Here is a 116,891-nt window from a genome sequence, read left to right on the forward strand (position 1 = left end):
CAAACCTGCTCTCACTACCATGCGGCTATTCCTCCAGTGGGACAGAAGCACGACTCAAACTTACTGGATTATTTGGCTATATTCAGCGTTTATTTCCTAGGGAGCAAAAAGAAAACCTTCCTCTGTATCTAAGGTTTCTCCTACTGAGAGGGAGGCTTATTATTCAGCTCAAGGGTTTACAGGCAAAAATAAGGAATTTCCAAGTTTGGGGCCCTTCATCATGATATCCACCAGATGAAGTTAAACATCCAACACAGGTCCGTCTAGTGAAGGCTATGGTTTTCCAGTAGTCATGTATGGATGTGAGAGTTGGACTATAAAGAAAGCTGAGCACCGAAGAACTGATGCTTTTGAACTGTGGTGTTGGAGAAGACTCTTGCGAGTCCCTCGGACTGCAAGGAGATCCAAGCAGTCCATCCTAAAGGAAATCAGTCCTGAATGTTCATTGAAAGGACGGATGCTGAAGCTGAAACTCCAATACTTTGGCTGCCTGATGCGAAGAGCTGACTACTTAAAAAAGACCCTGATGTTGGGAAAGATTGAGGCCGAGAAGAGAAGGGGACGACAGAGGATGAGATGGTTGGATGGCATCACCAACTCAATGGACATGAGTTTGAGTAAACTCTGGGAGTTGGTGATGGACAGGGAGGCCTGGCGTGCTGCACTCCATGGGATCGCAAAGAGTTGGACACGACTGAGAAACTGAACTGAACTGAGTTACATGCTTTGCAGTAGCTGGGCTATCACTTTGCTAACGGTTTCTATTTTTGCATATGTCCCTAAAGGGAAGCCTGTTGCGTAGGTTTGGGTGGACTCTGAAATCAACTTAAATTCATCCAAGCTGGTCACCCCTCGATATCGGTGTTAATTATTGACTCTCTGTGCCTTAGCTGTCCCACCTGTGAAATGGGACAAGCACAGGCCCTTACCTCGCTAGATGTCTGGCTGTGAGGAATAGAGAAACTCCATGTGGAAACATCCAGCAGAGCATTAGGAAGTTTCCCAGCTCTCTTTCTACCTATACCCTCCCCCCACCCCCATATTCTTTTTCTCTCCAGAAACCCAGCCAGACCTTGAGCTTCCCTGAGTCCCCCCCTCCCCCAGGATGACGAGTCCCATTCAGACTTTCCCCGTCCTAAGATGGATGAGCCTGGCTTTGAACTGGAACATTCTAGCACATTCCATCTGGGCTTCACCAGTCCCTTCTCCTGACTGCATGCACCCAACTGCGCCTGCCCTGGCTGGGCCTGGGTAGTGATTTGGCCTTGACTTGGCTTTGACCAGAGGGCTTGGAGGCACAGTATTTCCATTCTTGCTTTTGGTTCCTCACTAGGTGGTGTTCTTTCCCAGAAAACTCTGAAGCATTTCCTGTTCTGCAGTCCGTTGAAAAATTGTATCAGATGACTGATTCCAGTGCCCAGGTGGTGGGGTAAGCCAGCCCTGGTGAAATTCCAGTTAACCACGTCCAGGCTTGTTGGGGTTCAGATCAGAAGCCTGTGCAGGAGTGAATGGAAGAGAGAGTGGTTGCCGTCCACAGGGTCTCTGTCTTGCTGGGCTGCCCCTTCCCAGGTCCTGGTTACAGGGAACAGGCTTTTGTTGGGGGTTGAGGGGGGCATGTTTTGTCTATACTTTCCAGAGTGCCTGCTTCTGGGGTTTATGTGTATTTGTGTGTACTCAGTCAAGTCCGATTCTTTGCAACCCCATGGACTGTAGCCCACCAGGATCCTCTGCCCAAGGGGATTCTCCAGGCAAGAATATTGGTGTGGGTTGCCATTTCCCTCTCCAGGGGAATCTTCCTGACCCAGGGATCAAACCCCCATCTCTTGCATCTCCTGCATTGGCAGGTGGATTCTTTACCACTAGCGCCACCTGGGAAGCCCCTGGGGTTTATGAAGTCAGAGCAAAGCCAAGGGTCCTGAGATCCCCAACCAATGTGTCTGACTGTGGTTGATTCACATGCAACATCTGGGATTTTTAGTTGTGCTTACCAAGAGTAACATGGAAATGTGTGTCTACTCTATTTCCCCAGGGATGGAACTCTCCTGGAATTGTAGACCAAATCTCCCGAAAACTGACTTCTCTTGCTGAGTTCATGATTAACCTCTATCCAAACCTTGATTGCCTTGCTTGTCTCCTCTGCCCTCAATTCCTTTCTTGTCTCCTCTAATTTCAATCCTGTGCTGACCGAATGCTAACCAACCAGAGTCAGATGGCTGAGTTGGTTGTGTTGATGACATCACTAAAGTGGTAGCGTGTCTGCTGTTGTAGATCTCATCACTGATGGACACACTCGGTTGTCTCTCTGGGGCAAGGTGAGTTCACAGACCCTGGAGCCATGGACCACCTGGTCAGAGAATGGTAAACTGGAGACATTCTGATCTCCAAAACCACGATTTAGAAATGTCACAAGAGGGACGTCCCTGGTGGTCCAATGGTTAAGATTCCGTCCAGCACAAGGGGTGCAGGGTCCATCCCAGGTCAGGGGGGCTAAGATCCCAAATGCCTCACAAAAAAAAGGGCAGAGAAAAAGGGCATTTGCATGATAAACAAGTTAGGGAAAATGGAAAGTTACCAACAAAGTAGGTTTTTCTCAGGATAAAAATATGTGTGTGTGTATATGTATATACATACATATATGTATATAATGATTCCTTAGTATATATAATATATATAAGGTGATATAGGAATTCACCAAATGTGACCAAAAAACAAAAAGAGAGAGAGAAATGTCACAAGACGACGATTAACCCGGGTTTCTTTAAAACACCCCTAAACTCACAGACCAAGGTGGAGTGGATCTGAGACTTGTCTCCCACTCCCTTGCCTGATTCCCTGCAAATTAACCCTTACATTGCTGCAAACACCGTCTGCTAGAGTTTGGCTTTCTGCACTGTGGCCACATGAACCCTTGCTCAATTATATTAGAAAAGCAAGATGGTTTTGATGGGTGTCCGGGAACCAACTAGGAGAAAATATGAAGATCTGGACTTGACTGACAGACACAGATGAGTGGGATGCAGGGGAATAGTTTGGGGGTTAATAAAGGCAGGAAAGAGCAATGAAAATAAATCTGGTATTGGTCCTAACAGGCCTCTGTAGCAGGTGGGCAGCACGGTCAGTATTAAAACAACTGCCCAGAGTCCAGCACGATTGTCTTGACAGAAGAACAGACTGGCGGTTCGTCCCGGGGAATCAGGCATATGGTTTCCATGTGGACTGTCTCCTGAGCTGGTAGGTCTTTAATCTAAAAAGGAAATAAATCTTTCCTTTTTAAAAACTGGGGTTCTGTAGTAGCTCAGTTGGCAAAGAATCTTCGAAGAGGTTTCACTGAGTGTTTGACCCAACAGAATTTATCTATTGCTCCCATGGGTTAAACCCAGTTGGTGAGACTAAACAGAATACTATTTTGAAAAGTTCTGGAAATAAGGTTCTCCAAGCCTCTTATATTTTTAATGTACTGAGGTCTGTATGAGTTTGATTTTTTGAAAGTGAATAATGGGATTTAAACGTCTGCTTTACCACACTGCTGAACAATGAGGACTTGTAGTCATGCTGTCAAAACAATAATAATAAAGCAAAATGCCACCAGAAGGTCAATTATTTTGATGTGTGGGTAAAGGAAACACAGTTCACATCTTAAGACTTTGAATAGTCAGCTCTCTACAGGTGAATTCCTGTATCACCTTATATATACTATATATATAAAGGAATTATTATGTACATATATGTATGTATATATGTATACACACATACATATTTTTATCCTGAGAAAAACCTACTTTGTTGGTAACTTTCCATTTTCTTTAACTTGTTTATCATGCAAATGCCCTTTTTCTCTGTGTAAGTCAGCATGTGTTTTGCAATGGGTAACAGGAATCCTGACGGACAGTGGTTTAAAACATTCAGGAGATTTTCATTTTACTTCATGGAAAGCCCGTCGGCTGGCAGTCCCTGCTTTAGTTTGGAAGCTTACCAATGTCATCCAGGATCCAGGGACTTTCCACCCTGTTTTCCCACTTGGCCCTCAGGCTCAGGGTCATAAGACGGTTTCTACAGAGGCGGGCATCGCGGCCCCTCCCAGCCTGTCGTGAGAAGGGGTGGGGGTGGAGAGGGGGAACGGACACTTTTTCTCCTCAGACTCGTCTCTCTTGTCAGAGGGCAAAGTCTTTCCCAGAAGCCCCAGAAGACATCCTGTGGTCTCGGCCAGAACTGGTCAACTGGCCACGCCGCCTGCAAGAAAGCGGGTGTCACTGTGTTATGAAGACCACAATGCCCACAACTGACGGGTTCTTAGCAGGGGCACCCTGCTCCTCTGGAGGTACTGGAAATATAGAAGGGGCACTTTTGGTCATCACAGTAAAAAAAAAAGAGGTGCTGCTGGCATGTCGTGGATTAGTTTAAGGATGCTAAATGTTCTAAAATGCACAGAACCCTTCTACACATCAAACAAGATTTGTCTTACTCAAAATACCAATAGCAGTGCTATTAAGAAACACTGGGCTCGTACCAATGATCATTCACCCCATGGGCTGAAGGTATCACGACTCGAACACAGTCTGGGGGCCGAGAGCAAGAAGGAGAACACGGCTCCCCGCAGAGGTGCCCTGGTACCCTCGTGGGGGTCAGGAGGAGGGTGCTTAATCATGCTGGCATGTTGAATCCTTTTCAGAAAGTACTGTTACTTACAACGAACGGAGAGCAAGGCAGGGAAATCAACTCCAAGGGCCGCCTTTATTTTTCCTAATGAGGAGATTTCCCTGTAACTGGACAAGCCTGCTTCCAAGAACAAGTGAGTCTGAGTTTCCCCTGCCTCTCATATCTCTGCTCCTTGCTCCCACCAAGGATTCAGAATGACTAAAACCCAACTGTATAGCCACTATTTCAAAGATAAAAATCTCCTTTGAAGACTGTGTACCTAGTACAATAGTGGCAGGTATCTAATAAATATTTCTAGGGTATATGACAAAATAAAGTGAAAGTGTTAGTCGCTCAGTCATGTCCAGTTCTTTGCGACCCTGTGGACTGTAGCTCACCAGGCCCCTCTGTCCATGAAATTCTCCAGGCAAGGATACTGGACTGGGTTGCCGTTTCTTTCTGCAGGCGATCTTCCCAACCCAGGGATCAGAACCTGGACCTCCTGCATTGCAGGCAGATTCTTTACCATCTAAGCCACTAGGGAAGCCCTATATGACAAATATGTTGATTCAAATCAATACAAGGAAGTAAAGCCTGGAAAAGCATTCAGCATTACGTTCAAGGAGATAGATACAATGAAATAGAATTTGAAAAATTGTACTAGTAAAAAACTATGATAGAAACCTAATTATTTTATATATATATATATATATATGAATACCAGCGGAGTTCTTTGTGGTCTGCAAAGACAATGAAGACTAAATATCATTAGCTTTAATGGTGGTTACAAAATGTGATGACTAAGACTGAAGGATTAGATTGGGTTGGCATACTGCAATGCGGCTCACAGAAAAATTGTGAGCAAGTCAATGTAGAACCCACTAGCTTAGAAAATTCATCTACAAAGCTTGGTTTAGCTCCTCTAGGTGTAAAACCACAAACCTCTATATGTGAGCGCACAATTAGTTAAAGTAAATAATGTGTTTAAGCTGATTGCTAGTGAGAAATGGCAGATAATCTGCTAAACAGGAGTGGAAAGAGCACTGAAGACAGAAAGGATGGGCGAAGCTAAGGAACTGACTCACGGAAGAGCATGATGTGCTCATGGTGAAGGCCACATGAGCTCTGAGCTCAGGAGCGCTTCTGCGAATCGCTGCTGCTACTTCTCCAAGGACTAACTCTGCCCATCTCCAGGCTCGCTAGACTTCTTGGGTGCAAAGATAAAAAGCCACACTTACTGCAAATACCTCATTCCATATAATATTGATTTATTTATTTGGCTGCACCGGGTCTCAGTTGTAGAAGAAGGGATCTTTTATTTGAGGCAAGCAGCACGTGGGATCTAGTTCTCTGACCAGGGATGGAACCCTGGCCATGTGCATCGGGACTGCAGAGTCTTAGCTAGTGGACCACCAGGGAAGTCCCACAAATACCTTTTCCATTTCTTCTTCTGGTTTCCCTATTAATACTTTATTAGGTGGCTCCTAAATCAAAGTATTGTTTTGCTTTGGCTCCATCCCTTCATTCTTTCTGGAGTTATTTCTTCACTGATCTCCAGTAGCATATTGGGCACCTACTGACCTGGGGAGTTCCTCTTTCAGTATCCTATCATTTTGCCTTTTCATACTGTTCATGGGGTTCTCAAGGCAAGAATACCGAAGTGGCTTGCCAGTCCCTTCTCCAGTGGACCACATTTTGTCAGACCTCTCCACCATGACCCTCCCGACTTGGGTGGCCCTACGGGCATGGCTTAGTTTCATTGAGTTAGACAAGGCTGTGGTCCTAGTGTGATTAGATTGACTAGTTTTCTGTGAGTATGGTTTCAATGTGTCTGCCCTCTGATGCCCTCTTGCAACACCTACCGTCTTACTTGGGTTTCTCTTACCTTGGGCATGGGGTATCTCTTCACGGCTGCTCCAGCAAAGCGCAGCCGCTGCTCCTTACCTTGGACAGGGGTATCTCCTCGCCGCCACCCCACCTGACCTTCAACATGGAATAGCTCCTCTCAGCCCTCCTGCGCCCGCGCAGCCACCGCTCCTTGGATGTGGGGTAGCTCCTCCCGGCCGCTGCCCCTGGCCTCGGGCGTGGGGCAAATTGGAAGTGGTCAAACAAGAGATGGCAAGAGTGAACATCGACATTCTAGGAATCAGCGAACTAAAATGGACTGGAATGGATGAATTTAACTCAGATGACCATTATATCTACTACTGTGGGCAGGAATACTTCAGAAGAAATGAGTAGTCATCATGGTCAACAAAAGAGTCCGAAATGCAGTACTTGGATGCAATCCTGTCCATTTCCAAGGCAAACCATTCAATATCACAGTAATCCAAGTCTATGCCCCAACTAGTAATGCTGAAGAAGCTGAAGTTGAATGGTTCTATGAAGACCTACAAGACCTTTTAGAACTAACACCCAAAAAAGATGTCCTTTTCATTATAGGGGACTGGAGTGCAAAAGTAGGAAGTCAAGAAACACCTGGAGTAACAGGCAAATTTGGCCTTGGAATACGGAATGAAGCAGGGCAAAGACTAATAGAGTTTTGCCAAGAAAATGCACTGGTCATAGCAAACACCCTCTTCCAACAACACAAGAGAAGACTCTACACATGGACATCACCAGACGGTCAACACCGATATCAGATTGGTTATATTCTTTGCAGCCAAAGATGGAGAAGCTCTATAGAGTCAACAAAAACAAGACCAGGAGCTGACTGTGGCTCAGATCATGAACTCCTTATTGCCAAATTCAGACTGAAATTGAAGAATGTAGGGAAAACTACTAGACCATTCAGGTATGACCTAAATCAAATTCCTTATGATTATACAGTGGAAGTGAGAAATAGGTTTAAGGGACTAGATCTGATAGATAGAATGCCTGATGAACTATGGAATGAGGTTCGTGACATTATACAGGAGACAGGGATCAAGACCATCCCATGGAAAAGAAATGCAAAAAAGCAAAATGGCTGTCTGGGGAGGCCTTACAAATAGCTGTGAAAAGAAGAGAAGTGAAAAGCAAAGGAGAAAAGGAAAGATATAAGCATCTGAATGCAGTGTTCCAAAGAATAGCAAGAAGAGATAAGAAAGCCTTTCTCAGTGATCAATGCAAAGAAAGAGGAAAACAACAGAAGGGGAAAGACTAGAGATCTCTTCAAGAAAATTAGAGATACCAAGGGAATATTTCATGCAAAGATGGGCTCGATAAAGGACAGATATGGTATGGACCTAACAGAAGCAGAAGATATTAAGAAGAGGTGGCAAGAATACACAGAAGAACTGTACAAAAAAGATCTTCACAACCCAGATAATCACGATGGTGTGATCACTCACCTAGAGCCAGACATCCTGGAATGTGAAGGCAAGTGGGCCTTAGAAAGCATCACTACGAACAAAGCTAGTGGAGGTGATGGAATTCCAGTTGAGCTATTTCAAATCCTCAAAGATGATGCTGTGAAAGTGCTGCACTCAATATGCCAGCAAATTTGGAAAACTCAGCAGTGGCCACAGGACTGGAAAAGGTCAGTTTTCATTCCAATCCCAAAGAAAGGCAATGCCAAAGAATGCTCAAAATACTGCACAATTGCACTCATCGCACATGCTAGTAAAGTAATGCTCAAAATTCTCCAAGCCAGGCTTCAGCAATACATGAACCGTGAACGGAGGCTGGTTTTAGAAAAGGCAGAGGAACCAGAGATCAAATTGCCAACATCTGCTGGATCATGGAAAAAGCAAGAGAGTTCCAGAAAAACATCGATTTCTGCTTTATTGACTATGCCAAAGCCTTTGACTGTGTGGATCACAATAAACTGTGGAAAATTCTGAAAGAGATGGAAATACCAGACCACCAGCCCTGCCTCTTGAGAAATCTATATGCAGGTCAGGAAGCAGCAGTTAGAACTGGACATGGAACAACAGACTGGTTCCAAATAGGAAAAGGAGTACGTCAACGCTGTATATTGTCACCCGGCTTATTTAACCTATACGCTGAGTACATCATGAGAAACACTGGGCTGCAAGAAACACAAGCTGGAATCAAGATTGCTGGGAGAAATATCAATATCCTGAGATATGCAGATGACACCACCCTTATGGCAGAAAGTGAAGAGGAACTAAAAAGCCTCTTGATGAAAGTGAAAGTGGAGAGTGAAAAAGTTGACTTAAAGCTCAACATTCAGAAAATGAAGATCATGGCTTCTGGTCCTATCACTTCATGGGAAATAGATGGGGGAAACGGTGGAAACAGTGTCAGACTTTATTGTTTTGGGCTCCAAAATCACTGCAGATGGTGATTGCAGCCATGAAATTAAAAGACACTTACTCCTTGGAAGAAAAGTTATGACCAACCTAGACAGCATATTCAAAAGCAGAGACATTACTTTGCCAACAAAGGTCCGTCTAGTCAAGGCTATGGTTTTTCCAGTAGTCATGTATGGATGTGAGAGTTGGACTGTGAAGAAAGCTGAGCGCCAAAGAATTGACGCTTTTGAACTGTGGTGTTGGAGAAGACTCTTAAGAGTCCCTTGGACTGCAAGGAGATCCAACCAGTCCATTCTGAAGATCAGCCCTGGGGTTTCTTTGGAAGGAATGATGCTAAAGCTGAAACTCCAGTACTTTGGCCACCTCAAGAGAAGAGTTGACTCATTGGAAAAGACTCTGATGCTGGGAGGGTTGGGGGCAGGAGAAGGGGCTGACAGAGGATGAGATGGCTGGATGGCATCACTGACTCGATGGACGTGAGTCTGAGTGAACTCCAGGAGTTGATGATGGACAGGGAGGCCTGGCGTGCTGCGATTCATGGAGTTGCAGAGAATGGGGCACAACTGAGCGACTGAACTGAAGTGAGCTAAAATCAAAGTAGCAGGGTTCTAGGTTATGGGCTGAGTAGTAGGCTGATGGGAAAGAAGTGACCACTTTACTTAAACCAATCTAAATCGATCACATGTGCCATTTAAAACAATAATATGTAAGTAACTTCCTTCATGGACTTCCCTTGTGGCTCAGTGGGTAAAGAATCTGCCTGCAACCCAGGAGACCTGGGTCCGATCCCTGGGATGGGAAGATCTGCTGGAGATGGGAAAGGCTACCCGTGCCAGTCTTCTGGCCTGGAGAATTCCATAGATTGTATAGTCCACGGGGTCGCAGAGAGTCGGACACGACTAAGCGACTTTCACTCACTCACTCAACCTTCTTCATTCTTTGACATCTCATTTGAAATTGCAGCTTGAAGCTGGCTGCATAGTGACACTTCACTAGGTTAACTCGGGTGCTCAATAAAAAATTTATTGTTTATAGTTTCACAAAGGTTTTTTTGGGGAATAGTTAATTTGGTAGCACCGTTAAACTTGTACTACCACTACTCTTTCTCCTGTGTTTCCTGTAAATTGGAGCTTGTCCCACTATTTCAGATTCAGAATTTGACCAGTTCAGGCGGTGACCACCAGGTGGCACCACTATACAAGCACGTTCCTTTTGCAACTAGATCACCTGTGAGGTGATCCTTCCGTGCCACATGAATCCTCCTATTTCCCAGCAATCTGTCGTCTAAAGGCTTTATTTTCTTTTAATATCTTACCGTTTTATCTGTCAGTTATATATCTCATTAAGGTTGAGTGTGGGAGGAAATTTTTCAGCTGGTTTTAAAGGCACAAAATTCAAATTCTTATTCCACGAATGCAAGTGCTTTATCTTCAGAAAAATTCAAAATTTATTTTTTCCTGGGACCTCCTTGGTGGTCCAATGGTCAAGACTCTGCACTTCAGGCTCAATCCCTGGTCAGGGAACTAAGATCCTGCATGCTACTTGGCATGACCAAAAAAAAATTTTTTTTATTATTTTTTTAGTTTTTTATTTTTTTAATTTTAAAATCTTTAATTCTTACATGTGTTCCCAAACATGAACCCCCCTCCCACCTCCCTCCCCATAACATCTCTCTGGGTCATCCCCATGGACCAGCCCCAAGCATGCTGTATCCTGCGTCTGACATAGACTGGCGATTCAAAATATTAAAAAAATTTTTTTTTAATTTGGACCTTTTTTTTTTTTTTTGGTTCACTGGGTCTTCATTGCTTTGTGTGGGCTCTTCATTGTGGTTCTCAGACCTCCAGCTGTGACGCACAGGCTGGGTTGCTCTGCAGCACGTGGGATCTTAGTTCCCTGACCAGGGATCAAACTTGCATCCTCTGCCTTGGCAGGTAGATGCTTAAGCCCTGGACCGCCGGGGAAGGCTCAGATCCTGCTGTTCTTGATCTAGACTTTGAGAGATGCCACCAAAGTAACACAAGAGAAGATTGTTTTAATAACATGCAGTTTCATTCAGTCAACAAAAGTACACCTGAGCATCAATAATGCAGCAGGCCCTGACCTGGGCAGTTGAGCTCTAACTTCACAGAAGAAATGGTCCCCTGTTTAAAGCGGGAACGCACCTGCCTCATCTGACTGGAATATGGCCAGGAATTAGCCATGATTTGCAGAGGGAAGTCCTGTCAACACATAAAGGTTTTAAAGTCCATTGATAATCTTTCCTGAATCATTTCTTTTTTTAACACTTATTTTTAAAAATTTATTTGGCTGTGCCAGGTCTTAGTTGCAGCATATGGGATCCAGTTTCCTGACCAGGGATGGAGCCTGAGCCCCCTGCATTGGGAGTGCAAAATCTTAGCCACTGGACCACCAGGGAAGTCCCCAAAGATTTCTTAATTGCATAACAGTTATCTCCTGATTACCTCATTTATTCTATATTTATTTGCTAGTACCCTATTGTAAGGAAGAGTTTCTTCTCATCCACCCAGAGTGAACCACACTAGTCCTTAAAAAAAAAAAAAAGGCAGGGCAAATACTATTTTTACTTTTAATAACTAATTTTCATAAGAAGCTGGTGTAAGTCATTTCCAATGATGGAAAACCAGCCCCTACCCCCTTTGTCTCTTATCAAGTGTAACTGCAGAGTCATAGATTTTTATTTGTTCAGTACTTACAATCAATTCCAGTCATTTTCTTTTATTGTTCATTCATTCATCTGGCTACATAGGGTCTTGGGTATGGCAGGCAGGATCTTTGTTCGATCTTTGTCCTGGCATCAGGGATCTTCAGCTGTGGCATGTGGGGTCTAGTTCCCTGACCTGGGCTCTAAACTGGCTCCCCCAGCATCGGGAGTGCAGTCTTAGCCACTGGACCACCAGAGAAGTCCCTGTAGTCTTCCCCGATGCTAAATTTGCCTTAAACTTGGCCTGTGGGAGATCCTTCAAGCTAGTTCCTGTGTCTTTTAAAAATTTAATTCTGAAGATTGAATATACCAAAGGCCATGGCCTGACCAAATATGAAAAAAGAAACTCTGACCCACAACCTGCAGCCGGCTGCCCCGGGAAACCAATCCCCTTATCTCTGATAACCAGCCCCAGAAGCCAGCCTGCTGTTAAGTCACAGTTGGAGGAAGTCAGGCTGCTATCACAAGTAACAATCCAGGAAGGTAAATAATAATGTATGACAATCAGCTCAAAATGGCCATGACCTACTTAAAAACTGACAGCTTCTCTAATACTTGTCCCCACTTCCAACTTGGAACCAACCAGAGAAAGCCAAATAAGCACCCCTCAACAATCAGACAGGTAACCTTGCTTCCGGATACCTGCTTCCAGCTTCTCTGTGCCAACAGCCTCCAGCAGGGCATACCTGAAGCCATTCTTTCTTTGCACTATGAAGCCCTCTGCCTGCCTCTGCCAAAATGCAAGAGATGGTGGTTGACTTGACTCTGACTCTGAAGAAATAAGACTTTGCTTTTCTCATTTGGCTGGTCTTCATTTATTTCCACACATCACTGAAGTACGATTTACATACGCATGAGGATAAAGTTTCTATCAGGTATGGTTTACATTAAGTGCACCCATTTTAGTTGTACTGTTGGATGAATATTGACAAACTTACATACTTAGCTGTGCATGCACGCTCAGTCACTCAGCATATCTGACTCTTTGCGACCCCATGGACTGTAGCCTGCTAGGCTTTCCTGTGCTTGGAATTTTTCCAGGCAAGAATACTGGTATGGGTTGCTGTTTCCTTCTCTAGGGGATCTTCCTAACCCAGGGATCAAACTTGCATCTCCTTCATTTCCTGTATCACAGGCAGATTATTTACCACTGTGCCACCAGGGAAGCCCTATCTATTGAATTATCACAACTGTAATCATGATTTAGAATATTTTCATCACCCCCAAAATTCCCCCGTGTTCCTTTCCAACCAATCCCTGCTCTGTTCCACTCTGAGCCAAGCATGGATTTGACGTCTGTCCCTATCAGTTAGTTTTGCCTGTTCTCCTAAGTCCTGTTGACATCTTTATTAGCCTAAGGAACACCTTTACTAAGCAACACCTTTTCATGCAGGCATAATGTAATGTCTCATTCATCTTGCACTTTCCCTGCTCCATCAGGCATTAGCCAATTCTCCAAGGAGTTCTGGTTCTATTTAGTGGGAATGGAATTTAGAAGCCACGAGGGGAAGTTCCCTCAGCGTTACTCTGAAGTGGCCAGTCACTGTGCTTGCCTGGGACACTTTCTGCTTTAACACAAAGTGCAACATCCTGGCAAATCCCCTCAGTCTCTGGGAAACTGGGACAGTTGGTCACGGACCAGTGCTCCTAGGCCATTTGGGGGCACAAAAGTAGTAAATCTATTTTTTAAATCATGTGCTCAAATTGATAAATCCAATTTAAATATATGTGTTGTGTGTTTAGTGTGTTTAGTCACTAAGTCGTGTCCAATTCTTTGTGAGCCCATGGACTGTAATCTGTCAGGCTCCTCTGTCAGTGGGATTCTCCAGGCCAGAATACTGGAGTGGGCTGACCATTCCCTTCTCCAGGGGATCTTCCCAACCCAGGGATCCAACCTGAGTCTCCTGCATTGTAGGCAGGTGGGTCTCCTGCATTGTAGGTGGATGAGTCTCCTGCATTGTAGGTAGGTGGGTCTCCTGCATTGTAGGTAGATTCATTACCACTGAGCCACCAGGGAAGACCCTTACAGGTTTTTTCCGAACTTCTTTGATCTTATATTTGTATCTCATTTTCTCTTACAAAGTCTTATACATGAGAACATTAAAATATTTGTATTATCCAATATACGTAGTTTCAAAACCACAGAAACAATATTACCGTTAATTATAAACATCTGATTGAAACTGAAGATTCCTTTGCAGTTTTTTTTTCCTTATCCTAAGCCATCCCACCACAGATAATTCTCTTAAAGTACTGTGTCCAGAAGACCTGTGCAATTCTTTTCTCCATGTAATAACATAGTTACATTATCAATATGACTGAGTTAAGCTTATTTTAATGTGCTATCAACTTTGGGTTCTTTTTAATGTTTATGGGACAAGCTTCCAATTTTCCAAATAGCCCGGCACGTATTTCAAGGTAACGGATATCACCCTCATTCTGTTTTTCTGGCGGCATTGTATTCCATGATATGGATATATCATGTCTAACCAGTTCCCTATTAATGGACATTTATTTCCAAAATTCTGTGATGACACTGTCACAAGTAACCTTGCCCACATGTTCTTTCTGTATGTGAAGGTGTCTTTTCAGAGTAAGGTTAGGGTTAGACTTGAAACTGCAAGACCTAAGAATGAGTGCATACATAATTTTGGCACTCCATAGGGCTTGAATCATTTTCCCATTCCCACCAGAAAACGTATAAGCACTGTTTCTCCACAGCCTTGTCATTTCAGTGGGCATTTCCATTATAAGTGAGCATGAACAGTTCTTTCCTGTTTTCCAGTCATTGCTGTTCTTCTGCGGGAAATGTCTACTCATGTCTTTGCCCATTTATCCCTTCAAATTTTGGTCTTTGACCATCTAGAGTATACTTTGTTGTCTTTCAGTTGCTAAATCGTGTCCTACTCTTAGCAACCCCATGGACCGCAGCACGCCAGGCTTCCCTATCCTTTCACTATCTCTCAGAGTTTGCTCAAACTCTTGTCCATTGAGTCAGTGATGCCATCCAACTGTCTCATCCTCTGTTGTCGCCTTCTCCTCCTGCCCTCAATCGTTCCCAGCCACAGGGTCTTTTCCAAAGAGTCGGTTCTTTGCATCAGGTGGCCAAAATGCTGGAGCTTCAGTTATCAGTCCTTCCCGTGAACATTCGGTTGATTCCTTGTAGGATTGACTGGTTTGATCTCCTTATTGTCTAAGGGACTCTTAAGAGACTTCTCCAGCACCACAATTCGAAAGCATCTAAGCGTATACTGTACTTTTATCCTTATAAATCACCTCATTCCAGAACACCTCCTTTGGGGATAAATGGTTTTGGTGAAGCTGGATAAGGGGAGCCCAATGCAAAGACTATCTTATTCCTCCAGTAAGTTTAAGAGTCTAACATCCGCCAGACAACACCATGGTTCTGTGATAGACCAGTTGATCGTGTAAGGGAGGGTATCTGAATTAAAATTTGTATTATAGGGTTCTTTAGGGGCCATTTATTGTCTCTCATCTCTTACTCAACTATCCTGTATGATGACAGGGAGGCCGGTGACTTAAATGCAGCGTCCCTGGATCAAAAGGAGCCCCCCACTGTGCCCTGATATAGATAATACCTTAACGTTTCAGACAGTGAGCCTGTTGCTAGGCCTGGAATGAAGTGGACTTTGTAGTCTCTTGCAGTGAGGGAGCGGAGAAGGCAATGGTACCCCACTCCAGTACTCTAGCCTGGAAAAGCCCATGGACGGAGGAGCCTGGTAGGCTGCAGTCCATGAGGTCACTAAAAGTCGGACACGACTGAGCGACTTCACTTTCACTTTTCACTTTCATGCATTGGAGAAGGAAACGGCAACCCACTCCAGTGTTCTTGCCTGGAGAATCCCAGGGACGGGGGAGCCTGGTGGACTGTTGTCTATGGGGTCGCACAGAGTCAGACACGACTGAAGCGACTTACCAGCAGCAGCAGCAGCAGAGGGTAGAGTAAGCCATGGAACATAAGTCATGTTAAGAAAAATTGTTTATTATTGCTCGCCACTCATGGCAAGATACTTTCTGAAACAAACGAAACAAGACAAAAAGAACTCAGGAGGTTGAGTTAGCAAGGTGCCCCCAGAGCAGCAGACAGAGGTACAATCTCCACCTCCCAGACAATAGCTCCCAGGTTTCGCCTCGAGATTTCAAGGAGCAGTCGAACCAAGCGTCCACTTCCAGAATGAAGAGAGGGCATCGGTTTCTAAATTATCAAAACCTAGAGCAGCGACGGTTCGCGACATCTAGACTGACCGCATTCGCTGCCTAAAGCAGTCCTCAAGAGACTTGCACCTGGCCCGCCAGTACGCGGAAGCATCATCGCTGGGCGCTGCACCACAGGGCAGCCAATCACGCACTGCCTTCGTCCAGATTCCTCCGCCGGAGGCCGCGCCGCAGCCGCAGGTGGCCCGGCGAGCGCATCCACCCAGCGCCGCCAATCGCGACCCCCGCCGCCCTTCCCGTGATGCCCCGCGGCTGACCTGCGACCTCGCGGCTCGCCTTTCCCTGAGGCCGGTTTTTCTCCCCGCCCCCCTCCCCTCCCCTCCGGCGAGCTTGCAAGGGCTCTAGCGGCCGCGGGGCGTGCCGCCGGGCGCAGCTCCTCCCTGAGCGACTGCAGGCCTCCCGGCAGGCGCCTTCCCTTAGCCTCTCCTCCTCGCGGCGGGGCCCAGCGGGCGGGTAGCCGCGACTGCGTCCGGGAGGCACTACCCGTCGGTGAGTGGGCCGGGCGCGAACTCCGCGGGGCGGAGAAGCGGGCGGGCGCCAGCGGCGGCGCGGGGCGGGGCGGCGGGAGGAGCGGGAAGGGGGTGGGGCGTCGGGGCCTCGCTTCCTCCCTCAGCGCCATTTTGTGGCAGCGAGACCCGCAAATAAAGGGGAGCGCCGGGGTTGCGGCGCGGAGGAGGAGCGCGGGGGCCGGCGGCGGCGGCGCGGTCGGGCGGCCTGGGCGGCGAGAGGACAGCGCGGGGTCGGCCTATGTGACTGGGCGGGCGCCGGCGCGGCCTCCGTTTGGAGAGGTAGGTGCGGGCCGCCGCCGGCTGCAGCGGAGGCGAGGACCTCCGAGTCCCCAGGCGGCTGAGGTGCGGCCGCCCGGCCCCGGAAGGGGCCAACTGAGCGCAGGAGGCGGACTCGGGGTTCCCGGGCCCCCCGGCCTCCCGTTAGCCCCGCCGTCTGCCCGCTGGCAGGGACGACACTTCCGCCGTCTCGAGGCCATTTTACCTCGGTTCTCAGGGAGCCGGGGGCGAGGTGGGCGCTCCCGCGGGGCCGGCAACGCCGGGAGGCCGTCCCCTCGGAGCGCGCGTCCCGTCACCCCCTCGGCGTCGCGGGCTCCCCCACCTCCCTCGGCAGGATCGTGAGGACCGGCGGCACCGACGAGCCGAGGGGAGGAAAGCCGCGTCCGTGGAGCACATTTCACGTCGCGCAGTAGCTTCCTACTGCAGCTGCGTTGTCTTGTAGACTTCCATTTTTAAATGAGTGCATGCCTTCTAACTAAAATAAATACTGACTGAATTCAAGGTTTTCGTGAAATTTTAAAATCTCGCCTTGGATCTCTCTAAACCGCATTTTTCTAGTCAGTGGGGAACACGTAGTGGAAAAATGTCCACGTTTGTTTTGATGAAGTCAGGTTGGATATTTGATCCCAAAGGACTAGGTTAAAATCCGTAATAACCATGTTCATAAGGGAAGCAATGATTCTTTTGCCGAGATTAGAGAAAGGTAGAAAAATATTTCCACAAGCATGTTATGGTCCTGAGTTCATATAGTTTTCTACTTAAGAATTTGGTTCCATCACTAAGGAGGATAAGTGGAAGTCACAGGTCTGTCACCACAAATTTCTTCAAAAAGAAAACTATTGTGAAAATCTTTCCTCGATGCCTAAGTGTTACACATTTACATATGTCATTTATTTATTTTTTATATATGTCGTTTAGTATCATCTGATTAGGCAAGTTGGGGAAAGAAAATGCGGCGTGTGATAAAGATGAGGTTAAATTTCAATGATTTGTTTCGCTGTATTCCTACAGTTCTTTCATATCTTACATTATCTTCAGTAGTTAGCTATGGCTAAGTGATCAGTATTTTCACTTCCCAGTAGCAGAACTTAGGCAAACTACCTAAATTTCTAAGTCCCAACCGACAGAAGTAATGATGATCAAGTGTATCCCAGGCACAGCTATTTTTTTTCTTAACTCATCTAACTTATAGAACTTCACCTGTTTGAATTTTGAGTATTTGTCAGAAATGAGTTGGTATACAGAAAATTCATAGCCTTGTGGCATGGAGAGGAGAGTTGTAATAATTATATTTGTCCAGTCCGTTAGAGCACTCAGAGTCCCTTACGTTCATCTAAGTATGTATATATGTAATACACAGTTCCCCTGGAAATATTGTTTATTTTAGAGTCTTGATCATTTTCATACAATAGAACATTATCTTGCTCTTGAAAAAGATTTTTCTTAAAAATTTTCTGTGGGATCCTTTAGCAAAACAAGACCTAAACAGTATTTGGTTTTATTTTTGTTTTTATTAATTATCTCCCATTATTCTGCCTCTAAAAGTCCTGTCTGACTCTTCTGCTACCTGGTGGGCTGTAACCCACCAGGCTTCTCTGTCCATGGAGTTTCCCAAGCAAGAATACTGGAGTGGCTTGCCATTTCCTTCTCCAGGGGATCTTCCTGACCCAGGGGTTGAACCCGTGTCTCCAGCTTTGCAGGTAGATGAGCCACCTGGGGCTTAAATATATTCTAGTACTAAGCTTACTAGAACAAAACTTCTCAATATTTCTCTAACACTATATCCCATTAGATATAAAGGTGGTGCATCAGGCTAGAACTCCGTGCTATAAAGAAACGGTCTTAAGTCTTGAAAATGTAGTTGGTGGAATTTAATTTTTTCTAAGTGCTCTTATGCTAATATTAGTATTTTATTTGAAATATATTTGTAAAGCATCTTTATGGTACTTAAAGCACTGAGATTTGTAGCATTTTGTGAGGCAGGCAAAATTGGCATCCTCTTTGCTGATTTAGAGGCTGCAATCTAAAGAAAATGACTTGCTCAATATCACATGACTGATTATTACGAAGTTAAGAAAAGCTGGTCTTCCAATTCCTAGCTAGTACCCTTTCTGCTGTTGTGCCTTGATTAGTACAGTGTCAGATTATTAGTTTCTTGCATTTAGTTACGATTAGTTTCAGCAAGGTACTGGTTTGTTACTGAAGTTGTGTCATCTGGTACGTGCTAAGTCGCTTCAGTCTTGTCTGACTTCTTGTGACCCTATGAACTGCAGCCTACCAGGCTCCTCTGTCCATGGGATTCTCCAGGCAAGAATACTGGAGTGGGTTGCCATGCCCTCCTCCAGGGGATCTTCCCCACCCAGGGATGGAACCTGTGTCTCTTCTGTCTACCTGCATTGGCAGGCGGGTTCTTTACCACTATCGCCACCTTGGAAGCCCACACCATCTAGTGAAAGTCGCTTAGTCCTGTCCGACTCTTTGCAGCCGCATGGACTATACAGTCCATGGAATTCTCCAGGCCAGAATACTGGAGTGGGTAGCCTTTCCCTTCTCCAGGGGATCTTCCCAGCCTGCAGATTGAAGTCAGGTATCCCACATTGCAGGCAGATTCTTTACCAGCTGAGCTACAAGGGAAGCCCGAGAATACTGGAGTGGGTAGCCCCTCTCTTCTCCAGTGGATCTTCCTGATACAGGATTTCATGACTTAGGATCATAATGCTAAAAGCCTGGGAAGCCCTGGGATATGGGATGCTAGGCACCTAACCAACCAGAACTGAACTTAACATCATAATGTCATTTCTCAGTGTAAAGGCATCAAGAGTAGAAGGTACTTTTGACATTCTAAACTTGAACTGTATTATCTGTGTTATCCACATGGATAACAAACCTTTACATAAAACTTAAAACCATGTTTTAGCCAGTCTTTTTCAACTTGCTAAGGGCAGCTAAATTGGTTTTTTCTGTTTTGCTTTTCTGCATTCTCCAGTTTGCAAAGCTTGATCATTATTAAGGATGGAGGAATGGAAGAATTACCTGTCCTCATTGGTACCAACTTTTAAGAAGCACTAAATTTGGGATCCTGACCCCCCTAGTTTTTAAATTAATAGCTGTTATAATCTGAGCTGATTACCTAGTGATTCATAGCTTTAGGTATATATTCTTTTTTTTTTCCCCCTTCAAGATTCAACCCCAAATAATATTTCCAGTCATTCTGTTTTTCTGATAGATTGTTCTGAGAACCTGGTATATCCATTGTCTTTATGAATCTAGAATTAACTTTAGGTTAATTTAGGTGGTTATTGTGCCTGTCACTTGTGCTAAAAAAAAGTGCCTTGGGGAGTAATAAGTTTTATAGTGCATGTAATGTGAAAAGTTGTAATTGAGAATCATGGTCTGTTTTGATTAAATAGTTGAATGTTGATTCTTTTAAATTTTAAGCCTGTTTCTAATTTGCCTTTTGTCACACTGTCCATTTAACTATTGTGGTATATCATGGAATCTCAAGCCAAGACTAACTTTTCATCAGCTAAAGATAAGGAAGCAATTTCTTACTAAATGCTAATGCTTTGATTTCCCAAGTCATTTATTCCATAACATGTGAAATGATAGGTGATTGAGGGTCAACATACAAAACACAAACATACGTACGAACTTTTATTTATCCCTGACTTATATTACAAATTTAGATATTTATTTTTATAAAGAAAATCTAGATATCCCTTAAACAATGTGTAATTAAATTCTACCGAGTGTCAAACTTTTTAAAAAAGAACATAAGCTAGTGTTAGAAGTGTAAATTACTATTTAGAATTCTAAAAATCGGAGGTCACCAAGTAGGGGCTGCAGTGGGGCTTAGAAACAGGAGTGTGATCCTTGTCGATTTTCTCCTCAGAATCTTTAAGAAAGAGTTGAGTCTTTTTTGTGGTGACTTTTCTCTCTCCAGTGGGAAGAAGGAAACTAACAAAATGCTTACTTTGTGTGTGTTACTATACTAAAGACTAATGTATGTCTTCAAAAATAGCACAGTAATTCTGAGCTTTGGCAGTGGTAATCCTTTTTGAGATGGGGAAAGTGAGGCTCAGAGGTTCTGCTGTTTTTTGTTTTCAAAGTTTGCACCCTCTTCAAAAAAGTGGAGTTACTAGAACTTTCTTGATGTGTTTACCAGCCCTTTAAATATCCTTTAAAAAACAGATTAGCTTATTTGTTGCTAATTAAGCTCATGGTTTTAAGAAAAGAATGAACAAATAAACCTGGGGGAAGTGTCAGATTGTACAAGCATATACTAGTTTATTAAACTGTAATTTATATTGAATATCATCCATGAAACTTTGTTTTATAACCAAAATTCTGAGTAACTAGGGTGCCTAGTAACCAGATAGGTAAACTACCTGTCCATAGTGGTAAATAAAGCTGTTTTCAAGCTGTCAGTCATAGAACTCACAGTACGTGTTATATTGAGTTTATTCTCAAAATTTTACAGTATGGTCATCTTGGGTAATTTGGGGGGGAAATTAGGTTGTCTTATTTAGTTCACTCTTACCATTTAAATAGTAAATGAAGCTGATTCATTTGTTCATATTTACATTTACCATATATTTGAGTGCATACTATGTATTGAGACATCAGCAGTGAATGAAACAGTTCTTTCATGGAACTTATTCTATTCCTGGGGTAGACAGATAAGTATATAAAATGTCAGCTTGTGATAAGAGTTGAGAAAAAAAATGAAGCCTGATATGAGGAGATAGCAAGGGATTGGTATGCACAATTTTTGGTTTTTGTCTTTTATTGGAGTATAATTAATTTACAATGCTGTGTTTCTGCTGTACAGTAAAAAGGATCAGTTACACATTTACCACTTTTTAAAAGTGCTTTTCCCATGTAGGTTATTACAGAGTATTGAGTTGAGTTCCCTGTCTTATATGGTAGTTTCTTACACCTGTTTTATATATAGTACTGTGTATATTACTATATATACAGAATAGGGACATATAAATAAGTACACATTTATATACTGTTGTTCAGTCCCTAAGTCATGTGCAGCTCTTTGTGACTCCATGAACTGCAGCATGCCAGGCTTCCCTGTCCTTCACTATTTCCCTGAGTTTGTTCAAACTCATGTCCATTGAGTCTGTGATGCCATCCAATCATTTCATCCTCTTTCCCTCCCTTCTTCTCTTGCCCTCAATCTTTCCCAGCATCAGGGTCATTTCCAGTGAGGCAGCTTTTTGTATCAGGTGGCCAAAGTATCGGAGCTTCAGTATCAGTCCTTCCTATGAATATTCAGTTAATTTCTTTTAGGATTGATTGGTTTGATCTCCTTGTTGTCCAAGGGACTCTCAAGAGTCTTCTCCAGTGCCACAGTTCGAAAGCATCAATTCATCGGTGCTCAACCTTAAGTTCAGTCCAGTCATTCAGTCGTGTCTGACTCTTTGCGACCCGATGGACTGCAGTACGCCAGGCTTTCCTGTCTATCACCAACTCCTGGAGGTTACTCAAACTCATGCCCATTGAGTTGGTGATGCCATCCAATCATCTCATCCTCTGTCATCTCATTCTCCTCCTGCCTTCAGTCTTTCCCAGCATCAGGGTCTTTTCCAGTGAGTCAGTTCTTCGCATCAGGTGGCCAAAGTATTGGAGTTTCAGCTTCAGCATCAGTCCTTCCAATGAATATTCAGGACTGATATCCTTTATGATGGACTGGGTTTATCTCTTTGCAGCCCAAGGGACTCTCAAGAGTATTCTCCAATACCACAGTTCAAAAGCATCAATTCTTTGGTGCTCAGCTTTCTTTATGGTCCAACTCTCAGATCTGTACATGACTACTGGAAAAACCATAGCTTTGACTATATACTAGTGAAGTTCAAATGGCACAATTTTTCTTGAATTTTTAAATTAAATGTGTTGATATTTACCTACTGTTTAGCTCTGGACGAATGGGGAGTTCCAAGGAAATGTTCAACTTGACATGTGGATTCCAAGAGATTGCAGTCTAGTGAGTGAAGTGAAGTTGCTCAGTCGTGCCCGACTCTTTGCGACCCCATGGGCAGTGGCCTGCACCAAGCTCCTCCGTCCATGGGATTTTCCAGGCAAGAGTACTGGAGTGGATTGCCATTTCCTTCTCCAGGGAATCTTCCTGACCTAGGGATTGAACCCAGGTCTCCCGCATTGTAGACAGACACTTTACTGTCTGAGCCACCAGGGGAGTCTAGTAAATGCACATTAAAGTCAGGCCTCTGGAGTTAAACACAGTGAGGGTTTATTTCTCAGATGATTGGATTTATTAGAATCATGTTAGGATAGTCACTAAGCAGCTATCTATAACTTGCAGCAGAGACTATAAACTGGGTGCTAAGGGGCCTAAAGTAGGCAGAGGCCAGTTTAAAGAGGAAAAAGTACTGATTTTTAAAAAGTAGAAATACAGCCATGTCTTCAGTAGGTATTAGTTGGTCAGAGAGACCTGATCAGCTACATCAGTTCAGAAGCAAATGATACATACTCAGGTTTTTGTTCATTACATCCAATGACAAGATCATCAAAGAGGGAAGAATTAAACCAGTTAATTGAAGGCATAATCAATATATAGTTGTTTTTTATTTTCCTCTAAAATGTACTGATTTCTTCAACTCAGTGTACTGAGTTGAAGATCAGGGTTCTGAAAATCAGGGTTTAATGACAGTATGATTAAAATATTTGATGTTTGAGCTGGGATTGTATGTAATATAAAAAATGGTATTAAAGATCATCTCCTTTTGAGGAATCTCAGATATTCACTAAAAGTCAAGTAGCTTTTAAAACTCAGTTTTATACTCTAGATTCTTCGGTTATTTTTTATTCAGGTACTGACACGTGACGTATTGTTGACGTACATTATTTTCAGGTGTACAACATAATGATTTGATATTTATATACATTGCAAGAGAAGCACTCATAAATCTAGATACCATCCGTCACCACGCATAGTTACAAAATTTTTTTCTTGTGATGAAGCCTTTCAAGTTGACTCTTAGCAGCTTTCAAATACATAAGATGTTACTGACTATAGTCCCTGTGCTGTACATCACATCGCTGTAACTTGCTTATTTCTCTTTGGTTAACTTTTTAATAGTTACAGAGTTTGTAAGAAGTGTGGGTAAGTAAAATAAACTAAAAAGAAAGTTTAAGATGTAAGGAGACATATATGACTTTGCTACTAGAAGGGATATCTAGGAATAACAAAGAAGCTAATTTTGAGATACAGATTATTCTGTGACATAAAGTTAAATAATGTCTGTAATGTAGGAATATTTTATTAAGGTGTAAATACTTTCATTCCTGCATTGTATAGTGGTGAATCATGACAGTGATAAACTTGACCTTACTGTAACAATATTAATTCTGTAAAAGGCAAGGCTTAGCAACTGGTGTTACTACCTGAGGCCAGTATCTGACTTCAGCACAGATCTGTCCTTTCTGCTGCGAGATAATGTCTTTCACAGAACAGTTGTAAGAATGCATTGAAAAATTGTATTTCTTTCAATCCTTTGTGGGAGTATTACAAAGAATGATCAACTTTTTTATGAGAGAATTCTTAAAAAACCTAATGACAATAATAATGTAAGATGTTCACAAAGGAGAACCTGGGTGCACAGTATACTGGAACCCTGTGATACCTTTGTAACTTTTCTGTAAATCTAAAACTAGTCCGAAAGGTTTGTTTTAATTAGAATAACCTAATGAATTGGTCATAACTGAGTTCAGTAATAAATTCTTTTGTAAAAGCCAGTATATTTTGTTCTACCTTAACTGGAGGAAAATCAGTTGACGTTCTTCTCTTTATTCCTTTTCTAGGATTCAAGATGACCAACGAAGAACCTCTTCCCAAAAAGGTTTGCTTTCTCAGCACTTTTTAAGCACTTTATTTGAATAATAGAGTTGAAGGGACTGTCCATATTGTTTGCTTGTTTTCCCGCTTGCTATCAGTTACATAGCATTGTGGGTATATAATGTGTGAGACATCATATCTATTATGTAATGTAGATTAAGAACATTTTCAGCCTTTGGAAAACTTGTAGTATCCCCATGATCTACTTGTAATCTTTATCATATGACTGTCTCCAGCTACGTAGCTACAAATAATGTCAAAATAGGAAAGTATTTTATAAGGTCCTCTAAGTTACTTATTTTCTTTTTCTTCCTAACTTAAATCCCTTTGGTTTTAATGCAGAACCACCTTTATATTAAAAAAAAATAGAGCTAAATTCTACCTTTTCTGGTGAAGTTTTATTTTCTAGTATCACTTTCCTTGTTTTGTTTTCCTATGTTAATTCAGTTTAGGCACTGTGACACACACAAAAGGGGTTACAAAAGGAATAACATTTTCTCAGAGGAATTTATAATGCATTTGGGAAAACAGGAATATGTGCTTTCTAACCAGTGAGTATTTAAGTGAACTATTTATTGGATAGTAAACGTTATGGGAATTTTTATCCTAAAAAGTCAAGTGCTTTAATAATGAGAGTTACTGGGTGCTTTCAGTTAGGCTTATATTCTGCTGCTACAGTGTTTTTCCCTCTTTTGTTTCTGATAGTAACACTTACATTGTGGCAAATGCTACTATTTGAACCGTTTTTATCAAGAAAAATGTTTTAATAAGGAAAATTAATAAGAATTTTATATTAGGGTTGGTTCTTCAGTTTTATAGTCTTCTTTACTTACAGAAAACAATATTTCTCAATTTACAAAGCAGTTTCATCTTATTAGAATATCCTCATCTTTAAAAACTTCACTTTGAAATGAATGTTAATTCATAGTAAGCGGCAAAGACAGGCACAGGGAGGTCTCGTGTACTCTTCACCCAGCCTCCTTTGACGTTAACATCCTGTGTAACATTGTCAAAACCAGCAGGCACAGTCCCCATGCTCACATTTCATCAGTTACCTGTACATTCTGTGTGTGTATAGTTCTGTGCAAGTTTATCATTTGTAACTTACTGTAAATACCAGCACAACCAAAACAGTTACCTGAAACCATCACCACAAGCCTCTCTATGCCACTCCTTTCTTTATAGCCACATCCATCCTCTCCCACTCTATCCTCAACTCCTGGCAACCACTAATCATTTCTTCATTTACGTAATTATGCTACTTCACAGATGTTGTATACATCCAATTATGCTGTATTAAGTGTCCTTTCCGTTTTCTCTCAGCATCATTTCCTTGCGCTTTCTCCAAGCTGTATTTGCTGGCGCTCTGTTTCTTTTTATTGCTGAATCATACTTCATGGTATCATAGTCTACCATTCACCTGTTGAAGGACATTTGGGTGGTTTCCAGTTTCTGGCTATTACAAGTAAAGCTGCTGTTAACATTTTTATACAACTTTCTGTGTGAAAATAAATTTCCATTTCTTTGGAATATGTGCTTAAGAGTACAAATGTTGGGTAGTGTGGAACATCCATTTTTGGTTTTAAAAGAAACCACCAAATTACCTCCAGAGCAGCTGTATCATTTTACATTCTCAGCAGCAACATATGAACACTGTTTCTCTGCATCTTCACTCCGTATTTGGTATTGCCACTATTTTTTTATTTACTTATTTTAAAACTTTTAGAAAGAGCACTTAGTTTATATCTTAATTCTCTTCGTAGGTTCGACTGAGTGAAACAGACTTCAAAGTTATGGCACGAGATGAATTAATTCTAAGGTAAAATATTCTTTTATCAAAAATATAAAATCTTCCTATAGAGCATTATGTTGTGATTTTATACTATAGTGTTTATATCAGATACTGTTGCGTTTTTAATGTTAACACATCTTCAAATCATTTAATATACTTTTTTCTGTGGCCTGTTTCTTCGTTGTGTAAACATTGGGGAAAGCATAACACTTGAAAGAACTAAAGCACTAGCTTGGGTAACTTGTAGACTGACAAGTAACCTGAATTTTTTTCTTGTAGAGGGCACATATTCAGAACTCTAACTAGAGAAGCATTTGTACTTCATGTATATAACTTGGTATGGGGAAAGACACTGCTCTCAGAAAGCTTTCAGTTTAACAAATGAATAGACTTGTTTTGATGTTTCTGTTTTTTTTTTCCCCCTTTTCCATGTAACGTGGAAAAGTTGTAGCCTTCAAGGATATTTTTCTCATGAAAGAAATACATTATTAAAAAAAAAAATACATTATTTACTGATGAAGCGAAGTTACTCTGTCTTGTGACTGTGACTGTAGTCACCATTATATCCTTCATTTTCTTACCTGCAAGTTTAAAGAGTTGGATTTAATTACTTTTAAAGACGACATCCAGCTCCGAATTTTTATGGTTGTCTTAAAAATGTCTTACTAAAGCAGACAGTCAGGTACAGCATTATATTACTCATTTTTTAAATGTAAGAAATCAGAAAATGGGATCACACATTTGTGTTTTACAACTTAAATGTATTTTTTCTGCATTTTATCAGTCATAAGTTTTTTATGAAATAACTTTTAGATGCAAATTAATGCTTTTCAGGGCAGGCTGCAAGTTTATTGAGCTTTTTCCTCTAGAAATTTCAGGGAATGTTTACTTGCTGAACTGAGTAAATGTAACGGGTTGGAAGTGGGGGGAGAGTAAAGGTGGTTTGGGCTCAGTGGTAGAAAATCTGCCTGCCAGGGCAGGAGGTGTGGGGTCGATCCCCAGGTCGGGAGCATCTGCAGAGGAGGAAATGGCAGCCTACTGTAGTACTTTTTCCTGGGAAATCCCATGGACAGAGGAGTCTGGCAGCCTACAGTCGATGAGGTTGCAAAGAGTCAGACGCAACTTAGTGACCTAGCACACACGCATACACAACAGGGAGACACAGATGGCGTGCTCCATTGTTTAAGAGTCTGGTAGCTAGTTCTGCTTAGCGCCTCTATTGTGGACGTGCTCTTTCTCTTTCTTTGCCATCGTCTCATGCATAGGATAGTTTTCCTATTGCATACCTTTATATTCCTGCACATAAAATTTAAATACTTAGCATTTTAAATCACTCTCGCCATTTTTGCTGATGTAGATGCTCGTGACACACTGCTCGTGTGTTGGTGTTCTCTTTCTGTCTCTGGTATGGTTATGACTTTTAAGTAGTTTTTTTCCTATCTTCTCGATAAGGATGTTTGCGGTTGAGCTTTTGTATTTGTCTTTTCTTCTAAAATCTTTAACCTCCATAAAACATCTTTTTTCATCCCGAAACGTTGAATGAACTCCTGTTTGTGACCTTTGTCGTAGATGCCATAAAAATAAGCATGCCCTTGGCTTTGTCTTTATATAGAATGGATTAGTTTGATATTATGGAATGTTTTTGTTCATTATGTTATAATGTTTATGAATCTCGTAACTCATCAAAGGTTTTAAAAATTATAAAAATATTTTCTAAAATCTAAATTTTGATTAGGTGTAACTGAAGAGCGGCTTGAAAACATATTTCTTCGGCAAGCAAGGTAGCAGACAGCTTACTGTCTGGAGCAGTTGCTTAAACATAAGACTAGGGAAGGTTTGTTATCTGCAGTAGTTGCCTAGATCAACGTGTGTACGTGTGTGTACGTGTGTGTGTGTGTGTGCGCTCAGTCGTATCCGACCCCATAGATTGTAGTCCGCCAGGCTCCTCTGTCCATGGGATTATCCCGGCAAGAATACTGGATGGGTTGCCATTTCCTTCGCCAGAAGATCTTCAGATCTTCCTGACCCAGGGATGGAACTTGAAACTCCTGCATTTGCAGGCGGATTCTTCACCACTGAGCTACCTGGGAAGCCCTGAGAGGTTGTTTGTTTTTTTTTTAATGGCTACACTGGGTCTTCGTTGCTTCATGCAGGCTTTCTCTAGTTGAGGAGAGCGGGGGCTACTCTCTGTTTTGGTACACAGGCTTCTCATTGCAGTGTCTTGTGTCATGTAGAGCACGGGCTCTAGGCGAGTGCAGCACGCGGGTTCTAGAGCGTGAGCTCAGTAGTTGCGGCCCATGGGCTTAGTTGCTCTGAGGTGGTGGGATCTCCATGGATCAGGGATCAAACTCGTGTCCCCTGCATTGGTAGGCAGATTCTTACCCACTGCGCCACCAAGGAAGTCCTAAAGCCTATATATTGAAGGTAGAGGAATGTAATGAAGAAAGATCCAGATAGCGTATGGCACTTAATGCAAGTTGTTTCTGCCAGTTAGATATGCTTTTGAAAAACAGTATGTTCTGTTTTTTATAATGTACAAAAAGGACAGACCCCCTTTTTTATTACTTTGAGAGAAATCACATACTACTTTCATGTAAGAGCTGAGATCACCTTCAGTCCCTTAGAATTAGGCACATTTTTAAAATGCCTTTTGTTTGAGGTGGACAGCATATCTGAAAAGTGGTGGTAAGTTTTTCGTTTACCTTTTATCATCCAGGCATCATGCTGAACATCAGTGATACACTGTCCTGTATGGTGTGTGATCTGACTCATGGGAACACCTCTTGTTATATACTCAGCAGAGAACACTTTTCTCTATATTTCCATTTATCTAACGCCTATAAGGTCAGGAAGGAATAATTTTAAAGTGACTAATTTATTATGGTTTATTATGGGTTAAACTAGATTTATAATTATCTTAAAATATAGGAGTGTGTGCATGTACACTCATTCATGTCTGATTCTTTGCAGCCCCATGGACTGTAAGTCTGCCAGGCTTCTCTGTCCATGAGATTTTCCAGGCAAAAATACTGAAATGGGTTGCCATTTCCCACGGCAAGGGATCTTCCTGACCGAGGGATTGAACTGGAGTCTCTTGTGTCTCCTACATAGACAGGCGGATTCTTTACACTAGTGCCACCTGGGAAGCCCCTGTTAAAATGAGAGAGACATTAAAATCCACACAGTGGAGTTCTTCGTAAAATATAAAGTTAATGGATGTGATTTTCTAGTATATTTAGTAAAAGCAGTTTAAACGTAACTAATGTGGCTTTATTTTCATTAGGTGGAAACAGTATGAAGCATATGTGCAAGCTTTGGAGGGCAAGTACACAGATCTCAACTGTAAGTTAGAGCTTCAGCTTCCTAAGGACTATGTGAATATTCCCTTTTAGATTGTTGTTATAAGCACAGGATAGTTGGTTTTGCTAAGTAATTTTTATTCGAGGATTTTATTAAGGACCTATGTCCAGGCACTGTGTTTGGTGCTAGGAAGTAGAATGATGAAGGAGACGTGATCTCTCTTTTAGTTAACAGTCATTGGAGAAGACTGACATATAGTAACATCACTTAACAGTGGCATGACTTCAAACTGAATGACAAGGTTCTGAGAGTGTACAGATAGGGAAATTCACAACTACTTGACACTTTGCTTAATGTAGCCCTTCCACAGAAAAATTTGAAGTGAAGCATGAGTTATTACTCTAGCAGGGGGGAATGTAGAAGCAACCGGTATTACATTTATGATAGCTTAAATTGTAACAGTAGGATATAGCTGTGTATTTATGGATTTTTCAAAAATCTACTGAAAATAATAAAGTTTATAATTTTAGACCATTTTAGTCTTTGTGACTTTTCACTGAGTTTTAGAGTAACATATTTGCGATTGTAAAAACCAGTACAGTTTTCCAAGTTCAGAAAGATTAATATTTTAAGATCTCAATTATTGTATAATTACAGTATAATCCATAGAAGTTGTGAATAGTGTTGTTTAATGGCTGAGTCATGTCTGATTCGTTTGTGACTCCATGGACTGTAGCCCTCCAGGCGCTTTCTGTCAGTGAGATTTCCCAGGCAAGAATACTGGAGTGGGTTGCCATTTCCTACTCCAGGAAATCTTCCCAACCCAGGGATTGAACCCGCATCGCCTGCATTGGCAGGTGGATTCTTTACCAGTGAGCCAACCAGGGAAACCCCTGTGAAAGCTTAAAATTAATAATTAGCTGTGCAATTATGGGAATGTTTATATTGATTAGGTTAAACAATACTAATCAGGACTTTGTGAATACTTGGTAGTGTAAACAAATGCAAATAATGGAATTTCCTGTCTTTTTTGGGAACAGATTAGACTATAACAGCATAGTTCCATCTAGCGTTAAGTGGTTGTGGACCAGTTTAACACCACTAACTCTTGAAAAAACACTCATGATCAAGAATGAAGTTTGTTGTCATAAAAGTTTAGGATAGAAACTAAAGACTTGAACAACTTTGCCTTGACAGTTTTTTAACCTTATTTTCCTTGACAAAGGGAGTCAGAACTTTAATTTGGTTAATTGTTTGATCTTTAGATTATGTTTCATGATGTTTTGGGATTTTTTTTTCCTTTTAATCATCAGCTAATGATGTAACTGGCTTAAGGGAGTCTGAAGAAAAACTAAAGCAGCAGCAGCAAGAATCTGCACGCAGGGAAAACATTCTTGTAATGCGACTAGCAACCAAGGAGCAAGAAATGCAAGAGTGTACTGTAAGTGTTTCAGATGTTTCAAGCCTTTATCAGGGTTTGGGTTTTGGTTCACATTATTTTATGTGTTAACTCACATTAATTTTAATAATTAATACTAATTATACATGCACATTTTGTTAAGGTAGATATGTTTTGAGCTTCAATGTGCTAAATGTAAAATTCTGATAGATAACTTCTCATCATTGGATTTAAAGTAGTTTTTGTGGCCAAGAAGTCAGAAGTTTAAGTTATTCTCTGAAATCTCTATAATTTATGAGAATTAGTATATTGGTTCATATATCTTGAAGTAACATAATACCTGAGGGTATAAGCACCATTTACTCATTTTACTTGGCAAGCTTTCTTGTTAATTTGTCCTTTGCTGTCTTTACCTCTTTCTACAGAAAACTAAGTATCAACTTCTACTGTGTCTTCTTTTAATTGTTAACACCTTTCATTTGTACTGTTTGCCATGTCTACATATATCTGAAACCTAGTGACATATTTGATCCTTCAACCGTGGTTGAATTTAGACTCAGTTTTGTCTTCAATAGCCTTAGCCCTTGTTTTAGTGTTTGTATGTGTAAGTTACATAAGATAGAGGCAGCTCTATCCCTGTTGTTTTTTATTACTTTTTTTTTCCCCCCATTTTCGGGCCATGCCACGCAGCTTGTGGAATCAGACTTCCCTGATAGCTCAGTTGCTAGAGAATCTGCCTGCAGTGCAGGAGTCCCCAGTTTGATTCCTGGGTTGGGAAGATCCCCTAGAGAAGGGATGGGCTACCCCCTCGAGTATTCTTGGGCTTCCCTGGTGGCTCAGCTGGTAAAGAATCCGCCTGCAATGTGGGAGACCTGGGTTCAATCCCTGGGTTTGGAAGATCCCCTGGAGAAGGGAAAGGCTACCCACTCCAATATTCTGGCCTGAAGAAGTCCATGGGCTATATAGTCCATGGGGTCACAAAGAGTCGGACACAACTGAGCAACTTTCACTTTAAACCAGGAACTGAACCCAGGCCTCTGCAGTGAAAACGTTGAGTCTTAACCTCTGTGCCACAAAGGAATTCTGTTGTTTCTAATCTTAAAAGCTGTAGTTTTCTTGAATAATTTCGTGTAATCTCCATTTGATAGATAGTTATTAAAATATAGTGCATAAGGCAGTATTCTGGTCATTGGAGGTTAATAATCTATGGGGCACAGTCACAGTCTTTATTCTTCCTGTGTCCACATTTGCACAAGTCTTCAGTCCTTTCTTCACTTTTTCAAAATGACTTCTTTACCTGTTACTTTGCTAAAGAAAAGAGTAGCCTCTCTCATTGTCTGTATCTTAGTGCTGCTGTTGTTTCTACCAGTTACTTTCCACCTTCACTGCCACTACATTTTTTCTGTAAGGTCATTGTGTTAAGAAAATTCTCTTTCTCATCACTTTTATGTCTTCACTTTCCCCAACTTTGGCTTTTGGCGTTCCTTCTTTTGATTTTTTTTTTTAACTTGGGTACTTGGTTCAAAGAAGTCTTAACAACATTCTTGTATAAGGGGTTTTGTTTTGTTTTCTGTAACACCCCTCCAATTTTTTTCCTCTTGGGATTTTCATATCTAGTGGTATGAGTAGTACTGCTCAAGTGCTGAGTCCCAAAACCAGTTAATTCTTTCTTTTCATGATATTTAGGATTCTAGGTTCAACCCTTCACTCACTATTAGTTTTAGGTTTCCCTGTTGACACGGCACTGTGCTAGATGCTAACACATGCAAAGGATGGATCTTAACTTCCAGATGCAGGCACCTGGTAGGTAATGTGAGTGGGTGGTGCCAATGATAGTGTCTCACAAAACCAGTGTGTCTTGATTTCTGCCTCTTGAGTCCTCCCTACTCTTGACATCCTAGTCCAGGCACTTCTAAACCACTTAACCTGGACAGTATGTGCTGTTGATTCACCTCAGCGATTCTACAGCCATCCCACATACACTGGCAGTTTTGATCATTTTATTCCTAATCTAAGCCTTTGGTGCTGCCTCTTCACCCTTCTGTCATCTCAACCGAGATTTAAGATTTTTTTTCCAAGTAGAACCTAACTTACCAGCCACATTTTTTTTTAATAGCTCTTCCCTGCACATCTCAGCCGAAGCACTTACTGATCTTTCAGTTAGAACACAGGTTTTGCAGAAAGGGCAGCAGGAGCAAAAATCACAAGGAAATGGCAAGCTTATAGTAGCAGATGAGGGCATTTCATTTTGTAAACTTTTAAAATTCCTTAAGCTAAAAGAAAGAAAATTAGTTCTGTTTGCTTGATGAAGTAGTAATTAAGTATAGCCTAATCCTCTTAGTATGTTTGTATCTTTTACTAAATTCATATTAGACATTAATAGCTGTTTTGGAAATGTTATTTTTAATCCTATTTAAGGTTTAGAATGGAGTAGGATCTTGAACCTGATCTACTTTGGGTGCAAAGAAAGTGATGCATTTAATGCTAATAAACTGTATTTCCTATTTTAAAACTGTGCTGACAGTACAACCAGAGTTGAAATTGAAGGTTTCATATATAAGTAGAGGGATTTGGTGTGGTGGGAAAAGCCTTAGACTGGGAGTCAGGAAGCTTGAGAATAAGAATTCTAGTTCCAGTACTGGCATTGAACTAACCGTGTCCTTGAACAATTGGCTTCTTTAATCTCTCAAAACTAAGCAGTTTGGACCAGGTCAGTCACCTTTCAGCTTTACAATGCTGTGATTCAAATCTGCTTGGAGGGAAAAAAGTGAATATATGCTTAATTTTGGGTTAAGGTGCTATTTATAAAGCTGTAATGCCAGCTCATGTAAATATGTAAGTACTATGTATTTTTAAATTTAGAAATGCAAATATGTTTTAAGTTGTAATCTTGTACTTGGTATAATGTTAGGGAACAGTTTCCCAAAAGCACAGATTTGTATGAGTAAATCACTATACTCTTAAATAATTAATATTTTAAACTTTGCCCTTTTTTTCCCCCAGTGGGCACCAGCATTTTAAATAAATACAGCAGCAGGGTTTTTTTGCTTGTTTTTTTGTACTGTTTTGATTGCCAACATGTAGTCTCCTTATATTTAAAGTTTCCAAATATGGAATGCAGTCAAATGGCCTTTTTTCCTACGTGGATAACTTTAAATAGTTTTGTGAGTGTTCTTTTTTGTGGGTTTTTTTGCTATGTTTTGGGAGGGTTTTTTTTTTGCTGCAAGTCTTGTGGTATATTACTTCCCTGACCAGGTATTGAAATCAAGCCCTGGCAGTGAGAGCAACTGAGTCCTAACCACTAGATTGCCAGGGAATTCCTAAATAGTTCTTAATTTGTACTTTTTTTTAGAGGATCTTAAGATAGAAGGGAGAGGGGCTTAGTAAGCAAGTTGGTAAACCAGTGAAAAAGGGATTTTATCTCATCATCTTAGGTATGTTTCCTTTGATTTGGTAGTAATGGGGTCTTTTTGCTTTGCACAGACTCAGATCCAGTACCTCAAGCAAGTCCAGCAGCCTAGCGTTGCACAACTGAGATCAACAATGGTGGACCCAGCGATCAACTTGTTATTCCTAAAAATGAAAAGTGAACTGGAACAGACTAAAGACAAACTGGAACAAGCCCAAAATGAACTGAGTGCCTGGAAGTTTACGCCTGATAGGTAAACAAATCATACTCCCCAGTCAAGACTTCCCTGACAGTCCCACTGCGAGAAAGCTGTGGTGGGACAGCCACGTACTCGTTTCCACACCAAGACTCAGACTTTTTGAGCCAAAAAGCCACATTCTTATACTATCCAGCTTGTAAAGGTTAATGTAAAACTTACCAGATGAACCTTGTGTTTCAGCTTTTTTCTCTTCCCCTTCCCCTTGCTTCAGAGGCCTGATGGCGTCGGACTATTCCGAAGAAGTGGCCACCTCCGAAAAATTCCCCTTCTAGAACATGTAGACACTTGAGAAATGTTTCTGTTTGAAGAAAATAGAGGGAGAAACAGAAGTCTTAAGTCTGTGGCACACTGTGTCTTCAGACAGTTTGGAGGAATGAAAACCTAGAGATTTAAAACCATGAATTGAACATGTAAAATTCCAGTAAATGTAAAGATGGAATATGCATCGCTCTTAACCTTGAGCATAGTGACTTAGAGACACTGTATATCAGTTTTGCCAATAAGACCGTGGACTTCGTGATTGTTGTTGAACTTCTGGGTCACACTCAAATGAGGTGAATTTTGCCTTTAAAGGGTTTATTTGCTAAGAACCAACTTAATAGTCATGAGTGAATCAAATAATAGATGTCAGTACAAGTAGTTCATCTATTTAACCATTTCGTTTGGGGCTCTATATTACTTGATTGAGCCTTAAATCAGTGTGGTTTTACTCAATGATTTGTTCTTTGAATGGTTGCTAATACTGTAGATAATCTTACCGAGGACTGTACAAACATGAAGGTGTGGTGTCAAACTTCAGGTTTTAAACTGTTTGAAGCGTTATAAACATTCATTTCACAACTAGATTGTATAAGGATATTGGCTGTGATGAGACTCACTGCGTTATTTTTTTTCAGTAGTGAAATTGATTAAATCCCCATTCCATTCAACAGGCACATGTTGAAAGAGCATTGTCGTTGGTGTTAATGGGGGAATGTGTTCCTTCATTGTATTTGGGCCTTTTGTATTGCACTTTTGATATTAAATTAAATGTGCCTTGAAATAGTTGTTTTTTTTTTTTTTAAGTTCAAGGATTACTATGATGATTTTGTTGTACTTTTAACATTTTGATTGGGGGGCGCTGTGGAGAGCAGATTGATTCGAAAAAATTGTTGGTGTGCTCTTCAAAGTGAAGGAGAAGGCTCTGTGTCTCATTTTTTAAAGACCTACTTTTTTCCAGCTGGTATCATAAAAAAACAAAGAGACTTGACACTTGTTGCTTTTTGACACCTTGTCCCAGGATATTGCAGTAGAAATTAATGTGGGACAGCTTTACAGGGTGCCTGCCAGAAGATTGGGGACAGAATATATTGGAACTGTGGGCTGGCCTAAGTGAGACATTTTATGAATTGAAAAAAAAAGTATAGTGATCATTTCTAGCAAATTCATTTGCTCATTTAGATAAATGAGGCATTATTTTCTTCATGCTTCCATCCAATCCTGGAGGTGAATTTTTTCGTCAGATCATTCTATAAGTCACCAATTCGAATTTTCACTTGGTGATAATGGAGTCTAAGATGAGTGAAGATAAAATGTTCCAGATTTTCCCAACGTTTAAGTGCAGTTTTAACAAGGGTGACTTAAGTTCTCTCTTAATCATTCCAATCAATTGTAAGTATCTCGTATGTCTGTACTTGAGGGAACTGATTGTGGGGCAGAGGGCGGGTTGAAGAAGTGGTTTGTGTGACTTCACAGCAAGAAATCCGCTTCTAAGAGTCTCACTGTGGGGGTTGGAGGGTAAGTAACCACATCTGTTTGAAATTAGCTTATTGTACCCGAATTAAGGCTTTTGTATATATTTTATGCCATTAAAGATCACAGTAGAAATGGGCTACATATTTTCAGTAGGTCGAGATAACTCATAAAAGGTATTATGTACTCAGATTTAGCCAAGCATTTTTCTTTTGCCACTTAAGTAACAGTCACATTGAGGTGGGTTTTTTTCTTCTTATTGTTAAAAAACGTTTAATTGATAAGATAACACATGCTCATGTATAAGATTGAAACAGCGAAAAGTCGAGGTGTAAAATAAGTTTTACTCCTGGGTGACCTTCCCCTTCCCCTTTCTGTTCCCCAGGAATAGTGACCATTTTTAAATTTCTTGGGTATCACGATAATTTGTATGCATATACAGTAATTATATGTGTATTGGTTTTAAACAAATACGGACATGCATATGTATATATAGATGATTTGTAGCATGACTTTCCCCAGGCCCCCTTTATCCTTGGACTTTTTCTCCATTTCTTAGTATATTTAGGTTACTTACCATTTTTAATGGTTGTATAATATTTTCATTGTATTATTTTAACCACCTATAAATGGAATTTTGTAAAAAGTGAATTATAAGCTAGAGTTCATTGGGTGGTACAACTGCATCATTAATTTGAAACAAACAGTGCTCCGTCAATACTCTGTCTGCAATAATTCAAATAGAATGGGTTGTGTGGGTTTTGTTTTTCACTTTTTCATTGTTTAAATTTTGAGAGAGAATGATCCCCTGAATTATGTTGTCCACTTTAGTTAAAATATTTCATACCCTGATAGTGTGTATATTTTAGAATAGTTACAGGGAGATGTTGCAGAATTTTGACAGTTTTCAGCTTGCATTTATAAACAGTTGTGTGTGTATACTTTCAGAATACCCTCATCCCTTCCCCTTGATAACAAAGCAGTGTACAGTATCTGTTCCTTCTCTTAAATTACTTGCTACTTTTTTCTTTGTGAGTTATTTGATTTTTAGCAATAGGTTAGAATATTTTTTAATTAAAAAATTACTCCAGAGCCAAGTTCCTTGAAATTGGATTCTTACCATTTTTTGTGATACAATCAACACAACACAAATTTTATACAACAGTAAAGTGGCATAAAATTAAAGAATGTTTAAAGAAAAGATTCAGTGAAGATTTGTTTTAATTATTTTAGAAGTGATAGGATTATTTTAGAACATTTATTAAAAGGCGTGACTTCATAAATGAAATATTTTTTCATTAGAATTTGGTACTTTCTATGAGGTTAAGTCAGGTCACAAATTGCTCTATTGATTTTACAATTGTTTGTGTTTAAAAAATTGATATAAAAGATTTCTCAGGTTAGTTGGTAAACTGACGTTTTCACAAGAAAGCAGAGTTGGGGGAAGCATAGGCAGTGAAGTGGAAGGAAGGCCACTGTCTGTGATGATAGTGCCTGTTTCTTAATTCCTCATTTGGTTTCTACACTCTTATTCAGTAGAGGCTAAAGTCTGAGGATGCTAATAGGAAATACAGGAAATCTGGAGCTGTAATGACAACAAACAGATACCAGCTGATAAAGTTGCCATGTCGAGAGAGAACCCTTCCCACATGCTAACTCGTTTTCATATGAGGCTTGTTTGTGCAATAGTAAGCCAGGTTTTGGGCTTCCCTGGTGGCTCAATGGTAAAGAATCCCCTGCCAATGCAAGAGATGCGGATTCGATCCCTGGGTGGGGAAGATCCCCTGAAGAAGGAAATGGCAACCCACTCCAGCTTTCTCGCCTGGAAAACCCCATGGACAGGGGAGCCTCGTGGGCTACAGTCCATGGGGTCACAAAAGAGTCAGATACGGCTTAGTGACTAAACACCACCAACAACCACCACCAGGTTTTACTTCAGATTTGTGTAAGGAAAATATATCACAAACGTTCACTTGAATCACATTGGGTTAAAACGTGCTATTGATAAAAGAACCTTCCATCACAAACCCCAATAACAGTGTCTCAGTAAAACTTGATTGCTTTTGTTTAGTGTCAGCATTAACAATAGAAATGATCACTTTTTTAAAGAGTTCTGATTTAAACATACAATTGTGATGTTACCTTAGAGACTTGGAAAGGGACAGTTTGATATTCTTACCATAAAGTTGAGAATGATCTTACTGATTAAAATTTTTTTTGCTGACACTGTTCTTTTAATGGGCTTTGATTTGCCCGATAACATTACTTCACAATACATCGTCTCCTTATTAGTAATATATAGAGGATGAACCTTGATTGATTTTTGCAATTGCTGTATATATGTATGTAGAAAGTATGGCAGTCCTAATTTGGCAGATATTCACATATTTGCATTATTTATGCTAAGTAACCCCAATCTTATTTTTGTGTCCTAATTAAGGATAATCTTTTCAACATGAATAAAATCTTCACCGTATATCAGCATTAAAATTTCAAAAACATATCCCAGTTTAAGACAGCTCAAATATATATATACATATATATCATATAAAGTTAATTGAGAGATTGATAAATAGAAATAGTCTTGAGTCTTTTTAAAAACAATTACTGAACAGGCCTCCTTTAATGCAATAAACGTTCTTGTGGGAACTGCCTATTAACAGGTATCCTTACAAACACTGGTCTAGCAAGAATTTACTCTCATCTGTGTATTTATAGGTACTGATTTTATATATTAGGTAGAAGTTTACATTTGGGGTTGATGTTGCATTTACCCTTTCAAGAACTTTTCTGTTTCATAAAACTAAGTACCTTAGAGTTGTATTAATATTGATATATTTGAAATGTGTGTCAAATAACTGGCCTGTTTCTATTTCAAATTATAATTTGGGATAAAAGTAGATTTCAGAATCAATTATAATGTAATAGAAACAGAAAGTAGTCACTTAGATACTTTTTCTTCAGGTTTTATCTTTGCCGCTGTATTGGCAAAATACTGAAATGTACAAGATGGATGTGTCCGGAAAAGAAGATGGTAGCTGTAGGCAGGCGTCTGCTGTGACATAGAGTTATATTCTGTATGTGTTATATCTGTTGCTGTGATAATTTCAAACAAAGAAGGTTGTCAAGAATTTGTCTTCATTTTGTGATGAATGGCTCTTTCCCTTGCAGCCAAACAGGCAAAAAGTTAATGGCGAAGTGTCGAATGCTTATCCAGGAGAATCAAGAGCTTGGAAGGCAGCTGTCCCAGGGACGTATTGCGCAACTTGAAGCAGAGTTGGCTTTACAGAAGAAATATAGTGAGGAGCTTAAAAGCAGTCAGGATGGTAAGGGGTTTTTTGAAAAGTTTGGTTAACTTTGCCCTGGCTTTAAAATACTGCCAGGCATGAGTATTATAGATTAGAGTCTGTATGTGCTAGTCTCTACCAATGGTTCTATGAAATTATAAGTGAAATATTTCCAGTTGAGTCAACAAACGAAGCCAATTTATTTAGTGGTGGTTCCCCCCTCCCCCCCAGTTGTTTGTTGTGCAAATTTTATAAGTTTTTTATTTTTTAGGGGTGGGGTTTGGAAAGACAGGAGGGCTTTTGTATTAATAAGGCATTACGTAGCTATATAAATTCATATTCGGTGCTTAAAAGGATATATTCAGTGCTTAATATCTTCACTTAACTGATTTCTCTAAGTGTAGATCTTGGAAATATTTGGCCATGTCCAGGATTTAAAAATATATAATTGATTATGGAAGAATTCCCTAGTGGTCCAGTGGTGTGGAGTCAGTGCTTTCAGCTCCTGGGCCAGGTTCCATCCCTGGTCAAGTAACTCAAATTCCTGCAAGCTGCGAGGCATGGCCAAAAATAAGAAATAACTACAGAGTTTCTGTTTAGTGAATAAGATGTAATAATTATTTGCCCAAAGAAATGGAACTTATCAGCCACCATGCTGGTCTAGTATAGCTGCACACATGCTCTTTCTCCTTTGTGAAGAAAATTAGTAAGAAAAACACCCAATCTCTCTAAAGATTAAATTAATTGCAACTTTGTAGTTAACTGCAAAGAAGGTCCGCTGTAGTCAATATCTTTAAAACTGCCTCTTCAAAGTGGTGGTTTTTAGCTCTTACTATTTGTAAATACAGTAAATAGGAGTCTTTTTGTATAGTAGTGAAGGAACTCCCTCACCCCAAGACCTTTTTAGAACATAGACATCTGTATTTTTATCAGTTTCAAGAGTTATTTTTTTCTGAATTTTGTTCTTGAATGTGAAATAATCTTTGCTGACAGCATGGCTTCTTTGGAGTGTTGGAATCAAGGGCTTCCCCAGGGACTACACCTGCTGTGGAGCTGAACATTGGCTAGGAGGGTGAGGAGTAAGGGGCCAGGCTTGTAGGCCCATAGGCAAACAAACATGGAACACATTTTGTGGGCTGAAACCAGTTTTATGTGGCCAGATAGCTTGGATCATTGTTAACTTGCTTGCTTTTATATATTCAGGCTTTTGCTTTCTCTCACAGATGAACTTGTTGAATGGCTAATTTAAAATTCCAAGCAAAATTTTGAAATAGTCTTTTGTGATTTTAGAATTGTATTTGTTTACTTAGACATTTATTGACTGCCTGGCTTTGTGCAGGCACTAAGAAGTATTTTTAAATATATTGTAAGAGATATTAAAAGTAGGTTTGACTCTCCTTTGCACAGAACTGAATGACTTCATCATTCAACTTGACGAAGAAGTAGAGGGTATGCAGAGTACCATACTAGTTCTTCAGCAACAACTGAAGGAGACGCGCCAGCAGTTGGCTCAGTACCAACAGCAGCAGTCTCAAGCCCCAGGCCCGAGTACCGGCAGGACTACATCTTCTGAGCCTGTAGGACAGGCAGAGGCCACAGGTAAAGACTGCAGTCGTCTGGCCAACGGACCAAGTAATGGCAGTTCCTCCCGGCAGAGGACGTCTGGGTCTGGATTTCACAGGGAGGGGGACACAGCCGAAGATGACTTTCCTCCTTCTCCAGGGAATGGGAATAAGGCCTCCAGCAGCTCAGAGGAGAGAACTGGCAGAGGAGGTAGTAGTTACGTAAACCAACTCAGTGCGGGGTATGAAAGTGTAGACTCTCCCACGGGCAGTGAAAACTCTCTCACACACCACTCAAATGACACAGACTCCAGTCATGACCCGCAAGAGGAGAAAAGCGTGAGTGGGAAAGGCAACCGAACTGCGGCTTCCCGCCACGTGCAGAATGGCCTGGACTCGAGTGTAAGTGTACAGGGCTCCGTTTTGTAAAACAAAAAAATTTCCAGCAAATTTTTATACAGTGTCATTTAATTTGGAAGAGGATACTGTCCAGTTAATTAACGCATACTTTTGTCACAATTTGCCTTTTTTTGTGGGTGGTTTTTTTTTTTTTTCTTTTTCCTTTTTTCTTTGCTTCAATACCTCTGCCACTTTGGAAATTGTAACAGTTAATTACTTTGAATGTTGCTAAAAGGACATTTTGTGTAGGGTCAGGTTATTTTTATATGAGTTAATGTGAAGTTGTAAATGGAACTCTTTCCTTAAAGTATAACACAGTGCTGTCTGTGTGAATCTGTGTCTACCCTAGAACCTGTGCTGTGTGAGGGCATTCTTACTCATGCTGTTACTATGCTTATACACCATTCAGACTTGTCAGAGTAGATGTGGGTTTATGACTGCCAAGTTTGCCCAGTACAGTAGTTTTATCACTAAAAGTTGGACTTGTTGAAGGAGTCCTATAGTAGTTTCAGTGTTAGATACAGTTTTTCCCACCATACATCTGTGCATTTTCTCTTTAGGTGATTGAATGTTTAAGAAATTTGTGTGCATAGTTACTCAGTTTTTATGAATTGTTGTATCCTGTTAATGCATATTGCTCTGTGACTCCAGTATATCTTACCTGTACTGACCAAACTTAAATAAAGATTTTTATTGTAACTCCTTACGTTAGTTGTTTTTTTGTTTGTGCGTGTGTGTTTAGCATTTGTCATTTATTCTCATTGAATAGCTGACTGTCTGCTCCATTTTTCCACAAACCACAAAGGTGGAACTTAAGTCCATGCATAAATTTAATTGTGCAGTTTGTTTTTTTCCTGCCTTATACAAACAATTGTTAAAATATTTGAAAATTCAGAAAAGTGTAAAGAAGGAAATATTTGTTAGGTTATAATTGAAAAAGTAGGCTTTGTGAAACGATATCAGGTAATAAGTTATCGTGTAGTCAGTGATGTTTTAAAATCTTGTCCACTTATGTGGATTTGTACTAATAACATCTGCTAATATTATGTAATAACTGGAGTGTTAGAATGAAGGCGAAATGTTTTAAAGAGGTAAGACAGTTTGCTTCATTTCCTGTCACGTTTTGAACACTAAGTATCAAGGTCCATTTGGGGGTGGGAGGTAATCTCAAGAGGGAGGGGATATATGTATACTTGGGATATATGTATACTTAATAGCTAATCCATGTACACCAGAAACCAATACAAATTGTAAAGCAATTATTCTCCAATTAAAGTATCAAGGTCTGTGGAATGGAATGGCTCTAAAATAGCTTTTCATACGTGTGGTTAAGATGAAGTATGATTTTTGCTAAAAGCTAAATATTTTGTTTTATATTTTATCTGTAATATAATCAGGGAACCTCAGACGGAGAGTTAACGGCATTTGAAACTGAGGAACAACTTGAAAATCACTCCTTTGGTTTTGCTTAACTGGCATACAAATACATCTGGTCTTCATGGTGTAGTAAAATACTGAACTTGTCTTTTGATTAACTTTTTGTGCAGTCTTCAAGTGTTGAAAAAGATCCTACACAATTTTAAATGAATTTGCTTATACACATTTTGGTATGTACTGAAATAACTATTTCCTTGGTGTATTAAGTACTGTGGACTTTGGCTTTAATTGTATATACTTTTAACTTGCTGAATTTAAACAAATGGAATTTCTCTTTCTTTTTGTGGTGTGTAATCATTGGTGTGTGCAGGAAATAGAATTGTATGACTAAATTTAATAGGCCTATTATGTATCATTACCAATTTTCAGATTTCTGTTGAATCTGCGTTAATGGATGAATGACTTGGCCAGAGAGAACTCAAGGTTGTTCAGTTGGTATTTTTCATTTCTGGAGTTGGATGCTTTATTTGCCTCGTGTGCCTGATTAAAGAGATGGTAAATCATAATGGAGGTTGAGAGTGACCTAGATTTTAATGGGTTTGAATCCTGGCTTTACCATTTATCTACTTCATGACTTGAGTGAACTACTTTATCTCTGTGGCTCCAGTGTTTCCCGGTAAAGAGCAATAAATGAGTTAATACATGTAAAATGCTCTCAACAGCACCAAGCATCTAGTGACTGCTCACTAAATGTTCACATGACTATTACCTTGAAGTTCCAGTCTTGATAACAGACCATCTCCTTTGGTCATACTCCACATAGAAATTTTTATTGTTTGGGTAGTTTCCACTGATGGAACAGGACAATAGCTTTAATGTATTGTTGTATCTTGGAGGGAAAAGTCAAAAGCCGCCTGTGTTTATTATTTCATTCCTGAGTTTCAAGTGTCTTACTTCTTAATGCTGGACAGGTGCAGGTGCCTAAGCATTCTTGAAAATGGAGAACCCAGCTTTTGACAAAAAGCTTGCCGAGTACTGCCAAAGAAGGGTAATTTATGGGCAGACAACTTAGTTAAAGCCCAAGATGATGATAAAGTTTCTGTGTCTCTACTTGAACATTATTTTCAGTGTGTTTACTATGAAAGTAGCAAAAAAAAAGGTCTTAACATTTTTTGACATGTTTTAAGTACTTAATGCCAGAAACTCCACAGGTATTTTATATGCATTATAATTTTTATCATCACTCCATGAGACAGGCACTTGTTATCCCCACCTACACAGTAGTAAATGTGCTTGAAAGGATCCTGTAAAAAGCAAAGGGTTGGCAAACGTTCAAGCTGCCCTTCAGGTGCTGTTATTAAAGCTGTCTGGACATACCAACCTCAAAATTGGCCGCTGACCCAGGTCTGATGCCAAGAGCTGATTCTTGACACTGCCATTCTGCTTCCCTTCATCCTCTGGAGTAAGAACAGTGTACCTGAGCTTCTAAGGAGGACACTTGACCAGCCACCTGGATGGTCACTGTGGTAAACGGGTCGGAAACAGTCCCCAAAAGGCAATGCAGTATGGCAAAAATACAAACCATGATTCTGAGTATATAGTTCAAGATGCTAGCTAAGGTGAGAGGATTTAGTTAATCTCTCAGAAGTAGTTAATTTTAGCCCTTGAAGGAAATGATACTAGTTTGTGGACCAAAGGATTGAGACTGTTTCACAGCATCTGAAATTATTAGGGGATATACCAGTTGCCATCTCTTCACAGAAGATTTAGTGGGTACCACTGCTGGGACGATTTTAATGAGAAAAAAATGTAGAAGTGCTTGTTACATAGGGCTCACTAGACTAGTTCTCCTGACCTCTCAGCTATGTTTGATGCAACAGAGCACTCAGGTTTCTGGGACACTTTTGCAAACATAACGTGAAGTCATTCTGGCAGTTTTCGCTCAGATGTTTCTTACTGCTCACTAATAGCAGTTTGTTCCCTGTGCCCAACCGTAGCCTACTGCTCTTCTCTGCTGCCACTTCCCTATTTGGCCCATATATAGCTTTGGGGTAGACAGAACTGTGAGGACTCCCCTGAGGATAGATGCTGAGTGGCCACTCAACAAAATTTGTCTTCTCAACTTTTGCTGTTAGGTTGGTGGGTTCTGAATAGAGCCTCCAGGTGGGAAACAAGTGAATACATTCCTTGCATTCAGAAGAATATAGTCATTCCGATGTATAAGGCCCTGGGCTTAAAGAATGTATTAGTATTCATTTATATTTAATTATATGTGCCGGGGCTGCGCATAAGGCAGTACAGCAAGATCTTGCCAAGACAAGTAGGAAGTTTAATACAGTAAGTAGAAAGACAAAGATAGAACATGCTCAGAGGTACTAAATAGGAAGTCTTCCTGGAGGAAGAGATGTCTAAGTGGAGTACTACATGGTAGGCTGGTAAACAGAAACTCAGATTTGAATAGAAAGAATAAAGACTTGAAGAGGTGGGTAAAATGGGTTTGGTTTAGGCATGTTAAATTTGATGTGCTTATGGCAAATTTTCACAGGGTCTGTCAGCTCAGAAGACAAATTAGAGATTTCCAAGCAGTCAGTAAAGGGGCAAAGTAAGCCTGGCTGAGAGTGGCCAGAGATGTAAGGGGACGCTGGTATAGAACAGAGCGTGAAATCGAAGGACAGGTTCCTTAAATTCCTTAGAGACTCATGTTTTAGGACAGAACACATTCCAGTCAGAAGACTGCTGATTCCATCAGGATTCCAGACGCTGAGGATTCTAACCACCGTTATCCAAGCATTTCCTTCTCCACAGGGCCTGTGCTTTAGTGCATGTCTCTGCAACGTCTTAATGTGGGTTCCCAGGAGCTAATGAATTTTCAATCTACTTGAAAGCTCTTCAGGAGGATTCCCCCCTGTCTTGTCAACAGTTTTCCCTCCACAACCTGTAACTAAATTTTCTTCCTCCAGTGTTCTCAACAACTTGCACTGCCTGCCTGGAAACTCTATGCTTCCTAGTATATTAGGCATTTCTCTCTGATTTACGGCACTGAGTAACTTCCTTCTAGGGAGTCAGCCTGGATGAATCAGGATGCTTTCGGTTACATTTAACAGAACAGCTTACCTAAGACGGGCTTAAACAATAGTATGCGTTAGTCGTTCAGTCGTGTCTGACTCTTTGCAACCAAATGGACTATAGTCTGCCAGGCTCCTCTGTCCGTGGGATTTCCCAGGCAAGAATACTGGAGTAGGGTTGTCATCCCCTTCTCCAGGGGATCTTCCCAACGCAGGGACTGAACCCAGGTCTCTTGCATTGCAGGCAGATTCTTTACCAGCTGAGCCATTAGGGAAGCCAGGACTTAAACAATAAGCAAAACTTTTCTCACACGGTTGGAAGATCAGAGGTTGAGTGAAGTCCGGAGTTGCTCTCAAAGATGTCCTCCAAAGGCCATAGTTCTGTTCATCTCTGCTCAGATCTTCAGAGAGTTGGCCTTGCAATCACGCTGGCTCTTCTCATGATCAAAATGTGGGTGCAGTTCCAGGCTTCACACCCAGACACCATAATGTCCACAGGGAAAAAGGATCCATCTCAATCTCTCAGAAGTGAGAGTACCTTTCCCAGAGTGACCCAGCAAGTTTCCTTTCACATTTTTGTGGCTGAGATTAGGCCACTGTACATTCCAAAACCACTGGCCAGGGCTAAGACTATTTAGAGTAAAATGAATGTTTAGGATCCAATCACTATGAAACTGGGCTCATGGGAAAAAGGTGAAAAATATCATCTTTTTTAATAGTTTAAACAGGGTAAGTCTTTTCAGCTTGGAAATCCCAGCCATCACTGATTACCCCACCAGTACCCTTTACTCAAACACCTTGTCAATACAGAAAATTAATGGTGGTTTAGTGTTAATTATTATGCAAATACTTGTAAAACTCCGTGTCTATTGCCAACTCTAACCTCTTTGTATGCAACCCTTGGGCATGGGTAAAGCTGTCGGATAATACCATGAAAAATGCATTAATATCTATTTGACAAGCATTAAGTAAGCCCTTATCGTGTGTCCAACACTGTTCTATTGCTAGAGAGAATAAGACAAAGCAAGACTTCTCTCTGGGAGACTAAATTTTTGGAGTGAGTCCAGGGCAAAATCGCCAGAGCTGAGGCTGGAAAGCGGGGCCAGGTACTGAGGTTCCTAGAACTCTGAAGGATTTTGAACTTTGCCCAACAAGGGATGGGAAGTTGGAAAGGGTTTAAAACAGATGTCATCCAACTGTTGTTATTGTACATGCTCCTTGCCTTTCAGACTGTCTACACGGTCAACTAGGGGAAATCCTTTTGATCTCTGGGGCAGAAATACTTTGCTTACACACTCGCTGCTATGGTTGATCCTTCAGGATAAGAAAGGCTAGGGGGCCAACCCCACAGAAGGGCATGGAGTCCTCCCACTGTTTGCAGAGAGGAGCCAAGCTAACCCCCTACGTAAATGAATGATGGATTATGGATGCCCAGACAAAAACAAAGAGGAACTTGAGAAGCCCAGAGAGCAGAAAACCACGCATCAGAGAGGTCCGCAGGCCTGCAGCTGGTTGGATTCGCACCGAATTCTCACTGCAGAGATCCAGAGCGTGGGCTGAACGCGGGATACGCCTGCCGCCTCACTTGTCAGTGACTCCAAAAAAACCCTTAAATTCAAAAAAAGACAACCTTCCTGAGTTGGGAAGATCCCCTGGAGAAGGAAATGGCAATCCACCCAGGTATTCTTGCGAGCGAAATCCCACGGACAGAGGAGCCTGGCAGGCTACAGTCCACGGGGTCGGAAGAGTCGGACACGGCTTGCGACTAAACCACCACCACCATCCCCCAAGACAAAAATGGTCAAGGCAGAAACGACCGCTCTGCGGGTATCCAGATAAAGGCGGTCGGCTGCTTCCGGGCCCAGAGGCCCTGCCCTCCGGTCCAGACCCGGCCGCCGGCAACCCTCAGCCCCACCCCCGCCCGCATCGCGCATGCGCACCGGCGGCGGCCGAGGCAGTGGGCGGGGCTCCAAGAGGCCCCGCCCCGCAGCGCGGTATATCTGCGGCGGGGCTGCACCTCTTCGCTCACTAAGCTCTGGGGCCCACAGGAGCTGCTGGAGAGGCGGTAGTGCGGCAGGATGAGTGCAGACTCGGACCCGGTAGTCATCGTCTCGGCGGCGCGCACCATCATAGGTGAGTGGAAAGATGGACCTGGCGTGGGGTTTGAGCCGTGAGCTAGGCCTGGCCTGCTCGCGGGGACCCCCTCCCCCCGCCCCCCAACCCACCCACCACAGGACCTCCCGGGCGCTCAGAACCCCGCGCCTCGCGCCTCTGAGGCCGGCCTGCCTTCCCCGCCCATTCCTCGCTCGCTCTCATCTGAGTGTTCTGATTGGCGTCTTGGGTAGAGCCACCGCGCCTCCCTGGCTTCCTATTGGTTGGCGGGGAGAGACGCTTTGCCGCGAGCACCCTGATTGGCCAGCCTCGGAAGGCACCACCTCAGCCTTGTGGCTACCGGGGGCGGGGTCGCTGGGTGGTCTGAGTTGCAGGGTGGGGGGACGTCGGGCGAGGGGGTCGCGTAGCTTAAAAGGAGAGTTAGAGAGAATTGCTCGAATGTCCTTAGCGGTATATAGATTTCAGAGGCCCTGGGCACGCTGGAGTGGGCGCCCTCTTTTGTTAGGGAAGCTTTTGGCCGCGCCCATCAAGCTCGGATTTGGGGGAGTGAATGGATAGGTTTCCTGCGGGTCCGCAGTCTCCCCGCACACAGTGGGGACTGCCTGCCTGGGGTTCGACTGCTGCACGTCCCCCGCGCTCCTCTCTGTGCCCGTAGTGGGGCGTCTTTTCCGGGGGAAAGAGCACCGGCCCGCCAGCTTCTCCACCGCCCCGGGCTCCCTCTCCCTTGACCTCGTCTTCCCTTCTGTTCTAGGCTCCTTCAATGGTGCCTTATCCACCGTTCCTGTCCATGACCTGGGTTCAACTGTCATCAGAGAGGTCCTGAAAAGGGCCGCTGTGGCTCCCGAAGAGGTCTCGGAGGTCATATTTGGACACGTTTTGGCAGCAGGTAACTCCACAGTGACCCCCAGCCTAGATCAGGATTATTGGAAGCAATAACCTCTCCTACCCCTGCTCCCCACTTCACACACAGAAACATGTGTTCTTGCCTCCCTGCATTTCCCCATCAGTAGCTTCTTTCCAACTTAACCCTGAGCGTCTTTAGTATACGTTTCCTGATCGATCCTACATCTCCGTCCTCCGCTGCCTTTTCATTCTTTAGAGGCAGGACCAGCCTGAGGTATGGGAGAGGATGCAGAGCCTTCTGTATTTCCCTAAAGTTTCTCACGTTCAATAAAAATGCATTGAGTTCTTATGTGTCCCGCTCTGTTCTGGGTGCTGGGACAGGGCTTCACCGACACAAGTCAGTCCTTGGCCTGCACTGGGCTCACTTCTGTGCTGGCATGGTGGGTGGCTCCCAGAGAAGGGCGCATCACCCCTGGAGGGGCTGCTGTAGATGAATCTCAGGAGTGTTCCAACTCACTTCTGATTCCCACTAGGTTTACAGGCCCACACCCACTGACAGTTCCAAGTTAGTTATCCATAACTAGTTTCATGCTCATTCAGAAGCATGATAAACCCTAATTATCCCTAGTGATAATGGTGTCACACTCACTCACTGCCAACTTTTGTCTTCACCGTATCTGAGACCCGACCCATTTTTCTGTACATTGACTTTGTAGTTTTGTAGTTCCTCTTCCTAGTTCTCCTTTTTCACTTCGTCCTCATGGGCTTTAAGGTTGAAGCACATTACTTTTCTCCTAACTGTCCAAGGCTTTGAAGTGTTTGAGTCATACCCTCAGGTGTTAACTAATCTTTTGGAACACTCCCTCCTTTCTTCCCAGACCCAAGGCTCAGACTTGCTCCGCTGCGGTAGGATCCTCCGCTCTGGGTTTCTCTGTTACCTCTTCCACATCACTGTTCTCCTCTTGAGAGGTTGAGTGACGAATACAGGATCACAGCCTTGAACCCACATCTGTCCTACTCTTTAAGCCCCAGTCCCCTCCACGATTGTGTAACTAATAAATATTTACTGAGCAACTGCTGCACCCCAGACATTTTTCTATCAGCTGACAAACAATGTTCATGTTAGATGGAAATCCTCAATTCTCATTGAGTTCACTTTCTGCTAAATGCAGACCATTAATTAATTTTGTTTGGCACTCATTTCTTAACTCTAAGTCAGCAAGATCCCCTGGAGTAGGAAATAGCTAGCTATTCCAGTATTCTTGCATGGAAAATCCCATGGACAGAGCCTGGTGGGCTACAGTCCATGGGATTGGAAAGAGTCAGACACCACTGAGCAACTGAGCATGCATGCACCTGAAGATGGGGATTATGAATAAATGCATACTTATTTATACATACTTATGTATGAACAAATAGTGCCCACAATTATGGAAAAGTATTTGTCAGTTCTGATTTTGTACGTCTTGTTATATAACCAGTTAATCATGGTGTGATCAATATTAAGCAAGGAAAGAGGGCTTCATAGCAGAGGTTTCCTCTTTGAATTAACCGTCTTAATCCTCCCAGGCTTCCCAGGAGGCTCAGTGGGTAAAGAATTCGCCTGCAATGCAGGAGACGCAAGTTCAGTTCCTGGGTTGGGAAGATCCCCTGGTAGAGGGCATGGCAACCCACTCTAGTATTCTTGTCTGGAGAATCCTATGGACAGAGGAGCCTGGTGGGCTACAGGCCGTAGGCTCGGAAAGAGTTGGACACGACTGACACAACTGAGCATGCATGCACGCTTATCCTCCCAGGTATCTTAAGCCATGATCAAGAAAGCAAATAGTCCCAGTGAAAAACAGGAATAATGGCAAATTTCTGCCCTATTTTTTTTTCATGTGTGCTCATTCAAGTACACACTTGATCAAAAGATCAAGAAGACAGTTCCTTCTTACAGTATTAATAACTTCTTTGTGGAGGAGAAAGCGTATATTCATGAAGTTTCTATGGAACAGCACAAGATAATATGTATTCAAGGGTCAGGCCAGGACAGGTCCACACAATTCTCTGCCTGTTTCAGAAACTTGACTTGACTGGGAAGTGGCGGGAGACGCAGTTGGCAGCCTCTTGAACTTTGCATGCACTTTCATCCCAACATGCTATCTTTCTCTTTGGCTGCTGAGAGGCCTCTGATTCTTCTTCCAGGCTGTGGGCAGAACCCTGTTCGACAGGCCAGTGTGGGTGCAGGAATCCCCTACTCTGTTCCTGCGTGGAGCTGCCAAATGATCTGCGGGTCAGGCCTGAAAGCCGTGTGCCTCGCAGCCCAGTCGATAAGGATAGGAGACTCCAGCATTGTTGTTGCAGGAGGCATGGAAAATATGAGCAAGGTAAGGCCTCTGAAGAGATGGCGCTCCCTGACCGCTCCTGTCCATTGCCATAGCAGGGTTGACTGATGGTCAACCTGAGAGCTGGAACCAAACAGGGAACAAGGAAAATATGGATCGAACCTTGATCCCTGCCTGCATGTTAATTATTCACAGTGATTGGGAAGTTCAAGTTAAAGAAAAAGCCGGTCAACCAGTGTGATGTCCTTAGTTTTACATTTCTTTCTCATTGTGAGGAAAAGTCAAAAACCAGATGTTGCACTCACCTTCCTGCACGGGACAAAGGGTATTCCTGGGGACCACAGCCTGTCGACCTTTTGTAGGTACACAGTGTGGAAGAGAGGACCCACTGAGCGGTGCCCATCTCCAGTGGGCTTGCCAGGTGGGATTGGCTTCGTCAAGTTCCATCCCTCCCGCTGACACAGTAGGGAAAAAGGAAAACGTGTAACCCCTGCTTCCTGCAGCAATTCAAGGTCTCCCCTGGGGAACCCCTGGGCAGAGGGGTTCAGCCCTCCTTGCTCAGGCTTGGGAGGAGACAGGGCAAGAGTAGCAAGCACAGAGATTCCAGTGGGGCCGTAGCAGCACCTGTGTGGTGCTTGATGGGGTGCTTTCACACAGGCAGTCATAACAGCCCTGGGTTTGGGTTTTATTCCTAATTTACAGGTAAGGAAACCGAGGCCCAGAGCCAGGATTCAAAATAGAGATCTTCAGGCTCTTCAGTCTTTCTAGCTGCTGTTGAGTTGGTAGGAGTTGAGAGGGGGCTTCTGTGATAGCTCAGTTGGCAAAGAATCCCCCTGCAGTGCAAGAGACCCCGGTTTGATTCCTAGGTTGGGAAGATTCCCTGGAGAAGGGATAGGCTACCCACTCCAGTATTCTGGCCTAGAGAATTCCATGGACTGTATAGTCCATGAGGTTGCAAAGAGTCAGACACGACTGAGTGACTTTCACTTTCAAGAGGAAATCCCTTGAAATCCCTCCACTGAGAAATCTCTTCCCATCGGTTAATCAGGCAACCTGATTATTCTCACTCTAGGCATTGTACGTCCCATTAAAATAAGGAACACATTGTTAGCATCACTTAGGCCCATTGATCAGCCCTTTGTGTAACAGATTGCTGGTTGCTTTGGAAAGAATAAATGAGCTTTTTAAAGAAATAGGACAAAATTCACAGGATTATTTGATGGAAAGCTGCAAATGCATAGGGAAGAGAGTTACAGGTGGGTTTCCAAGGGCAGGTAGGGTGCAGTAGCCTATTAATTCCAGGGGTCTTCAGGCCCTGGGCCCTGGTGATGAGGAAGATGAGCTGGGATGGAGGAGAAGGGTCACAAGGGGGACTCAGTGAAGACTGAGGAACCACTGGATGGTTTTGAGTGGGAGCCTAAGCAGAGGACTAGTTACAACCACGCCTGGTCCATCTGTATTTCTTGTTTCCAGGCTCCTCATTTGGTTCACTTGAGGACGGGAGTCAAGGTTGGGGAAAAGCCCCTGGCTGACAGTATACTCTGCGACGGGCTCACTGACGCATTCCACAACTACCACATGGGCATTACAGGTGAGGCGGACGTGGCTGAGAACATACCGACTGTGAAAAGGTTAGAAGGTCTGTAACAGCTGGTTTTGCAGGTGCTTTTCCTCTTTAAGGGTAGGGACCGAGTCCTCATCACTTTGTATCCGTGATGACGGGGATAGTTCCCATTTGATGAAGCCAAGTTGAGGAAATATTCCCTTTCTCCTTTGTGACTCCTTGATTGTCAGGGAAGTTGGTGGTGGGAGGAACCTCAGAGTTCCTCTGGGTCAATCTCTCATTTCATCATATGAAGAAACAGGGCTCACAAATAGTGGCTTTTGTGGCAAAGGCAAGATCAGAGATAAGCTAGTACTTCTGGTATCGAACTCTGTTCCTTACACTACACAATCAGGTTTTCATCCACCCACAAGGCTTGCAGTATTTCAACTGCCTTTTCATTATTGTATTCATTATGGTGATCTGAATAACCATTTGACCTAGAATAAGCCAAAACAATTTCGACAAAGCAAGAAACAGAGGGAGCTTTGATCTTTGGTCTTACCACTGTAGCTTGCTCCGAGGCTCAGATGATGGTTAGCATGTTTTTCGCAATAAGGTATTTTTAAATTAAGGTATGTACATTGTTGTTTTAGATATAGTGCTACTGCACACTTAATACACTGCACATACTTTACAGTGTACAAATATGGTGGATATCACTTTAATTAAGTGAGCAAAGTTGACATGACCTGAGATAAACTCCAACATGTATCCTGATAAGATTCAGTGAAAAATTATCATCGTCAACATCCGATGCTTTCCCACATCATATTCTAATGCATTAGAAGGATTGGTGACATCTGACAAAGGAACTGGCCCCTACCCTTCAAAAATACCAAGGTTAAGAAACATGGACCTAGGCTAAGGACTAGTTGCAAATAAAAACCGAAGAGATTGACAGTGAAATGCAGTGTGTGGTCATGGATTGGATGATACTGAACAAAAAAATTAGCTATAAAGGGCATCCCTGGGACAACAGGTGGACCTTGACTGTTGACTGAGCGTGGAGATAACAGTATTTTATCAGTGTTGCATTTCCTGATTTTGGTAGCTGTGGTTATGTAAGAAGCTGGCCTTTCTTGCGGGGAAATATACACTGACATTAAAATTTAGAGATAAAGGGGCATGATACCTACAACTTTCCAAAAATGGTTCAGAAACCGAATGAGAAAGCAGATGGGGCCAAAAAATAGGAACAATTGGTGAAGCAGCGGAAAGGAAATTTCTGAGAGGTATTTTGTAGAAAGGAAAAGAGAAGGGAGGCAGCAAAGAAAGAAAACGGCTCCTTAAGAATCCTTGCAACCTTTCCACACCCGGTGGGAGGCAGGAGTGCCACAGAGGACTGTCTCAGCCCGCCAGCGGGCCCGCCGGTGTTGGCCATCAGCGCTTGAGCCACCTCCAGAAGCCATCTGAAAATGTTTGGGTTTTGTTTTTTTTCTTTCACAGCTGAAAATGTGGCCAAACAATGGCAAGTGAGTCGAGAAGACCAGGACAAGGTTGCAGTTCTGTCCCAAAACAGGACAGAGAATGCACAGAAGGCGGGTCATTTTGACAAAGAGATCGTACCAGTTTTTGTATCTTCTAAAAAAGGTGGGTGTGTCAGTCGTAAAGGTTTAAAGGTCAACAGGGCTGTCTATAAGGCAGTCATTACTAGTCTATAAGGATATCATTAATAGTCCAAAGGACACCATACAGGAATGTTTGTGCGTTGTCATCTTAGTTATGTCTTTCGGGATGCAAAGAAAAGCTGTGTTCAGGGTCGATCTGAACATGAGGTGGGGAGGAGGCTCTCCTGGCCCACGGTCTCCACGCAGCTGTGTAGGTACAGCGTTTAATGAGACAGGCGTGCTGGCCCCCGGGTGTTGGAAGGCAGCAAGCCCACCTTTCTGCCCCTACCAGTTCTCTCTTCAGAAGTGACTGTCCATTCATTTCTGTTGCTTCTGTGTGCACTTCATATTTCTTGAGGGTGTCATCTTTTGGGGTTACTTAGCTCTTCTCCAGTATGGAACACAACGGTCAAGTTCTTTTACTGACTGACATCAATTATGTCCAGCCTTTGTGAGAGATTGGCTTTGACACCCTAGACCCAATCAGCTGTAACCAGCCAAGACCTATACCCCAAACCTTAGCAACCTCTTACACGAATTCCCTGTGACTGCCTTCCTCGGAAAGGGCTGTACTGGGATGGAAAATACTGAAGACGGTGCTAATATAATGTCACAATAATTTGTATTACTGTGGACTTTTCTCCTATTAGAAGTATTTCATAATAAATTTTTCTTCCAAATGTGAACTTTCTGTATCACATTTGAGGAATCCATCGTTTCTAGTACCCTGACTGCCATTTCTGTACTAACCTTGGGTCATTTATTTTCCTTTTTTTCAGGTCTTACTGAAGTTAAAACAGACGAGTTTCCTCGCCATGGGAGCAACATGGAGGCCGTGTCTAAGCTAAAGCCTTGCTTCCTTATGGATGGAACAGGGACTGTCACCCCAGCTAATGCTTCAGGTTAGATTATCTGAAGGGCAGTTTGGGGAATACCATCTTCTGCAAGGACTACCATGTACTGAGATTCTTCTTTTTTTTGGGTGGGGGTGGGAAGGCTGTGCCTGTGGCCCGTGGGATCTTAGTTCCCTAAGCAGGGATCAAACCCATGCCCCCTGCATTGGGAGCACCGAGTCCTGACTACTGGACCACCAAGGAGGTTTCTGTACAGGTTATTCTAAAAACTTGTTTCAGTTGCTTTAGGGAAAAATGTAGTCTTGACCATTTGTTTCTTTATATTAGACTCATGTAATATACCAAAAAATGGATTTGGCTTCCCTGCAGTATCCTAACGGGACATACAAGTGAAAAAATCCAGTCAGATTTTATCTACTACCTTTGTGCTTTTCCAAAACCAGAAACTCCGATTACCTTCTGTGATGTCGGGGCTACTTCTTCCAGTGCATTGATCTGTCCTCCACTGCTTTCATCTTCCTGTTAGGAATGTTCTGTAGTCGGTTATATCAGATTGTCAAACCTACCGTTTCTAATTACACTGTAAAGCCTAAACAGTAAATGACTTTGCCAAGATGTATTAAGGTTTACTTAACTCATGTCTGCTGGTGGTAAAGTAGACACAGGTACTTAACGAAGACGGTTTCCTATTTTACAGGAATGAATGACGGTGCTGCAGCAGTGGTTCTCATGAAGAAGTCGGAAGCTGGCAACCGTGGGCTCACACCCTTAGCACAGATAGTTTCCTGGGCACAAGCAGGTGTGGAACCTTCCATTATGGGAATAGGACCAATTCCAGCAATAAAGCAAGCTGTGAGTTTAATTTTGAATGTTGGTACCTGTCCTTTGTCGCCAAAACCTCTATGGGAGCACACCCGTAACTTGTAAATGCTTTATTTCTGCCTTCAAACCTTTGCTCAGATCCTTCCCACTCCAAAATGCTGAGACGAGGCTTGATTTTGTTTTCATCTTTATTCCTGTCAGGTTTCACCTGCGTGTCTCTGAGCCTTTCCATTAGCCTTAAATGAGCTTATTCATCTAGTTTTCGCTGTTCTTTACTAAAAGAGCAGGCAACATTTGGATCACATGCTCTATAACCTCATGTGGATGTAACAAATGTAACTGGTTCAGATTAAGTGGGCGGTTTTTAAGAGATCCTTAAAACATCATACAGTATATATCCTGCTTTTACATCTACAACAAAGAATGGTTCCGCCTGAGTTCTTAAACCTCTGTTCCATTTCACCTTTCCTTTAGGTGGCAAAAGCAGGGTGGTCACTGGAGGATGTTGATGTATTTGAAATCAATGAAGCCTTTGCAGCCCTCTCTGTTGCAATAGCTAAAGAACTTGGATTAAACCCAGACAAGGTAAGCATAAGCAAGCCATCCTGAGAACTTGCAAATGAATGTTCACAGTGCAAGGAATTGCATGTGACTGTGTGTACATGCATGCTCAGTTGGGTCTGATTTTTTGTGACCCCATGGACTGTAGCCCACCGGACTCCTCTGGCCATGGGATTCCCCAGGCAAGAATACTGGAGTGGTTGCCACACCCTCTTCCAGGGGATCTTCCCCAGGTCTCTGGCATTCTACTGCAGTGCAGGTGGATTCTTTACCACTAGCACCACCTGAGAAGCCCCAGTTTTAAGGCTGTCAACACCAAAATACAGGCTATGCCCCAAGTCTTGGCCATACAGTAATGGGTGGGCACTGGGTGGGTTCCTACTGGGACTCTCAGGGAAGGTGACATTTTTTTGTTTCCTAAGGCAAAAGACTTATCTGCGTTAGTTCACTTCCCACAGAAGAGAGTGCATTTTAAATCTTTGTTGCGGGATCTTACGTCCTTGACCAGGGATTGAAACCAGCAACCCCCTGCAGTGAAAGGGGAAGTCTTAACCACTGGAGTGCCGAAGAAATCCCATATTTTAAATCCTTTAAGCTAGTCAGAATGGATGTTACGAGGGTAAAATCACTTCCTAAGCAACTGAAGTAAAAACAGAATTTGAGAAGGTAGTTTACTGGTACGACATTAATGATTTTAACTCTATGTCCAGAGAAAACTGTAAATGATACAAATCTTTCTGCCCCTCAGGTCAACACTGAAGGAGGAGCCATAGCCCTGGGCCATCCTCTTGGGGCATCTGGCTGTCGGATCCTCGTCACCCTGTTACACACACTGGAGCGCAAGGGTGGACATCGTGGTGTTGCTGCCCTATGCATTGGGGGTGGGATGGGAATAGCAATGTGTGTTCAGAGAGGGTGAAACTGCTGCCCAACAGCTAATCAGGCTAGGGTTATTTACTAATAATACTAAGTCATGTGAAACCAGAGGACCAAAGTGAGGGTGGGAACGATCTCCCCCTTCACAAGAAACACAAGACTCGGCAGCCTGTTGCACTTTAATGTGTAATATTCGAGGTACAAGCAAGCTGCATCTAACATTGTTATAAATAAAACAGCTCAGTCATCAAGGGCTCCAGAGTGAACAGCATCTTCATAACCTCCATGTTTATCATCTTTGCTTTCTGGGTGTAATTTAATAAGATCATCAATTCGAAGAATGGTAATTGCAGCTTCAGTTGCAAATTTCAAGCTCTTAACTTTAACTATGGTTGGTTCAAACACCCCTGCTTGTTTGTTGTCACGGGGTTTACCATTGACCAAGTCAAGACCAATCCTGCAATTTAGGAAAAAAACAATTAAATGGCCTCTTCTGTAATTCATATCCATCCCATTTTACCCCTCTAAAAGCTGGCTTACAAATGCCAGCTATTCCATTAAAATGTTAACCTTGGGAAACCCGAGGGCAGATCCCTTTAAGTAATTATGGATAAACAAATTCATCACTAAAAGAGGTATAGAAAGCCTGGGTGTAGTAAAATATTTCTAAATGCCACTTAGTATCTTAAAGGGAGGCTGCTTAAAAATAGACATGGACCACCCAAAAGTAATATCCTCTCTCTGGGGAACCTTCCTACTATACATAAATGACTACCTAGAGAGAGGTGAGGAATCCTTTGATAACTAAGACACACCAATGTTAGTAATCACTAGTCATCCCCTTAATGAGTTAAGAAAAACTGAACTACCATATATGATACACAAATGACAGTGAAAAGGGGAACATATGCTTACCATTTTAGATTTTTTCGTTCTGGGTTAACCTGAGCCTCATTATGAAAAGCTCTTAATTTTGCAACCAGATCTGTGGAGTCTTGGGCGGCATTAACTGCCAGAGTATTAGGAATGACAAGAAGAGATCTTGCAAACTCCGCAATAGCGAGCTGTTCCCGGGAGCCCTACGAAGACAGACAGTGAGGTGCCTTCACAAAACAAGAAAGAAAACCCAGAGCAGCAGCTTATGAACCAGAATAGGCTTCAGGGTGTTCTCACCATGCTTGTGGCGTAGTTCTCAAGGTAAATGGAAAGGGCTGCCTCGACAGCACCCCCACCTGGGACCACAGACTTTGACTCCAAAACTCTCTTCACCACACAAAGGGCATCGTGCAAGGAGCGCTCCATCTCGTCACACATGAAATCATTTGCCCCACGTAAGATGACTGATGCAGAGGTACGAGCCTTAGTGCTATTTAAAACAATAGCGATTGTCTAATTTAACAGTAGTAGGTCCATGAAGAAATTCACTTCTACTTACACAGGACTTCTACTTAGACAGGGAAGCAATGTCTAGACCATGGAGAAGAGATGAAATGGCAACTTCACCTCCATTTACAAGGGCCCAGTATTGTTTTATCCCATGCGTATAACTGCTCATATCACCGAAGGACTATAGCAGCAAATAAATGGGAAGGTGATCTGTTTTTACTCAATAATAAAATCTGTACAGCCTTACAATTTAGAAAGTAGCTCTTACTTTTTAATCAAGATCAGTTCATCATCACAAATTCTCTCCTGTACCACTTCTTCTGCTTGTCCCAACATTGAAGCTTCAAAAGTTTCTTCGCCTTCTAAATTGGCCAGCGTTGACAGAATAGTTGCTATTAAAAATAATAAACATCTGTAAGCATTGTTCTCTCATGAATATTTTCAACCCTGCTTTCAACATTCAGAAACATGGAATTTACCATAGAAGTGACACGTAATCTCAAGTTTAAGGCTTACAGTTGGACACTCAAGGAACCGCCCTATCCTAACCGAACTATGTTACTTCGAGGTGAAGAACACGGAAGAACTTTCCCAGTTACAAATGCACAAAAAGGATTTCACACAGGTATTTGTACACAAAACATTAAGGAAGTTTTCCGGATCTGCTTATTTTACCATCCAACATAAGGAACATGACAGCTGGCAGGAGACATACCTCCGGAAGCTTTAGCAATGCGTTTAAGGTCCCTTTTTAAAACTCTTCGAACTGCCATAGCACCAGCCTCCACAAAATACTTCAGACACATGTCGTCAATTCCACCAGTGGTTAGGATAACGTTGGCACCAGTTGCCAGGATCTTCTGGATTCGCTCCTTGGTGATGTCAGATTCTCTACAAAAATGCAGTACTTGAGTAGTAACCCAAAGTTATCTTCTGTATTTTTACTATTACATAGAGCTTGAACTTCCATTAAGTATTTTTCATAAAATAACCACAGATTAAATGATACTAACAAGTCTCTCCTTTCTATGAGCAGAACTTACATCAGTCCAGTTTACAGAAAAGTTCAAGGAATTAAATACCAGTTAGCTCTCCTGACCCCAACTTTAGTTTCTAACCAAGAATGGCGCCTAAGAAGGAAGCTTGATGGAGCTGGTGGCGAAGACAGACCGTCAACCAAACTCGAAGGCGAGTGTCACCACAGCGCAGTGCAGAGGGGACGAGCACATGAGACCACGGATCCAGGCTGGCAGGTGGGGCAAGGAAAGCCTGAAGGTCTGGAGTTAGAGAGGGGCCCAGAGTTGGAACTCCAGGTATAAACAGAAAATGAAGAACCCTGTAGCAATGTCAGAGTCTGAATCGAGAAGTTTTTCTTTTTAATACTTTAAAGTGAGAGTAGTATTAATCTGTGTTTTCAAAGGATCAAAGAATGAAGACACTCTGAGGCAATAACTGGAGATGAGTCTATCTGATGTGAACAGATGGCCTTAACAGAGAAGGCAAAGCTTATGGCTTGGGTGACTGGGAGATTCAGTGATTGATTTCTGGAGTGAAATAAATACTAACAGGTTGGGGGCAAGATGAGAAATAAAAGAGCTCGGTTTTCAACAAGGTGAATCTGAAGCCCCCATGATATTCAGGTGAAGCTGCACGGGAATTATAGGCAACCTATGGGATACACAGATCTGAAAAAGAGTCTATTTACTTATTCAAAGAACAGTAGGTAAGATCAAAGAATCTTTTTTTTTTTTCTTTTGCCACACTGTGCAGCATGTGGACTTTTAGTTCACTGACCAGGGATCAAACCCGAGTTCCCTGAATTAGAGGCTTGGAGTCTTAATCACTGGACCACTGCAAGTCTCAAGATCAAAGAATCTTTATAAATTGAAATGAGTTAAAGAAGAACGTCACAATAAACCTCTCTACGTACTAGACAAATACTGTATGTATGTCAAAGCCATGAAACTAAGTCATTCAGCCTCTACCTTTATAGAGCTTACACTTAGTATTAATATGTAGTTAGAAAATGTGGTGAGCCCCAGAAGACAAACTGCAGTAACTCAAGGGACAGCATAATTCAGACTGAGGGGGAAAGAGAAGCATCTCTGAAAGTTACCAACTGAAAAAAAGTAAAAAAATTAGCCAGTCAAAACAAGCAGGCAGAGAATGCTCTGGGCAGAGGAAGGAACATTCTACTCTTAGGCACTGAAGCTCTTCGAGAAGGAGCTTGATGGATTCTGGTTTTGGCTGTGCTAGACCACAGTGCAGAGCAGGTAAGGAATTGAACTAACCCAGAGTGATGGGAAATCTCCAAAAGGCTCTGGCCTTGCAAGGGGTGAGATTAACTTGGCTGCTGTGTAGAAAACAGCCTTGGAGGTGATGAGATTGGAACCAAGATGACCAGCTTGATGCCCCTGTAACAGCTTGGGCAAGAAAATGGAAACGAAAAGTGGGTGAGATTGAGATTTAATTTATAGAGAGAGATCAAGTGGTCTTGCAGAGAAAAAAAAAAAAGGAGTTAAGGACATTTCCTAGTTGTCTTCCTCAGTAGAGAGGTACTAAAGCAGCAGAGAGCAGATTTGTGGGTATCATCACAAGTTCAATTTTAGACATAATGACTTTGAGATGCTTAAGAAGCATTCAATCAATTCAAGCTCCAAGAAACAAGACTCCAAGTCTCCAGCACAGAGGATGCCGTGGCCCAGGCACAGGAGGACAGATGGTGCAGAAGCAAAAGCTGCTCCATCCTCCAAGTCTTTCAAAAAGTAGCCAAAGGCTTGATAAAGGTCAAGTGAAACTGGATGTGTGTAATGAGCTTCACAGTGGTGGTCACTAGTGACCTTAGCAAGTGGTTCTCCACTGGAGGAGCTGAAAAGGGCATAAGGAATAAAACAACAAAAAGTTTTTGTGCCAATCACTCTTCTAACATCTGGCTATACAGAAATGAGGAAGGACAGGGAGTAGCTGCAACAGGATGTGTACACAAGAGGCTTTTTATTGTATTTAAGGATAAAAGAGCTACAAATGAAGTAAAAGTGTTAGTTGCTCAGTCATGTCCAACTCTTTGCGACCCCATGGACTATATGTAGCCCATCAGGCTCCTCTGTCCATGAGATTCTCCAGGCAAGAAAACTGGAGAGAGTAACCAATCCCTTCTCTAGGGGATCTTCCCAATCTGGGTATTGAATCCAGGTTTCCTGCACTGCAGGCAGATTCAAGAGGCTTTTACAATATTTAAGGATAAGAGAGCTACAAGAGGAATCTAGAAAGGAATGAAGAGTAGTCAGTATTGAACATGCAATTGAGCAAGAATCATCAATGAAGCAAGACTGCAAAAGCAGAAGGGAACAGGATCTCACACACTTATTCAAAAGGGACTTGCCTTTCAAGGAAAAAAGGACACCTTTGGTTATTAAAAGGAAAGAAAGAGCACACGTGCAGATACCAGAGGAGAAACCATCGCAATGTCGGGGCACTGCAATGAAGACCAGCACAGCAAAAAAATTTTTAAAAAAAGGTACACCTTCACAACTAGCGCTCTAGCATGTCAACCAGTAGTTTAGACCATATGCACTGCCTAGTACCTGGCAGTGAATACTATATGCTTGGTTCTTGCACTGTTTGAGGAAATGCATTCCTGGACATATCTCAAAGACCTAAATTACTATACTCATAAAACGAAAATTTCACAAAACGTCAGTTTTCATGAATTACCCCAATCTCTTAAGACAGCCACATTTTCTAATTTTCCTGGCAGTTTAGATAACATAATTAGACGCTGGTTAGAAATGGTAATTTTTATAAGTCCTCTAAGACACTCAGATATGCAGATGACACGACCCTTATGGCAGAAAGTGAAGAGGAACTAAAAAGCCTCTTGATGAAAGTGAAAGAGGCAGAAAGTGAAGAGGAACTAAAAAGCCTCTTGATGAAAGTGAAAGAGGAGAGTGAAAAAGCTGGCTTAAAGCTCAACATTCAGGAAACGAAGATCATGGCATCCGGTCCCATCACTTCATGGGAAACAGATGGGGAAACAGTGTCAGACTTTATTTTGGGGGGCTCCAAAATCAATGCAGATGGTGACTGCAGCCATGAAATTAAAAGACGCTTACTCCTTGGAAGGAAAGTTATGACCAACCTAGATAGCATAGTCAAAAGCAGAGACATTACTTTGCCGACTAAGGTCCATCTAGTCAAGGCTATGGTTTTTCCCGTGGTCATGTACGGATGTGAGAGTTGGACCGTGAAGAAGGCTGAGTGCCGAAGAATTAATGCTTTTGAGCTGTGGTGTTGGAGAAGACTCTTGAGAGTCCCTTGGACTGCAAGGAGATCCAACCAGTCCATTCTGAAGGAGATCAGCCCTGGGTGTTCTTTGGAAGGAATGATGCTAAAACTGAAGCTCCAGTACTTTGACCACCTCATGCGAAGAGTTGACTCACTGGAAAAGACTCTGATGCTGGGAGGGATTGGGGGCAGGAGGAGAAGGGGCTGACAGAGGATGAGATGGCTGGATGGCATCACGGACTCAATGGACGTGAGTCTGAGTGAACTCCGGGAGTTGATGATGGACAGGGAGGCCTGGCGTGCTGTGATTCATGGGGTCGCAAAGAGTTGGACACGACTGAGTGACTGAACTGAACTGAAGACACTCACAGTTGGGAAAAAAAGGTCCAATTGCATAATCCATCATACCCTGCTACCCTTTTTAGCTTACTGTCACCTGCTCTAAAAAAGGGCCATTTACAAAGTCGCCTTTCCCAAGGTCAAATATGAATCTCTCAACATACCTCTGTCTAATCTGGTCCAGTTTTTCAGGGTCTGTAATAACCACTTGTACACCAAGCTTCATTTTTGTTTTCTGCAGGCTGAAGTCAAGGCAAGCAATTTTTGCATTAACTATTCTCTTGGGCATGCCTAAAATTGAACATAGCATTAAATACCTTTACAATTTAACAATGCTATATATTATAAAACATACCTATCCTTATAAAGAACTGCACAGATTTAAAATCGTTATAGGTAAACACACAAATTTAGATTTTATTGCTTTTAACATTATAAACTAACACTCATGGCATTAGACACATGTGCTTTCTTTTGTCTGTCTTAATCATATGCAATTACATTACAAAGAAACTGGCAACACGATGTACCATTTCCTTTATCTCTGGACTTCACTAAAGAACAAAAGTGCACATGTTGGATAGTTCATGTGAAGATGGAGTAGATAATCCACAAATAGCTAGCTGTATCCTTTAGCACTCTGGTTATATGACCAAGTGAAATCACAAGCCTTACCCTGGGATCCCACCACACAGTTGAGAGCATAGCCGTTGATAAGCATACTCTCCATCTGACTTCTCCCGTGGGCTTTCAGAACGTTAATGGAGTTGACTGGATAGCGAGGCTGGCCTCTGATATCTGTGTATTTAATAGCAAGCACAGCATCTACCACCAGGTTAGCGAAGAAATCACCATTTCTAAGCCAGCAATTAAGGAAAACAGGCGACTGGAGATGGAGAGCGGGTGCACATGAAAATCAAGGGTAACACAGAGGCACTTCCCTTTAGCAATCCCACCAAAGAAACACACATTACATATGCCACTGAATGTTAGAAAACTGTTTATCACTATCTGCACACTACTTTTACAATACTTTATATTACCCTTCCCTGCGGAAAAAGGAAAATAGGCAACTTCAATATAGTATCATCTGGCACAAAAACTGACACAGGGTTCTACTTTTAAAAAGCCTAAACTTTATTGGACCATCACAAGGATACATTCCAATGATTTTGGAAGACATCGATGTCTTAGCAGCATTAATCAGGCAATCCCTTCCAAGCTCATCGGTGTTAATAATCAGATTTTCACTGATGTAACGCACTGCTTCCCTGTTTGAAGTGTTGGGGAGAAAACAACTGACCACTCAGAATCTCGCTTTATCAGTGTGTCACGATATTTACGGCATCGATGCTCTGTTCAGCCGTTTCATATAGGAGGAGGACATGAGCAAACCCTCCCTCTTCAGATCACGGCAGTTCTCATCTATCCCATAAGCATAGCCACTAAAATCTATCAGGAGATAATGTGGTAGTCAAATGGGAAAAAAGAGATACTGGCCCTAGTTCTTATTTCAAGTGTTATTACATATACACTAAAACACAGCTTTATCAAAGTATAGTCATCAACTGGAAAATTTAAAGAACACAGACTCAACTATTACATCAAACAGCAAATAAAATTTTTTCTGAATGTAACGATCTTACTTGCAAGCAAGTCGATAGCCACTAATAACTGATGTGGGATGAATTTTCTGCTTGACTAGTTCATCTGCATTTTTTAGAAGTTCTGCTGCAATAATAACCTGCAGAGAAAACATCCATTGCTCTCATGTTAGCCTGACATTATGGGCAACACATATGTACAAATACAAACACGCATCAGATAATAATAATCAGAATGATAGGGGTGATGAGATTAACTCCTTATGAGAAATCAGAAAAAGACAACCCTACACAATATTTCATATGGAAATGGATAAAGCCAGATAGGAGTCAGCAAAGTGTTCTGACTCTTAACTAGAATAAGCTAGTTCTGCAGTAGAACAGTAGAGACGATACATTCATTCCTTTTGAAGATGAAGTGCTCACCAAGCTTTCAACATAGGCTAAATGAAGAGCCTGACGATTCAATGATCTGTACTGTTTTATTATTTACTTATTTTGGACACTCCACTCAGCATCTGGGATCTTAGTTTTCGGACCAGGGATTGAACTCAGGCTCTCAGCAGCGAAAGCTTGGAGTCCTAAACACTAGAATACCAGGGAATGTCTGATCTGTACTATTTTAGATTGTTATTTAGAAAACCATCCTTTTACAGAGACCAAAAATTATATCAAAAAGACTTTAAAATTCTTGCCTGCATCTTTGGGGGGAAAATTAATCGTATTTAAAAAACTTTGCTTTCATGAAAAAGTGACTTAGCAAAGATCATTCTTTCAGAAGAGGTGGATTCTATTCTTCCACGGCTTAGAGATTAAGCATTTCCCCACAAACCATTGCTTTTTTTTTTAAGAGAGCAAATTATTATTTTTTCCCTCATCAAATAATAAGTATTTCTACCACATCAGTGTGCTGGGTGATCTTCGAGTTTATATCATGTTACTGATCATGTTTACCAACTCTCTCAAACTCCCGTTTGAACTCATGAGTTCACTTGTCAGCATTTAAAACATAGAAACATCTTGTTTTTTTTTTTTAATACTTGGTAAGGTTTTAGGAATTTCTTCTGAGCCTCAGGTTGTGAGAGAAAAAGAAAACATTTTCTTTTTCCTTTAAATGACTTACTCATGGTTAGGGCTTCATTTTCTGAAACTTTGATTTTGGGGGGGGAAAAACACTAGTCCTCAGCTAGCAGTCTTTACCTACCACGGAGGTGGTCCCATCTCCCACTTCTTTGTCTTGCAGATCCGCTAGCTCACAGAGAACTTTGGCTGCAGGATGTTCTACCTCCAGCAGCTTCAGGATGGTTGCACCATCATTAGTAATGGTTACATCCTAAGAAATTTCCAGGAGAGAAAAAAATGACATAATCACCCACAGAAACAGACTATCCCCTAAATTAGCCCAACCCTGTTATGATACATTCACCTTCTGTATACCTTCCAATACCAGCACTCTGACAAACACAATTTACAAAGTGAGATTTATGAATTTTAATTCTTTAAAGTAACGAACATTAGGTGCAGACATATACTTACACCAATGTCATCCACCAACATCTTATCCAAACCAACTGGACCAAGAGAACTTTTCACAATATTGGCAATTGAAGCTGCAGCCATGACTGTAGACACAAAAAAAATTTTGAAAACTCAAGATCCCAAGAGACAATCATTTCAGTTCAAAAGAAGTAAATGACAGCCTCTGGATTTTAAAATTTATCTAATCTGTCCTAATCTGAAAAGTCAACCAAATGTCCAATGTAAGGAGAGAGTGCATCTAGTAATATACAGTTTTAATTAAACTGCAGACAGACACCAAGTGTTATTAAGAGTACTCACTTCATTGCTTTAAAGAAAAAACAATCACCTACTAGTCCTCATCTGGTCCCATCACTTCCTGGCAAACAGATGAGGAACAATGGAAACAGTGACAAACTATTCTTTGGGGCTCCCAGATCACTGCAGGTGGTGACTGCAGCCATGAAATTAAAAGACGCTTGCTCCTTAGAAGAAAAGCTATAACCAACCTCGACAGCATCTTAAAAAGCAGAGATATTACTCTGCCGACAAAAGTCTGTCTAGTCAAAGCTATGGTTTTTCCAGTAGTCATGTACAGATGTGAGAGTTGGACTATAAAGAAAGCTGAGCGGCCGAAGAATTCATGCTTTTGAGGTGTGGTGCTGGAGAAGACTCTTGAGAGTCCCTTGGACTGCAAGGAGATTAAACTAGTCAATCCTAAAGAAAATCAGTCCTGAATATTCACTGGAAGAACTGATGTTGAAACTAAAGTTCCAATACTTGGGCCACCTGACGCGAAGAACTGACTCACTGGAAAAGACCCTAATGCTGGGAAAGACTGAAGGCAAAAGGGGACGACAGAGGATGAGATGGTTGGATGGCATCACCAAATCGATGGACATGAGTTTGAGCAAGCTCCGAGAGTTGGTGACGGAGAGGGAAGCCTGGCGTGCTGCAATCCATGGGGTTGCAAAGAGTTGGGCCACGACTGAGCGACCGAACAGAACAATGTGCAAGTCATCTGAATAGCGGTCTATGGTCACGCACTCATCAATAATACAAAAAAAAAAAGGCAATTAGAGATAGTTCTGTCTGGTTAACGGCCGTAAAACGAGGTCCAGAGACGCCTTTCTGGACTAGAACCGAAACAAAAGGGCGAGCACAGGAGCCCCCGGCCGGCAGGGACTGGAGGTGCGGCGGCACGTGCCGGTGCGCGGAACTCGCTCTCCCAGGCCCCGGCCTCTGCAGCATCCGGTCAAACCGCGCTGCGCCCTCGGCCGAGACCCGCCGAGGGACGGAGAGGCCACCCACCACTCCCAGGGTCCCTGTCGGCGGGGACAGAAGGGAAGCCGCGAAAACGGCCGCCAAGGCCGAGGCGGGGGTGAGGGGGACGCGCACTGCCGCGGGCCCGCCTTAGGCCTCGCTCAGACCCTCACCGTTTTGGGAGCGGATCGCCTCCCCAGTGCTGCGGTCCCCGAACACTGACAAAGGACCCTCCATCCTGGCGGCGGGGCGCACGTCGAATTTCCCTCACACCGCGGGCAACCAGCGTCTCACGGTCCCCGGGCCGGGCGGTGGCCACTGCAGCCGCGACGGCGTGGAAAGGACCCGAGAGACGTCTCTCGCGGGGACTGCTGGGAACGACACTCCCAGCCTCTCCCCTCCCCAGACACAGACCTTCCCGATCCGCGCCGCGGGGCAGGACGGGGAAGAGGGTGGAGAAGCGAGAGCGCGCCGGAAGTGAGCAGACGGAAGGGGCGGTCCCAACACGTTCGCCCAATTAGAGAGCTAATGAGAAGGGCGCGAAGGTAGGAGAGCGGAAGTCAGTATCTTGGACCGCTAGAGGAGGAGGTGCTCGACTGACGCTTTCTTCCCCTAGGTACAAGTTGCGCGTGCGCTTCTGCACATTCTGGTACCTTCTAGAAAAGGTGGGCGGTAGGGCGGAGCTTGGAGTGTGACGGAAAGCGGGCGGGTAGCGTAAGGCGGTGTGTCTGAGGTAGGACCGAGGTTCTGTACGGTTTTTGGTGATTTATAAATCGGCGTCATTGTTTTAAGTGTATGAGCTCGAGCGGAGAGCGCGCAAAACAAGCGGTCTATTCCCGGCCTCAAGCGTTTAGGCTTGGGAGCCTGAGTGGGACCGCGTAAGCGTTCTCCATGAGTCATTAGGGAAAACCATAACATCTGAAGAGAAAACCGCCTCGCGCTGCCGTTTCCTCGCAGAGAGCAGCGTGTATGTGTGTGCGCGTGCTCGACAACTATCGAGCCCAAGTTAGGTACCAAAACGCCTTGCGGGCCAGCGAAGCGGGATGCGGCAGACAAGCGTGGACCGGCTTAACGGACCATGCCCAACCCCTCTCCTGGCTCACTGCGAGGTGGTTGGCTGGCTCCGGCGTCTCCGTGCGCCACAGCGTATGCGCTGATTGGAGGAACGGAGATGACGGATTGCACTCTCCGCCACTCAGCTGCAGGGGCTTGTTAGCGCGGCGATCTAGTCATCTATGAGCTTACGTCATTCGAAGGCTTGTCCCTGAGTTAGTATGGCTGCGGCTGGCGGCTCTTTGGGACGCCGTTGAGGAGAGGAGGGCGAGGTCTGTCCGAGGCTTTGGCTGCGATTCTCCTCAGCGATGGCGCTTCGGTCGCGGTTCTGGGAGTTGTTGCCGGTTTGCAGAAACCCCGGTAATTCGTCTTACCACTTCTCTCAGGTTACACCCCAGGGTCTGCACTGGCAAGTGGTCGTTATATATGCAGCATGCGTTATGCGTGCTCAGTCGAGTCCAACTCTGTTGACCCCGTGGACGGTAGCCACCCAGGCTCCTCTATCCATGGAATTCTCCAGGCAAGAATACTGGAGTGGGTTGCCATTCCCTTCTCGAGGGGAATCTTCCCCACCCAGGGATCGAACCTGCCTCTCTGGCGTCTCCTGCCCGGGCAGGCGGATTCTTTAGGCACCTGGGAAGCCATCATTTCCGACGGAAAAGTAAAGGAGCTAACGGTAGCGTGATGACGACACTAGTAGAAAATTAAGGACCAGGTTCTGTGGTGACGACACCCCGTTACCGAACATACCTCTTGTACCTCTTCCAGGGCGCGAGGCCCAAGGTGGGGAAGATGGGCGCAAGTTATATCATATTCCTGATTTGTCCGTATTCGTCATTCTTTTAAGATCCATGTGGTGGTTCTTGTTCTTTAGGGTGTCTGGTGGCAGCGTTCTCGACCAGTGCTAAGCCAGCGGTGAAGCCTGAGGCGGACCCCGTGGGAAATGAAGCCGTTGCCCCAGAGTTCACCAACCGGAACCCCCGGAATCTGGAGCTCTTAGCTGTAGCCAGGAAAGAGCGGGGTTGGGGGACCGTGTGGCCCTCCCGTGAGTTCTGGCACAGGTAATTAAGTTGCTCCGTGTTGACCACACAGCCCTGCACGGTGAACTTCAAATTGTTTTCATCAGTTCGTCTAAGGAGCGGGCCAGGTAACTGCTGGCGATTCTCCTCTCAGACTTGTGCTGGGTCTAGGAGGGGAAGAGGGAGGGAAACGGTAAATAAATAGGTGTCATGGAGAAAATGTGAAGAATAGGAGATTGGTTGCGAAACCCTCTGAAAATAGAATAAAAGCCAAACTATCAGCCAAGAAGAGGGTTCCCAACAGAGGAAAACAGCTAGGGTGGGAATGAGCTTGGTGTGTTTGAGGAACCGAAAGGCTTGTGTACCTAGAGCCCTGGGCCAAGAGGTGAATGGAGAGGTAGGTAGGACACACATTATTAGCTTTGTAAGTCAAGGAAGCGCTTTAGGCTTTATTTTTATTGTAGTCGGAAACTGACTGGATTTCCTTTAGTTGAAGCCTGAATGGAAGATCATTCTGGTTCCTTTGAGGAGATCAGATTTTTAAGGGGGCAGTGGTAAAGGTAGGAGAGCAGTTAGGGGTTTATTCTTTGTTATAAAGATGGCTAATTATTGAATACTTTCTATTTGCCAGGAGCTTGATGCTAGGCACTTTATATGCATTTTCTCATTTGCTCCTTACAAGTACTTTTTGAGGCAAGTGCAGTAATTTTATAGAGCAGGGGAATTGAGGCTTGGGGATGGAAACAGGAGGGTTCAAAGAAGGAGGGCAGGCCAGTTCATATTGAAATAATCTGACTCTTAAGTCTAGAATTTTTTTTTGAAACACTCAAACTATTACTTTCTGTTTATATTTGGATATTTAAATAATTGGAGACCTACCTCCCCCTTCCCCCCATTTGTCCTGTTCACAGTACTACCAGTAGAAAATTGGAAGTGACCTTGGAGATAATGAGTCCCACTCTTTTATTGCACAGATGGTTTAAGACAAGGATCAGCAGACTTTTGCTCCTGGGCCAAAGCTGGCTTGGTAGCTAAATGTTTTCACATTTTTGAAAGGTTCAAATAAAATACAAAGAATATTTTGTGACATGAAAACTGTAAAAATCAAATTTCTTTATCCACAAAGAAAGTTCTATTTTCACACAGCCACCACCCATTCCAGAATGGGTGGTGGAAAAAAAACAGAATGTTATAAAATAAAAACCAGAACCTGGCTGTTCTGGTATTACTGTGGCTGAGTTGAGCAGTTGATCTATATTGTTACCTGAAAACTAGGTTCGTCTCTTGGTGGGTGTCAGGCCAGAAGGCACAACCAAGATCAGGAGAGGGAGGGGTTTATTACTTGCAGCAAGTAAAGAGAACACTGGGTGTCTTCTCAAAGCACTGTTTCCCCAAACAGCATAACTGGGGAAGTTTTAAGTTAAGGTTACACACACATTCATGAAGGGGCTTGAGCAAAGGAGCACTCAGTATAGAATCAGGACCAAGGTCTACAGAGCCCTAGGTTTAGTTTGTTGAAGTCACAGGGTCTACATTGTCATTTCCATCCTCCACCTGAGTGCAGAACTCAAAGGCAGTGTCAGATTGTTCTCTGTGTCTCTTGAGGAGGAATCAAGACTCTTACTCTTGGTTCTTGACTGTTTTTCCTTTGTTCCTTCATTCCCTTACTTCCCTTAAGATCATTAATGACTGAGACCTGTTCAAGAGCAGGTACAGTGGCCAATCTTAGATCACAAAATGGCTTAGGTCAAAAATGTATTCTCTTAGGTCAAGAAAGCCACGCCTGGTTCTCTTTCTCCAGGGACCCACTACCCCTTCTGCTTTCAGTCTGATCCTTTATAGAAAAAGTGTGTTGACCACTGGATTAAGAGTTTGTGATTTTTCACTAAGACTAACAGCAAAACCAGGAGTAGAACCCACATTTCTAAATCTAGTGCTTTTAATGCTGTTTCATACTAAGAACCTAAGTATAGTCTAATTTCAGCGTTTTCTCCCCCCCCCCCAGCGTTTTCTTTATCATGAACTTTATTTCTAAATGTGTAATGTATGTAAATGTTATAAAATCCAAAAAGGAATAGTTTCTCATACACCCTTCTATAGGTAGTCTGTGCATATAAGTATAAACTTGTATTATTTTTTTTTAATATAAATCTTACCTGACCATATATGTTGCTCTGCATTTCCCCACCCATTCCTTCACCACTACCCCCACCTCCACCACAGAATACGTCTTGGAAGTTTTGTGTTGGTTGGGAACACTGGCTCTGGAGCCAGTCTCCTGGACTTAAATCCTGCCTGTGACCATTTCTTACCATTAGTTGTAATATTGCTAAAGTTATTTAACCTTTCTGTGTCATTTTCTGCAGCCCGAAAGGAAAGAAAGGATAATGGGATTAGTTTGAGACATGAGCTATACCTGTAAACAATTAGGACTCTCTGGTACAGTCAGTGTTCAATAAATGTTTGCAGCAGCGGTAGCAGCATAAAGTGCTACTTTGTTCTTAACTGTGTAAAATAACTGTTTAAAGTTACTGTAAAGTACCATTGCATGACTATTTTAATTCACTGATTCTGGATTGATGATTATCTTTTATCATTTCAACCAGTGTTGCAGTTAGTTGTCTCATGCATGCAGTTTAGCACTGAGATTGGGCATATATTCATGGGTTTTAAGAGTCATTAATAGTTTCCTTCTCTGTGAACAGTCTGTCCAAATCCTTTGCCTAGTAAGTTACTGGTCATTTTCATATTGATTATAGGAGGTTTTTTATATATTATGGAAATTAGCCCTTTGAACAATATATGATTTTAAAATATTTTTTGTTTCTCTGTTTGCCTGTTGACTTTACTGTTTTTTGTTTGTTTTTCTTAGCATGCAGAAAACTATCACTGTTTCTTTTTTATAAAAACCATGTGATATAGTTTGATGTTAGGTTAACTAGCTTGATACAGTTAAATAGGTTTATCTTACTTTGAGATTGTTTAAAAATATGTTGTCTTCTAGTACTCACATGACTTCTTTTTTTATATTTAAATGTTTGATCTATCTTACATTTATTTTGGAAAATATAGAGTAAGTATATCTTGATCCAGTGAAGAGTCAGCAAGTTAGCTCTGCCTCCTCAGTTCCTTTTTTGAAGTAGATACTGTGTAAATCTCAGCTCTAAAGAAAGGCCAGCTTTCTTCCGGATATTTGAGGCTAAGTAGAAATGTTTGGTTTACTACTGAGGATATCCTTATAAAGGCAGAGGAAAAACACCTCTCCCAAGTAAAAACCAGGTTGGGTATGTTGACATAAATGAACCAGACGTTGCGTTCTTGAGAAATACTTTTGCACTTATTTACCTGAAGTCATTTGTGTTTAGAATTCTTCTATGATTTTTGTTCTCCTCTCACCTTGTTTAGGTTGCGAGTTATAAGGAGTCAGCATCACATAGAAGCACTTGTTGAGCATCGCAATGGCCAGGTTGTGGTTTCAGCATCCACTCATGAATGGGCCATTAAGAAGCACCTGTATAGCACCAGAAGTGTGGTGGCTTGTGAGAGTGTAGGACGAGTGCTGGCACAGCGGTGCTTGGAAGCAGGAATCAACTTCATGGTCTACCAGCCCACTCCTTGGGAGGCAACATCAGACTCGGTATTTTTGTTCTCACTACTTAGTTAAAAGGTGTCATGTTAATTCTTGACATTAGATACTTACATAATTGTAGTTTGTTTATAAAGTTCTTTCCAAGTGTCTGACCCTGAGTTGAGTGTCCTGATGTGTGGTACCTCACTTCAGCTTCACAGCAGCCTTGGCCTCAGGACTCATGGTCTCTCTTCTGTAAGGTAGCTGAGGTTGGCTGGCTGGCTCAGTGTGGCGCTGGGCAGGGTTCAAACCCACACGACCAATTCTATAGCTGTAATGTTGACTTCTCTGCCATTCATATAGTATCATTTTGTCTACAGAATATTTTCAAATACTGCCAATCCTTAACATCTCTACACCTTCTTTTATCTGTGTCATTATTAAGATCACTTTCTGAAAAAACCATTGTAGGCTGGGAAGTTAGCAAGAAGCAGATTGGTGGTTTATTTCTCTTCCTCTTATGAAGTGAGCTGTTTATGGTCAGCTTGTTCGGTCGCTTAGTCAGCTTGTAGTGTTAACTTCATCTCTTCTTTCTTAATCTTCAAAACCAGATGAAACGACTACAGATTGCCATGATAGAGGGTGGTGTGGTGCTGCAGGAGCCTCGGAGAATCTATGAATGAAGCAGAAGCATTGTTTGGAGCTTGTAAATGAAAGCTGTCAGCTCTTCATTCTTCAGAAGAGAGCCTCTGGAAGAACTGCCAGCTTGGACGTTTTATACAAAAATCTAAGAGCAGAATGTTATTAGTTAAGGTCGTCTCCTCCTCCCCTTCAGTATGTTTGTCTTAAATCCAGGGCTGAATTCTTCCCCTCCTGGACATGAGAGAAGTATCTGAGAAAAACTGTTTCCGATTGTAATTAACTTCTGAAGGACAAATTAAATTGTTGTTTATAAGTTAAAGAATAAAGGTATATTATTGGCTGTTATTTTCTAGTTATATGACATTTTCTCCAACTGTAAACTTCATGTGGCAAGGATACACATTAAAGGTTTGTGCACTTGTCACCGTGGCTAGGTCATAGCAGGTGGTCTCAGTAAAAGAGCTGTTGCTGCTCAGGTGTGGAGGCTTTTTTAAAAATAAATGTCAGTATCAGTTTATTATAAACAGTAATGCGAAGATAAGAGCAAATCCTAACCTTATTGGGCTCCTGGATCCCAAGAGAACCCGATCTGAAGAAAGGAATGCAGTGAGAAAAGGAAACAAGGTGTCTATACCATCTGGAGAAGCTGTTGGGAGATGGAGCCTGAAGTGCACTTGGGTTAGTTTAAAGTTGAAGTAGGGTAGATGGGAATCATGGCAGGTCTCTTAAATGAGTGATCAAATCAGAGTAAGTTGTTAACTGGCTATTTAAGAAACGTGGTGAGGAAGAACAAGTAAGCAGAGTGGCTTCTAGCATATTCCCCCCGCATTTTAAATGTGTACTCCAATTTCTGTATTTATATAGAAGTGAAATAATGCTATCATCAATCTGAGTATTCAGGGTACTATTTTAAAAGGGAAAACGTATGCAATCAACGTTTTTTAAAAGTTTGATTCATTCTAAGAGGCCTTCAGAATGCAATGCTTAGTAGTTTCCCGTTTGATCTGTAGATATTACGGTAAAGACATTGATAGGTATATATTAATAGTTCTGGGCTTCCCTGGTGGTTCAGATGGTAAAGAATCTGCCTGCAATGCAGGAGACCTGGGTTTAAACCCTGGGTTGGGAAGACCCGCTGGAGAAGGGAATGGCAACCCACTCCAGTATTCTTGCCTGGAGATTCCCATGGGCAGAGGATCCTCGCAAGGTCTATGGAGTCAGTCACAGAGAGTCAGGCACGACTGTCTAACACCACCACCATGATGATTTTAATATTTTCTTCCCTCATCTTAAAGACCACAGTTCTAGAAGGCTGTTGAATGAGTCTAGAATTCAAGGGAGGACACAAGACCATGGACTGGGGTAGTGTGGCTTTGGAAATTGACAAAAACAGGGTTCACCTGTGAGTGGTAGTGGTTCAGTTGCTTAGTGGAGTCTGACTCTGCCACCCCATGGACTATAGCTGGACAGGCTCCTCTGTCCGTGGAATTTCCCAAGCAAGAATATTGGAATGGGTTGTGATTTCCTTCTCCAGGGGATCTTGGGCATCTAGAGATCAAACCCACCTCTCTGGCACTGACAGGTGGATTCTTTACCACTGCACCACCTGGTGGGGATTTTTTTCTACGAGGCATAGGATGTAGATCATCTCAGTATCAAGAATTCCTTCAGTTTGGGCAATTTTTGAGACTTGGTATAGCAGGTTTGATAAATGGTGTTACAAAGGCAACAGCGATGCCAAGTAGGGAAAAGGGGGGCGGGGAGGAGAGGAGGGTACAGGGCAGACGTATGTTAACAGTGATGGCCAAGGTGGGAAGAAGTGCGGATTTAAAAACCAGAGGCGATGCGGGCCCCCATCCTGCACCTTGGCTGCAGTACCTGCTTTATTGCAGTTCTTCAGGCGCTGTTGACTGGTCTATTTTTACTCTTTCGGACTCTACTTTGTCCTACCTTGCCTCTTAATATTCCAGGTCTACGTAAAAGACATTCTCCTCTTATAGGGATTGCAAAGGAATTGCTGCGGAGCATAAACGACCTCTGATTGCTAGGGCGGGGGTCTAAGCGATTCTTAACCCTAGGGGATCAAATACAAGATGAAACACCTGTGGGCAGACAGGTGGCCGCGCCGCCCGCTGCGCATCCGGGGCTGGTGGGCGCGCGCGGGGGCTGTGCGTTTCTTCACTCCCCCACCCGCTCTCCGAGAGCCCTTTAAGGCGCCGGCGCGGCGCTTGCGTGTAATAGCGAGGCGACACGTGGCCGCACTCACTGGGCGCCCTCCGCCGAGCTGCTGCGTGGCCATGGACATAGGCGCCGATGAGTTTGAGCAGAGCCTCCCTCTGCTGCAGGAGCTCGTCCTGGGCGCGGACTTCGTGGGTAAGGCCCCGGGATCCCAGGCTTTGGCGCGGGAGCCGGCTGGCTGGTGCGCCTGGGGAAGGTATGGTTCGCTGGCGGGACCCGGTGAGAGAGGTGAGGCCCAGTGGGGTGGTCTCCAGGCCGCAGGAGACTCAAGCAGGGCCCCTCGGAAGGACAGTGGGACTCCTCAAGTTTGGGCAGTGGGATGTTGGTCAGCAGTTCCCTCGTAGCCCCCGTGTAGTCCAGGTGGAATGGGGTGGCCTGGCATCCTCGCTTTGGCTCCCTCTGTTTTTCTTTCTCAACCTCACCTGGCTTCTCCAGAGCCAAGAAGGTGAGCCAGTACTTTTGCCACCTGCAGCGTTCATAGCATGAAGAGCCTTGCGATATTCTGTGCCTGGGGACTCTTGTCTTTTTTTGCCTCCCCTGCAGGTCTGGACATAGAGTTCACGGGCCTTCGTTCTAACCTGTCCGGGCCCCAGCAGATCAGGTAAAGCTAAAGCTGCCTTAGAGCTGGGCTGGAAAGCCTCTTCTGTGCCCTGGTTGGCCAGTGTTACTTATTAGCAGGCACCCTGTTGGCAGCGGGTGGGCAGGACAGCTTTTTGTGTGTGGGGTTGTGAACCTGGCTGGCTTTCCACAAAAGGCAGATTCCCTAGTTGCAACAAGGAAAGCGCTGCCCTGGTTGAGAGCTGCTAACCCAGCGTGGAGGCTGCTGCCTTGATAGCATCTCCTTGCGTCTGGACTGAGGCGTCTGTTTTTTTCACAGTCTGTTTGACTTGCCATCAGAGTGGTATCTAAAGACCCGTCAGAGTATTCAGCAATTCACTATCTGTCAGATCGGTGAGTTTAATCTTCAGCTGTTTGTTACGAGTTATTGAAAGAAAACTTTTTTTAATTGTCTCTGTTTCCTACTGGTAAAACCTCTTTGGCGCCGTTCTTAGATACTGGCTGTCATTTTGCATGCTCGTTTGGTTTTTGTCCATGTCGTGCCTGTGAGACTTAACTCTTCAGAATAAGCAGAAACTTGATCTCCATGCCGGAATCAACATTAAGGCACTGGGACCATCTTCAAGGGGAAAATGTATATGTTTCCTTTAAGCAAAAATCATACATAGCAAGATCATACTATAAATATGTTGTTCTGCATCTCCCCACCACCGCCCCCCCCCCAACAAAGGGATTTAGAGCTCTTTCTATATCAACTTATACAGACTTCTGGTTCAGTTAAAAAAAATTTTTTTTTAATTTTTTTAATTGGAGGAAATTAAATATTGCATCGGTGTCTGCCATACATCAACATGAATCAGCCATAGGTATACGAATGTCCCCTCCGTATTGAACCTCCCACCCCATCCCTCTAGGTTTTCACGGAGCACCTGATTTCCGCTCCCTGTATCATGCAGCAAATTTCCATTGGCTGTCTACTTTACATGTGGTAGCTTATTTGTTTAGCACTCCTAACTGTGTATCTTTTGGCTCTGTCTCCTAATGATGAGTGCTTTGGTTGCCATTTGTATGTGATGAAACAAGGTTTCGTTGACTGTCTTAGCTCTTATATATGCCTGTGCACTCCTGAGTGTATGTGTTTGGTGTACTTGTAAAGGACCAAAGTAAATATTTTAGGTTTTGTGGGTGAGGATATGGTCTACCTATGAAGTTACAACAACTCAGTGCTGCCCTTGTTAATTAGGGAATCAGCTGTAGTTAATACGTAAATGAATGAGCATGGCTGTATTTCAGTAAAACTTTGTTTAAAAAAAAAAACAGGTCCTGAGCTATTTTACTGATTGCTGCTTTTCCTGTGAATGAGTAACACCTGTCTGTGTTTGCTGTCTGTCTGCTGTTTTCTTATTTACTTGTCCTTTGCTGTTTTCTTATTTATTTTTGGATGCGCTGGATCTTCGTTGTGCTGGAGGGCTTTCTCTAGTTGCAGTGCCCTGGGCTGTTCTTTGTGCATCCCTTGGAGCGTAGGATGCTCTTGATGCAGAGCACAGACTTTTAGTTGCCCGAGGCGTGTGGAATCTTCCAAGACCAGGGACCAAACCCATGACCCCTGCATCGGCCCGCACTTTCTTATCCACTGTACCACGAGGGAAGTCCTGCTGTTTTCCTGCTGCGATATGTTTCTTAATTGTGAGGCCTCTTTGAAAGTATGGGAAACAGCACTTGAATACGTTCGTATTGTTTTCCCCCTTCTTCAAAGTCTTTTACTTTGTGATTTTTTAACAACACAAACATTTAAAAATTATTCACTGTATAAATCTTCATAGATTTTAGTGTTTCTTCTGGTTTTAAAACTATAAAAAGTGTCTTGTAAAGTAACTATACTGCAATAAAAATTAATAAACTAAAAAATAATAAAACTGTAAGTGTCAATATTCTGTGTTTGAACAGCCATTTACAATTATTTCAGGAATTTGTGTGAATTACAGTTCGACGGTTCTCCTGTTTTGACTCTTTCCCTTCCTCCCTTCATTCCATTCTTCCTTCCTTTGTTTCTTTTTTGAGAAGTTATCCTAAAGCCTGTGTAGTAACTTTGGGTGTAAAGAACTGACTCTTAATTTGATACTCAGAGAGGCAAGAACCCCATTCCAGTGCTAGAGGGAATATGTTCAGAATGTTTTTTGAGTTAGCTTCCGGTAGCTTTTCTCTTGGTATTCATTCTGTCCACCGTTACTCTTCTAGGATTGTCTGTGTTCTCCAGTATTGAAGGCGAGTCGAACAAGTATGTATGAAGACCTTTGGCAAAACACCTGGCTCTCGCCTGTTTCTCTTCTCTACCTGTTCCCCCTTCAAATTCTACTTCAGGCCCTGAACCCCTTTGGCCCTGGATGCTCCATAGTCTCTCCTGCTTCCGGGCCCTCCACCCCGTGTCCCCTGCTGATGCCGGCTGGTCCTTCAAGTCTCTCAAAGCAGCACCATCCCTGGGGGCGCCTCCCAACACCCCCAGACCTTCAGTGCCCCTTGCCACGCATCCTTCCCTCCTGTGTATATCTTCAGGCTTGCAGTCAGCAGTGTTACAATGAGGGTGACGTAGCACCTAGGCCCCAGTGGTCAGAAAGGATGTGAATGGCAGCCCCTCTCTCTCAGATGGGGGTCAGACTGTCTGCCTTTTTTCACTGGCCCCCTGCACCAGCCATAGTACTTGAAACACAGCTGGCATTCAAGTATAGCAAACCCTTGAATAATGCAGGGTTTGAACTGCATGAGTCTGCTTATATTAAATACACACTGTGGTACTCTATGATCCACAGTGGAGTCTGTGGGTGCAGAGGGCCTGTGGCTAGACCCAGGGCAGGCTCTAAATTATATTCAGATTTCTGGCTGTAAGAACGGCTGGCGCCCCTAACCTCTGTGTTGTTCAGGGGTCAGTTGGACTTCTCAAGGGCAAGGAGGAGCCCACTCGGAGCCTGCTCCATGAGCCAGAATTTTAAAAGTGTTTTCTGTCTTTTTCTCTGTCTTTTGTTTTTGTTTCTAGGTATGTAGCTCATTCTTGTAACTTCTTCCTCTTCCCTACAACATTTGGGGTTTTGGACTCAGAGTTCTCTTTCCAGGCTTCCAGTGTTCAGTTTTTGAATCAGTATGGCTTCGACTATAACAAGGTATGGCCTGGGAGGAGGGGGCCCGGAGGGTTGAGGGGCCAGGTCTCCACCTGGTCCGAGTCCGCTTCCTGTCGCCCTTCTGACTTGGTCACATACAAGCGGACAACAAAGGTTTCTTTCTCTCCTGTCGCACAGAGGATGCCACTGACTTATTTCCTGGTCTCTCCCTGTCTTTAGTTTCTCAAAAATGGAATCCCCTATATGAACGAAGAACAGGAGAAGAAAATTAAGCACAACATCCTGACTGGGAACTGGAAAGTTCGCAGGTAAAGCCCGCTTCTCCGGGTGCTCTGTGGGGTTCTTTGTTGCTGGTGTGTTTCTTGCTTTGCTGGACATGGTGGCCTCATACTGTCCCCTTAAGCTGAGCTCAGCCACACATGACAGCCCAGAGTGCTAGTATGCCGTTCCTGCGCCTGAGATCAGAAACCTCTCACTGCATAGCGTGGGATGAAGGGGCAAAAGAACTGACTCTTAATTTGGTCCTCAAAGAGGCAGGAACTCGAGGGGGGAAATGGCTCTATGGGACTTCCTGTGAGAGCCTTAGGGTTTTTCAAGGCAAGTCACAGGTGACCTTGACCATGTGGCCACGTGGCTCAGCGCGGGCACGCTGCCCCATGAGTTTGATCTGCTGTGCTCCCCGAGGGCAGGGTCTCTGCCTTTTCTCTTTGGCCCCCAGTGCCTGTTGTTGTGTGTTAACCCGGTCATGCTGTGGGGCTTGGGCCAGGCCTGCTCAGTGGCCTTGTGTGCTGGAAGGAGCCGGCCACCAGGGCCCAGGTCTGCTGAGCGTTGTGTGGTTCTGAACCAGTCCTTTAAGCTCCTTGGGCTTTCGATTCTTTGCCTTTATCGGTGAGAGGGTTAAAATAGACAGCTTTTAATTCTGGAATGTTATGATTGTCTAGTCCAAATCATTATGTAACGTTGGAATTTTATCCTTGTTCTTGGTTTTATATAAAAATACCGCTTTGGAAGAGAAAAGCAACTTGAATTTTTAATCTTCTGTTATGTTCAAACGTTGGAGAAAAGGCTTTCCTTTTCTCCACATGACACAGTGTTCTTGTATTTCTAACGCAGGAGAAGATGTACTTACCAAAGTTCCTTTCTTTTCCGTTCTTCACCAGATGGTGCTTTTCCACCTCTGAGAGGGGTACTGAGGAGACAGACCTGATAGGGCCCCTTAGTGTTGGCTGTCTCCCAGCCCCTTCCCCCCACAGGCCTGTCAGCGGGAGGGGGACGTGCCCCTGTGGACGGACCCGAGGGTGGAGGCCAGGCGTTTGGTTTCCTCTTGCGACACAAGACTCGGAAAAGAAATGGTCGTTCTGGGGTCCGTTTTCTTGCCAGGATCACAGGGTGAACACGGGCGCCTTCTGGATCCCGTCCCACATTAGTGTTGTCTCATGTGCCCATTTTCAGCTCTCTGGACAAAGACCAGATCAAGGTGGTGATTGACGAGGTGACACGCTGGCTGGACCTGGCGGAGGAAGGGGACTGGATGACCCTCCCTGGTATCGCTGGTAGGCAGGGGGTAGCCCCCCAAGTGGGAGCTGGGAGCCGACACTGTCACCTGTGGGGAGCATCCCTTCTCCTCCGGTGGACCCTGGGCATCGGCTAAGCAGACACATGGTCCCTGTGATTAGATGGAGCTCTGACCTTGAGTGGGAGGTTGGAAGGCTGTCCGCCTGTTCTGAATTTTAAGGTTGAGGAAGTCAGGTTCCACTCAGCACCATCCTTTTCATCCCAATCCTTAGTGCCCCTTGGACTCTTCCTTTATTTACTTCCGTTAATCTCTGAATGTCTCTCCCACAGTACAGTGTGGGATTGCTGCCCTACATTAGCAGTTCTCAGCCTTGGTCATTGGACCCCAGGGGTCTCTGAGACCCTTTCCACGGGGTCATGAGGTCAGAATGGTTATGAAAACATCGCTTGGCTGCCGCTTGCCGCCGTCCTTGTGCCATCTGCACTGGTGGTCCTGCAGCCCCTGTGAGTGATGCCCCTGGTGCCTCCGCACAGGTGGGCATGGGAGCATCTGGCCACACAGCACTCATGTTCTTTGTTGCCACTTCCAGTTTAAAAAAAAATTGTGACTTAAGAACCTTGTGAGTGAAATAATAATTCTTAGTTTTACTAAATTACAACATTTCATTGCTCATCTTTTACAACATTCTGTGCATCAGTAGAAGTATGGAAGAAATACATGTGCATGAAATATGGCTGCTGTTTCCTGAAGTATAGTGGTTACCTCGAGGAAAAGCACTTGGGCAAGATTTTTGTGTTGAGAGCTGAGTTAGCTGCCTTCTATTTTTCTAATTTTTTTTTTTTAAAGAAAGTAATTTTTTTTTCTCTTGGCCATGCTGTGAGGCTTGCAGGATCTTAGTCACCTGAGCAGGAATTGAACCTGAGCCCTTGGCATTGAGAGCAAGGAACCCTAATCACTGGACTGCCAGGGAATTCCCCGAAGAAATATAATTTTTACTTGAAGGAACTGACTGGTTATTTCGATGTGGGTATTTTCAGTCATCTTCTCAAGTGAAAAAAGTGAGCCTTGTTTTCAGGGAAACTAATCCCTAGTGTTTAGTAGAGATGAAATTTGAGCTTTCAGTCAGAAACTGAAATTTGCGAAGACTTCATTTCTCACAATTAGCTTGACAGCTTTATGAGACCTTTCTGATGAGATCAGTGGCCACATGTACAAGGGTCTCTTGATGGGATCATATGATATGTGAGCCTTTGGAAGGTGGTGTGCATAACTCAGGAAACCAACGTTCCCCAGATAACCAGTGCATTGTGTCACACAATCATAGGCAAAAGTGTACGGGGTTTATTATTTTTCAAACCTTACAGTTTTTAGTTTCATGTGTATGGTTTTAATTTCTGACATGGTAGACATCAAGACCTGTAACCCACACACACAAAGGCTCTTTGGGGTCCTCCGTTTGAGAGTGGTCCTGAGATCACAGACTCAGAGAAAGCTGCCCTGGTTCATGCCGGGCCGCCCCTGTCACTCGGCCTAGGGACAGTGAAGAGCTGTCTTCCCACGTGCTCCCTCCATCTCTCTGCTGCTGCTGTCTGCTAGGCTTCTCCCCCTGCCAGGGTCTCTCGTGGTTCCGTGCAAGCCTTGATTCCTTGCTGCAGGCTTCCAGGCCTTCGAGGTCCAGCTCGTACTGAGGAAGGCCCTCCCTGAGATCTGGACAGTGCTTCGAGACCAAGGGGTGAGTTCCCACCTGGCGGGGGGGGGCCAGCCCCCATCATTTCTGTCTCGTGTGGCCGAATCTGACCTCTGTGAGAGGCTTCTCCCCCGACTTCTTCCCGTGTGGCTGAACCTGGCCTCTGTGAGAGGCCTCTTCCCCCGCTCCTTCCCGTGTGGCTGAACCTGGCCTCTGTGAGAGGCTTCTCCCCCACTCCTTCCCGTGTGGCCGGGTCTGGCCTCTGTGAGAGGCTTCTCCCCCGACTTCTTCCCGTGTGGCCGGGTCTGGCCTCTGTGAGAGGCTTCTTCCCCCTACTCCTTCCCGTTCGACACGAGGGGCCACTTTTTGACCCCATTCCCGGGATGCTCCGTGCCAAGTCCCTTCAGTCGTGTCCACCTCTTCACCGCCGCCTGGACCGTAGTCCGCCAGGCTCCTCTGTCCTTGGGATTCTCCAGGCAGGAATACTGGAGTGGGCTGCCATTTCCTCCTCCAGGGGATTTTCCCGACTCAGGGATGGAACCCGTGTCTTTTACGTCTCCTGCATTGGCAGGCGAGTTCTTCACCACCAGCGCCACCTGGGAACCCCAGAGAGGCCTCGGGGCGTCTGCCTGGTGGCTCCGTGGTGAAGGGTCCAGCTGCCATCGCAGGAGATGGGTTTGATTCCTGGTCTGGCAGGATCCCACAAACCGCGGTGGAGCCTAAACCCGTGTGCGCCACAGCAGTGGCGCCTGGGAGCATTCCCAGGATGTGGGAGCTCGTCTCCTCCTCTTGCTCTCAGGTGATTGTGAAGAAGGTGAGTACGCAGCACCGCTGGTATCTTGAGAACACCTCCTGTGACCGAGAGAGCTGCTGGAAGGAGAAGATCCTTCTCTCTGCGAGGGGCTTTTCTGTGTTTTTCCAGATGCTGGTGAAAGCCCGGAAGGTAGGGAGAGAATTCTCTTTCCTTGATTTTTTTCGCAGTGTTTTGTATCTTTCTGTAGAGACAAATGAGTCCTTCAACAGTAAACTTAGATTCCTTAAAATGAGTGGTTTCTTTTTGTTAGCTAACTCTGTGGATCTAACCTTGCTTCTACAAAGTCATGATAGACTAATTTGGGGAAAGACTATCCCTGTGAAATATTACCATTCCCTTGCTCCTTTCGGGCACACAGGCATTTCAATACAAATTGACCTAAAACTGCTTGGGGACCGTGTGTGTTGCTTCACAGCTTAGATCCCAGTGTGGCTAGGGCCTCGAGTTGCTCTGACCCACTGGTTTGCCTTTCTAGCATTTAAGCAGTCAGGCTGCCTTTCATGGGAGTGGGGATTGAATTACCATGTCACCAGAATCCAGTGGGTTTTAAAGCTACACCCTTTGCCAGAGACAGCAGTTAGTCTACGGCGTTTATTTTATTTTTAAAATTTCCTTTCTCTTACCTGTCTATTTCCTCCAAGTAGCCCTTAGTGGGACATAACATGATGATGGACCTGCTGCATCTCCACGAGAAGTTCTTCAGGCCTCTCCCAGGTAGGGCCGACCCGTCCTTCTCTTTCCTCTGACCTCAGCTTGCCATCGGGCAGGGGGATCAGCCCGGCTTTGTGCTCCTGAGGCAGCCCCTACAGGCATCGGGTTTCCAGAGAAGTTGGGCGCATCTGTGCCTGTTACTGTTTTCCTGGAACTAGGTGACTTTCTCGGAGAAGGCAATGGCGACCCACTTCAGTACTCTTGCCTGGAAAATCCCATGGACGGAGGAGCCTGGTAGGCTGCAGTTCATGGGGTCGCTGAGTCGGACACGACGGAGCGACTTCACTCTTACTTTTCACTTTCATGCATTGGAGAAGGAAATGACAACCCACTCCAGTGTTCTTGCCTGGAGAATCCCAGGGATGGGGGAGCCTAGTGGGCTGCTGTCTATGGGGTCATGCAGAGTTGGACACGACTGAAGCGACTCAGCAGCAGCAGCAGGTGACTTTCTCAGGGAGAAAAACTTATATTTGATTGATACTCCCCCCCGCATTACAGAAGTTGTTCAGTCTCATTGTAAAACTTAGTGAAATCAGAGATGTGCAGGGAAAACAAACTTAGCTTTAATCACAGCTGTAATTCTAACACTTTTTGCTTTTTCTTCTGTTTTGGCTTTTCCATGGGCTTCCCAAGTGTCGCATCGGTAAAGAGCCTGCCAGCCAGTGCAGGAGATGTAAGAGACCTGGGTTTCATTGCCATGGACAGAGGGCCGCAGGCTATAGTCCACAGGGTCGCAAAGAGTTGGTCGCACACACACACATAGTCTTAACACTTCTTGCTTTTTCCTTTGTTTTGGCTTTTACATATTTGACTGCACGATGTATTTTACTCCATTTGGCTTTTTTCCCACATACCCAAAGCATTTATTTATGTCCTTAACCAGAGCTTCCCTGGTGGCTCAGAGGTTAAAATGTCTGCCTGCAATGCGGGAGACCTGGGTTTGATCCCTGGGTCAGGAAGACCCCCTGGAGAAGGAAATGGCAACCCATTCCAGTATTCCTGCCTGGAGAATACCATGGATGGAGGAGCCTGGTGGGCTACAGTCCATGGGGTCGCAAAGAGTCAGACACGACTGAGTGACTTCACTTTCACTTTCACCTGAAATATCTTTTTGGGCTCCAAAATCACTGCAGATGGTGACTGCAGCCATGAAATTAAGACTCTTACTCCTTGGAAGAAAAGTTATGACTAACATAGATAGCATATTGAAAAGCAGAGACATTACTTTACCAACAAAGGTCCGCTTAGTCAAGGCTGTGGTTTTTCCAGTGGTCATGTATGGATGCAAGAGTTGGACTGTGAAGAAAGCTGAGTGCCGAAGAATTGATGCTTTTGAGCTGTGGTGTTGGAGAAGACTCTTGAGAGTCCCTTGGACTGCAAGGAGATCCAACCAGTCCATTCTAAAGGAGATCAGCCCTGGGTGTTCTTTGGAAGGAATGATGCTAAAGCTGAAACTCCAGTACTTTGGCCACCTCATGAGAAGAGTTGACTCATTGGAAAAGACCCTGATGCTGGGAGGGATTGGGGGCAGGAGGAGAAGGGGCTGACAGAGGATGAGATGGCTGAATGGCATCACTGACTCCATGGACATGAGTCTGAGTGAACTCCTGGAGTTGGTGATGGACAGGGAGGCCTGGCGTGCTGTGATTCATGGGGTCGCAAAGAGCTGGACACGACTGAGCGACTGAACTGAACCTGAAATCATTTCAGTGGCCATACTGTACTGTCTAATGGCTGTCCCGGTCTTTTCCATGACGGATGCCGTTGGACACACTGCAGTGTGATGGAGTGTTAGTAGCATGCATTCAAGAGTCACGCTTGAATCCTCATTCCATTCCTTGTTACACGTGATCTTGAGCAAGTTACTTTAATGTAGCTGTTCTGTTTCCTTGTGTGTAAAATGAGGGTGATAATAGTATTAATATCAGAATTGGGGATTAAATGAACTGACAATGCACAGAGAACACAGTTGTTCAGTCGCTCAGTCATATCCCACTCTTGCAACTCCATGGGCTGTGGCACACCAGGCTTGCCTGTCCTCCACTATCTCCCAGAGTTTGCTCAAGCTCATGTCCATTGAGTCAGTGATGCCATCCAACCATCTCATCTTCTGTCACCCCCTTCTCCCGCCCTCATTCTTTCCAGAATCAAGGTCTTTTCCAGTGAATCGGCTTTTCACATCAGGTGGCCAAGGTATTAGGAAACACTAGCGTAGCTGAAAAGGGGTGAACAGTTTCCCTAAGAGTTTTCTAGGAAATGAATTAATAAAACACCTCAGTTTGAGCATCTTGAGAGATTTGGGGAAGAATTAAGGGTCAAATAATCATTCCCCCCAAACTAAGCAGACAGGCAAACAAACAAATTGCTGAAACAAAAGCTGTGGCAGAAAGGCCCCTGGGGGCGACCAGCTGGCCCCGTGGAGAGTGATGTGCAGATGCTGGGGGTGACGAGTGGCCCAGGGTGGGGCAGGCGATCCTCTTACCTTGTGGGGGTCCAGAGTTAATGCCCCAAACTGGGAGACCACTGAGCGGTATAAGCTTTGTTTAGCAATGGTGGGAATACACACCAAAGGAAAAAATTGAAGATCACTGCCTTCGGGGAATAGGAAATGGGAGGTTAGCGAGGAGAGGGTGAGCAGAGAGATTTCAGTTTGTTGGTTTTGCAGTGAGCCTCTTTAAAAGGTATGCGGTATAATTTTGACAAATGTGCAAATTAATAGGTGATTTTTATCAAGACACTTACAATTTTTAACTTACTGGATTTTTCTCTGAACAGTTATTTATAGATTTCACATTTGTCTTTTCAGTAATATCTCTTTCTCCCTTTTGCCATTGACTACAACTTTGCAAACTGCATTAACTAAGGTTGGTCATAGACAATAGTCTGAATTTAATGGAAAACTGTTCGACTTCTGCTGTAACAAAGGGTAATGTCAGGTTGGTTTAAGATTCAGAAATCCTTAATGATGAGGAGCAAAGATGTTTTCAATTCCTGTTTGGTTTTATTTGCTTTACTAACCAGTGTTGGTGACAAGCTAGATTGGAGAATTTCTTCCCATTTTTACCAGTGATCTCACTTCTGACTACCTGGGTCTTTCCCTTCAGAAAGCTACGATGAATTTAAGCTGAATATCCACAACCTATTTCCTGTTCTCATTGACACCAAGAATGTGACAAAGGATATCTGGAAGGTAATTAAACTCCTTTGGGAAAGGAACACTTCATTAATCCCAGGAACATTTAGCTTTCTCACTGTTTTCAGAAATTGTTCCATGAACCCTTTTCTCACATTTTATAGCCAATATTGGTTTTTTTATTTGACTACCTGTGAGTAAACTCCAGTACTTTGGCCACCTCATGCGAAGAGTTGACTCATTGGAAAAGACTCTGATGCTGGGAGGGATTGGGGGCAGGAAGAGAAGGGGACGACAGAGGATGAGATGGCTGGATGGCATCACTGACTCGATGGACGTGAGTCTGAGTGAACTCCGGGAGCTGGTGATGTACAAGGAGGCCTGGCGTGCTGCGATCATGGGGTCGCAAAGAGTCAGACATGACTAAGGTTGGTCGTAGACAATAGTCTGAATTTAATGGAAAACTGTTTGACTTATGCTGTAACAAAGGGTAATGTCGGGTTGGTTTAAGATTCAGAAATCCTTAATGATGAGGAGCAAGGATGTTTTCAATTCCTGTTTCGTTTTATTGCGATCATGGGGTCGCAAAGAGTCGGACACGAGTCGCAAAGAGCGACTGAACTGAACTGAGTTCAGTTGGCTTATGTGTGATCTTTTTTTCTTTCCCTCATTCAAGTTCTCATGCTTTGACTTATTGCTGTCTAGGTCAAGGGCTTATTTAGATGGGTCAACAGAACAACTTATTCTAGAGCTTGGTAGATACCTCATGCGTGTTTTCGATGTGCTTTAAAGTTGCCAGGGTTGGGGAGCAGGGACCCCACTTGAAAATTTTTACAGAGCATTCGGGTCAAGGAATTTACCCAGATAACAAAATCACCTGAGAAGGTGAATACTGATACCTGGGCCGCGCCTTTAGCTCCTCTGGTGTGGAGGGGCTGGGAGCGGCGTTTCTCCAGCTGCCAGGTGACTTCTGTTGTGCAGCTGGGGTTGTGCACTGCCCATGGAGAAGAGAAGCACCAGCTAGTTAAGATCCTGCTTAAAAGTTAAACCGAGTGTTTTAAATAGAGCCTTACGCTGACGCCACAGAACTAGGACTGGGTTACTTGGTACATCTTTGCCCAGGGACACACTTAACTGCTCGTACCTATATTTGCAGCTCTGACAGCGTGCTGTGACGCTGCCCGTCTATGTAACCGAGTCAGAGGGCAAAGTGGGGAGGATGTGGGGGCTGATCTGAGGGAGTGAAGATAAGGTGAACTCTAGGGACTTGGTGACCTGCCAGGTCCTTAGACAGCCCAGCGACCATGAGTCCTTGGCCACAGTCTGATGCCTTGGAGTCCTTAAACACTTGTCTTTGGAGGAAGATGTTATGAGTTGTATTTGTGACAGTTTGTTTTTTTACTGGAGGACAATTGCTTTACAATATTGTGTTGGTATCCGCCATATATCAACATAAATCAGCCACAGGTGTGCGTATGTCCCCTCCTCTTAAATCTTCTTTCCACCTCTTACCCCATCTCACCCCTCTAGGTTGTCAGAGGGCACTGGGTTGAGCCCCCTGGTCCACAGCACACTCCCACTGGCTCTCTGTTTTACACACGGTGATACGTCTGTCTCCATGCTACTCTCCCGATCTGTTGTACCCTCTCCTTCCCACACTGTGTGCACCGGCTGTTTTCTCAGTCTGCGTCTCCTTTGCTGCCCTGAGTATAGGTTCATCAGTACCATCCTTCTAGATTCCACGTGTATATGCTAATATACAGTATTTGTCTTTCTCTTGCTGACTGACTTCACTCTGTGCAGTAGGCTCTAGATTCATCTCCCTCCTTAGGACTGACTCATGCATTTCTTTTTTTATAGCTGAGTAATATTCCATTGTATATATGTATGTGGCAGTTTTTTTCTAGGCTGGGTTATTGGGTCCCAAGCAGGTACACTAGGTACTCCAGAATTAAGGAATAAGGACCAGGTGTGCGTGAAGAGAGAGGAGCTACAGGATGACCTAGAGTTTTCAAGGTCTTTTTAGTGGCCACTTGGTAATACCTGAGGTGTTTGCATGCTCAGTCGTGTTCGACTCTTTGTGATCTTATGGACTGTAGCCCACCAGGCTCTTCTGTCCATGGGATTCTCCAGGCAAGAATACTGGAGTGTGGGTAGCCATATCCTTCTTCAGGGGATCTTCCCAAACCAGGGAGTGAACCCTCGTTTCCTGCACTGTAGGCGGACTCTACCACTGAGCCACCTGGGAAGTCCATTAAGCAGAGAGAAAACAAAACCTCAACTGTCTTACTCTACCTCATTTGTTTTCCATAATTACAGGAACTCAATTTCCCAAGGGTTTCAAATCTCTCAGAAGTTTATGAAGTCCTGAACAGGTAAGGAGGCTGTTTTCGGGGGTTGCTTAGAGAGCAGGGGTTCCCAGCTGGGCCAGTTTTGTTCCCCAGGGCACCTTTGGCAGCACCGAGACATTTTGGTTGTTTCAGCTCAGGGCACTCCTGGCACCCCGTGAGCAGAGGCCAGGATGCACAGGAGAAACTTCAACACAAAGAATTCTCCAGTCCCAGATGTCACTGGTGCTGAGCCGAGGAACCCTGTTCTAGAGGGGAGAGGGCCTGGGCGGGAACTTAGAGCTGTTTGATTTCAGTTCAGTTGCTCAGTCGTGTCTGACTCTTTGCGACCCCATGAACCGTGGTGTTTTCTGTTGGTCAGGGTTTTATTTCTCCTGTGATCTGTTTGATTGTTGGAGTGATAAGCTCCATGGGAACAGGTTTTATTCTTCCCTTGCACTCTTTCTCTTGGGCCTAAACAGTGCAAGGCACAGTAGGTGCACATTAAACTCCTGAGCGACTGAATGAACCTGGTACCTGGCCAGGTTCCTGACCTTCCCACAGGAATGGCAGTCCAGTTTTCCCTCATGCCTGGCCATACCGCGGACGTGTGTGGTGGGAATGTGTTGTCTGCAAGGAGGAGGAGTGGCTGGGGGCTGCTCTGCCAGCTCCTCCCTCCCCAGCTGGTGTCTTTCCCCTTCCTTCACCAGCTCCCAGAGCTTGCTCAGCCCATGTCCATTGAGTCTGTGATGCCATCCAACCATCTCATCCTCTGTCATCCCCTTCTCCTCCTGCCCTCAATCTTTCCCAGCATCAGGGTCTTTTCCAGTGAGTTAGTTCTTCACATCAGGTGGCCAGATTACTGGAGCTTCAGCTTCAGCATCAGTCCTTCCAATGAATATTCAGGACTGATTTCCTTTAGGATGGACTGGTTGGATCTCCTTGCAGTCCAAGGGACTCTCAAAAGTCTTCTCCAACACACCTCAAAAGCATTAATTCTTCAGCACCCAGCTTTTTTTATGATCCACCTCTCACATCCATACATGACTACTGGAAAAGCCATAGTTGACTAGACGGACCCTTGTTGGCCAAGTAATGTCTCTGCTTTTTAGTACGCTGCCTAGGTTTGGGGCATAGAGGGTGGCTGGGGGCAGTTGAAGTGGGACCTCTTAGGGAAGAACCGGTCTCTGTTGGTCACCGTCGTCCAGCCATGCCCATGAGTGCCTGGCCCGGTCCCCACTGGCGTCTTACGAGTTTCCAGGAGGTACTCTTTCCTCTACTCACAGCATCACTTACTTCCGACGTGACAGTCTCCTCTGGCCTCTTAGGCTTCATCTTTTTTTGCTTTCTCACACGGACCTCCTGGTCCTCGTGAAGCCAGAGTGGGGAATCTTTCAACGTCCCCTCCTCCCCTGCAGACGTGTCTGCGGTGTTGTCACCTTCAGCACCCTCTCTCCCATCACATCGGATCCCCTCCTGTGTCCTGCAGGGTAGGAAGGGCTGTCCTCCCACGGCCTGCCCGCCCTCCTAGCCCCACCCCTTCCCTCCTCACTGCGCCCACCGCCCTCCTTGCCCTGCCCCCTGCCCTCCTGGCCCCGCCCCCTGCCCTCCTGGCTCCACCCCTGCCCTCCTCACCCCGCCCACCGCCCTCCTGGCTCCACCCCTTCCCTCCTCACCCCGCCCACCACCCTCCTGGCCCCGGCCCCACCCCTTGTCCCCGCCCCTCGGCCCCGCCCCCACCATCCTCACCCCTACCGCCTGCCAGGTCCCAGCCCCTCCCTCCGTCTGTCCTCGGCTTCAGCATCCCTTCTTCTAGCTCAGAAAGTATGACGCTCTCCTTGGTCCCCACCCCTCCACTGTGGTCCTTGTCCTTCTCGTTACAGCAAGTCTGTTCAGAGGCCCCCGCCCTTTGAGGCCAGTTGTCTTCTCTCCAGGGCACGCAGTTTCCCCATCCGGTGGGACGGTACACAGAGGCGTTTGGACCAGGGCGAGGGGGAGCCTCGCTGGCGTCTGACACAGTGGGCCCCACTCCCCTTTCCCTTCTGTCGAGACCTTTCCTGCATTACTCTTATTTTCTCGTGAGGGTTTTCCTCTCTTCTCTGCGCGCTCCCCTGTCATCCCTTCATCTCTTGAGAGCCCCTCTGCAGCTCTCTTTTTCCTCCTAACCGTGCCCCGGGTGACCGAGTCCACCTCGTCAGCCTCAGCGACCGCTTCTGTCCCACCAGGGCTCCAGACTCCTGCTTGCTGTCCTTTGTTGTTCATGCCCCACGAGGCCTGCAGGCACCTTCTGCTTGGCCCCCCTGTCCCCTTGTCTGTCCGTCAAGCCTGCTGCTGTGTCTGCAGCAATTTTTGCCACCCCAGCGCCGGGCTGACGGCATCTTTGCAGGAGCTGAATCTAGACCTCTTGGGCTTAAACCCCAGCTTTGTGGCCCACTGGCTTTGTGCGTGACCTTGAGAGAATGGCTTAACCTCTGTGTGCCTCAGTGTTACCACCTGAAGAGAGGGAGTCATTGCATGGAACGCCCACGCTGGCCCTGAGGGTTCCCCGAGCTCGAACGTGGGAGGGGAGCTGGGGCTGTGCCCTGTGTGTCGTCCACACTTAGCGGGACGTCCACTGCCGTGGCAGCTCCACAGCCACCTTGCGCCCCAGGCACATGCCGCTTGGCAGATGAGGAAACTGGGCTTCACAGCTGCTAAGCGAATAGAGAGGCGCCAGTAGATTTTGTTGGGAATCAAATGAAAGGAAGATTTCCCTGTTGAGTGCTGCCCTCGTTCACCCACATGCCAGGACTGGGCCCTGGAACGTGTCCTGGAGCCGGACTTCCTGTATCTTCTAGCCTAGTCCTGTGAGTTTTACTCCCTGAATGTCCTACACTCTGTAGGAATTTTTTGGCATCCTCAAGAGTCATTGCCTTCACTGAGGCCTTTACCTTTCATTTCCGTGGTGTTGGGGGCTCCTACCTGGTAGCTGGGTGCCCCTGACCTACTTTATTTCCTGTGCTGAGTGATCACCACTGCAGTGATCTTCTACAACATGAATTTGACTGGACCATGTCTCTGGTCTGTCTTCTGTGGTTCCTGATGCCCCCACGCATCACCCGAGCTCTTTCCCGACCCCCTGCTTTCACTGCGGGCTGCAGCCACGCTCAACGTCTCGGCATCATGGGTCAGGACCTGCCCTTTCTGTCACGTCACCGCCTGCTCTTCTCTCGGCCCCAACACTTCGTGCTGTCCGCTCTCCACTCAGCCCCACCGAGTTCCTGGGGTTCAAGGCTCTCCTGTAAGACCAGCACCTTGGGCACTGCATTCCTAGGGTGCGCTGGACAGTAAGGCCCTGAGGGCAGAGCTGGCCTGGAGTTGGTCCTGGCACCTTGGCTGGGGTCACATGTCTGATAGATGCTCAGAAGGATGCAGGTGCAGCTTCTCGGTCGCTGTTCTTTCATCTGTCCTGTTGCTGGGTTACCGAGACCCATCTGCCCATGCCTAGATCCCTGGTTTTTGTTTGCTTAAATTTTACTTTCTATTAAAAGCACAGTTTGTTGTGATTTAAAAGGAGTCCTGGTACTTACTGTGTGTGTGTGTACACACGTGTGCACAGTCATGTCTGACTCATTATGACCCCATGGACTGTAGCCCACGAGGCTCCTCCGTCCATGGGGTTCTCCAGGCAAGAATCCTGGAGTGGGGTGCCATTTCTTTCTCCAGGGGATCTTCCCGACCCAGGGACTGACCCCCGTGTCTGTGTCTCCTGCGCCGGCAGGCAGGTTCTTTCCCAACTTCTCCCCCTAGTCCCGGCACAGAGGGCACTTTTGGTTAACTCGAGAGGGCGAGGGGAGCACACAGAGGGACCATTTTCTTCTCTCGTAGTGACTTGAACCCCACCAAGAACTCCGGGCCGGTGATCATTCACGCCAGCAGGTGTGAGAAGTACGGTAGGTCCCCTTGGCCGGGCTCCCACGTGGTCGGCACGGCTTTGAGATGCTGGCGCTCAGGCTGGTCCCCATGCGGAAGTGGGGGGGGTCCGGGTGGGGCTTCTCCGGTGCCCTGTCCACGTTGTAACCCCTCCCTCGAAAGGTGCAGTCCCGGGGGCCATGGGTCTGTCGGGAAGCCCTCTGCTTCCTGCTTCTGTGGGCACTCTTGCCACCATGTGTGTGGGGGTATCTAGGTCAGGGTGGCGTAAGGCTGGGACAAGGGTCATGGTCTCTGGAGGAATAGCCTTGCGTGGGTTGTGTGTGCACGGCCGACGTGGGCGTGGGCCTGGGGGCGTGCCCTCTCCCAGGCTGCATTCTAACCGCTGTCCCTCGTGCTTCTGGGGAAACCATGCAGTGGAGACCAAGTACCCCCACGAAGCAGCGTACGACGCCTTCCTATGCGGGTCAGGTGAGCACCGCCACCCCCTTCCAAAGTTGGGGGGGGGCTTGTGTCGTCTTTGCAATAATCCCTCACCATCCCTGGGCTCCCCGCCATTTACTTCCAGGTGGGCGGCCCCTTGGAAGTAAAGCCTGACTTTGTGTATCACGTAAGGCGGGCGGGCGCGCCTTGGTGTGTGTCACGTTGCTAGCTTCTTCTCTTCCAGTTTTGTTGAAAGTGGCGCACCTGCTCCTGTGGAAGGTACACAGGTGAGTGTTGCTCTCATCCCGTGACCGGTCCGTGGTCGGGGATAAGCCGGGGCCTCAGGGCGCTCACACTCTCCCAGAGGAGGAGGACACATGTGTTGTGTAAACGACACGTTCATGAGCGGCGGGCAGCTCGCCTCCATGGGCGGCCTTTCCCCCCGACCCCTGGGCTGGCCCCTGCCCTCCTGCCTCTTGTCCCGGCCTTGGGAAAAGCCCCTGTCAGGCCAAGCCGTGGGCGAGGCTCGGGTTCCAGCCCCTGCCCCAGCACTCCCAGCACTGTGTGCCTGCTCCATCGATTACCCTCCTATTTCCTCATACCATGTGAATCACAGTGAGCTGAGAAAACAGAGCCGATCCGGGGGACAGATAATCCATGCCTGGTTCACAGTCAGGCTGCAGGAGAGGCCAGGGACTTGGGATAAGGCACCTGCAGGGGAGGTTCTTAAAACCCCAAACTGGAATCGGAGCTGCGTGTTCTCAGGGCCTCAGCCTCCCGGACGCCTGCAGGGCTCGGCTCATGGGCACCAGCTGCACACGTGTGCCTCACGCTCAGCAGCACCACTCTTGCCGCACACGTGTGCTCGGTAGGATAGAGCACGCCCAGGGCAGGAGCCAAACAAAGTTGTGTTCTCTGGGGCTGACCTAAACATTTTCAGACTGTACCCTGTTCATCTGGGTACTCCCTGCACTTGTCCATTTTGGTAGAGGGTACAATAACTGGCAGCAGCTGGTGGTGCGGAGGTTAAAGCGTCTGCCTGCAATGTGGGAGACCTGGGTTTGATCCCTGGGTTGGGAAGATCCCCTGGAGAAGGAAATGGCAACCCACTCCAGTATTCTTGCCTGGAGAATCCCATGGACAGAGGAGCCTGGTGGGCTACAGTCCGCAGTTCACAAAGAGTCGGACACGACTGAGCGACTTCACTTTCACCATACTGGCAACCTACTCCAGTATTCTCGCCTGGAGAATCCCATGGGCAGAGGAGCCTGGCGTGCCATGGTCCATAGGGTCGCAGAGAGCTGGACACGACTGAAGCGGCTAAGCACGCATGCACTATACATAAAATAGCCTGTGACACGCCGGTGTGAAGCTTGTAGCTTAAGTGAGATGTTGATAGCTTAAGAAATCCACCCCCTCCCTGCCCCCATCTCTGTCTTCCCTGACGGCGGGGAGCAGTGGAGCCTTTTGGTGCCCTGGTACCTGGGCCTTGCTTCCTTCATTTCTTTTACTCCTTACCACCTAACCACCCTCCTTGGTATAGAGGGGTTCTGTGGCAGCCCAGGCCTGCCTGACCCCACGACCCGTGCTTTCTCGGGCATGTGGTGGGGGCTGGTGACGGAACCAGGCCGTGGCGGGAGGGACAGCCCTTTGGACAAAGTGGGGGGTGATGCCCTCTTGAGGGGCGACAGAGGGGACCTGCCTCTCATTCTCTGACCTGTGGCTGGTGTTCGTCAGCCCAGAGGTGTTCACCAAAGTGTCGCCTGCAGATGCTGACCTCTGGATGCTCCCCCTGGGCTGGGGCTATGCTGAGAGCTTGCTGGTCATGGGGGGAACGTCCAGCAACAGAAGCCCTAGGGCTTACGAGGAGGGGTAGGAGGGTGGTGTCGGGCAGCGCCTTCCCACTGTCCCCAGGCCCCAGCTGCGGCTGAGGGCCAGGCACGGCGCCGGTAGGCTGAGTGCCGCAGCGTTTTCCGCCCTCGCAGCTCTGTTCCCATCCCCGAGCCCAGCTTCCCGCTCTACCTGGACGTCCTGGCGCCCTATGTGAACCAGGTGAATCTTATCCGAGCCGGGGTCCCCAAAATCGTAAGTAGACTTCACTCTGCTCTTTGTAGGGGAGGGAGACAGTCTCGTGCTAGGACGCAGCATGCTCCTCTGGGCTCTCTTTAGGGCTTCTGACAGCAGCCAGACTCAGAGTCGAGAAGGGTGCTCACACTGAGCCTGTTATTTTTTTCTCGTGTTTCCCTGCTAGAAGCAAGGTGACCTCACTTGTTCCTTCTTTCTCTCCCACCACCACCACCCCCGGCAGACAGGCCCTTTCCTAGTTTCTCTTTCAGGATGTTCAAGCTGGGTGGGTGGTCAGTCCATAGGAGCTGTGGGAAATCTCTTCTCCTCCCTGCCTTCTAGAACAAGCTGGGTGGGTAGTCCTTCCTTCCATAGGAGCTGTGGGAAATCTCTTCTCCTCCCTGCCTTCTAGAACAAGCTGGGTGGGTGGTCCTTCCTTCAGTAGGAGCGTGGGAAATCTCTTCTCCTCCCTGCCTTCTAGAACAAGCTGGGTGGGTGGTCCTTCCCTAGGAGCTGTGGGAAATCTCTTCTGCTTCTCCTCCCTGTCTTCTAGAACTTTGCGGGCCCAGACTCCCCTAGCATCCGCCCCCCCATCCTCATCCTCACCGTCAGGAAGTGGCCAGGGGTCAGCGAGCAGCAGGTCTACCGCGAGTTTCAGAACTTCTGCAAATTCGACGTCAGGAGGCTCACGCGGAGCCAGTTCCTGCTCATGACCAATAAGTTCAAGGAGTAGGTGCCTGGGCTCTCGGCCCGCCCCAGCCCCCAGGGAGCAGGCCCGGCCCCCGTGTCCCTGACCGCGCCCTTCCCTTGGCAGCACTCGGAGCATCCTGAAGGAGTACAAGTGCCACCCGACGCTGCGGATCTCCCTGTACCGCTACTGGAGACACTCCCCGAACGTCAACTGCCTGCTACAGTAAGTGGCCAGCACGGAGCCTGCCTCACGGCGCTGGTGATCCCCAATGAGTCAACACAGCTTGCTGGCTGGGGTGTGTCGTGAAGGAGTCGTAGACGAGCACGGTGGACCTCTTTGTGACCCCCATGGACTGTAGCCCACCAGCCGCCTCTGTCCATGGGATTTTCCAGGCAAGGGCACTGGAGTGGGTTGCCATTTCCTTCTCCAGGGGATCTTCCTGACCCAGGGATCGAACTCAGGTCTCCTGCATTGCAGGCAGATGCTTTACCATCTGAGCCACTAGGGAAGCCCCTCCTGTAGGGAATAGCAGATAATTGCTCAAGCATCTGCAATGCAGTGGCAACCCACTCCAGTATTCTTGCCTAGAGAATCCTCTGGGCAGAGAAGCCTGGTGGGCTGCTGTCCATGGGGTCGCACAGAGTCGGACATGACTGAAGCGACTTAACATGCATGTATGCATTGGAAAAGGAAGTGTCAACCCACTCCAGTATTCTTGCCTGGAGAATCCCAGGGACGGAGGAGCCTGGTGGGCTGCCATCTATGGGATCGTACAGAGTCGGACACGACTGAAGCGACTTAGCAGCAGCAGTAACAGTCCTAGGTTCCAGGGCTTCATCGGTGAATGAAACCCAAGTCCCTGTTCTCATGGAGCTCAAGATTTAGTGGGAGGTAGCAGACAATGAACAGATGAATTGCGTGGTCTGGTAGGTGATGAAAGAGAAATGAGCAGGGTCAGGAGGCAGGAGGGGTGGCCTGGGGGGATGTTGCTCTTCGAAGGGGAAGGTGGGGGCCCTCGTGGAAGACTGGCGAGGAGGGGAAGGGAGTGAGCCAAGCCCACGGACAGTGGAGGGACCAGCGTCCGTCCAGGCAGAGGGGGTGGTGGGGAGGGGGGCCCTTGAGTGGGGTCTCCTAGTGTTGTCGAGGGGTAGCGAGAAGCCACTGAGACAGGGCGGAAGGAGCAGGAGGCGAGGCCGCAAAGGCTGGCAGGTCCCGATGGAGCAGAGGGTGCTGGGTGAGGACCTGGGGAAGCTGGGTCTCCATTGACAGTCCTGGCAGAGCAGTGGCGCATTGCTCCTCATTAAGACACTGGGGGACACAGGGCAGGAGTCTTCAGGAAGCCAGGCCACCAGGACACATGGTTCCGTTGCAGCTTGGGCCCCTTGGTGACAGAGGAGTGATGGGAGTGGTGGAAGTGGGAGCCGACAGACAGGAGCAAGGTCAAGTTTAAATCCAGGGTGTGGTGCCTGAGCAACTGGGAAGATGGGACTGCACTTAACTGAGCTTCAAAGGTTTCAGATTCCTGTTAGGGGCCAGATCGACTGAAAACCATGTCGTCGTCGTCTAGTTGGCATAAAAACTCCTTCTATGTCAACCGCGTGGTGATGGTGGTGGTGGAGTCGCTCAGTCGTCTCCGACTCTTGCGACCCCATAGACTGTAGCCTTCCAGGCTCTTCTGCCCATGGGATTTTCCAGGCAAGAATACTGCTGTGGATTGACATTCCCTTCTCCATGCAAGCCACACAGTCGGTGTATAAGTAGGTCTTTATGTTATAATCCCAAGAAACTATTCGCTGTGGCTTGTGTATGCATTGATACTACTTGTTGTTTATAAATTAAACCTTTCTTATTTTGAAATAAGATGTCTTTTTTTTGTAGATGTCATAGATGTCATATGAAAAAGATATCATATTTGTAGATGTTCGTTTTGAGCATCTACACATATGAAATTAAAGATATGTTAAATAATATAACCATGGGAAAATAATATAATCTGAAGAGATGGAAGCCTGGGCAAATGTTTCGATAATAGGCAATGAAACTAGCAAAACAGGCAAGATATTTTGTTGACAACTAAGTTTAAATGAAATCTTCACACAAAGTCCCATTAAAATAAATGCTGAAAATTCTGGAGAGAGAAAAAATGCTTGGCTGCTCAGCAGCCCCTTTGCCTTTCCTCCTCCAACGTAAACCACCAGGGAAGATGCCCTCTGCGTCCCAGGGCCGTTCCAGCCTTGAGAGAACGTGGGCAGCGGAGGTGGGAGGGGAGAGGGGGCGGAGCCCGTGCCAGCCTCTCCCGCCAGGCCGGCTGGGGACTCTGCGCGGGCCAGGGCGCTAAGCTGGGTCCTTGTCTTGCAGAGTCTGCGGTGTCATTACCACCTGGGCCTTCATCGCGTTTCTCCTGGGAGGAGCTGGCCCCTGAGGGCAGCGAGGCCGCCTGCAGCTCCGTCCTGTCTGCACGCGACCCCCTGTTTGTTTGCCTCACATCATCCGTGCAGATGGATCGGTACCGTCCTCACAGGGAACTGTGTTCTGTTTTCAACGTGAAAAAGTCTGTAAATATTATCACCTATAAGTCCTTTCTTTGTGGCCCAAACGTTTCTTTCTATAAATGACTGAGGAGAAATCATGTCTCCTGGGCTTTTAAGCTCACGTTCCAGAATGTCTTCTGAACAGACAGCTAGGCATCCAGCGGAGCTGGCCCCTGAGAGAGCCAAAGGCTCTGTTATCTCTGGGAGAGAAATCATTAGCCAGTTAACAGGGATTTAGGCCTAAGAAATAGCCTCAGTTTTAGTAAAGGGGAAAAGTAAAGCCAAGTGTCCACTGCACAGGTGTTGATCTGTTTTTATTTTGGGGTTTTGCTTTGGGTTTTTGTTTGTTTGTTTGCTGGGTCAAAAATAGCTTTTACTGAGGAGAAAAGACTCCAGCCTACAAATGTGCTACTTGTAGTTAAAATTTTATATGTTTAAGTTGCAGAATACAGTATTTCATAGGTTAGAAAAGAGAACAGTTAATATCAGAATCATGGAAAATACTATGTAGAATAAGTAAATAGGACATCGTATCATTAGATTTGTGTAGTTCAGCTCTAATGAGTGGAAAGGCAGGTTGATTTTCCTTCTCATTCGTTTGTTCACTAATTCAGCAAATGTTTATTGAACTTCTATGATGCCTAAGATGTTAGAACGTGTCTTTCAGATGTTTACGGTGATGGTCCTTTAGTTTTTGTTTTCTAATTGGATTGCCATTTATAAAATTACACATGGCCCCTGATGTTTTGCTAAGAAGTTTCCCCTCAGATAAATAGGGGTAGAGCAGACTAAGGTTTTATGGTCCACGTTTGAGATAAACGTTATAAACCCTAAAGCATTAATATTCACTTTGGAAACAAAGTGACCTGTAGCGCAGGTGTGTGTCCCGAGACAGATAGGATCAGATTCTTTTCCTGCCTCAGCAGTGCCGCGCACTTCAGTTGGCTTTATCGGGAGCTGTTCCAGAGAACAGGGTTGAACTTGGCTGTGCTGTGTGCTCAGCCTTGAACTTGACTTCATTATTCAGCAAAGCCTTGAGCTCTGTGCGAAAGAGGTTTTTTCCTCTGTAAAAGCAGAAGTCTTAGAGATGGCAGTCACCCAGAAGAAGAGTTTGGAAGCTGCCATTCCAGAAGACCCTTGTCGTCCTGGGGTGTGAGTGACACGCTGACCGAAGGGCTGCTGTCCCTACAGCCTTCTGGGCAGCTCTTGTGTTCAGACCAGTGAAACGCTTCCCTTGGTCGGTCGGGGGAAGGGGGCTTTGTCCATCTGTCCACACAGCATCCTAGGGGAATTTTTTTCTTTTTTTAATTTATTTGGCTGCACCAGGTCTTAACTGTGGCATGCAGGGAGTCTTAGTTGGCAGCACGTAGGATCTAGTTCCCTGACCAGGGGTCGAACCCGGGCCCCCTGCATTGATAGCACTGAGTCTTAGCCACTGGATCACCATGGAAGTCCCGGGGGATTTTTGTTTTGTTTTTGTCTTCCTGTTGGATATTCCTTTGTGTATGCTATGGAAAATTCCCACTGTTTATGAGCTCTTGGGACCCCGTCTCATGGATGTGAGCCGTGTAGGCAATAAGCAAACCTGTGAAGTGAAAACAGATTTCTCAGCTGAGCCTTGCAGTGGCCATGTTGACCTCCTGGCGTCAGGGCACTGAGCTGTCTTAGTTCTGGAGCAAGAGACCCTGTAGTGGTTTTATCAGACGTTACTCATTTGCTCTCTAACTCTTGGTCTCTTTGCAAGTTTTTGCGGAGTCCGTGCCTCGGACACCCTCAGCAGGGCCTCCGTGCTGCGGTCAGCGTACTGCCGTCCGTCCGTCCATGGGGACCCCGGCTGGCTGCATGGTCTGCTGTGCCTCCTGGAGGAGGCTTCGGTGGTGGGATCTGAGCTGCTCAACCCATGACCTCGATCAGCTTCCCTTTACTAACTTCCCTGAGGCTTCTCCATGGGTGCCGCGCTGGAGGTGCCGAGTCCAGGAAGCGTCCTGCTCGTACCACCTCCCAGCCTGTGTCCCCAGACAGGGCCTTGGGGCGCTGCGGGGCAGCTCTCGGGCTCTTGCCTCCGCCCTCTCCTCAGCTCAGCTAGTTCTTCACGTCGGTGCACCTTGTGCCGCGCCTTCCCCATCATCAAAGGAAAGAACCAAAGCGAGAAACAAACCAGACTCTCCCCTCCAGTCTGCGTGTACATACGAATGTGTGTGTATCTCGCGTCTTCCTTACCCACTCGTTTGCTGATAGACTTCCACTGTTTCCGTGGCTTCGCTGCGGGGAATAATGCTGCAGGAACGGCGGGTGTGCATATCTTTTTTTCTTTTGTGTGTGTGTGTGCGTATCTTTCTTTCTTTTTTTTTTTGTGTGTGTGTGCATATCTTTTTTGATAATCTGTTTTCATTTCCTTTGGATATATACCCAGAAGTGGGACTGCTGGATCATACGGTAGTTTCGTTTTTAATTTTTTGAGAAACCTCGACGTTGTCCTCCATAGTGACTGAACCAGTTTACAGTCCCACCAATAATGCACACGGGTTCCCTTTTCCCCTCATCCTTGCCAATACAACCTGTTGTCTTCTTGAGTATAGCCATTCTTACAGATGTGAGTTTATCTCGTTGTCTCATTGTGGGTTGGTTGGTTTGTTTTTTGGCTGTGCCACTGGTCTGGAAGATCTTCGTTCACTGATCAGGGACTGAACCCAGGCCCTGGCAGTGAAAGCGTCAAGTTCTGAATGCCAACCCCTGGACCGACAAGGGGATTCTCTCATTGTGAGTGGTTTTGATTTGCATTTCTCTGACGTGGCTCAGTGGTAAAGAACCCACCTGCCATGCGGAAGGTGTAGGTTCAATCCCTGGGTCAGGGAAATCCTATGGAGAAGGAAATAGCAACCCACTCCCAGTATTCTTGCCTAGGAAATCCCGTGGACAGAGGACAGAGGTGGGCCACAGTCCACGGGGTCGCAAAAGAGTCCGTCACAACTTGGCGACTGAACAACAAACAGCAATCGGCGGCGCTGAGCACTTCTCATGTACCTGTTGGTCATTTGAAAGTCTTCGTTGCAAAAATGTCAGTTTGGTTTCTCTGTCTGTTTTAAAATTAGACTGTTTGTTTTTTTCTTCATTGAGTTATGTCAGTTCTTTTATATTTTTGGGTGTTAACCCCTTATCTGATACAGGTTTCCCCTACTCTCTGAAAGCAGAGCTTTCCTATGAAACCTTCTGAAAGCCCCAATGGAGCAAAGTGAATAAGCAGTTACCTGAGGACACATGTTGCTCGTAAAATGTCTGGATAGATAAGGATAAAGCACAAGTGCTCAGACAGTGCGAACCGTAGAGTGGGGTGCTGAGGTGCTAGAGTGTAGCTCCTGGGGGAGGAGCCTGGTGACGCCAGTCTTGCTGTTGAGGTGACGCTGCCCCTAGGACGTCTTGCTGCAAAACAAATACTGTTATCTTTTTCCATAGAAATGAAAAAACTTGATTCCTTTCAGCTAGGAAAATCAGGTACTAATGTAGGCCTTTTGTAAAAGCAAAGTGGCTTGAAACCTAAAGTGAGGGAGATCTGTCCATGGTTGTACAGGTATTTCTGCCATTCTGTAGGTTGCCTTTTCGTTTTGTTGATTGTCCGTTTTGCTGCGCAGAAATGTTTAAATGTGATGTAGCCCCACGTGTTGTGTTTTTTTTCTCCTCTTTGTTTGTACTTTTGGTGTCATACGCTAAAATCATCACCAAGAGCAATGTTGAGAGGCTTCCTCCTTATATTTCTCTCCTAGGAATTTGATAGTTTCAGGTCTTAGGTTTAAGTCTGACCCCCTTTGAGTTGCTTTTTGTGTGTGGTGGCAGATAAGGGGTTCATTTCATTTTCCTGCTCTATTCAGTTTTCCTAACACCTTTTGTTGAGACAGCCCTTTCCCCATTTTATGTTCTTGGCTCCCTTAACAAATACTAGTGGACCATATTAGAAGATCTTAATTTTATCTTTATCATTCGTTATGAGAATTCACGCAAGTCCTCTAGAATGTTTTATGTAATTAAGAATGGTGAGGAACTTTCCTGGCGGTGCAGTGGTTGAAACTCTGTGCTTCTGCTGCAGGGGGCCCAGGTTCGATCCCTATCAGCCCACTAAGATCCCACATGGCACAGCCCCAAAAAAGGGGAAAAAAACAAAGTAGTAAATATTTATGGATGGACATTTCTTACAACTTCGTGTCTGTAGGACTTCACTGGGTACCCTCCCTACTCCTTTCAGCAATATAACTGCTGTGGAAACAGGACTAATATTCTTACGGGTCTGAGCAGACAGGGATCCCCAGGAGAGCTGGGGATGAGAAGGCAGGGGGCTGATGTACAACCAGAACTGTGGGCTTATTTGGCCATGTAGAGTCTTATTTACCTGAAGACCTGAAAACTCCACTTTCCACTCCTAGAGGAAATGAGCCAGTCTTACCTTTAAGATCGCCACGCGCTCGGTTGGAGCCAGATACTCTGGTTTTGCGTCTTCTGATAAATACAACGTGTGAAATTTCTGATCTGTTTTGTCCAGTATTTTGTTTAAGTCCTCTGGCATCCCCATTTGCCTTGAAGATCATTCTGAACTTGTTGGTGGTTGCGGGCGTCAGCGCTCCAATCTCTACTTGACCTTCGGAACAAGTTCAAGGGCAGAGACCCACAAGGCTGGAGGAGCAGTGTGGGTGGTGCCTAAATACTGTGATGTTATCTTGGGCAGAAAACAAAGGAACTTCATTAAAATCCCTTTGAATGCTGCCTTGTAGAAATTCAGAATGTCTGTCATGACTTTTAAAAACAGCCTGTTTAATTTGGGGTGATGGCTCAGTGGGTAAAGAATCCACTTGCAATGCAGGAGACACAGGATTCATGGTGGGTTCGATCCCTGGGTCGGGAAGATCCCCTGGAGAAGGAAATGGCAACCCACTCCAGTGTTCTTGCCTGGAGAATCCCATGGACGGAGGAGCCTGGTGGGCCACAGTCCATGGGGCCACAAAGAGTCGGACACAACTGAGCAATTAAGCGCACACATACAAGGTAAAGGAATCTTCCCTTGTCTTTTGGGGAAAATTCCCTTAAAATAACTGTTGAAGAGATAAAAATCCAACATCCTATAGAAACAGGGCAACAGAAGAATAAAAATGTTCATTAGAATGATCTCCATTTTGTAATAACCTGAATCACCACTTGATGGCACCAAAGAGTAAGAAGCCCAGAAGGGCTTCCCACTGCTGACGAAGGAGGCGTTTAAACGTCATTTTTCCCAGCGGGAGGGAGGAGGGATGCTATTGTTTGAAATAATGTTTGGATGTATTTTGTTCTCAGAAGCGCTTGTTACCTGTGCCTCCCTCATCCCCTCCCTAGGACAAACACCGTTGTCCAGGCTGGAGTTGAAATCCGCTTAGAAAGGGACTGCTCAGACAGGGATGGGGGTGCTTCTGGGGAACTTGAAGGCGGGGCCGTGAACGCCCGCAGGTCTGGGGGTCCATAGGCTAGAGGATTGGTTTTAAGACAGGCTGCAGACTCTCGGGGGCTAGTGCCGGCCAGGAAGTACTAGCAGAGCTGGCCCAGGGTGTGGAAAGGTGGGGGGCAGCGGATTGGGGGACACGTCACGGACCCCAAGGGTAGGGTCCCCCAGAGTGGTGGCCCCACGCTGCTTCCTCCCTGGCTTGAGGGGCGGCTGCGGTGGGGCGGGTGTCACGTGGCAGCCTGGGGATGACCTGCTTTACTGTGCAGGGCGAGAACCAGCGCTGGGGGTGGAGGTGGGGTGCCGCAGGGAGACGTCCCAGAGCCCCACCAGGAGGGGGCCCTGCGGAGCCAGCATTCAGGGGACGGCTGTGGGGAGGGCACTGTCCGGGGCCGGGGGTCCACCTCCGTGTGCGCCCCAGGCCCGCTTCCCTGGGGCTGCTCCTAGCTAAAGCTGAGCGGCTTCCCTGTCGGGGTCTCCCCTGGCAGCCAGCTGGCGCTGCAGGATGCCCCGCCGGGCCTTCTGCAGGCGGATCAGACGCGTCCGCCAGCCGTCCTCCCGCCCCTTTGCTCAGGGTGAGACTCGACCGGGGTCTGGCGCCTCCCAGCGGCTGCTCTCTTCCCCTCTCGTCTCTTGCAGGCATCTCCCCTCACACCGTTCTTGTATGCGAATCCTACCTCGTTTGCCTCTCAGAGGCCGGAGAGGGGGGCGCTCACACCCTCTCCTGACACCCTGAGGTCCCAGAGCTGCCCTTACATGCAGCGCTGTATCCACTCTGCAGAGAGGGAGGGAGGGAAGGACTGGGTGGGCATTGAAATGGCTGAGCTGAGCATCTTAACTGCTTCCATACCCGAAAGAAGCTATTTAAACCTGAAGCGATGAGTACCCTCGAGGCGCCAAAATTAAGGATGTTTCCAGAACAAAGCAGTTCCGGGAGTTCACGCTCGGCTCTGGAAAATTCAAAAGGGATGTAGTTCTCCATATCTGAGTCAGGGAATCAAGCTACACCTGATTCGTTGCTCACGGTGCCCTGTCCAGGTCGCTCTTGACTTGTGAATCCGGGGCGCCCCAGTGACCACTCACCTCAGCGGCTCCTTTGTGATGGGCTGGCTCTGTGTTGCTAGTGGGATGGAGCTTTGGGAGGGGAATTCCTTCTTAGAGTGTGTTGAACAGTGTCCCTCCCAAAGTCACGTCCACACAGAGCCTCGGGATGTGAACTTATTTGGAAATAAGGTCTTTGCAGATGTAACTGAGGGTCAAGCTGAGATTACCCTGGATTAAAGTACAGCCCTGAATCCCTGAGGGTCTCCTCCTAAGAGACAGACACGGGAGGAGGCCACAGACAGGGGCAGGGAGCAGAGGGTCCTGGGGGCCCAGAAGCTGGAGGAGGCCTTTCTCTTAGAGCCTCCGTGGGCCGCAGGCCCTGGGTGCGCCTGGATCTCAAGCTTCTGGCCTCCAGGACTGTGTTGCTTTGCCGCTCAGTCCTGCCCGACTCTCTGCGACCCCAGGATTGCAGCACGCCAGGCTTCCCTGTTCTTCGCCGTTTCCTGGAGCTTGCTCAAACTCATCCACCTGGGAACAACTGCCAAATGGTTAAACACCATGAGGGCTATCCATAGAATATGATTCAGCCTTGGAAAGGGCCTTCTAGGGGGCAAAAGAAGAAGAAAAGGACATTCCAACACATGGTACAGCCTGGATGGACCTGGAGAACATCACGCTGGGACTTCCGTAGTGGTCGAGTGGTTAAGAATCCGCGCTTCCACTGCAGGGGAGCGGGTTCCATCCCTAGTCAGAGAACTCAGGTTCCACTTGCCACACAGCAGAAAGGCGAACAAGAACCAAGACATCATGCTAAGTGACATCAGCCAGCTCCAGACCAGTGTTGTGTGACGCACTTACATGAGGTCTCCAGAGCAGTGAAACTCGGCAGAGTAGAGGTTACAGGGCCCGGAGGAGGGAGCAGTGGGGACTTGGTGTGCAGTGGGTACAGACTGTCAGTTTGGGAAGATGAAAAAGCACTGGAAATAGTGGCGTCTGCACAGTACTGTTGGTTGCAGTTAGTGCTGCTGAACTGAACGCTTAAATTCAAGTGTACATTTTCTGTCATGCATATTTAACCACATCAGAAAAACAAAGGTACCAAAGTGTCCAATATAATGTGTTCTATTGTTCGACCTTGACAAATACAGTTCAGTAACAACTGGAAGGCCAGCTGGGTTCAAGCTGAGACTTGGTGGACTCCTTGGAGTTCTGGGCTGGAACATGGCCACACTGGGGAGCTGGGCCCTGACCTGTGGTCAGCCTTCTCCTCCCTCCCTGCATTGGGCCCCATCCCTGACCCTGAGGGGCCTCATGCATGGCCGTGTAGATGCCCTTCGCCCCACGAGAGGGCTCCTGGCAGCACGGTTGACCCTCGTGGAGGTGGGGCCGGGCCCTGGAGGCAGGCTCAGAGCTGTTTGACCCGGAGCACCCGGGTCCTGGGCGCTTAGAGCACGGCCTATGGCTTCAGGCTGGCCCAGGGCCTGTGGCTGTGAACTTTGTTGGCTGGGACTTGATGGGGCGGGTCACTGGGGCCTTTAAAATGTGGAGCTTGGGGTAGGGGGCCCACTTCGCAGGCCTAGGGCAGTATAAGACAGTTGGGGACCGCTGTTATCTATGTTGAGATGGGGCAAGGGCTAGAGAAGCCATCAGCCTGACTTGAATCCCTGTTTCTCTTTTTGGCCCTGCAGAATTTGGGTCCCTGGCCCCCCCCACCACCACCACCCCAGGAGGGTTCCCAGCCTCCCTTCCAGTGGGCTGAGAGATTTGACCTTGGAGAGCAGTCAGCCAGATTCAGCCTGCCTGGGCTTTGCCTCGGCTGCTGGTGACAAGGAGGTTGGACACTGAGAGTCCCCTCTGGTGGGGGCAGGTGCCAAGGGGAGGACCCAGAGCCCCGGGCAGCAGCATCAGGGCTCTGAGGGCAAGGGAAGAACGGAATCGCCAGGGCTTGGCGGAGGCAGTGGCGCGTCTTGATGGAGCTAATCCTGCCGCACGATTTTAGCATCACGCAGTTGTTTTTGGCATCTTTAACTTAGCCTAGATTTTTCTGTCCTCCTGGAGATTCTGTGAGTTGGTGAATGTGCTTTTAATAAATCGCCTTTCTACTCAGATTAGCTGGAGTCTGTTTCTGTTGTTTGCCACTTAAGAAACCAGACTGATAACAGCTCCCTGGGCACACGTGGAATTTAGGGGCTAGAAGTGCCTGCGAAGTAGCTTCTGTGTGGTTTTCTTTTTTGTTAAATTTATTTTTATTTTTGGCCGTGGTGGGGCTCCTCTCTAGTTGTGGTCCACGGGCTTCTCTTCTTCTAGTTGTGGTGGCTTTTCTTCTTGTGAAACTTGGGCCCCAGGGCTCACAGGCTTCAGGAGTTGCAGCACATGGGCTCGGTAGTTGCTTTCCCAGGCTCTGGAGGGCTGGCTCGGTCGTCGGGGCGCGTGGGCTTAGTTGTTCCATGGCATGTGGCATGTTCCCGGACCAGGGATTGAACCAGTGTCTCTTGCATTGCAAGGTGGATTCTCAACCAGTAGATCACCAGGGAAGGCCCCTTTCTGTTTAGTTTTAAGTGAAGCCTTCCAGGTTATTGATTGCAGGTATGTGCCTGAGAACTGGGTGGGAAAAAGGGTATTTGGGTTTTGATTTATAATGCAGCATTCTTAAAAAGGACATTTTCCAAAATGAAGAAATCAAACGTCCTGCACACACCTTCCCCTCCACACACAGAACACTATGCAGCCTTTGAAAGGAGTGGAGTTCTGACACGTGCGACAACATGGGTGTTCCTGAAGACCTCATGCCAGGATGGACATTATGCAGACCCAGAAGGACACGTATTGTATGGTTCCACGTGTGTGAGGTCGCTAGAGCAGTCAAATCCATGGAAAGAGAAAGTAGAAGGATGGCAGCCGGGGCCTGGGGAAAAGGGCTAATGGGGAACCTTTGTGTAAGGGGTAGGGTTTCAGTTTGCGAAGATGAAGAACATTCTGGAGATGGATGGTTGCACAACAAGGTGAATGTGCTTAACGCCAATGACCTGTACACTCAAATATGGTTAAAATGGTACATTTCACGTTATGTATATTTTAGCATAAAAATTACCAAAATAGAGGTCTTCCAGAGAGAAGGTTTTGTGTATCAGAGTCTGTCTAATCGTGAGACTTGAACCCACATTAGATTTCCTAAGTCTTCAAGTAGGGCCTCTAGAAACTGCTTGCAAGAGGATGAGGATAGGGCTGTCTTTGTGGTAAGGACTGGCCGTGGTCCCCTCACGTGACTGCTCACTGAAACCAAAGCAGATGCTGATGGTCTGAGGTGGGGGCTGTCTCTGTGTGCTCAGTCGTGTCCGACTCTGTGGCCCCATATGGACTGTAGCCCACCAGGCTCCTCTGTTCATGGAGTTCTCCAGGCAAGAATACTGGAGTGGGTTGCCATTCCCTTCTCCACGGCAACACAGGAGACCTGGGATCAATCCCAAGTCTGAGCGAATAACACTGACACTCATACTCCTGCATTGCAGGCAGATTCTTAACTGTCTGAGCCACCAGGGAGAGAGCCCCACTGCAAAACTGAGCCCTCCATGGCACCGGGAAGCTCTGGCCTGCTTCAGCCAGGGCAGGAGATGGAAGAGGATGTAGGTGGGATGGTCCAGAGCTGAGGGCCTTAGGAAAGCTTGTGTCTCTGAGGAGCCTCAACATTTCACTGCAAACTCGAGTAGAATAGAAGGTGGTGTTGACCTAAGTGCTGCACAGCCCTGGTCCAGGGTGGCTTTTCCTCTTGATAAATGCTCATTGTTCCGGACGCATCAGTGATGATTGCAGACTGCTGAGAAGTCTTGGTCCAAGAAGGCAGGATGTCGTCACTCTGAACGCCTCTAGACTGCTGTATCCAGAGGGCGATATTGACTTTAGGGACACTTAGGAGTTGACTGTTTGAGACAGCATGGCACAGGTTTGTCTGTCCACACTGGTTATTTGAGGGACTTGGGAGCGTGAGCCTGGGCATGCACTGATGTGTCTGCCCAGGCCACGTGTCCTGTGTGGGTTGGGCTCCCCCTGGGCCAGAATCCTAACATTTCAGGGTATGGGCCTCCTGCCAGAAGAATCCTCTCACACAGGGGTGATGCACGCAGCGTTGTCCTCAGCCAGGGAAGGGTGGAGATCTAGAACCATCCATCAACTGCTCCCAAGGTGGCCTCGACTGGGGAGATTTAATGAAACTTCCCAAAGATGCCGGACGGTTGTGTGTCCTTAATGCCCCTGGGAGACATCTCACATGGGGGGAACCTAGGTTGCCCATCTCCATCTGGAAGGAGTGGAGATGCGGAATCCTAACCCAGCGGCAACTACTTTCAGGAATAAACACAAGAACTGTGTGAGGAGCTGCTGATGCATCCCGGGGCTGCTCAGAGGTGAACAGGTGAAGGCTGGGGGCCAGAGGGAGGGCTTGGGGGCTGTTGGGACACAGGGTGTTGCTGGGGAGCCAGGGCCTGCAGGACAGGATCAAGGTGGTCAGCTGCTAAAGCACCCCACCCCCCTGCCCCTGCCCAGAGGCCTCTCCTGTGACAGTTTAGGGCCTTACCTGACTGGTCACTGTTGCGAGCTGAGTTTAGGGCCTTACCTAACTGGTCACTGTCGCGAGCTGAATTTAGGGCCTTACCTGACTGGTCACTGTTCCGAGCTGAGTTACATCCCCCAGATTGATGTGTCGGAGCCCCAGCACCCCAGGATATGGCTGTATGTGAAGACAAGGCTCTTAAAGAGGTGGTTAAGTTACAATGAGGTCCTCAGGGTGGGCCCTGATCCAGACGACTGGGGTCCTTATGGGAAGCGATTAGGACGCAGACACACGCAGAGTGACGTGAGGAGGCAGAGAGAAGACGGCTGTCTGCATGCCAAGGAGAGAGGTCTCAGGAGGAACCAACCCTGCCGGCACCGTGACCTCAGACCTCTGGTGTGAGTTAGGCAAAATAAATAAAATCAGCCTTAATTTGTCCCAACTTTAAGCTGGACACTCGTGTTTTTGTCTGATACAATTTTTATCACCAAGCACAGGGCAGCTGAGTAGGTCTCACCCAGCCGTGGTTGCAGGAGACATTTGACTATTGTTTTCTTCTGGCTGCAGACACCGCAGAGTGTCCTACTTGGGGGCAACATACACATATTGATTTAGCAATAATGAGCTGGTTGTATGGGTTGTTTTCAAACAATGGGAGCAAGGCTAGTTGGATCCATTTTCACCTTTGTGACCTGCCACCTAGATTGCTTGGCAGTTACACAGTAGGCCACAATAAGGCACTCTGGTTTTGCAAAAGAGAGTCGCAAGCCCTTACGCTCTAAATTACCGCAGGCCTAATGCCCAAGGACCCCCTCAAAACCCTAAGGAAACAGAAGTCAACAGCATGGCATCATGTTATATTCAGAGGCATTTGCTAGGTGCTAATTGTAATCAGTGGAGACAGATTAGTTCAGCAAACCATCACCCGAGAGCTTCAAAGTTTCCCTCTCAGTGACGTGAAGCCAGGTATTTGTCAAACCACCTGTCCGTGCTCAGCCCTGGTGTTCTCAGGGAACGTAGGTGTGGTTCCTTTTCCAAGTGGGGTACAGTCCAGCTGGGGAAACTGGACTAACATTTAACAAAGAATTAGAAAACAAGCAGTATTTAAAATTGTGGTACCAGGCTTCCCTGGTGAGCTCAGTGGTAAAGAATCTGCCTGCAATGCAGGAGACCTGGGTTCAATCCCTGGATCAGAAAGATCCCCTAGAGAAGGAAATGGCACCCCACTCCAGTATTCCTGCCTGGAGAATCCCCATGGACAGAGGGGCCTGGCGGACTACAGTCCATGGGGTCACAAAGAGTCAGACATGACTGAGCAACTTCACTATAAACTACCTGGATAGCAATGAGTCTACTTAATATCTGATCATGATGCATGATCCTTTAAGAGACAATGAAGAATGACAGGCAAAACAACTGGTGCAACTGAGGAAGAGATATTTAAAGCTTCCTAACACTTAATAGGAAATCTTATAAACATTTTATTTACAGCAAAAAAAATCTTGCCTGCCAGTGTAGGACACGCAGGTTCGATCCCTGGTCTGGGGAGATCTCCCGTGCCTGGGAACAACAAAGCCTGTGCACAATTATTGAACCTGTGCTCTAGAACCTGAGAGCTGAAACTACTGAGCCCACGTGTCCTCGAGCCCAGGCTTCACGACGAGAGAAGCCACCACAAGGAGAAGCCCGCGCGCGGCGACTAGAGAGGAGTCTCCAAGACTAGATGAAAGCCCAGGCAGCAGTGAAGACCCAGCACAGCCCCAAACGAGGAAACGCATACAGTTATGAAAACATAAATGAAAATAAAACCGTGGTACTAACTTTATACATAATTGATTTATTTAACTTACTCTTTCACTCAGCCTATGCCAGATGAGTAAGACTTTGTCTCTGCCTCCAGGGGCTAAGTGTTTGGAGGTGAACAGACACATAAACAAGTAACTCTAATAAAATAATTTAATAGGTACAATCACTGAGCATCAAAGAATTGATGCTTTTGAACTGTGGTGTTGGAGAGGACTCTTGAGAGTCCCTTGGACTGCAAGGAGATCCAACCAGTCCATCCTAAAGGAAGTCAGTCCTGAATATTCACTGGAAGGAGTGATGCTGAAGCTGAAGCTCCAGTATATTAGCCACCTGATGCGAAGGGCCAACACATTGGAAAAGACTCTGATACTGGGAAAGATTGAAGGTAGGAGGAGAGGGAGCCGACAGAGGATGAGATGGTTCAGCAGCATCACTGACTCAATGGACATGAGTTTGAGCAAACTCCAGGAGATGGTGAAGGACAGGGAAGCCTGGTGTGCTGCAGTCCACGGGGTCGCAAAGAGTTGGACGTGACTTAGCAACTGAACAACAGCAACAACAAATCACAAAAGTTAGAGAACTCTTCTGCATGGGTCCAAAGTCCCAGCTATTCAGGTTAGCTGCTTGTGGTACTCTCAATATATGAATTTTTGTCATTTGAAAATGACTGATATTTTCAGTCTCCTTGAAAAAATTGTAGGTGGAAAAACATTGTTTGTCCAAACCCACAGTCATTGGCAGAAAAAGGACAATGAGCAGAAGTTTAATGTGCCCAAATTTGACCTTGGACTAAATTTGTAATTTCAGACATTCTTTTAAGTAGCCCTGTGGGCCATTAGGAAAGGCAGGTCAAAGACGTGTCTTCAAGCTTCCTAGAAGGAAAAGAAAACCCCTAACTGCACACTCTATGGTGTTCTATTGACATAAACAAATTGGCTGCTGCTCAGAAGGAAATCAGTCCCTCCGGATGCAGAAATCTCTGACAGGAGACTCAAGTTACGGTGGGAAGCCTGCTAGCCGGCTCCAACATGAACACAGTCTTCATCTTTTTATGTCTCTCTCTTTTTTTTTTTATAGAGCCTCTAAATGTTAGCTGATGAATATCTCCAAAGGATAATTTAGAAAGTACAGTTTTATGAAGGGCCGAGACAATGCTGGCCAAGAATGCAGGGCTGAACCCAGGGTAATATTTAGAACATCCACAGGGATGGACAAACTCCATGACCCCAGGCAATGCTCCAAAAATACTCTTTCTCACAAGTGGGGTTTTCATGATGTTTGGACAAGGGAGAGCACACGATTACAATCTAGGTAAGGAATCTAGAGGGCAAGTGTCTATGTTGCCGATTCGGTGCTGACTCAGAGCAGAAGGAGACAGTCCGTCTGTTATCGTGAAGGAAGATGCCCGGTGCTGCAGCTGTGTCTACACAGGTGACCGCCACACCACGACTGTCCCCACTGCCCCTCGGGGTCGAGAGCCGTCTTGCTTGAGGACTGCTGGCCTCGGTGTGGGTCACTTCACACTCTCCCTGCAAAGGCACTTCTTGCTGAGCTGGAAGAGTCTTTTCTGGCAGATTCTAAATACCGGGGGAGGCTCAGGGCTGGGGACCTAGTCCCCCACGGCAGGGCCTAATCTGGGCTCCGGCTCCTCCCAGAGTCTACCCGGGAGGGCTGCTTCCCCCAGCATGGCATCCGCCATGGGCTCCACTCCACCATGTTCGCATGGTCCCCGCCACGCCGGCCTGCCTGGTCAGAGGAAAACCAAGGGCAGGGTGTCGAACATGCGTTTCTCTTTAAGATTCAATGTTTAAGAAATGTGCACTGAAAGTAAAGATCCTTACTTGGGAGAGACCCAACTGATGCCGGGCCAGGGCCGGCAAAGAGAAGCAGGGCAAAGATTCCCCGAGGCTGATGGGATTCGGAGCAGAGTTCTGTTCTCAGGGTTTTATCTTGGGCTTTTATCTGGCCAACGGGATCTGAGGTCCCTTTTGCAGGACTGGCAGGCAGAGGGCGGGGCCAGGCCCATTCTGAGATCCTGTCAATCAAACAGATGGGACAAAACTTCACTCATCACTCCAATCAAGCTTGCGAGTCCCAATTTCTAGCAGACCTGAAGTTGCTTAGCTGACAAATGATGAACCCAGACAACTGGGGCTAAATGACTCGCCTGCCGTTTTGAGGAGCTGCTGCTCGAGCATGGACTCTGGGGCCATCTTTCCCCGTGGACATGAGGGCTCACACCTGCCCCATCCGGGCCCTTTCTCTTGGTCTGAGCAGCCCACCCTCTTCCTCTGCTAGCCCTCACATCTTTCTAGCTCTAAAGGGGAGTGCTGGCCTTTGGGAAGTTCTAAGTTCTCTCACTTCTGTGATTCGTTGTTGCTATTACTCAATTGCCAAGTCATGTCCCACTCTTCATCTCCCGGAGTTTGCTCAAACTCTTGTCCGTTGAGTTGATGAGCCCACCCAACCATCTCATCCTCTGTTGCCCCCTTATCCTCCTGCCCTTAATCTTTCCCAGCACTGTTCGGGAAGGGCTTTGGGAAGCACTGGATAGCTGTCTCCCCATAACCAAGGGCTTGACAGCCAAGGTTCCGTAGAGGTCCGTCCAGATGAAGAGAACATCCTAGGATGTGACTGGAATTCACTGGGCGCCCATGGGGTTGAAAAGTGAAGTCACTCAGTCATGTCTGACTCTTTGCGACCCCATGGACTGTAGCCTACCAAGCTCCTCCGTCCATGGGATTCTCCAGGCAAGAATACTGCAGTGGGTTGCCATTTCCTTCTCCAGGGGACCTTCCCAACCCAGGGATTGAACCCAGGTCTCCCGCATTGGAGGCAGATGCTTTACCCTCTGAGCCACCAGGGCAGCCCTTGGGGTTCGCACAGAGCAAAGTCCACATGGCATTCAGAGGGTTTGGAACTTGAGCGTAAACTCTTGAGGAAATGGGGGGCTTCCATGGTGGCTCAGCAGGCAAGAATCTGCCTGCAGTACAGGAGCGCAAGGAGACTCAGGTTCGATCCCTGGGTCGGGAAGTTCCCCTGGAACAAGAAATGGCAAACCACTCCAGTATTCTTGTCTGGAGAATCCCGTGGACAGAGAAACCTGGCGGGCTACCATCCATAGGGTTGCAAAGAGTCGGACACGAGTGAAGTGACTGAGCACACTCGATGAAGGAAAGGGTTTCTACCATGTGTGGCTCCACTTCTGGCTTCCGCCGCCTGATGCGTCTACCATTCATGTGTTGCTCCACTTCTGGGTCCACTCTGCGGCCTCCTTGGTTACCAAGCTTCCTCCTCACTTGATCCCATAAAGCCCTTTGCTGGCCATGTCTGCCATGTTTCCCTGTTGTTTGATGGGAGAAAAAGGGATGTTGTTTCTGTAGGCAACTTGTGGAGGTGAAAGCTAGAACTGCCTCCCACCCTGGATGTTTGGGACTATGGATTCCTCATTTTTGGCCTCTGTCGTCTGTTGCCCCTTCTCTCTACACTTCCCCCACCCCAGACTCTCCTTGCCTCTCAAGAGGAGGACGATTACTCACAAAGACCAGCCGGGCACAGAAATAGCCAACCTATTTGTGGTTTAAATGCAAGCAGTTTTATTTTTACAGAGAGTTGCTGCGTTTTCTCTAAGTATAAAGCATCATCTACCACGAGTGAAACGCCTGCTCCATCTGCAAGAGTCCCTGCTTTTGTTAGTGGTGCCAATTAGTCACAAAACAATCAACGCCTTCCCTGCCCACTTGATCAGGGGAAGAGAGTGCCATCTTCTCCAGACTGCCCCGGGGCATCTCCTCCTGCCTGGACCCCATCTGGCCACTCCAGGCACCGCTTCCTCCCGCCTTGTTTTTGTTTACCTGGTGACCGTTACCAGTTTCCAAATGTGGCATCTTGTTCCCTGCAGGATGGACAGATGCCTCTGCTCTGTTAGGAGCTGGGAGAAGCAAATTGGGG

At 45.5% G+C, this 116,891-nt stretch overlaps 5 protein-coding genes across 9 annotated transcripts; 4 read left to right on the forward strand and 1 right to left on the reverse strand.

Moving 5' to 3' along the window:
* On the forward strand, window positions 15,616-42,348 carry WTAP (Wilms tumor 1 associated protein). 3 transcript variants are annotated; one of them, XM_018053430.1, is made up of 8 exons: window positions 15,616-16,344; window positions 24,471-24,508; window positions 26,268-26,323; window positions 29,580-29,638; window positions 30,910-31,037; window positions 34,479-34,657; window positions 39,566-39,720; window positions 41,089-42,348. In XM_018053430.1, exons 2-8 carry the CDS (start codon window positions 24,479-24,481, stop codon window positions 41,670-41,672), a joined length of 1,191 nt encoding a protein of 396 aa, XP_017908919.1. In that variant the 5' UTR covers window positions 15,616-16,344; window positions 24,471-24,478; the 3' UTR covers window positions 41,673-42,348. The 3 variants fall into 3 exon arrangements, with proteins under 3 accessions (XP_017908919.1, XP_017908920.1, XP_017908918.1); XM_018053429.1 differs by lacking the exon at window positions 15,616-16,344 and adding an exon at window positions 16,460-16,643; XM_018053431.1 differs by lacking the exons at window positions 15,616-16,344; window positions 39,566-39,720; window positions 41,089-42,348 and adding exons at window positions 16,459-16,643; window positions 34,875-35,707.
* On the forward strand, window positions 48,062-57,963 carry ACAT2 (acetyl-CoA acetyltransferase 2). Its single transcript, XM_018053432.1, has 9 exons — window positions 48,062-48,217; window positions 48,948-49,082; window positions 51,227-51,408; window positions 52,840-52,957; window positions 54,419-54,562; window positions 55,359-55,481; window positions 56,131-56,285; window positions 56,730-56,840; window positions 57,565-57,963. The coding sequence occupies exons 1-9, from the start codon at window positions 48,163-48,165 to the stop codon at window positions 57,733-57,735; spliced, it is 1,194 nt and encodes a 397-aa protein (XP_017908921.1). The 5' UTR covers window positions 48,062-48,162; the 3' UTR covers window positions 57,736-57,963.
* TCP1 (t-complex 1) lies at window positions 57,854-68,524 on the reverse strand. The gene is made up of 12 exons (XM_005684947.2): window positions 68,260-68,524; window positions 66,842-66,927; window positions 66,510-66,638; window positions 65,348-65,445; window positions 64,862-64,972; window positions 64,377-64,558; window positions 63,866-63,992; window positions 59,794-59,969; window positions 59,347-59,470; window positions 58,866-59,058; window positions 58,608-58,771; window positions 57,854-58,149 (listed from the first exon to the last, which is right to left on the reverse strand). The coding sequence occupies exons 1-12, from the start codon at window positions 68,321-68,323 to the stop codon at window positions 57,933-57,935; spliced, it is 1,671 nt and encodes a 556-aa protein (XP_005685004.1). The 5' UTR covers window positions 68,324-68,524; the 3' UTR covers window positions 57,854-57,932.
* Window positions 69,316-74,713, forward strand: MRPL18 (mitochondrial ribosomal protein L18). 2 transcript variants are annotated; one of them, XM_018053433.1, is made up of 4 exons: window positions 69,316-69,499; window positions 70,014-70,200; window positions 73,564-73,646; window positions 74,338-74,405. In XM_018053433.1, exons 1-4 carry the CDS (start codon window positions 69,448-69,450, stop codon window positions 74,403-74,405), a joined length of 390 nt encoding a protein of 129 aa, XP_017908922.1. In that variant the 5' UTR covers window positions 69,316-69,447. The 2 variants fall into 2 exon arrangements, with proteins under 2 accessions (XP_017908922.1, XP_005685005.1); XM_005684948.3 differs by having other exon boundaries at window positions 69,323-69,499; window positions 73,564-73,795; window positions 74,338-74,713.
* On the forward strand, window positions 76,609-100,380 carry PNLDC1 (PARN like, ribonuclease domain containing 1). 2 transcript variants are annotated; one of them, XM_013966638.2, is made up of 19 exons: window positions 76,609-76,802; window positions 77,150-77,207; window positions 77,484-77,557; window positions 79,403-79,442; window positions 80,196-80,319; window positions 80,497-80,585; window positions 81,730-81,830; window positions 83,449-83,525; window positions 84,280-84,423; window positions 84,939-85,008; window positions 88,110-88,195; window positions 90,458-90,513; window positions 94,333-94,397; window positions 94,792-94,845; window positions 95,042-95,084; window positions 96,783-96,882; window positions 97,415-97,590; window positions 97,676-97,774; window positions 99,911-100,380. In XM_013966638.2, exons 1-19 carry the CDS (start codon window positions 76,682-76,684, stop codon window positions 99,972-99,974), a joined length of 1,641 nt encoding a protein of 546 aa, XP_013822092.1. In that variant the 5' UTR covers window positions 76,609-76,681; the 3' UTR covers window positions 99,975-100,380. The 2 variants fall into 2 exon arrangements, with proteins under 2 accessions (XP_013822092.1, XP_005685006.1); XM_005684949.3 differs by having other exon boundaries at window positions 76,609-76,741.

Source organism: Capra hircus, chromosome 9 (assembly GCF_001704415.2).
Source record: "Capra hircus breed San Clemente chromosome 9, ASM170441v1, whole genome shotgun sequence".
Classification (NCBI taxonomy): domain Eukaryota; kingdom Metazoa; phylum Chordata; class Mammalia; order Artiodactyla; family Bovidae; genus Capra; species Capra hircus.

Bases quoted from the DNA above. Each gene is read 5' to 3' on its own strand.
- WTAP (XM_018053430.1), top strand. From the start codon at position 24,479: ATGACCAACGAAGAACCTCTTCCCAAAAAG. The intron at 26,324-29,579 runs GTAAAATATTCT...TATTTTCATTAG, and splicing joins CGAGATGAATTAATTCTAAG to GTGGAAACAGTATGAAGCAT. The intron at 39,721-41,088 runs GTAAGGGGTTTT...TCCTTTGCACAG, and splicing joins GCTTAAAAGCAGTCAGGATG to AACTGAATGACTTCATCATT.
- TCP1 (XM_005684947.2), bottom strand. From the start codon at position 68,323: ATGGAGGGTCCTTTGTCAGTGTTCGGGGACCGCAGCACTGGGGAGGCG. The intron at 64,973-65,347 runs GTAAGATCGTTA...CACTTCAAACAG, and splicing joins GGCTATCGACTTGCTTGCAA to GGAAGCAGTGCGTTACATCA. The intron at 58,772-58,865 runs GTGAGAACACCC...CTGTCTTCGTAG, and splicing joins AGAACTACGCCACAAGCATG to GGCTCCCGGGAACAGCTCGC.
- PNLDC1 (XM_013966638.2), top strand. From the start codon at position 76,682: ATGAGTTTGAGCAGAGCCTCCCTCTGCTGCAGGAGCTCGTCCTGGGCG. The intron at 76,803-77,149 runs GTATGGTTCGCT...CCTCCCCTGCAG, and splicing joins GGCTGGTGCGCCTGGGGAAG to GTCTGGACATAGAGTTCACG. The intron at 97,591-97,675 runs GTAGGTGCCTGG...TTCCCTTGGCAG, and splicing joins ATGACCAATAAGTTCAAGGA to CACTCGGAGCATCCTGAAGG.
- MRPL18 (XM_005684948.3), top strand. From the start codon at position 69,448: ATGGCGCTTCGGTCGCGGTTCTGGGAGTTGTTGCCGGTTTGCAGAAAC. The intron at 70,201-73,563 runs GTAATTAAGTTG...CACCTTGTTTAG, and splicing joins TCCCGTGAGTTCTGGCACAG to GTTGCGAGTTATAAGGAGTC. The intron at 73,796-74,337 runs GTATTTTTGTTC...CTTCAAAACCAG, and splicing joins GGGAGGCAACATCAGACTCG to ATGAAACGACTACAGATTGC.
- ACAT2 (XM_018053432.1), top strand. From the start codon at position 48,163: ATGAGTGCAGACTCGGACCCGGTAGTCATCGTCTCGGCGGCGCGCACC. The intron at 55,482-56,130 runs GTTAGATTATCT...CCTATTTTACAG, and splicing joins CACCCCAGCTAATGCTTCAG to GAATGAATGACGGTGCTGCA. The intron at 56,841-57,564 runs GTAAGCATAAGC...TCTGCCCCTCAG, and splicing joins TTGGATTAAACCCAGACAAG to GTCAACACTGAAGGAGGAGC.